This window comes from Rissa tridactyla, chromosome 8, assembly GCF_028500815.1.
Source record: "Rissa tridactyla isolate bRisTri1 chromosome 8, bRisTri1.patW.cur.20221130, whole genome shotgun sequence".
In the NCBI taxonomy this organism is placed as follows: Eukaryota; Metazoa; Chordata; class Aves; order Charadriiformes; family Laridae; genus Rissa; species Rissa tridactyla.
Window position 1 is genome coordinate 37,406,070 of NC_071473.1, and position 118,017 is coordinate 37,524,086.

At 42.0% G+C, this 118,017-nt stretch overlaps 1 protein-coding gene across 25 annotated transcripts; it reads left to right on the top strand.

The window, feature by feature from the left end:
* Nucleotides 1-11,806: 11,806 nt before the first annotated feature.
* Nucleotides 11,807-89,890, top strand: ZNF644 (zinc finger protein 644). Of its 25 annotated transcripts, XM_054210922.1 has the most exons (9): nucleotides 38,062-38,212; nucleotides 60,212-60,267; nucleotides 72,362-72,467; nucleotides 73,805-75,854; nucleotides 76,296-76,851; nucleotides 77,052-77,657; nucleotides 80,233-80,355; nucleotides 87,596-87,698; nucleotides 88,204-89,890. In XM_054210922.1, exons 4-9 carry the CDS (start codon nucleotides 73,836-73,838, stop codon nucleotides 88,394-88,396), a joined length of 3,600 nt encoding a protein of 1,199 aa, XP_054066897.1. In that variant the 5' UTR covers nucleotides 38,062-38,212; nucleotides 60,212-60,267; nucleotides 72,362-72,467; nucleotides 73,805-73,835; the 3' UTR covers nucleotides 88,397-89,890. The 25 variants fall into 25 exon arrangements, with proteins under 25 accessions (XP_054066892.1, XP_054066883.1, XP_054066895.1 ...); XM_054210908.1 differs by lacking the exons at nucleotides 38,062-38,212; nucleotides 80,233-80,355 and adding exons at nucleotides 37,845-37,922; nucleotides 61,062-61,097 and having other exon boundaries at nucleotides 73,805-76,851; XM_054210905.1 differs by lacking the exon at nucleotides 80,233-80,355 and adding an exon at nucleotides 61,062-61,097 and having other exon boundaries at nucleotides 38,061-38,212; nucleotides 73,805-76,851.
* The last annotated feature ends 28,127 nt before the right edge of the window (nucleotides 89,891-118,017 follow it).

Genomic DNA, 118,017 nt, shown 5'->3' on the forward strand with positions numbered 1-118,017 from the left:
GAAAGTGACCACATACAGTTAGGCTGGAGAAGCTGGTGTGCTGTAAATTCACAGCCAGCCTCACTGAATATTGCCTTTCCTGTGCACGTGAGATGCCTGGGTTCTTTTATCCATGTAAGGATCCAGCTTTTCTAAGTTGAATAGTCTTATTTCTATACAGCAAAAGATGGCTGAGCTCCACTAATGTTGCTGCATGCAGCTTCCTTCAGGTGCTGCCCAGATGAAAGAACAGACTACTTAAATTCAACGGGATAACGTCAGACAATTTCATTAAGCTACTACCAATAGATAAAATACAGACAAGAATACATAAAAACATTGTTAAAGTCTGAAAGGATTGTTGTTTTTAATTCTGCATAGAATTATAACATTAAATGAGTGGCTTGAGTTTGAATCTGTGGGATTGTATAAGTAATTCTTTGGGGATACAGTAGAATGCCACAGACTTTAGTCTGGGGATGATTCTATAAAATTTACATTATAAAAATACTGTTTCCCATAACAGAGTAGTGAAAGAAAATTCAATGTGACAAGAAGTCAGATTTTACTATCTTACTTGTCAGATTCTCCGTAATAAAATACATGCTCATACCTGCTTTTAATTTAACTTCAACTTCCCTATATGCTTCCTTGTCCTATCACATATATTGGTTTCAAAATATAAACTGAGGTCAGCCGTATCTGTGCCTGAAGAAAATGCAATATGTACTCAAAAACCATGATCTTCAAAAATTGGTAGCAGAAGAATAAGTATAGTGTTTAAACATGTTGCCAGACATATTTGGGTATAAGGTACCTTTATAGCATATAGAATACTGTAAATGTATTGTGACGTCATTTTAATTGTATGCAGGATGTCTCATGATTGTTTTAATTACATAGCCTTTATTCACGTATTTGAAGACTTTAATGTGTTAAACTTTACAGTAATTGTTAAAATAAGGCAGATTTTTGTTATTTGGGTGTATTTTTACTTAGATACACCTTCACAGAATAGTTACGTGAGGTATAAAAGTTGGTGCTCTTAAAGGCAGTCAACATAATGATAAAGAGTGAGCAGAAGTCATTGTATGGAACCAATAAGCACCTGAGAAATAGTTGAAATCAGTCATTTTGTAGAGCACAAATGAAACCTCTCGAAGGCATCATTATGACAGAATGAGTGGTATCCCTTTTAAAAGAAAGGGTATCTTGGGTTACCTGTTTGTTACTCCTTCTGCTTTCTGCGTAGAACCAAGACAGCAGTATCATGTCAATTGTTTTACTGACAGAATCTTTAAACAATACCCATGAAATGAGATCCACGAATGCCTGGTTTTGGTTGGGGTTTTTTGTGGGTGTTGGTTGGTTGTGTGTTTTGTTTGGTTTTTTTTCCTAGCTCCTTTGCTTAAGAAGGAGATAGAGGTACTAGTCTGGGTAAAACTCACTTCCTGCAGAGGGCTGACAGCACATTGAATTTACTGAAGGCCTACATGAGAGTAAACTGAGGCACAGACAGCGTGCTGATAGTTTGCAGTGATGAAGTTCAGCTTGACTGAAAAAAATTGGATAGAAAAAGGGCAGTGGTTTATTGGCTGCCACTGTTCAGCTGAGATAAGGGTCACCCCGGTTGGGCCATGTTACTTTATTTGTTCTTTAAACCTGTATGAGATAAAACTGTATCTGTCCAAGCCCTCACTTTTCTCCCAGTGTTTTAACTCTTGGTCTCCATGTGCTCCTGACAGTGTTTCACATGGAGAGGGCTGGGGTAAGGATTGCATCCTCCGAAGTGATAGCGGCCCTGGGGGCCCTTTTGTCTCCTGCCTTTCTCTAGGTGGTGCCAGTCACTGTTGCTTTTCCCTGTGGTTGTGAAGTGACTGGAAAAGCTGTGTTCCTGTTAACCTGCAGTCCTGAACTGCATGTCCTGCGCTTAACAAGAGGTACAAATCCAAACAGTTTATACCAGTTAGGGAGAGTTGTTTCCCAGTTAGGTTTAGTATGCTGCCTGCCACACTAAAACACTACACTTTCATTCTGGTCTTGTGGGATGTGCTTCGAGTGTTCCTGAGTTTCCATGTGCCCAGGACTTGCAGGGTACATCTGATTAGTGGTGAATGAAAATGTTACATATTTTGCAGAAATGTAGTAGATTATACTGGGTGGACATACTTGGTATAAAGAAGGTATATGTTCTTTCAAATATAATAAAAGTGCCTAGGTATAATAGCAAGGAATTTATTCCTGTATTTAATATATACTACGTGTAGCTAGCATGTAGTGATGATGCAGACTGTCCTTTTGATTGATGCTACATGGCAATTTCTACATTTTAGATAGCTGAACATAGGGAAGAATGCAAAATACTTTGTTTTGAAGGCTCTAAGGGTATTGTTTATATAAATGAAACAATGGTTCTTTTGTAACTGTGAAAATTCCTATTAAAGGATGCATGTAAGTTTCAAAATAAAAAGATGCTTGTAACTGTAAATGGCTATGATATATTTGCTTCTCCCCCATCCATTTAGAGGCAAAACCTATTTATGAGGCTTTATTAAGTGCAAATAATTCCCATGGCTTCAGCACAGAAGAAACAGCTGCAGAATAGTCTGATTTGCATATAAATGACATGATTTCTGCTCAGAAAAGGATATTGAAAAATATGTATTTCTACAGTGAAAACCTGATAGTCACATGTCTTAAGGTCAGCTTGTGTAACTTTTTTTAAGCTGCTGCATGTTGATACCTGATCACACTTCCAGCTAGATTCAGGCTGTATCAGTTGTGCCTACTACGGAATTGTGACTTTCTGCTTTTGAGGTAATTAAGCTATCATTTGTAGAAATAGATCTCAAAACATACATCTCAACAGTTTAAGCACTTAAGTGCTCAGAATATTTATCAATACAAGTGGACAGCTCCAAACTTGGCACTTTTCAGTATCTCCAGTACTGTGAATTTGTGATGAGAGGAAATTTCTATTGTTTGCCTAAGACAGAAAAAGTCCTGCTAACTTGCTCTAGTCGCTTTAATAAATGGTAGGATATAATTAAAGCAGACACGGGTATATTACTTTTACTGTCCCAAATAATTTCCTTGTGTTATCTTTTCCATTAAAGATAAGTTCGTGCTTTTAAAATTTCTGCCTGACATAGGCCGTCACTGACCCACTGAGATGCTTGGCCGAAACAAAACCACAAGTGTTTCAAAGTTAAAGCTAGATATGCCATTTTACCACAGTTGTTGCAGCTCACTGCACAAATTCTCTAAAATATGATATTTATTTCAGTAGAACTCTAGACCATTTTAATAATGAACTGTCTTCAGTGTAGTAGTTGTCTAATTGCTGAACTCGGATGTTACACTGCTCAGCATGGCTTCGGCACCAGTATTCATACAGAGCTCAGACACCAGCAAAGCCAAGCTCGGCAGAGCAGACCCCTGTCACACTCAGGCAAGCTGGCAGGGCTCCCCCAGATCCTTGAGGAATCAGCTTGGGAAGTCAGATAGCATGAGAGAAAGCGAACACGGGGTTCCATTCAATGACTAGCCACTTCCCTCCCTGAAAAGCTGTGACTGTGACTTTGCAATGGAGTGTTCACTTACTGACAGGCTTCTGCTGCTTCTTAGATATATCCTAACATAGAAGAAAGATGTTGGTCAGGCAGTAAAGGGTTTGGAAAAGACCTGCCAAACCACCTTTTTCAAATCCTTGCTTGGCAAAGGCCTCACTGAGCTGAATGCCATTGCCAACAGCGATGGGTTGTCTACTCAGAGAGATTGATTGGCCACAGTGCATCATCATTAGTCTGAATGCCTCTTGGAGAGGCTTGATACTGTTTAGTAAAGAAAAAGTGAAAGTAGTGCTGTCTAGAAACTTGAATGTGCAGGTCAGAACTTCCTTTTTAGCATTTCTTTCAGTTTATAAAGGTTATTAATTTATGTGAATAAATATGGGGCAGTAGAGTTTATTACTAGGATTCTGATTTTTTTTTTTTTTTTTTCTGTTTGTGGTGTAATATTTTAGCTGTTGTGGTCCAGGTTTGTTATGTTACTGGGTGGTGCAGGAAATAAACTTCTTTTATCCCAAGGCTCCATTCTTGTACCTTACATGTTATGCCTAGAGGAGGTTTTTCTGCCTCACTGAGAATTTCTACTCAAAGAATAGTCACCCAGCATCTGGATCATTAACATTAACATATCTTCTCAATTAAAAAGATTTTAGGCTCTGAGGTCAGTTGCATGATTTCTAAAAACTGTACTAATAGATGTAAAAGGAGCATTCACCAAAGCACCAACACATTATCAAATAATTTTATTTCAAAAGTATGGTAGTAGAAGTGATTAAGAAAGTGTGGGCCATGAAATAGATCTGCTTATGTTGGGATAGATCACAGAGGTGCATTTCAGAGACTGGAGGCGTGCTTAGTGAGGAAAATAACCTGTATTAGGAGGATAAGAGGTACCAGTGGGTCGGTCTCCCTCCCTCTCTGTCGGGTATGATGGTCTCAGGCAGCCGTATCAGCAGAAGCTTAGACATATTCTTAGCTTCTGGAACGATTTACTGAAATGACAGTGCATACTGAGGATGATAGTAATAAAATGGGCAGTGTGTTCTGGAAGAAAATAAAGTTGTCAGCTTGGAATGGTGGAAAACGGCTTTGGGTAAGCATGTGGTTCAATAGAAATTAGTCTCTGTCCATAGACTTTATAGCAGCCAATCAGAACTGCTCTTTCAGTTCACGCAGTTAATAATATCTCAGCACTGTAGCTTAAGGGATACAATTTTCAAAATTATTGTAGTGTGGGACCGATAAATTTCAGCACAAAGAAGGCAGCATTCCATATAATTTATTTTAGATTTCCATCTAGGGTATGTTCTGACACTCCACATGAAAGTCAAATTGTCCATGTAAAATGGTTTTCAGGTGATAAGTTGACCCCTGGGGTTTTAGTAAAATAATAGATTCAGAATTCTATCTGACTCTCCAATCTATAAAAGCTAGTTATCAGCCGTTTGAAGGATTTGATAAGAAGGAGAAAAAAAAAAAGAACTTTTATATAGTGACATTTTTCTCATTAATGGGGACAATGTTAGAACCATAAACTCCTTCTGGATTTGGTAGTAAATACTCTGCTGACATGTGTTTTGGGAGGTTGGTGGTTCTGTGTGAGGAGTGCATGTGTCTAATACTCTGTGATATGCATATGGAACAAGAAATATTTCTAATAGACGTGTACAGCCCTTCCAAAGAAGGGCGTTTACTGTGCCACCATCTGGCCATCATTTTTAAATGCATTCTATCACCAGAGCCTACCCCTGCAGGAGTTTTGCTGGAGAATGACTGTCTAGAGAAACACTAGAAGAGTAACAACATAAACATTTTTCGTGCCAACGTTCTTCAGTATTTAAATGTAATACAAAACAAATGGTAACCTGAAAAGAAATGAGGTGTAATTTCAGGTTCTTGTCTGAACACACAGGACCTGCTGTAATTTTTTTTTCTTAGGTTTGTTCTTTTATTTAATTGCATATTTTTGAGAATACTTACAGGTAGTTCCTAGCGTACTGTGTGGCTTCACTGTCAGTTTCAGCAGATCCAAAGTGGGTAGAGGCTTTGTTGCATTTTGTTTTAGTAGGTGGGTGTATCTGCATGTACGTGTGTATGACATGCAGCACTAGTAAATAATGGGGGAAAGGTGACAGTAAGGTAGGACTAGTCATAGTGACAGTAGAAGCAGCTTCCCTAATAAAATGATTTTTTATTTATTTAGTTTAGTTTATATTTAGTGCAGTTGAGTGTCCCTTTGAATTTTGAGCAAAGAAAATGCCTCCTGCTTTTAAAAGATAACTATACTCAAGAAAACTCGACTTTTCTACAGGCTGCGTAAACAAAAAAGATTGTCTCAAAGAAAAACCCAAGTCCCTTTTCAGTTGTTCCTCGTGTAAACCACTGTCCTGTATTTTCCCTACTCGTGTCTGTGATGATCACGTAGTTCACTGCAGTGGTACAGCTTGTTAGACGCTGTTGCTGGGACTCGAGCAGGGCATGGAGAAGGCAGCTGCAAGGAGGGCACGGGCCTGTCTCCTGGGTTCTGGGTTACTGGGGGAAGAGGCAGATGTCTCCTCCTCTGAGAGGAACTGAGCAGTGCTTAGGGGAGGAGACATCTGGCACTGCCAAGTGGGGTAGAGAAAGGAAAAGCAGTGAGCAAAGATCTTGTGGAGGAGCTGGGATTTTGCTTGTGGGACGGAGCCAAGCTTTAGTGACAGGAGTGAGGAGAGTTCCCTAGAGCAGGCTGAGGGGTGTCTGTGGTGCTCTGTGAACCATTTGGGAATTTTCACACTGGAAGTAAGTCTGGAAAGAAAGATTTACCCTACGGTGACACAATGGTGAGATTAATTTTCAAGCTTTTCTATTTAATGTAGCTCTCCAACAGATCAGACTTCTCATGATTTAAAGAATAATTCTGTCCTGCCATTCTAATAACACCTACTCTTAGAAATCCGGATTCTGTGGGTATGTTTATCAGAAGGAAAAGCTTCTACCTACCGACAATTGCTAATTCAGGATCCCTGCAGATAGGATCAAAAAGAGCCAACTACTCTGAAACCTTGCCTTTTTCTGGTTTTGGTTGGTTGGTTTTAGCTTTACAGAGATAACTGTGTGCTGGTCGTGCAAGTGTGTAAATTGTAACAGATGTGGGACAGGCATGCTCGCTCACCTGAGTGAACTCCTGCTCACTTGGGTATCTGTGAGCTCTACTGAGATCTCCTGGAGTGTGCTGGAAAGCAAAGTGTCTGTCGTGCTCTTAAAGGGCTTTTCTTCTGGAAGAGCAGATCTGAGGACCAGAAGAGTTTATGAGGAACTCTGACTTCTGCTATTGATTAATCTGCATTAACGCTTTCCAAAGTAGCTGTATATTCTCCTTTGGGTGGTTTTATCACTCTGAGGCCGATTTTAAAATGTGTCATCTAATTTCAAGGTTTCAGGTGTTAGCACTGAAACACTTACCTATCCATTGAGGTAATTATCAAAATGTTTGTATTTGTGGCCCCAGTTAACTGTAGGCCACACCTTTTGCTTACTGGAAGCCCTGTAAGAAATTGTTTCCTTTCCTGGGGTGGGATGGTGCACAGAAGGAAGTAAAGTCCTTTATTTGTATTCCTCCATACCCTTTATATGTTCTGGAGGTGCTAGGCTCATAGAGGTACTGTAGCTGCGTGAGAGTTCGCTGCAGAACCTGTGACTGCAGCCATAGGTAGAGCTGGTATCAGACATGGAGACATCATGATACCAGCCTGTGAGGGAGTGTCCCAGGGCTCTGGATCAGGGAAGACAAACAGAGCAGCCTGTGTCCATCATCAGCCTTCTCAGAGCAGCTCTCCCCAGGACAAGGACAACAATCCACTCCTCCAATGGGGTAAGATTACTGAGGAACCTTCTCAAGATATGTTTTTATGAAAAAGTCACTCCCATAACTTTCAATGTAGGAGTGCAGTATCTGGCCTAACACTTTTAGTTCAATTAATCTTGTAACTAAAAAAAAACAAACCAGGAGTCAAAAATACTGGACAAAGTATTGCCTCCTTCAGAGGCATGGCTTTAGGAACCATCTGTTGCTTCCACAAAGCACGGAGGCTTCTGGAGCAACGTAGGCCTGTTAAGCTGGGGACATTCCTCACCTTCACTGCCCGTATTTTGTCCTGTCTCTCCCGCAGACAAACTTTATGGAGATGCCGTGTTTCCTATTGCTAGACAAGGTTGTGCTGACCAGCCAGACATTTTTGGGAGTTAGTATGACCGCAATGTGCTTGTGAAGGCCCAGGGACGTAACCCGTAATGGCAGTACTCGTTGAGAGCGTAGTTCTGGGTTACGCATGTTCTGTCAGAAGAGCTGGTTGCTGATGTGGAGCTCTGCTGCAGCCCTCTGCCACCCACCTGCTTCTGCAGGGCTGTTCAAAGAGGAGGTTCAAAGTGCTTGGGATGCTCCAGGATTTCCCTCCAGCTTTGCAGCCTTCACATTGCCTCGGAACTGTGCTGGGTTTTCTATCTCTGGTGAAAAAGCTGAAAAAAGGGCAGCATTCAGTTTACGTTTCCCGCCTATATGCGGCTGGAATGGTAAATGAGATCTTTGCCACCACGTGGAATCGGTAATATAATTTCAAGTACTGGCTAACATCTGTAAACATCTGTGCCTTCCCACAGACGCTGACAAGAGATTTCAGAACTTATTTCTTTAAAAAGGTCATTGAGGAATACAAGCCCCAGCATGCACCGCACGCCAAGTGTTTTAACATGGCTTTCGCAGAGGCCTCATATCGGACATTTCCCCTCCCTGATTAGGCTCCCAATCGCCGGCCCGAGGCGCCTTGAGGAATCACCCTCCGCCTCCCTCAACAACTGCGGGCGGAAACCAGCCCCATCCCGGATCAGGGCGATGCCGGCCCGTCCCCTCACCGCGCTCGGGTACGGCGGGGCCGGGCCCGGCGGCACGTTTGGGGCCTCGGCGGGGCGGCCCTCCCCGTCCCCCCGCCCCGCCCTGGGCCGGGTCTGGCGTTGGTGCCGCCCACCGTTTCCTTGAGCGCACCACCCCCCCCTCCCCCCCCCCCCCCCGCTTTCCCGCGGCCGTCGCCATGGAGACGGGCGGGCCCGGCCCGGCGCGGGGCGGCAGCCATCTTCCCCCGCCGCCCGCCAGCGGCCGTACGCCTCAGTCCCGCTCTCGGGTCAAATTAGCCGATGGCAGTCGCGTGTTACCGCGCCCTCCACCTCGGTGTCAGTAGTACCGGGTGCAAGGTGAGTTTGAGGTATTGCAAAGCTGCTGTTGTAACCGAACCACGGTGGATTTCACTGCATTTATCCAAAGACCTTTCGAGTCACCGCAGCAGAGGTCTCTGTGGGAAGGGGTGCCACAGAGACTTGCCAGCAGGGACTCTGGGCTGCCACCGCTGCCTCCCAGGCCTCTGAGGGACCTGCTGGCTGGGCACACAGCTAGCCTTGGGCAGGTTTTCCTGAATTTAAAAGAAGCGGCCCTAAATACTGATAAAGATGCTGTTCCACCAGTTCAGTCTCAGAAGTCTGTGAGAGGTGAGCTGAGCATTGGTTAATGCAGGCGACTGTTTACTTGAGATGGCTTCTAGCCCTTCTGATACATTCCGCCACAGCTGCCCAAGTCAGACATAGTGCCAGGGGGTCACTTGTACAAAAATGCAGTTGAAAAGCAAAGGTGCTGACTATACTACAGCACTGGAAAGAGCTGTAATTTTTTAACTGCAGCTAATTTTGTGGAAAGGCCTAAGTCATAAGATGGCCACTTACTGTGGGCTTGAAATGTGTTTGATTAAAGTGATTAAATCATTAAACAAGGGACAGACGTGCTGCAGAGGGAAGGTTAACATACCATCTTCTTGGGATTTTTCCAAATGAGGGAATCAATAGCATGACCCATCTCAGACCTGGAGTTCTCTAGTGACCGTTTTGCTTTGTCGTTCTCACCGATGGGGTGCAAGCTGAGCCAGACAGGAGGGAAGGGCCACCATTTTGTCACCTCCTTTTCCAGCCGCAGCATTACAGTCACCGCTGCTGCATGGAGCTGCCTTTGCGTGTGTTTCCTCTCTGCAGAGCCCATCTGTGTGTCTGCCTGCCCCCAGCCAGCCCATCATCCTTTATCATGTGGAAAGACAGAGAAGGAAAAGTGCCTTTAATGCAGAAATAGGTTATGGGCTTACTTTTTTGTCTCAAAATTTATTATCTTCTGAAAAGGAAACTGCATGCCCAAAGCAGCTGTTGGGCTGACCTCCCTTCCCTACATGTGGGGCCCCACTTGCATGCTGGTGGGGGGAAGGGAGAAGTGGTAAGATTTTGGTCTGCTCTGTCTGTATGTTTCTGGGTTTGGCTCTGCAGCTGGGGGCGAGTGGCCAGTGGTGACTCCCAGCCTGGGGAAGGCTTGGGTGTGCCTGGGGTTGCAGGGGGGCTCTGCACAGACCCTTCCCTCCAGGAGAGCTGCATCAGCGTGTGGACTGGTGTCTGTCTTCACATTCCCTTTCAGAGTTCGTAAGATGTTAACTTTTGAAAGGGAGGTCCCCCTTGTGTATTTATGTCAGTGATTTTGGGTTTTAAAGTATTCATGCATGAAAAATGATTGTAGGAACTGTATACTCCCCTGTGTGAATAATGACTACATGGGAACACAGATAACAGCACTTTTGCACTGAGACTGCTGCAGTTTACAGACTCTCTTTGGGAACGTTATGAAACGTTTTTAAATGCTGGTGCATGTTAATGCATTGATTTCAATCAGTCTTTTTTTGTCCCTTTTGGATTTGTTCAACTTAACAGCTAGCATGTCTCATGTTTGCTCTAATATATGCCTAGCAAATTAGGCAAATTAAAAAATGCATGCAAAAATATGGCTATGCACATGTATCAGGTTTGTTATTTATTAATAGACTCCAATTTCCACAGGATAGCCTGCTTTTTTTTTTTTTTTTTTTTTGCTTTGGCTCAATGGATAGTTTATGCCAATTACATGTAGTTTAACAGCTTCGAAATCTGTTTTTGCTTTTGTTATGCATAAAGACATGGATTCTCTTTCAGGTTTTAATTAAACTCTACACTGACTTTAAAGATTCTATTGTCCTTTTCATTTAAATAGGATTTTTGTTAGATCTTTAACAAGACCTCAGTGGGGTAATAAATCTAAGCAATTGTCCTTATTAGGAGTAGATTATCCTCAAGAGATGGAAAGTCACAGAAGTAACTAAAACCATTTGTAGGGACTGAACTAAGGCTTTTTCTTCCTAAACATTAAACAGACTTGCGAATGACTTGCTTGGGCGCTTAAATTAAATTAAATGATATTTTGTTTATTTTTCACGTTTTCAGTGTAGGCTATTTGCATTTACTTACACTGAGCAAAATTCACTGCTGGGTAAGGATCCTTACTTTCAGTATACAAGCTGTAAATGAAACTCGGTATATCCTACAATTTCTTTTGTTGGTAACCCTTGCAACACTTGTAATTTATAAAACCCACTGACCTAGTGAGTGTATTCTTAATTCATCCTATTTGGCACAGTAGATGAGTCCTGGCTGAAGAATTAGTCTTGCGTTTGTCCCACACCCCAGCCAAGTGGAACTGCAGAGTATGTAGCAGCGTGCGGCTTGGCCAAAGATCTCAGATGCTGGACTAAAAACACAAGTTCTTAGTCAGAGAAAACTTGCCACAAAACCAATAGTTCTGCCTGAGTTTGGCCTTCATGTGTTTACGTACTGCTAGGAGGTGAAAGGGCATTTGACTCTAATGGTTCTTTTTGTTTCAGCTCTTTGTTTTGTTTGAGGGTATTTGCCATTTGGTAGGTGCTCAGGCCTTGTTTTGTTCCCGGTTTTACTGATAGGTTGGCTTCTGATGGGACACGGCCCCCTTTAAACACACAGTCAAATCCTGACTTTCTGCCTTATGTTTAATTCCCACCTTAGTTACACACATTGTAGGGCAATTTTCTTAAGCATCCAGTTATTTGCAAGCTCCATTTTGCGGTGCCAGGTTCGAGAGCTTCGTTTCTAGGTCTTAGTTCCACCCAGAAACCAAGAGGTAGAGGTGTTGCCGAGGGGCACCCTGGCAGTGGGACGCGTTGTGAGGCAGGCGGGTTCTGCTCCCCGGCTGGAGCTCCTGCGCTGCCTGAGCTGCTGCCCTCTGCAGAGCACGCTGCAGGAAGCTGGACTCCAGGGACACCGCCGCACGTGACCCAACCACGTCCGCCTCCACCGGGAAGGAGCCCACAGCCCTGCTCAGCAGATGAAGACAAACCCTTCTTGGTTGCTGCAGCTGCACCAGCTCTCAGCCACCAGGTATTTAATGTCTTGAAGCTCTCCCCTCCGTGGGCTCCTCTGTCCCTGTCTTGCAGGCCGGTGTCTCTGGAGAGCCAAGTACTGTCAGCCTCCAGCCTGCTTCTGCTCCCCACATGGTACTCTGCTATGTGTTCCTCTGTTAGGAGACTTTGCCTCAACCCCTCTTGTCTTCTAAGTGATGCAGCAGCGATACTTTGGGGCAGAACAAATTATAGTGGAGGAACATAGCTCATAAGTATTGATTTCTAATTCGACATTTGCTGCATATTCTAGGCAAAATTGCAGATTTTGAGCCTTCATCTTCCGCATTCCATATCACTCAAATGGCAAAGATTTTGGCATGGTAAATCACAGAGGGAGGCGGAAAATCTGGTGCAAAGTGAGATAATGTCGTTCTTCAGCATCATGGTTTCTCTGTGCTCTCGTAGGAAGCTTAGAAAATAGAAGGTGCTGGCGGCAGATAAGTCACCTGGTTGCTGCTCTGCTTTTGGCATAAAGCTGGGGGGGAAAAGGGGGGGAGGAAATGTACACCGTGACTTTCAGGCTCAGATTGCAACTCTTCCTTCCTCCCAATGCAGTGCACATTCATAGAGTGGCAAACCTAGGCTGAGGCCTGCTACTGATTTAATATGACTCAGTGCACAAGATTATGAAGCAGCTAAGAGTCCTCAGCCTTTGGGACAGATTCTGGGGTAATGAAGAGATTCTCCATCCTGTATTGTGTGGCAATTAGACCTGATTTAGGCAGTGCTGTATCTCAGATAAAATCCATGGGCATAGTTTTGCTCCAGATTCTCATCAGGATGTGGGATTTTTCCTCTGTTTTCTCCAGCAGCAGCGCCAGGAGCCACCTTGTTTTTGGCTTTGTGAGGTGAGATCGAGAGGGCCCAGCTCTGCACCTTGCTGAGTGAGATCTCTTCTCTTCCTTCTTTGCTCCGCCCCTGTTTCTGGGAGCGTATGCTGTAGTCATAGGCAAGTGCTGGGGCTCCGTGCCTGCGATACAAAGTGACGGTGTGTATACAAAAAGTGCAGGGCTACCTAAATGGACTTCCACTGCCTGATGATGTGCGTGATTGGACAATTAAAAGATTCGCCTCTTGCCTTGCACTCTGAAGGAATGTGTGTTGCTTTCCAATGCCCAGTATATACCAGGGCATCAACTGTGGCTAGATGCTATTTGCACATTAGCCATGCAGTGAGCCAGCAGCATTCTCCTCTGTTCGCAGCAACCTCCCTGGAGGGGGAGCAGGCTGCTTAGAAGGTCAGGGGGGTACCTGTGCATCACAGGCGTGAAAAGCTGCCCTCTTTCTGCCCTGAGGCACAAACTTGCTTTCACTCTGTGAAGCAGAGCAGAAAAGCTGGGGTCCAACAGTGTTAGGTGTCCCTGAGTACCTGCAAGATGAAGGTGGCATGTGGGTATAAGAAATCCAGTTTGCTTCTCAACATGAGTAGGTGACGTCTGGGTGGGAAGGTAATGGGAATGCTAAATGATTGCTGATAACACTTACTAAGATGACAGCAAATCTCCTCTATATTAATGTTCAACTTTTGAGACTAGATTGAGTCTTACTTTAATAAAGCAGGTAGGAAGTCTAGAAGTAGCTCTTTAATCTTCAACTAGAAATGGAATTTTGAAATCCATTATCTTAGGAATGCAATAATCAAACAGAGTAATAACTGATGTTAAGCCTACTTTGAATGTTATTTAAATTACTTCTTAGGTGGAAACAAAAGTTGATAGGATGGTGTCGGGTTCACTTGGACGTCTGCTTTGCCTATGCAGTTGCCCACATGAGGAAGAGAGGTTGATCAGCATGTATTTTCTGGCTATATGATTGTTTGGGAACTGCCAAAGGCTAAAAGTCATTATGTGATTCTTAAATACTTCCATTTGCTACTTGTTCCAACAAAAGGCTGTTGAAACTGTATCAGTGTTATTTTATAAGCACAGCTCTGCCCATGAGGACTTCACCACGATGGGTACCCAGTGTGGTGCATCTTCAGGAATCTTCAGCGTTAGAGAGAAAAGACCTGTTGGTCAGTCTCTTTCCCCCTACTGCTGAACTGTTCCCCTTTGCACATTTTTGATCTCCCCTGGTAAATCTGTGCCTGATCCCATGTATACATGTGTCCTATTGTTCCCCACACTGTAACGCTCTCCTGTTTTTCCCAAATGTTGTCACATCTCTTTTCTCCTTCCCGTGTTTTTCATCTCTCTCTGCCCATTTGTATAACACATCTGCGCTCCCTGTTGTTTTCAGCTTCTAATTTAATACCACTGGTGAATTTCTCAGTCTCTCTGCAGATCATTAAAAAGAGGCTATGTGGGACTGCTTGTAAAAGAAAATGTTGCGTTCCCAAGATAGGTTACAGACTGGTGTGTGTCACTACTCTTTGTTTTGGAACTTTTAGCTTTGTTTAGTTCTTTAACAGATGCAAAATGATCTCTGAGTCTCTTGTTTGCCACTTCAGTGTGAGAATACAAGGAACACAAATTCAAAAGTTGCAGGACTTGAAAGGACCTGTGCAGCCCTAGGGAAAGAGCAGTTTGCCATGTAAGCAAAACAAAAAAAACAAATGAACAAAATCCCAGCCCAACAAGAAAACCAGTCTGTCCCCAGGCTGTGGGCAGGTGAGGGAAGCCCTTTCCTCCTTCCCGCTCTCTGTGCAGTCTGTTTCAACCCACCATCGTGCTCAGTGGCTGAAGAGTTGTCAGAAAATGGATGTGTGCCTGAAATACCATCGCATAGCGAAAGGCCGAGCTGGCATGCCTGTGGTGTAGGTGAGAGGAGTTCTGCTCTTTGTTGCTGTTTTGGTGCTGCTCCTGCGAGAAGCTGGGGGGTCACATGATTGCTTTAATCCAGCAAAAATCTCTGCGGCTGATGCTGCCAAAAGGAGCATTTGTGTGCTGTGGTGGGTGGCAGAGTTGAATGAGGGAACAAATCCAACTGCGAGCTGCCTCATTGCCTCATCAAGTCAGCCTGAATGCCAGTGTTGACACAAAGGAGGGAGTTGTTGGGGCAGGAAGGAAAGATGGGCTCACAGAAGACTGAGCAATGTCATCACAGGGTCAGTGGAGAGGGAGGCTCTTGGTACATGAGTCTCTCCCCTGGGCCTGATTTTAGGATGTGGATAAGCACTGCTGCGCCTGTGAGAGCTGCACATGTCAGGTGATGCCCAGGGTAAATCCATGCACAGGTCTTAAAGCAGTGTTGAACTGACAGACTCATCCTTTCATTTTGCTCGTGTTCCCTGCTGGAGTTTTTTTGCTGAGAAGGCTCTCATTCTCAGCCCTGTGTTAGGCCAGGGGAGATGGTCTCATGGTTGCATCTCTGACTAGGTTAAAGGATGGCCTTGAGTAGCAGCAAGATTTGTGAAAGTGCCCTGCAGGCTGCATCTCCTGGCACAGACTCCCCGCACCCTTGGTCCTCCTTGGCTGCAGTGCAGGAGGCAGCACAGCATTGCCCGGATGGTAGTTTTAACTCTTTGTCACTTAAAATTCAGACAGTGTTCAAGCAACACAGCAGTAAATAAACCACTGGCCCCCCTGTACAATCACATCCTTCACGTTGCCCTTGCTACCAGAGTTAGTAATGTTGTGTGCAACTCCCCAAGCACAGGCTGGGAGTTGGGGAGCGTAAAGTGTGCCTCAGGGGGCTGGCAGCAGCAGCGAGTGTTTGAGGCTGGATCTGATACCCACTGGTGCTGGATGAACTTGCTGTCGGGTAACTGTATAGATAATGTTTAGCTTCGGTCAACAGCAGGGCTGTAAACTGAAACAAATAGCTCAGTTCTGATTACTTTTTCTAGAGGAGATGATGCATAAGGAAATTGAATTAAAAATTAACTTTGAAATGAGCTCAAGGCTTTTTACCAGCCACTTAGAACTTTAAAACATCTGATATTAACAAAAGAACCTATTTAAAATAATGGTAAACTGCCATCTGCTGGTAAAAAAGTAATGCACATAATGAACAAGCAGACTTTGGAAGTGATAAACAATTCTTTTGTATTTCATGTGCTACAGTCAAATATATAAATGACATGGAAGCTGCATATATTTATTTTACTGTTTTTCATCTCCGTTTGCATTTTCATATAGAATATGCTAAACAGATGCCTATAACATAACTAACTTTAACGACAAGCGCAGAAAACCAAAGACAATAAAGAATGAGGGCTAATAAAAGCAGATGAGCGATCAGGATGGTGACAGCCTCCAAATGTGTCCTATTTACATTGCTAATAATGATTCACAAGCGCTTCCTTTTTTGATCCCCCCCTCGACCCAACCCTCCCGTATGACCAGAATTGTAGCACTGAGAAGCATTTCCTGACTTCTTCAATTTGATTTTTTTGTGTGTGTGGTTCCTTAGTCAACCCTGTAAATAGGAACTGGGTCTTTAATTGTTCCTGATTTAAGTAGGTCATCTTCGCCAATACACAAATCTCTCCTATTCTTGTAAGTCAGGTCAGCTATTGAAAGGAGATGGCAAATACTTAGTACACAAATATGGCCAGAGAAAATAATTTAACAAAGGGCCACTCCCAAATTATATGGCATTACACAACCAGTTTCCATAAATCACAAGTATGAGTGCACTACAGGGGAGAGACTATCAGATTTCATGTTTCTATAGTGCTTAGCAAGTAGGTGTGCTGAGCATGGCTGGGTCCCTGAGGTGCTGCTGCGCTATAAATAGCGGTATTAGCGTGAATTACCTCCAATGCAAACATCAGGCCACTTGCCTTTTTCATATGCATGCAATTTTCTTTTACGATTGTGGTTATTCCAAACATAACCCATTGTTTTAGCAAACTGATCTTGTCATAGGAAATGCTTAAAGCAGGCAAAGAAAAAATAGGTCAGTTCTTCCTTTGAAATCAGAGAGAAGTGTGTATTTGTAATATTTCCCAGGTTTATTTCCTTGGAGCAGGTTTGGCAGGTATGAGAGGAAGTTAAAGATTTATTTTTGGTGCTATGTACCAGATGTCATACTGGCTCTTCTGAGACAGTTGCTTTTATCTCCAGGAGTACCTGCTCTAGTAGCAATGAAAAAAGTGACTTGAATCCCATTTAAAGCATGTAGTATGCACTCTTCACATGCCACTGAAGGAAAGGGAAGGCTTGTTTGGGAGACTCCAGGCAGAGTCTTTCTGCGTCATCATAAAGCAAACATGTTTGCATCCCTGTCAGCAGTGTTTTGGCCTTTTTGAAGAAGTGGTGAACTAATGTGCCCAAATGCAGGGCTTGTGACCGCAGCACAGGCTGAAGGTCTACAAATACAACCAGTTTGGAGTGCCACTGTATTTATGTGGTCTCTGCACGTGGCTTTTTTGTAGGGTCCAGGTGGTTCTTTGTAGAGCACCATTTCTGGGGAATCTGTGGTGCTGTGTGTACTCCGTTGACGCTGGTCTTAATCAAATGCTGCTCAGCATCTTGCTGATGAGGCCCTGCTTGGTGGCAGAGGAGCATTAAGGATACAGGGCCAAATCCTCAGCTCAGGAAAACACCACAACTGTTTTTGACTTTTAATCTGTGGAGGATCTGGCCTGTGATGCATGGTCACAGAGACACATACACCCTGCTCTGGGCCCTGTTTACTGAAATGCTCCAATGGCAACACATGATCAAAGGGAAACAGAGCCAGGGGAACAGCGGTGCCCATGGATACCTGTTAACGGGTGGGAGCTGAAGCACACAGTTGGCATCAAAGACACTACTGTCCTCTGCTTTGCTCTGCAGCACTTCAGTCTCCCTGCTAATGGGACTTTGCCCTCCAGCTGAAGTGTGACTGACGGTTGAAATAACAGTCCCAGTTTATTCCAGGTATGCCATTGACCTGCATGACCTATAGAAGGATAAGGTAAAGGCAATCAAAGCAGCACGCTCCTGTAGCCTCTAAGGGCTATAAAAATGGAAACATAGGAAACAAGCTAGTAGATATGTGAAGGAAAGAAATGAGGATGGGGGTTCACTGTTCCCCACTAATAGGGTAAATCAGGAGTTCAGTGAGACTGAGATTTGACCCAACAAGAGAAAGGAGATGAATAAGAAATGATCAAAAGATAGAGCTGGTATTTCCTTCATGTTATGCTAGAATCACTCTGTTCAAAAAGTCTTCTGAACCATGGAGAGCTGGGGTGGGCAGGGGTGAAGAGGTGGGTTATGATGATGGGAGGGTATTGTCATTACATAAATTGGAGCAGTTCAGGTCTGTTTAACTGTTTAATGCCATATCCCCTTTGTCTTTTTTGAGCTTACTTTGCTGTGGGATGGGGGAAATCGTGCTGACAGCACAACTGGTTGGTTGGAGGTTTCCTTTCTCTGTGTTTCCAGAAAATTAAGCGTTGTGTCCTGCCTACGCTATGTTCAAGGTTTGGCAAAGGGCATTTGATGGGTTTGCCATCCTTTTGGCCAACACTTAATCCTGTTTCCTTTTCATACTATCCCTCCTGTACTAAAATGGAGTGGTCAGGCTAAGTAACAATAAAGTTAAAGGTATTCCTGCTCCTTGGTAAACCACTAGTAGTCAGTGGCCAGTTTCTAGTGAAGTGTAGTTCCCAAGATGAATTGAGATCCTTATCTTTGCAAAGATTACTGCATGGTGGACTCAGAAGTGATACCTAGCAGTTAAGTGCTGTTCAGAAAGCTATAAAACATTAATTTTAAAAATCAAGAAGCATGAAATAGATATTATTTCACTGGCACGGGGAAGGGGGAATGCTAACAGAATCATGTAATGGCTGCACACTTGTTAGTTTCTGTGAATACAGGGATGTTTGGAGACCTCTGGTATTCATTTGAAATAAACAATGAAATAAGACTCATATGCTATACGCTTGTCAAAGCCAGGCGTAGTGATCAGCTAATATGCTTATCAGTCAGGCAGTGTATACAGAGATACTCTGCTTTCACACTGTCTGCTGAGTGGAATTGGGCCCATGAGTAAGCCAGGTGATTAATCTGCAGGGGTTTATTTTTTCTGAACGGTTAATGTCCTCTGTTTCAGAGCAACAGCCCATGGCTCATTAAGCAGGGAAGATTTGAATGCAAGTGTGAAGGGCAACACACAAAGATTCTCCACACATCTCTTGTTTGAGCCTTGGAGATTAGAAAAATGAAGTATTGGAGAAAGTTTGTCCTATGCTGGGGCTGGACCAGTACTCTCTGAAAAGCAGTGATACTGTTAGAAAATATTTATGTATTTCAGTCAACAAGGATAAAGTCTAAAGCTACAAAAATTCTTGTAAGATGGTAGTGGACACTTGGTACTAGCCCAGAAATGCACAGCTGCCACTTCAGCTGACCTGCTGTGAGAATCATGCCCTTTTTAAGTCTGTTGCTCCATTTCTTTGGTGATTACATCTCTCTCTTGCTGCGTTCTTTCCACCCGTACTGTTGTGTACTCTGGCATCAGATGCTGAGAAAGCAAATGGGGCTGCTGAGTCCAACTGCCTCAACAGAAACGCAACAGGGGAAATAAATATTCACTCTGAAAGATCTTGCAATATTAGATTAATCTTAAGGGTATCATCTTGAGGTTATTAGCCGCTGTTTATAGTCTGTGTTGTACCTGTTTGTAAAATCAATTTCTGTCATCAACTGAAATATTTGAAAACATGTTGATTTAGGGAAAATATTTTTCTGATAATATGGTGTTATGTAAGCATTAATTAATTTATTAACCTTAGTAACCTTCTTGAGAAATAGGGAAGTATTTCAACATTGTTTTTACAGATGGGGAAACTTAAGGCTCAGGTGTATAGATTTAGATTTGCATATTCTAGTGTTTGCTAACTAGGCATTTGGCTCTGCTCACTTTTACTGGAGTCTTTTCCTCGCTTGAATTCCTGGTCATGGAGCAGCAGTGTCCTGTGCAGCCCCTCGCACTCCTCCGATTGCATCCTGTGAGCAAGTCCATGCTGAGAAGGAGGGTAGCCTTGAGGAAGGGTTATGTGGTAAAGGGGTGAGGAAGATGAGTGAATGACCATTTTGCTTCAGGCTGTAAGAAAGATGTGCCGAGTTCCCATTTTGAACCTGGGAACCAGGAAAGGAGAGTGGCTGAACAGGAGGGAGCAGACCTGGGCTCTGTGCTTCCATTCACACACGTTCAGATTGGAGAAGCAAAGACAATAAGGCAACATTGGGAATACAGACTAGAGTTGCAAAATCATGGACCCAATCTAATAATTTATTGGCTCTAGGAACAGGAGACTGTTGTAAACTGTTGCAATTATTGCGGACAACAAAGTCATTGGAAACGGGAGTGCCCAGTATGACAAAACAAAGCAAGCCTCCCCAAAAGACCTCTCAGTCCTACGGTGCAATCTTTCCCTGCTCTATTAGGTTGCCCTAAATGTAACTATTATATTATTAGATATTTACCCATGATCTGGGCTTCCACTGCGCTGTGGAGATGCAGTGACAATGGGGAAGGATTGAGGATGCTTATGAGAAAGGAAAGCAAGCAGGTTTCAAGGGTTTCTGGGCTTTGCTCTCCGTTGAACCTCTACTGGGTTTTTCTTTATTTTTCTCTCCTGTTATGCTTTAAAGTTCTACTATAAACAATTAGAGGAAATTTAGCAATAATATTGCCTGTGGAGACTAGGAAAGTAAGAATACATTCTACATCACCACTTCCCTTTGTTTGTCTTTTTTATCTTGTTTATCTTTGATGAGCTGCAGATGAAATAACCAGCTAACCGATTTCCCATACAGGGCTGCCACTCATGCTGATGAAACTCTGCTGACACGGGAGTATGCTCTGTAGCAGTCTAGCAGTATCCATTTCTTATTCCAGTAGACTGACAGGTCACTCAGGGAGACTAAAAACTCTATTCTGAAGTGGAAAAGAAACTGCAATTTCAATTTTGTTTTGATTTGAAATTTTCCAGCTACCTATCAAGACCAAATCCTTGAACTATTTACTCAGAGGAACTGAAATACCCCTATTTGAAATAGTGGATATGCAAGATTTAGCCATTAAAGAGTTGGGGTAAAATTAAAATCCCCTTCAATAATAACTAAAGTCAGAGAAAATCTTTCAAGAAAATTAAACACTTGATCAAAAAGAGAGAAGGGTTATTGTTGAGAGCGTAAAGATTAAACAGGAGAGTTGTCTCGGAGAATAACCATCAACGATAAGTAGCAGGCAGTTAATAATATCCCCTCAGGGATCTTCTTTCACTCATGTAGGTTTTTGGACAAATACAATTTTACATTTCTTATAGTTAAAGCATGAGAGAGCTTCATGTCATTCCAGAGTAGCAATAAAACTTCAATAGAATAAGGACAACTGGAGAGGTGGGGAAGGGGGTGACCCAGAAGCTGAAACAGTGGGGAGCCAGTGGTGGTTCTCTCTAAACAACTCTGCTTTTTAACCCTCAAATTCTGAGACCTGTTCTCAGTCTCTCTGACGTGCCTCTTTTTTTCATATCCACGCTGTATTAGTGCTGAGTTTTACATGGCATTGCCCCTCGTTATATAGCAGCTGAAAATGAATGAGAGACCAAGGAGACTAAGGGTGCGATTCCATGTTGTAATTAAGAGCTGGTTTAAAGCTTGAACATGCAAATGGTTGAGTTGGCAGAATTAAAGGGATGGTAATCTGCAGCTAGGGGAAGGCGCGTAGGGTGGAAAGGACAGGGGCAGGAGGGTTTGGAGAACCTCTCAAGCCAGCTCTGCAGCTGGAGAAATTGTAACATGAAACGGCTCCCTTGATCTCTCATTTTTCTTCTCTTATTCTCTCCTCCTTTGTAATTACAATAATAAATCTTTTTGTTCCTTAACCATCTTGTGGCCATTGCAAACATTTAAGAATTAATGCAGTTCTCACACATGATGCACATGTTCTGCATGTCCCCTTGTGTCCCTCCATTTATTCATTTATCATGTACACACAAAATTCCCATAAAATATTAATCTGAAATACAAATCTCTCTTTGCATCCTGGGAGCATTTGCATATAGTAATGTTAACGAGATTATTAATTCTGCATGCACAGTCTGTGGACTGCATACAGGGCCAAATCTCTCTCAGCAAACATGGCTGAAATCAGTGACAATTTCAGAAACATTATTTTCTTACTAAAAATGCTGAGTGGAAAGTCACAGTTTCTTAGGACTGAAGTATTGTCCTTAATACTCAAACAAGAGGATCTGAATTTTAGTTTTCAGTTTTTCCTTCTAAGAGTTCATCTGTAAAAAGGAATTCTATACTGCTCTTCCACAGAGGCCAGCCCCAGGGCACCTTGGAGGCCAGTGGAAGCTGTGGGGGGTGGCTCTTGGGCAAGGACACGGCTCTTGGCCTAGGCTGTACTCTGGAGGGATGAAGGCAGGGAGGGAGGGAAGGAAGAAGGGGAACAATCTTGTCTGAGCCTGATGGTCTGCACTGGCCTGCTTGGATCCTTCACATTCCAAGGCAGGCTTAAGATAAAAAGTAGTACCAACAATGAAAAATGGGTTCTTTGCTTGCACCCAAATCCTGCCAGACACAGAAATACCAGGACACGTTACATACACCCCTTCCCCCGGTTCAGTTCATTCCCTAGCAAGTCATTTTGTTCGTGGTGGTGGATTGGTAAAGGGTTGCAATTTCCTCAGTGAAACCTGTGTCACTGGAGGTTTCCGAAGCTGCTTCTGCAGCTGAAGTTGGACCTTTCCTTCTGCCGGGACAGGGAGAAGCAACAGGCATTGCCAAAGTGGAGCAGGTCCCTCCTGCCAGGAGCCGCACCGCTCGGGGGAAGCCGAGACTCTCAGTGGGGAGCACGTAATAGGTCCCTGGTTGCTGCTTCTGGGTCTCACAGTGCTCTGTCTCTGCTGCAGTAAAATCAAAGCGCTGCTTCGTGTTTCAGGAAACAAGGTATTTTCAGTTTGACTTTATTTCTATTCTGATATTCAAATTTAGATGTCTGTAGTTTGTGAAAACAGTCAGTGCTTTACTGTATACAGGAACGATGCCGTTGATCCCTCAACTCCTAACTGTAAAGCGTTCATTTGGCTGTACAGCTTTTAAAAATGTTATAAATGAAGCATGTGAGACAACCTCCATAGCTGGAGTTAAGCACTTACACGTGCTAGCAGAATCAGGGACCAAGTTGTTAGAAAGATCTTTCAGTACTAACTGGAGATCCGTAAGAAATTGTCTTAACCAAGCCATCATATTTCTCTTAATCACTACTACTACTACATCATCTTTTTTCTTTCACTTCTGTCTTATTCATGCTTAAATGAGAAACATCTGTTTCCATTTTTCACATTGTTCTGTTATGTGAGTAACGATATCAGACATCTTTTTTTTTTTCCTGCACTGTGAGAGAATAAATTAGTGTTAAGTTTTGTGAAGTGCTTTAAAACACTAAAGCAAAACATCTGTTTCAGCTGCAGGTCATTAAGATGAAAAATCCTAGCCTGTGTGCAGTGCAAAACTGCCAAAAAATTTATCAGTCCAAGCACATTTCTTCACCTGTCTTTTACTGTAACAACTGAAGATGGCGAAAGGACAGTAAATCTTGTCTTCAGGGATGGAGCAATTAAAAGTGCTCAGTGCTGTAATCCACAGCAGTACCTTGTAGTAATGAATCCAGCTCTGATCTGGAGATGCCTGGAGGTTGCTCCAGTGTCGTAGACTTCAAGCTGAGAGTCTCCTTGACCTCCACATCTTCCAACCAGGCGCAGCATTGTGCCCGATTGCCTAATCCCCTGTAGGTGTTTGATGTTTGTGTTACTGAACTTCAGTTGAAAATCCTTCCCCCTGCCCCCAATCGTTTAAGATTTGGAGATTGTTTCCAGGGCAGGTGGCCAGAGTAAAGCTCAAATGGCAAATCTACTTTACAGGTGAACTGAGATGCTCTTTACGTGCCAAAGCCCAAATGTAGATGTCTGTGTTCCTTTGTTGATAATGATCTCCTTTGTAAAGCACTTTGAGGTCTAGAGATGAAAAGCCAACAACTACCTGAGAGCTTGGCTATTAATAAATAAAATAATTAATATTAACAACAATGAGTGCATTCACTGAATTCTATAGGAAATGCCAGACCTTTTGGGCAGGTCCTGGCAGGCAGGTAATAGCTCGGTTCTACAAGAAGCTGGATCCACCCTCATTTCCCTCCATCTTTAATTAAAAGGTCCAGATGTAAGTGTAAAGGAGGTGTTCAGCATCTGGCAGGCATGGGCTCCAAAACTGGATGGGAATTTTCTAGCACCTTAAGAGGAAATACTTGTTCGTTCTTCCAATCTGCTAAAGCAGCAGCCAGTGCAGTGTTGAGCAATTCTAGTGCACTGTGCTCACACCCTCCCTGGAGCAAATTAATGGGGCGGTGTGGGGTCTCTAGCAGCCCTATGCGCTTTTTTGAAGAAGTATTCTGGCTCCCATTTAATTTAAATGCTGACGTTTTGAGACAGGAGACTCTATATATGTTGCTGCATTGAATCTGTTCACCTGCAGCTCTCCCCACCCCCAGCTTATGAGCATGATTTCCTTTTATGCACTGCTCTGTCACAGCTTGGCAAGTTTCCCAAGACAATCCATACCAGAAAGGAGAATATGGCTGCTGAGCGGTGCAGACAGGAGAAATGCCTTATGTAACACATTCATTTAAATACTATGAAATGTTGAGACATGCGAGACATAACTGAAAGCAAAATGCAGCCCTTAATCTCTAGCATCAGTTCTCCTGCTTGCCCTCACCATCATCAGCATCTAATAGTCACTGACTGTCTCCATTCACGTCTCCATCTTTTTCAAGAAACTGCCTGCGGCAGAATGTACAAACAGCTTGGCAAGCGGTTTTAGGGGCAGGGTTTTTATTTATTTTTTTTCCTCCTAATTCCTCATGAGCCTCATGAGCATTTCCCCACTAATATGCCTGTGGCATCATTAGGTGTTTAATGAGAGTGACGTTGCCTGAATATTACTGGTTTTATAGCTCATTTTGTTTTGACAAGTCTTCAGTTTTGTGGCAGTTTATAGTGTGCAGACTTCTCCTTCTTATATCTGACTTTTAGAATTTGTAGAAATATTTATCACAGAGTTATTGTCATAAAACCTGAAATAATGAATTGTCAACATTCATTATGTTCAAGTGCAATATATGTTCAACACCACAGTAGTTTAATGGCATCAATTAATTATTTTAGTATATTTCTTTTGTATAATTGAAGCACCAAGAATAGTCCAATAATGGCCACATCTTGGATAGCAGTTCAGTGCAATTCTGCAGATGAACAATCATGTTTGGTTTCTTTTAGCAGCTCCCCGAAAGACCAGCATGGACTCCAGCAGGTCGTGAATCACAGTCTTGTTCTTCTTCTTGCTCACATCCAGAATCTTGATCGTTATACGTTTTGCTTAGACAAAAAATTACAGCATTATACCTGCAGAAAACAAGGCTGCTGAAATTTTAAGTGCTGAACAGACGCGTACGATGTCATTTTACCCCCTGTGTTTTGTCTGCATGTTGGCTGTGTTGCATCCATTTCTGTACTGATTAAATTAAATGGATGCAGTTCTTGTGTACAGACAAGACCATAATTCTTACTCAGGAATATGCCATCTTCATTTACCGTGTCATATGGATGATCAATGCTGAGCAGTGCATTTATTCAACAGCTGTGTCTGTGTAAGAAAAATGGTGATATTTTTAACACACTAACTAATGCCCATGAAGTTCTCACTTCTATATTATCTTCCAAGTGATTTTACCTGGTTTAGGTGCGGGTGCGTGCTGTCTTATTGCCACAGTGGCAGAGTAGATCAAATACATTCTTTTCTGGCTAGGAGCCTTTAAAACAACTAGCTGCTGTCATGAATTTTGCTTGCTTTGCTAAGATGAGCAGAGTTATTGGGGAGAAGGTCAATGAAAGTACTCTTTGCTGCTTCCTTGTGGAATGTGCGTCCTGCATATCAGTAAAGGGGAAGAAGCTGCACCTGTCTCCAGTCCCTTTTCTCCCACCACACTGCAGCGTGACTGCACAACCATTTTGCTTTTGGGATTTGCCATGGCTGGTTAGCAGTGACGGGCCCCAGGGCCCCAGAGGTCTCTGCCTCTGCTCCCAGTACAGCCACAGCCGGTGGAGCTGCACAGCCCCCAGAGTGGACAATGTTAACAAAACTGTAATTGTATACATAGCTACTGTTTCAAATGTTCATATCCTGGCTTCCAACATCTCTATTTTTATGCCGTTGTTTACATTTAATAGCAGTTACCAGCCAGTGGTTAACTGGCTTTATTTTGGAAACCTTGACGTTCCTCTTGCCAGTACTGAAGCTGTGAAGATAAGAAACAAAGACATGCCTTTTTACTCTGTTTCTTCTGATAGGTTTTGTCATTTGGCAACTGTTGTTCTATTAGACTATGCAGAATTTGGACAGGATTCTGATCTCCTACAAAGTGACACACACACTTATTAGAATGCAGGAGCAGGTTTGGGGCCTTTTTTATGATACACCATGCTGGGTGCCATGCATGAGAAATTAGAGTCTGTCTGTTATTATGTGACCAAACAGCTGCAGGAACTTCTAGTGCTTTTAAATAGTAGTAAAATGAAAATCAAAATAATATTCCCATAATGCAGAATGTAAAGCACAGGCTCTCCTTCTGCAAGTCTCCCGGGCTCTAGAAGAGAATGATCAAATCTGGACCAAGCCAGTCGTCTTACACTTAAGAGTTCCATTGAAGTAAAACTAAAAATAAGGAGACATTTTGGATTCTTCTGCAAGCTCTTTCATGATAGTTCCTATTTCCATAGTCTCTTTTCAAACCCAGCCCAATGTAAGAACAAATAAAAAATAAAAAACCCCTGTAATTTCTAAATTAAATGAAACACAGGACTAGAAATTTTTTTCATTTACTGCCTCAAAGGTATATTTTTGAAAACCGTATAACCTTTGGAAGAAAGGATCCCATGGTTAGGATGCTTTGCAGTTGACATTGATACATACTACATTTTCTGTTAGGTTATTTTTCCTTTTAGATGCACAGGTAATCACTCACATGGCATTTCCAAATAAGCAGTGGGGAACTCCCCAAGCCATTTAATTTTCCTGGTCCTGCTGGGAAATGGATTTGTTCAGTCAGCCTCCCTGCAAGTAAAATACCCTCATCCCACTCAGAACAAAAGAACTGCCAAATGTGGAGAGGCCAGCTAGCTTTGTCCTTCTGTCCAGCAGAAGTGCTCCTGTGCTACCATTAAGGCCTTATTGCCTGAGCATTGTGCATCCCCTGGGGCTCCCTGGGAGTGCCCCAGCTCAGATGCTGGGGGAAAATTCCTCAGAAACCTTCGTTTCCCCTGACACACACATATAGTCTGGACCATCTCCACCCCTTGCTGCCTTTCCCTGGAGCAGCCCCGTACCTGTCCAACAGAGCCATATGGCTTGGCCCTTACACTGCAGCTCTGCACCTGTATGCGTGCCATACCTGCCCAGACCTGTTCTGCACCATCTGGCGATGCAGCCCTTTGGTTTACAGTGACGTGCCCTCATCGTCTCCCTAGCCCTGCCCCCTCCACCTGGCCCTGGGCTGCCATCTGCAAACACTTTGTCCTCCTCACAGCCAGTCTTCCTCCATACTTGGGAGGCCACAGCTACAAGACAAGCCTTTCTTACTTCTTTTAACCCAGAGGAGGAGTAGCCACCTTCTTTCCCAGAAGGAAGAGTGACACCCTTCTCCATACTGTCTGCAAAGCTAAAGGAGAGCACTGGAGAGTCTGTTTCTGAAGTGAAGACCGGGGTTGGTCATCCCAGAATGGACTGAGAGACCAGAGAGGTGCTGGCTGTCCCAGGGAAGGGATCAACAGCCCGCTGCAGCAGATCAGAAGGGTGGTGATAGGTGGGGCTTTTTACACAAAGGAAAGGGTGTGTAGGTTGTATGTGGTACGAATGTGCTGATGTCACATGAGTACTAGAAAGGCCTTGCATGGTATTCTGCTGAGGTTGTGGGGTAGATTTGTGCTTCATTTGCTGCACTGTGCACATACCTTGATGCCCAGAATCTCTGCATTCAAGGGCTTTTCCACTAGCTGTTCCACACAGGCTGTACTTTATACTGACCCACTTTAGCAGGAGGAATATAAAAGAGCCAAGGCTAACATACGCCTCAGGTTAGAAATGGTGGCTCCATGTCCTGAAGGTTCACCGTTATTTCCAGCCCTGCCTTCTTGCTAATATCAGGTATCAGCCCCTGAACTACCTATGAAGCACTATGATTTCCTGTTAGTGGGTCCTACGCAGCTAAAGCAGTATGTCCTCTCGGATGGTCTTTTCAGCCTCTCTGCTCTCAGTGTGCTGGAGAGCTGTTTGATCAATATGAGCTTTGACAGTCGAGCATCATTAATTTTCCAGAGCCTACTACTTGGAACTCCTGAAAGGACGGGCTGTCACTGTTTCTCATAGCCCTTGCTGGCCTGAACTGGCCGCTGCGCTGTCCTGCTGCAGCACAGGAGTGCTGCATGTGCCTCCAGCCACTGCACTCCTTCCCTGGGCCTGGGATGTAAATTCTGTCAGCTCTGTCAGGGGAAAAAAAAAAAAGGATTCACAATATATAATTATTTCTTTTTAAAGGATGAGATAAAATATAATGCATTAATGATAGAAGTGATTGTATACAAGTCGTGCTTAGTGAGTTCCCATTGTCTTAAATTAATCCTAATAAGCACTGTTTTCCCCAGCATGTACCATTTTAACAGTCATTGTGAAAAGCTGTGCTTCCTAATGTACTATCACAAATGTGATGACACCCTTCTCTTTTAGAAAGCATAATTGATAAAATGTGACAAAAACATGGTTATTGCTTATTCGTAAATGGGATACTTTAAAAAGTACTCTCAGTCTTACATTGATTGGGTTAAATGACTTGGTGATTAAGACGTCTACATGAAATATTAAACTACCATTATCTGGCTCCTGTTAAGATTCAAAATCAGGATTCTCTTTTGCACAGAGTAAGTAAAAGCTGTTCTGCTGTTTTAAAGCAGAATATAAACATTGTAACTCAAAGCCAAAGGTATATTTGAACGACAATTCACACATAACTTCTTAAAAAGGAATTTTAATATGCTTGGGGTGGAATTAGAGAGACACATCTGATTGATAGGCTGGTAGGTAGATTTGAGCGCTTCCTGAGAGTGTTCAGACATAGCTTCTTTTGCTGAAATTCCCAAAATGAAACTACTCTGCTGACTATTTCTGCTTTTACAGATACCCCATTTTTACTCTACGAATTATCTGCATGGTCTAACTAAAAATACACTTCCAAAGCCTTACCTGAGTTCATTTCCACACACTGACTTATGAGCACATTGTTGGAAACCAGAGTCAAGGGCTGTGAAACTGGGACAGATTTTAAAAGTGAACATGACTGTTCTTCTACGTTTCTTCCTTCTTTCTTTTGTCTGAGAAACATCTACTCAGCATGCATTCCAGGACGCATGCTGAATACATATTTTTTATTATATATTATTATTATTGTTATTTCAGTAAAATAACTATTTTAAAGTTATTTTGAATATGTATATTTCTATTACTAGGAAAATTAGTACTAGAATTTTCTTTCTTTGAGCCTGGTTGAAAGCTCATTAAAGTATTTGCAGCTATTTCACTAAGCTTATAATGAGACATTTAATGTTCCTATGAGCTTCACACTAAAAGCAGTAGTAGTATAATACAAGACCTGCCTGCAAATCCCAAACCCAAGACAGTATTTCCTGAACCGGGATAATGGCAAATGAACTGCTGTTCAAAATAATTCATATGAGAGCTTAGGCGGGATGTGATCTGGAAATACTGGATGAACAAGAGAAAGCAAAAGTTCTAATGTAGCTTTGATGATTGCACTGAAGATACTTTTTGGCAGATGAGCGGTAACGGATGTGGCCAAGCTGAGGAGCTGGGAGATGCTTCTCTGTTGGCATAGAGAAGGACCGTCAGGGAGGCTGGAAAGAAAAAAGTTACTGGGTAACAAAACTCGCATTGTAATGACCCTAGGTTTTCACTCGCTCTGTTCATTTTTGTCAACCTGCCATGCCATATACTGATTCTGTACGACCACAGAATCTGCTAAGTAATTTTTCAAAATTGCCTATTAACTCTACGACTGTGTAAAACTATTAGTTTTGTTTAGGTTTTTTTCCCTCCTTTTCAGGATTCAATTACAAAGATGACTGTTTTGATGCCCTGAAGATATATACTTATCTATACAGTACAATATACTCTAAAAAAGCTTTTGTAGTTTTTTTAAGCTTTATCTCTGATGTTAGAAAACTCAGCTATATTCATAATTAATTGTCTTGATCAAAACCAAATTCCTTACAATTAAGAAACAAACAGAAGGTATGGCATATCAAACAGACTTTCTGCTGCTGTGATCTTACCTAAACACAAAATAAGCTCCTCAGTACTTCCGCATTAATAGTAATAAAGTGCTTAAGTGCTTTTTTGCTTTCTTTACTTCTTCTTTAAATATGATTATTATGTCTTCCTGTACACAAACCTCTGGTGCTTTACAATAATAAAGATTTACATAATTCCATCAAGCATAAGGACGGGTGTATGTCCAGCTGACTTAATGAAAAAAATCACAATTGCTGACACAGCAATTGCCTACCGGGCAGTAGGAAGTTGTGGGGGAAAGAAGGTGGTTTGAAGTCCTGCCTGGTATGTGGTTGTACTAACACACTGGCAATGACATTGACAACTGAGAGATGCTGCTCATTTTTCAAGTGCTGTTAAAACATATGGCACTTGCTCCTAAAGGCAAAGGGTTTCAGTGAAGATGTCTTGTCTTGGACCTTTGTCCAGACTTCCATCTGGCCAGATGACTTTGAAGTACAGAAATGGTGGGGGTTGGCTGCCAAAACTTTCTCCTTTTTGTGAGGGTGTTGAAGTGGTGTTCGGCTGAGGCAGGTGACTTTCCCCATCTTGAGGGACCTGTGTTCCTCACTGGGATATGCAGAAGTCACAGATTTGGAGATGGAGCGTGCCTGAAAGGATTACTGCTCCTAATTCCCCACATTAATATTGCTCAGGTCTCTTAATAGAGGCTGTAGGCGCGGGTGTGACCCTAATGCTAGTCACAGAGGTGGGCGCAGGGAGAAGTGGGGTGTGACACAACTAGAAGGAGACCAGAACGTGGCACTCTACAGGTCTAGTGCGATTGTCAGCATAGGACGGTCATGGCGAAGGTCAGGCGTGTGGTCGATAGTAGTAGGAGCTGGACTCTTTTATGCCCTGTCCTGTGAAGGGACACGTTAAGGTCACCGTTGTGACACCTGAAACACGGAACTTGAAATGCCTCTCTCTGTCTTCCCGCTGCATGTGATTTCAGCGCTACAATGTGAACTGAATCATCAGGCCGGGTTAAGCAGAGCTATGATAATTTATACCTATTATATCTAGGTCCTTTCCATCATCTATTGAAGGCCCGTTTATTGCCATAGCTTTCTTCCTCTCCCACTAAATTATAATTCATCAACAGACTCAGGAAGAAATTTGTTATGGTTTTGTTGCTCATAGCATATTTTCATATATTAATACTTCCTGTGCGTGATGCAAATGGCAACCCTCCAAGGCAAGACATTGTTGTTTTTAAGAAGGTCAGTGCTATAATATACAGTGTTATTTTCTTACGCTAATCTGCTTTCTTGTGATCTTTGAATTCTGCCAGACTTGAGCTCAGTAACTCAGACATGAGAAGAGAGATGTCAGATCCTCCTGAAGGGAACAAAGATGTAGGCTTAACTATCATCTTTTTAATGTGGGATGAATTAGAATAACAAAAGATCAAAGAAAATAAGCATAAAGACCAAGGTTAATTAATTACTATTGATAATTAATCCAGGATTTGTTAATTGATATTGTTTATTATGGTGGTGTCAGAGGAGCAGCTAAGAACGGCGCCTCGTGTGCCAGGCAGACAGTGCTGCCCAGCAGCTGCTCCTCTCCGAGCAGTGGCAGAAGACAATAACACTCCTTAGTGGTGAGACCGACAACGGGAGACAACTGTGGGAGGCTGGGCCGGCGCTGTTGCCCCCTGACAAAAGCTGGTTTGTCGTGGCCAGCGTGGGCCTGGCCAAGGGGCGCAGGGCTGACTCAGCCTATGTACAGCAGCTGAGCCATGGGAGAAGGGTGCGCTGGTGGTCTTTATTATGGAATGTGGGAAATCTTCTCCCATCTGGGAGGTTTAAAACGCTTGTACCAGTACGACAGTTGTAAAGGCAACGCAAGCAGCAATATTGCCCTAGGTAGAGTTTCTAAATATCCTTCCATTGCAAAATATTTTATTTCAGGACTAGCCTTACAGAATCACAGAACGATAGGGGTTGGAAGGGACCTCTGGAGATCATGTAGTCCAACGCCCCTGCCAGAGCAGGGTCACCTAGAGCAGGTTGCACAGGAACACGTCCATGCGGGTTTTGAATGTCTCCAGAGACGGAGACTCCACCACCTCTCTGGGCAGCCTGTTCCAGTGCTCTGCCACCCTCAGAGTAAAGAAGTTCCTCCTCATGTTGTCATGGAACTTCCTGTGCTCAAGTTTGTGCCCATTACCTCTTGTCCTGTCTCTGGGCACCACTGAAAAGAGCCTGGCCCCATCCTCCTGACACCCATCCTTTAAATATTTATAAGCATTGATAAGATCCCCCCTCAGTCGTCTTCTTTCCAGACTGAAGAGACCCAAATCCCTCAGCCTTTCTTCATAAGAGAGGTGTTCCAGTCCCCTCATCATCTTCATAGCCCCACCTATTTTACCTATATATTCTTACTGCCCTCTTAGTGTTTTACTGGCAATTCTATAAATTTAATTGATACTGACAAAGATGACTAGAATATCTTAATTTATAGCAGAGACTAAATTTATATTATAAATAAAATACATTTTTTGTTCTGTCTGAAAAATAGACAAGACTAGACAGTCCTCTAATTAACGTTGACAACTGTGTTTCAAAAGAGCCTGTGAAACAAGGAAGCCAACAAAACATAAATCAACAGCTCAAACAACAAAAAAAAGTTAAGAAAAGTCATTTTTCCTCTTTCAATAAAACAAATCAAACTGCTCCAATTCATTCTGTTGTTAGTTCTTCTAAAATTTGAATGGAAATAATGTTGATTACTGTTTGTTGAAACAACCAGTACATTGAGTTCCTAAATTTGTTGATATTGGTGAAATTAGTACTCTGTCTTTATAAGAAAGGCCAAGAAACCGGAAACATCTCTGTAGGATGAAAAGAAAAACTCTGTGGCAAGTTGAGCAATAACACACAGTGATCTTTCCTATCATGTTTCTGGGGCCTTGTTTTTGTAGTTATGAGGGTCTAAGGGCAAAGACAAGACAAACTTTATAGGTAAAGGTAAGATATTTTATTAGAACAACCATCATAGCTGAAAAAAAAAGCATTATGTCTTGGGTACTCAAAAACTTCTCTATTTTTTCAATTTATAGTAGTAGATTTAATAAAAGATGCTCCTTTTTCCTATAAACCTCATTTTTGTCTAAAATTCAGACATCAAGGATCATCTCAATTTTGAAAATATTGTGAAGACAAAATTTTCTACTAAAGGCTACAGTACAAAAATGAGATCGAAGTAGTAAATGGAGAGGGGAAACGGATGGGATAAATGCAATGTATCCATTACATTAGTGCATTACTATTTTGAAAATCATACAGGCTTAAATTGTTCCACAACTCAAAACTATATAATTTGATCTTTTATCTGTTGTAGTTTTGGTTGCTATATATAGGATAGGCAGAATATTTTGTTATTGAAAGAAATGTGTCAACTGAAAATGAAATTTTCAAAGAATGATGTGTATAGTGGCTATATTTCCATGGTGAAGCTTTTTGCATAGAGTTAATGAAGTGCTTGGGGTCCTAGGGAATAAAAGGTGCTATATAAATGTAAGAAATTATCATTAAAAAGTTTTTCCCTCCAGGCGTTTGGGATTTTGCTGTGTGTGTTACAAGGAGGCATTTGCAATCTTCTTTCATTGAAAATGCTTCAGCTTAGACCTGCTCCAAATCTCCCTCTGCAGCTTCAGCTACAAAAATGTTTATATGAAGAACCAGTTTCTAAATGGGTTTCAGTTAATCATATTTTGCTGCTAACATGAAAGAGCCTGCCTTGGTTTAAGCTTTTTATAACCATTTTGAAGGCCAGGAGGAACTAGGTAGCAACCTTCTCTCAAGAGATTTTCAAATGCTGTTTTAACCATTACTAGGCCTTGTCTGTATTGGTGGAGAAATAATACAGGACACAGTCAGAATTTCTGGAAATGAAAAGACAGCTCTGCAATATCTGGCTTAATTTTCAAGCATTGGATCATATGCATTCAAGAATTGGACCTCACTGTTCATGCGACTTCTTTCACTGATCTTAGAGTGCCTCATTGGAGGCTGGCCCTAAAATTTCTATTTCATGCAATCCCAATTTTGCATCATTTTGTGTATATTTCTAAAGTCTTCTTAATGCAACCCTTAAGATTGTCTACTACTTTTCACATACTATAAGCCTAAGTGGTAAAGCTGGTGACATTAGAAATCAAGAGTTCTGACTGAACTGGTCACAGTCTTTTACCACACTGCCATTTTGATGAAATATTGCAGTTATAAGCTCCATGAATTCATGACAAATGTGGATTTTTCTTTGGATCCACAGATTGTGTGGATCATTAGCATTTTTTAGAGAGTCCACCACTGCTTCTGGAATTGGGCCTTTTAGCATAAGTAGGAAGTTAAGGCATAAAGTGCTTAAACTCTTAAAGTTTAAGGCAAAGGCAAAAACTCTTAAAAAATTGTGAGATTTGGCAGCATTAGAACTAAAGTTCATACTTCCTTAAGCTAACCATTTTACTTGTTCACATAAAACACTGCATCTTCTTCTATGAGTTAATGCTTTTATAGAATTTGGTATTTTCCTTCACCTATTAATAGCAGAATTGAAGCAAGAATTGCTGTTGCTTAAAAATTACCTACTAAGGGACAAAATATATATTAGTAAGTGTGATAACATCAAAATAATTGGGTACAATAATACATGTGATATCCAGCAAGAAGCATGGGTTAATATTAAGATTTGCTTTTTCATGTTTTAATTGTTTGCATTTTGGTTAGCATGAAGCACATAAGACCAAGAATCTCAGAAGAAATATGTGGATTGCACAAGAATAATAATGCTTCTTGTGTATAAGAGCAGTGGAAGACTGTCCATACATGCTCCAAAATATCAGAATTTGGTTTTATAAATGTATCTTTTCAGAAAACAAGCTTAATTCTCAGAAGAATAACATTAGCACTCATTAGGGGACTGAGTGCTTTAGGGTACTGTTAATGATATTCATAGCCTTTTGCCTGTGGGCTATCAGTTTGAATTCAGTGTAACTCAGTGGAGATTAAAAATTGGCCTATTTAATGGCCTTTTAGTCATCTCTAATGAGATGAGTTTGGTGGGTCTCAGTCCCATAACATAAACTATTCACACTACCTTCCCCTAAATGGCATGCTCCAGAAAAAAACCCAAAATTTAATGGATTCTGGGGAAAATTAATCTCTGGTACCATGAAAAAAAAAAAACAACCCAAACAAAAAATCCCAAAGAAAAGCAAAAGCCTTGATTCACACTAGTTACATGAGCACTAACAAACACATTATTTTTAAATGTGGAATTTATAGTGATCTATAAAGTTTATAAATTAGCAAATTAGCTGAGCATGTGACATATGTTGCCACACAGCTATACAGATTGTAACATGACAAAGACTCCCAAAGGAGATATCTACACCTGTGCATAAGATCACATCAACACATTAAATGTTTAAATGTCTCTGCGATTCATTTCTATCGGAAAGAAAAACAGGATCAGAACAGATAATCTGGATAGTGACTGCAGTTATATGAAAAGATGCTGAAAATAATGATTGCCTAGTCTGCCTCCATTACTTCACAGCATAGTCAAATGCTTCTAATCTTTTCTTACGGGTATTTAACTAAGTTTTAAAAAATATTAATAAAGTTTGCAGAACCCCCTAGAGAATATATGACAGTTTTATTTATCCATATCATAGTAAAACTTTTGCTAATGTCTAACGTAAATTTCTTTCAGTGCAGTTTAAAACCGTTAATTTTTGCCCTCTTTGCAGTGGATTTAGTGAACAATGTATTTTTCTCTCCATAGTCTTCTCTAGACTAAATATCTCAAGCATTCCTATTTTCAATTAGAGTCATGTCTTTTAAAAATTTTTAATTTTATTTTTATTTTTTGCTCTTCCCCGTACTCCCTTCTATTGGACTTTTTTGAAAGAAATTTTTCTTGAAATGCAGAGCCCAAATCTGAACACAGTACTACAGCTGAGGCTTCACCAGTATTAAATATGAGAATTTCTTTGTATGTCCTAGATATGACAGTTCTGTTTACACATCTCTCTGTACTGCAGCGTTTTTTCACAATGGTGTGACATTGTTGATGCATGTTCAATTTGTGAGCTACTCTGATCCCCAACCCCTTTTCTGAAGACCCAGTGTTTATTCATCTGTTCCCAGTCTTGTAACTGTGCAATTGTTATTTTCCGACGTAAGTGTTGAAGTTGGCACCTGCATTTATTCAATTGCATCCTATTTCTGCAACTAGTTTGTCAAGAACATTTTGAATTCTTTTCTTGTCCTGCACCGTGCTTCCAGCTCTGCCAGTTTGGCATTGTTGGCAGATCCAGTTGATGTAAACTGTAGTCTGTTGTTCACATAATTAGACTTTGTACCAAACCCAGGACATACCCACCTCCAAGGAAGCATGCTTGCTATACCCTTCTATTTGTCACAGTGAAGCATTGCTGATGTACTTTTGCACTACTGTGGCGTCATTTCATTATCTATTTTTTGCTTGCTCAATTAATTGAGTTCTCTGAGATGGTGTCAAAAGCCTTACTTAAGTCACACCATGACAGATCTACGACTGCTCCCATCCAAGGCCCATTATATTGTACAGCATGGGATGTGTTTGGCTTGATATGATTTTCTTGACAAATCCATGTTGGCTGTAACTTATCACTTCATTAGCTACCATGTACTTAAAAGATGTGTGATTATTTGCTTCAATACCTTTCTGGGAATAGAGGCTGGAATGACTGACAATGCTCGGCTCTACCCGTTTCCCCCCTTTTGAATTATATGTGCTGTGTTTTTCCTTTTCCTCCCCCCTGAAATCTCAGTTGTCTTCGTGAGCTCTTGGTGACGATCGCTCACACCTCTAACATTGCCTTAATCAACTTCTCACTCTAGTGTGAAATCCTCCGGGCCTAGCAAATCTGAAGAAAAAAAATCTGATTTATCAAAGTGGTCCCTACTTTACGAATTTACTATTCTCCCCTGAATCCCTGCCCGTTTCAATCGGTGTTTGCCATCAGAAGCATTAATCTGAAGAAAAAAATGGCACCGCATGCTTCCACTTTCTCGCTGTCACCTCATAGCTTCCCGCCCCCCCGGACGGACTGACAACCCCCGGGTCGTCTCCTCGCTCCTCTCAGGTTTCCTCTTCCCCTCTCGCATCGTTCGCCAGCCGCGGCTCGTCGCGGGAGCCTGCCTTTCTCCCTGGCACGGCGACCGCTTTTATACAGCTCCTCCAGTGCTTGACCTAGTTTTCCACTTTCTGTGGGGGAAAGGCACCGCCAAGCAACCGACACTCCGCCTTCCCGCTCCCGACCGCGCTGGGCTGCTTGGCGCAGGTGAGAGGAGGCCGCGCCGGGTGGGCGGGCGGGCGGCAGCCGCGCTGGCAGCCTGCCTTCAGAAGAAAGGCCCTGTGAGGAAATCGCCCATCCCGCCTGCAGGAGCCATTTCCTCACAGCCCCGCTGGGGGGTGGGGGGGGCGGCGCGCGGCGATAACGGCCGTACACCTGCCACCGGCGGGAAGGGGGGCGCGCGGGCTGCGGGAGGGGGCTGGGGCGCGCCGGGGCGGGAAGGCCGCGCGCACGCGCACTCCGCCGGCGGGGCGCTGCGTGTGTGTAGCCGCGCGCGGAGTGGCCGGGGGGGTGGATGGTCGGGAAGCTTGCGTGGTGACGTCATGACGCCGCGCGCAGGACGTAACCCCGGCGTGACGCACACCCCGGCGAGCCCGTGAGTTTCCCGTTATGCTTTTTTTTTTTTTTTTTTTTTTTTTAAAACACCCTCCCCCCACCTCCCTGCTGCCCGCCGCGAGGGGAGGGGGCGCGTGCCCCTCCGCTCTGCGCGGCGCCGCGTGGGGCGGGGGCGGCGCGGGCCGGGCCGGGGCGGCGCGGGGAGCCGTCCGCCCTAGTGGCGGTTGGCGGGGAGGGCGGCTCTGCCTCCATCCTGCCGCATCGGGGAACATGGCGGCCGCCTCCGATCTGGTGCGGCACCGCGACTCGGCCGCAGCCGCCCGCGCCGCGGTAAGTGGCCGGGCCGAGGCGGCGGTGGCGGCGCGGCGGAGGGAGGGCGGGCGGGCGAGGCTCTTCCGTCCCCGGCCCTCCTCGTCGCCTCCCTCCGTCCCCACGGTCGCCTACTCGCCCCCTCCCCGGGCCGGCGAGCGGCCTCCTCGGTGCCCCGGCCGGGCCGGACACAAAGGGCTGTGCCGAGGAGGGTTTTGTTCGGTCACATGAAGCGGCGCAGCCAGTGAGCGCGGAGCTGGGAGGGGGGAGCGGGGCCGCCGCCATTGCCAGGCACGGAGGAGCTGGGCAGCCCGGTGCCGCCGCGGCGGGGCCTAGGGCGCAGGGAGAGCGCCCCGGGGCCGGGCCGCCAGCAGCGCGGGGCGGCGAGGAGACAGGTAATGCCCCGCGCGGCGCCGCCTCGGCCGGGCAAGGAGGGCGCCGTCGGTCGGGGGTGGCCGGGGTCACCCTGGGGGGCTCCGGCAGGCATCGCCCCCCCCCCCCACCCCGGCGGTGTGCCAGGGCGGCGCGGCGGGTCCTGTTGGGCGGACCCGCGCTCTGCCCCTCGCTCGTCTCCCGGGACGCCACGCGTGCTGCCCGCCTGGGCTCACGGTCCGCCCGGGGAAGGCTGCCTGCTGCTGTCCTGGGGCAGGGTAACGTGCCATCCCCTCCCTCCCTTTCGTCCTCTCCCTTCTTGGCACTAAGTAGGGCGGCTCTGAAACGCACCGTGTTGTGGCAGAGGGCTGGCAAGTTCCTGTCCCGCCGCGGGACTGGCCGGTGTGCCCCGCGTACCGGGGGCAGTGCCGCCGCCTGCAGTGCGCGGGGCTGCTGGAGCCCGGGGGGTTGACAACAGCGAAGGAAAAGTTAAAATAGTTCAGGTATCAAAGTCGTGTGTTGGGGCTCCCAGCTGCTGCAGGGTCTGTCGGTTTCTCTGAGAAAGTTTGTGTTACATCAGGTTGCAGTGATGAGCATCGTCGTGAGCTGTGTGGTTTACCTGAAATCTGGAAAGTTTTCTTTCGTATGGCTTATGCATAACCTTTGGTCTATTAGAAATACTTCTGTCGGGGTAGTGCGGGCTATAAACTGACAAGTCACGGTGGTAATGAAAAACAAGCACGGTATATCAAAATAGGTTTCCATCAATGTTGTACAACTCTGGCCCTTTAAGCAAAATCTCATTCGCAGTGATATTCTAATTCCTGCCTCCCCCTTCTAGCACACAATTTAATTATGAAGATTGTGTCATGGAACTTAGCTTTCAGAAGCATATGGGGAATGAATGTGCACCAGATTTTAGAGTAAGAAGCCATTTCATGTTGTGTAGATCAATGAATTAACACATGGGACAAACACTCTAAAGAGGCTGATAAGCATCTCTGGAATTCCACCACAGAATTGTACCTTTTACTGAGAAGTTTGTGCAATACGTTACTTTTATATACAAGTTGCAAAACATTTTTTTAATTCAAATTTTAAAGCAAATCTCTAAAGAGAAGATTCTTCACGGTTGAGACTGAAGCGTTTCAGAGTTTCAGTACCTTAATGTGATTCTTCTGTGTAGAATTCTTCACTACCTGACTTGTGCAAGATGAGTGATCTGAAGACAGAATAAATGGGCTGATTAGGCAATGCAAAATAGATGTGGAGAAGCTTTTAGTGGGTCACTTAGAAGCAGAGAAAATGCAGCAATTTTCTTATTTGAGAGGAGTTTAAGTAGAATGCATGGAGGAGCAGCGCAGTGTGACAATCCTATTACACTGACTTATAATCAAAGCTGATGTTGCAAACCTGTCTAATGTAACTGCAGAGGGATGTGGTGCAGAGTTACACAAGAATTACAGTGAGAATTGAAATTAATAAACTTCAAAATACTGTCTTAAAATAGTTTTTTCTGATGTCTAGCATTCATTCAAATGGAGTTTTTTTTAATTAAAAAAAAGTTACTCAAGGAGCAGGAGTTTTGTGGAGGTAAAAAAAGTTGTTAATGTCACCAAAGAATCTTTTGTTTTTATAGATATATTTTTTCATTTGTTTTCTCTAATCTGTATGGTATTTTTATATTAAAAAAATCCTTGGCAAGTGTCACTGTAATGAAATCAGAGCAAAGATGTACTACTCTGCCTTTTTTCTTTTTAAGTTTTCTGAAGTCCAGCATCTAGTTTATACTGAGTGGCACTCGAAGAAATATGCCTGGGAAAATGTGTATGTAAGTTCTTAAGTGAATTCTAAAAGAGAATACTACTGTCTTCAAATCTCAACAGGTGACCTGGCTAGTAGGAGGGAAAGGCACTGATCACTTAGAGCATCCTCGTGAGCTTATGTAATACAGCAACAATTGATTGAAATAGGAGCATCAGCAATTGAATAAACAGGATGTTAAACAATAGTGGCAATGCATTCCACTTTAAAATAACAGTGTAGGCTGAATTTCAATATGGACGCTGAATTCAAGGGTTGCCAGTGGTATTTCTTGTGGAATAGTTTATGCTTATACTTGCAAGTATTAGCAGAACTTACTATCGTGTATACTTTTTTTATCATTATTATTCAAGCCTTTTGAAGTCAATTCTGCAGAAAACACAACTGAAAAGGAATAAAATTCTCCATAGCAATAAAACACACATGTGCTCACACACAGTTATTAATTTCAAACACTTTCAGACTTTTTACCAGCCTGCAAAAGATCTGAGAACTTAAAACTGGAAAACATACAAGTTGGGTCACTTGCTGTGCAGTTTCACCTGAAGTTGGTTTGAATTAAAGGTCTTTGAACAGTTACTGATTGGCTGCCTTTGTTTGGCTAGTCAATAACTCATTTTCCTCATGTTTTTACATTTTCAAACAACTTTTTGTCTAAAGCAAAGTTCAAGTGGTGCAGCTGTTAGAGGACTGCCTTGAGATACTTATTTTATTCCCGCTATGATTTTACTACCAAATGCACTACTGTAATGTTACAGTTATTTTAAGCCAAATTGAATTAGTTCCCTCTGTGCTCTGGATTGTGACTATACTGTATTATGTATTCAGAGATTGGAAGGAAAATCATTTAATAAAATTAGGTTATATCTGAACAATGTTGCACTCACTCAAATTGACTTTGAGACTGGTTTAAGTCGGCATAGCCTCCAAAGCCCAGTTCCTCCAGATGAAACTAGTGTCCACCCACCTTCAGAGCGTAAAGAAATCCCTGGTGAAATAAACCAAAACAAGTCTGCCTTCTCTAAAAATATGTTCATTTATCTTCTTGAGCAGTCTAAATATAAGTTCATTTTTGATAATTAATGCTTTCCCTTGCTGTTTTTTTTTTTTTTAGTGTAGATGCAAACTTCATGTAGCTATTGGAAAAAGAGCTTCAGTTACCCCAGGAAATTGTGAATGTTGGTCATTCTGACTGATACGTATAAAGATATTACAGGGCTATCTGGGTTAAAGGATTTCATGTAGTTTGTAGTGTCATGAAAAAATATCCTTTTCATGCTTAAATAAAAAAATTCTAAAAAGCACATATACTTTCATGCCCATATGCATTGTGTCCCTTAAATCAAAACTTGTGTCGGTTACTATTAACTGGTCACAGGGCAGCGATGGTGGAAAAGTGAGGCCGGCATTGGTCACAGAACTGTAGAAAGGCTTCTCTTTGGCAGGTGGGAGTGTGAAATGGTCACTGACTTCCTGGGTTATGTGAAAAGGCACACAAATACAATGCATCTCTACAGTACAGGAGTGCTACAATACTGCGAGGTTTAATTTGATGCTCAAATCACAGCTGTCTGTCAAGAAAGACCACATAATGAGTTTGCATAAATGTCTAATGTGTGTATTTTTGAAAAGTTGAAGAGGGCATGATTGTCATGGGATCAGTCATGTTGCTGAGTCAGCGATGCAGTGTCATGTAATGAGCGTTTCATCTTGGTACAAAGTGTACCCAGCATTCTGTGGTATTTACTCCTAAGTGGTGTTGCTTCCTTGAAGGAGAGCAAGGCTTTTTAAAATTTAAAAGTAAGGAAATAAAATAATCCAAATAAAAATGAGCATCCAGTTATGCTGCATTTCTGTCACTGTTCCACTGTACACAGCCGCTCTTTCATTGATAAAATGTTGCATCAATGCCCTTACATTGCCAGTGAGGTTAAAGGGGGGGAATACAGTGGCATAACAGTGAGTACGCATTTTTTGGTCTTGGTTACGCTAAATTTTAACTGACTTAATATTTCAGAGCAAATTTGGTAATACAGAGAACTCTCACTCCAGTGGGTGTAATTGTGGTACCCTTGGTATGGGAATTGCTGGTTTCAGATGTGACTAAATCCAGCTACTGGAAATTTTGAGTCTCTAGTTGACATTTATTGATTGATACTGAGTGCTTAATCTTATATATAATCGACTAGTTGAAGGGTGATGGGATATTTAGTAATTCAGTGTTTCTTGGAACTTAATCCAGAGGATGCGAAGTTTGTGCTCAAATCAGAATAAAGGTCAGATTGCTGGGCTTTGGAGTATTTCAGGCCTATTGTTAGTGTGTAGTAACTATTTTCAGTATGCTTAATGTTGCAAGTGAGATACTTGCCATACTTATAAAAGCTGTGGTGTTTTGGAGACTGTTAGGAGTAGAGTCTTATTCTCTTCTGAGTGAAAATAAAAAAGGTAGAAGTTGCAGTCTTGAGATATTTGCAATCAGATTTTTTTCATGAGGGGACTTTATTTTGTGAGTATTTGAATGATTACAATTTTTGCTTGCCTTAAATGAGTACTTGATAACGTTAGAGTCTTCACAAAGCAGCTGGAGCGGGAAAAGGATGCATCTTGGGAAACAAGATGGAAGGAATTACAGGTGCCTTATTGATTTGTCCAATTGTAGCTGAAGACAGGGGTCAAGACCATTGTAACTTTCCTGTTTCCTGGGCCAACTCTTAGCACTCCCCTGTAAAAATACTTTCCACAACAAAGTGGTAGAACACAAGCAAAACGAGGTGCGAAGTCTTGTATAATTTACCTGTATTTACAGGCTTTTACCTGATGTGTCCTTTTTTATCCTTGAGTGAAAGAAATGAGGAATTCCTTAACAAATGTAATCATTGTAATGTTGAAAAGTAGTAATGAATCCCTCCTGCCCGCCTCTTCACAGAATAATAATCGGGTGCACTGATAGCATGAGTGGTGCTTTATCCCATCTCCCTTGCCAGTGTGGCCCTTTGAAGGGGACAGGGATGGGTTTTCCACCCAAGATGTCTTTCCAGAAAAGGCATACAGCAGGACGTCAGGGGACTGCTTTTGGAAAACTGCTGCTTGCGGCTGCTTCTAAAGCATGGCAGCTCTGAAACTGCTCCTTGCTGCTGCTGGTAGGAAGCGGTAGGTATCTGTTTCTTGTCTGGCTGCAGTCAGTGGGTGATGGTTATGGTTTGGGGTTTTTGTTTTGGTTTGCTGCTTTTCATAGAGTGTTCTGGTTGGTAGGTTGCTTTTTTTTAAACTTCAGCTTTTTTCTTATGGAGTGGCTGTCCTCTGAGTATTTCTGCTGTTTGCTTCTGATTCCACTCATCTCTTCTAAGAGCGTTATTTGGTATGTCTTGGCTACTTTTTGAAAAAGATTTTAATGTTTATCATGTTTATTGCTGATATCTTCATCTTCAAATGTAGGCAAATACAACAGTTTTGTGGCTGTAGAGTTTCAGAAACTATCTCTAATATTTATTAACTTAATTTCCCAAATTTATCTTTTTCAGTCAGAAGAGGTAGGAACTTTATAAAATTAGGCTCCTAACCACTAAAACAGTGATTATAGGTTATTGAAGTGTTCTGTTGTATTTATGATTGTTTGCAAAGAAGTCTTGTATTCTTACACATGTTCATAGAGCCTTCACCAAAAACACTAGATTGTGTTCCCCTGTGATAATTGGGGAGGAGAGAGAAGAGGAATGTTTTTTCTGAAAGCTTTTTTTTTTTTGTTACTATAAGTTGGCTTGATATTGGAAACAATATTTTCAACAGTGGGCAGCCTTTCCCTGAAATGTTCCAATATAAATAACTGTCTCTTCACACGGAAGTGCTGCTTTTTGTTGTTCTAATACTACGGTTGTTATGAGTGTATCTTCTGTGAGAAAGTCTTGATTGTATGTGCTATCACAGGGAGTGGGAAGCTGACAGTTCTGCAGCTGGCTTCTCCCACCTCACTCCCACAGTGGGGCGGGCGCTCTGTCCTCTTTGCTTCCTTTTTTTTTTAAATGTATATACTGACATCAGTGAAATCAGCTAATCTTTTCTGTTCTTGAGCAACATTTAAAAACGGACCTGTGGCATGTAATGACTATAACTGCATTGTATACAAATTACAACAAATGTTAGAACTCTCAAGTTACTTTAAAAACAGTTTTTTATCTTCTGGGAAGTTGAGAACAAAATACCAGGTAGTGCCCCCTACTCAGGTACTTATTAAAAAAAGAACTGTTGTGGCAGTTTTCGTCTGGGGAAAAGGGGGAAGATAAGTTGGGGGGGGCATGTGATGGTGAATTGACCTAGATAAGCTGCGATGAAAAAATTTTGGAGGCTTTGGAGCAATTAGAGAATGGGAGGGAGCAGAGCTGGCCTGTTTAGTATGCAAACTGAACTGAAATACTGATGAAACTGAGGTGGAAGGGTTGCTTGTGTGGTACATAAACCAAAGATGACTGAAGATACTGTTTGTTGTATATTCTTTTACATCTTTTCTTTGGAGAAAGCTCTGAAGGTTTGTTTTGTCTGAATTGTTTTCTTCTAAGTACTTTGGGATAGCGATGGTCTTTTTCTGTGTCCTTATAAAGCTTTTATACCTTATATGTATTGGATGATAGTGACACATGTTGCGATGAGAAGTGGTAGACTTGCTGATTAGCTGCTTTAGCACAGATTCTCAACAGACCTTTCCTTTTGTTAGTGTTTTGAAGTAAGGTAGGTACATCCCTAGTATTCGGTGCCACGTTCCTGTAAATGACAAGCCCCTGTTCTCAGACTTGCTAAGTGCTGAGACTTGCTGGCTAAATTCACTGTGGTTCTCACTGGTATACATGGTGCAGAAAGTGCTGGTGGATGAGAGAGGTCCAGTTTCTTTCCTGGCTGAAGAGGAACAGCCTATGCAGAAAAAAATTCTTCCCCAGGTATACCTTTCTACTGCAATTCTAAAATTGCTGTTGCTTTTCACGATTTTACCAGCAGTAATGTGCATTAACAGGCATAACGTATTTCTGCACAAGGGAGAGAACCAAAAATAGATATGGTACTTGGGGGAAACCATTCAGGTTCCTATACAACTGAAGAGTCACACTATTGCTAAAAATACTGTGATAATTCACTTTTAGAAATGTCTTTTAGACACTAAAAACAACTTGGGAATTTGCATTCCATTTTTTAGTCCAGTAAAGTTCTAGCCAAGGTGAGCAGAGATGATGATGTGCAAGAGGTAGTCTAGCAAGGATTTATGTCAAAAACAAACAAAAAATTGTGATGTTATGGTGGGAGGGTTTTTTTTAATCATTGCAGGAGTTTTGTGTGCACAGTTTGTGTGTTCCTTTGCCTGTCTATCCAGAGAGATCTTTTATAAGCGCTTATATAGACACAATTAAAATCTTCTTTATTGTTTTCCAATGTAAGACTATTGTGTTATGGAACAAGATACAAAATTCTAAATTAAGGCTACATTTAGGGTAATTAATTGACATTTCGTAAAATTGTGAACACATACAGGTTCTGTAGTCTCTTTAGAAGTCCGGCAATGCTCATTAGGGAATTAAAGAGATAGGGTTTTACTTTTGCATAAAAGGTACTGCAGAACATTTCTTCACGTCATTTGGAGCGTTAGCGGTGAGTTGAGTTTTTTGTCTGTTAAGCCATTTAGAGAAAAGTCAGTTTGTTTGTCGTGTGCGAGGTGTTAATTTTGATGTTTAGGATGTTGGGAGCTGTTTTAAATGAAGTTCTATTTAATGTATTTCAAATAACTTGGTTTAGGCCCATCTAGTAAGCTGGTCCTGAAGCATGCTGATGCATACTGTTTTCAAAGGATGTAAACATAAAGGAGGGAGGATTAATTAGTGATCCTTTGTGTTGTGGTTTCCATGATCTTCTTAAAACAAAGTCTTCTTCCAACTTAGTAATATTAATACTAGGCTCCAGGGTGATTTTGTTGAAAGTAATCTCTCTGTGACTTCGCCTTCATTCTGCCAAACAGTTTTACTTCAACTTTTCTTTCCTTTTTTTAAGTCATCTTATGGAATGCCATTTTCAGCAGGAGAAAGTGCAGTGGTTTTTACATTCTTGAGGTTGTCCCATTTTCTTCATGTTTTCTGTCACTGTAGATTCATTAGCATTTCTTCCTGACCTTAAAGGAGATTTTAGCATTTAGAAAAGAAAATCAAAGCTGTATGATTTTAATCAACAGCTTATTTGAAGGAATAAAAAAGTATTACTGTTACCTTTTGTTACCAGTACTTTTCTATTCACAATTTGTTTTTAATAGGACAACCCTATTAGTTTAAAAAGCCCCAAACAAACAAACAAAAAAAACCTAAAGCAACAAAAAACCCACCCCAAAACCCCCTCGCCTTTTCTTTAGTCTTGCCTTCAGTACAAATCTGACTGTTTTATGACTACCTATACCTCATAAAAAATTAAAAGACACAAATAGCACATTGTTTTCCTCTAAATGTTGCAAATTCCCAGCAATTTTCTGATAGGCTTAAATATAGACAATGAATAGCTTTGGTTAGGTATTTTGAAGTCTAATTTTGGAGAAGTTGACCTGTTCTGTGCTCTAACTTCATTTGTTTTCTGTTTTACGGGTTCTCTGAGTTAGTCTTTAGTTTTGTGAATGGGGGGATAAAAATGGGTTATTTCTTAAATTAAATTTGTAGTAATACCTTACGTATCTTTGTACTTTTAACAGACTTCTGGGGAATAGTTCATGGGTCTTATTTTCTCTGAAGCTGTTTAAAGTTGATTAGGAATTGGGTAAGTTCTGAGCATTTTTGTCAGAATTACTCTAATTGCTTCTATACATTGTCCATGAACTTAAGGAAAAGTTCCTCTCTCTCCTTTAATCCATTTAAACCAGAAGATTTCACACTCATAGGTATTTTCTAAGCATTTAGTGTTGATCATATTTTTTTCAGTGTTCCGGCTAAAAACGAACATGAAATACTGGGACTAACCTTGAAAATCTAACTTCTATGCTTACAAAATTCCCAAGAATGAGCTAAGATAGTAGCTCCGGGGCCAGTCAGTGGGTAAATAGTCAAGGCTATTTATGGGCCTAAAAGTAAGCACAAAACCTCTGTTGACATAGGTGACTAAGTTTTTGGGACATATTAGTCAATCTCTGTGTGAATGTATGAAGCCTTTGCAGGAGGTATTCCGGTGGTCATTTTGTTTTGACTGTGGGTGTCCAAGACAATGGCAAAGTTTCCTTTGTCTTAGATGCTTTTTTTTTTTTAAAAAAAATCTTTCAGTTGTTTTAAGAAGCTCTGTTATTAGTGCAAATAACATAAGCTGTTTCCTTGCTAGAAGAAAATATTTCTCTCTCAGGGTTACCTGCTTTTTAAGGTGCAAGGGAGGCATGGGAAACATGTTTCTTTGCCTCAGTTAAAAAGCTGTCATTTGTGTCTGTATTCTGAAACAGAGTCGTGTGAATGGCTTGTGCCAGCTGTGTGTTTATTCATTTTACACTTTTGATTTTGTACAACCCTAGCCCATGCAAATCCAGTTCTTTTGCACTATCCCCGTAATCCAATGTAAAGCATACAAAACAGGCTTAGAGTGTATGTCTTGTCTCTTCTGTTTCTTGGGCTACTCTTGAAAATTTGGTTGGGAAATCTGTTTTGGTCAGGAAAACTGACAAAGCAAGTCTCTATTTATTTTTTTTAGCTCCAACCATATTAGGTGCCTAAGGACAGCTAGTTGGCTGGATATGCACAGGTGAGGATAGCCAACATGGTGTGCTTTTTGCAGTTGTCTCTTCTGAAAATCTTACAACTTCTTTGGGGGCGTGCCAGAAGGATGCTTCCCTGTAGCCAGAACACGTGCTGTAATTCATCATATTACAATATCAATTATATATCATATATCAATTACACTGCTGTAATTCATCATATGATGGACACGTCAGCACTTCTATCATGAGATCAGTGTTCTATATGAATGGCACTGTATGCCACATGACCAAATGGTGGCAATGAAATGGCCCAGCGCATGTGATGTAATGGGGTTTCTGTTTTGTGGTGTGGCAGGTATGTTGTGACCCTTAAATATATTTGGTAGAATCTGTATGCCCTGCCTCAGTTTATTGGTTGTGTATCATTACATCCAGCTCATGGAAACTAGGCCAGAAGATATGTATTTGCAGGTGTGACAAGGCAGTAAAAACCAGTATACTTTACTATGTGTATGCAAATGAATGGAGGTAAGTCTGTACATGAAACGCTGCATGCTTACACCTGAAATCCCAGGTATCTTATTACTAAAGAAATAACAAGTCTGAAGGACTGACTTTGTTTGTTGGCTGTCATGTGTTTGGAAGAATTAATTCAAATAGTAAAAGAAGCAAAGATACAAGCCCGATTGTTGGCTAAGCAAAAGGAAGTGAATGGTGGAACAAAGTACACGAGCATTTAAAGGGTTCGACTTTGAAGAGAGAAGGGTTAATGACGCAATCTGATATGGAGACTCCGTAGAAGTTTATTAAACAGTGTAGAAAGTAGACCTCAAGGTGCCGCATAACTTAGGTAGAGAGACCTTGGGGAAGATTTTGAGAATATCTGCTTCATAGCAAAATGCTTTTCATAGAATAATTTTTGAGACAAGCTTAGTAACTTTACAAAACACTTGGAAATCATACTCTAGGCAACAGTCCCATATGGTGATGAATTTAGAATGATAGTAATAAAACCTGTGGATACTTCTTGATTGAACACAGGGACCATGAATAAGAGCTTGCTAAAGAGACATGGATTTCGTGGTGCTGCTGATGTGTGGCTGGTATGATGGAGTGTTCAAAATGGTAACTAGTGGTCTCAAACTACCTTTCAAAGGGGTGTGTGTGTGTGTGTGCACATTTGCCTCAGTTTGCTTGCCAGGTGTGGTATTATAACCTGGGCTGTAAGATGCGGGCTGTTCCTTTTTAAAAAAAAAAAGACTTCATGCAGCTATCTAGCATAATGATGTAAAAATAAAACACAATTGGATTAATTATGTCGCATTGCTACAGCTTATCTAAAGTAGGAGATATTTTTTTCCTGTTTAAGAAGATGATGGACAGTGTTGGAAGCTTAAACTGCCACCAGACCAGGAGTGAACACTGGGTAGCTCAGTGAGGAATGGATTTTTACTTATTTTAAAAACTGTTTTCAATAGCTATTAAGGAGATAGTGTTGACAACATATTCTAACTTTACTCCTTCACCAAAACCAATCCTCTGTCATCAAAAAGCAGGCTCTTGCAAAATGAAGGAAAGGCTTTGCATTACTGCCTATGTATATGTGGCTCCCCAAAGTGATCTTTCATAGATTATAAGTAATAGCATGTATATGAACCCAATTAGAAAGCTTCACTTTTCACAATTGTAGCCTCACTTCAAATCTGATAAGCAGTAATTTAATCCTATTGTATAAAATACATGTACATTTTATTTGGACAAAACTATTGCAGGAAGAATGCCAGTACTATAATTTATATTTTTAGGTGATTATTTCATATGCTTATTGTCTTCATACTGGAGCATTCATTGTGACAGCTTAGTCCTCTGATAAACAAGCAGGCTCTTTGGGCGTTATCAGTGGAGTTTAAAGATGCTGATACTCCAGAGTGTCTACTCTGTCCTCTGCTGGAGGTTACCGTCATAGGGATATCGGAATAAAATGTCTCAGCCGCAACAATTCAGAGTTTGGCATAAACCTACCTTCATTTTAAGTTTAAGCCCTTACATATGAGATACTTATTACTAGTTTATAAGCAGAGGTTTACATATACTTACTGAAATCTGAGTGTGGATTAAATCTCTAGGAAATGTTTGTTGGGTTTTACATTTTCACATGCATAGAAAATACACTTCCGCTGAGGCTATGAGCCAGGAGATTCCCTTTCCTGCCACGGTCTACGGGAAGTGTCAGAAACGCTGTCTAGACAGACAACAGCAGGCATTAGAGCTCGTGATCCCAGCATAGCTACCCGTTCAGCTGGAACAAACTTGTGAGGAACTGATTTTGGACTTAGGATCCTGTTTTGTAGGGGGTACTTATGCACTAATACCAGTTCACTATTTCCTCCTGTGGCTGTTCCGAATGGTTACGTGTGTCACTCTTGTTGGTGCCCTCCCACCGTTGCTTTCTTTCAAACTGTCATGATACAAGAAAGGGAGATTTTTTGTTTAAGAAAGAAGTGAAAATAGTGGTGTTTATCACTAATTTTGAGCTGTAGGTTTTTAGGTTCAGCCTTTTTAAAAGACTGCATTGCAGTCTTAAGAAAGCCAAGAAAGTGCTTCAGGTGTTGTCATTTTTAAGACTGCAAAAATGTAGAGGAGGAGCTGGAAATGAATGTCTAGTTTAGTCTTAAAAGGGTTTCCTAAATACAGAAAATTCAGAGAGCTGTCAGTCTACTAAGAAATTGCTTTTGACTACAGCGCATGCCTGGATTTTTGTAGTCTGTGATGTGGGAAGGGGTTCCCCGTGGCTGCTGTCAGTGTAATGACCAAGGCTGTAAGCCTGCTACCTGGTAGTCTTGTCTTGGGCTGTGTTCTTACAGATGGCAGGTTAAAATAATGAATCCCATCATTGTTCTTCTCTTCCAGTGTCCTGCAAACTGTTTAGCCTCCTAAATGTAGGGGTTCTTTAAAAAAAGTGGCCTGCCATACTGTGATATTTTCATTAGTGTAAACTGAAACTGTGTGGAGTCCAGCATTAGAGAATACTATTAGGTGAGTACATTAGACTGAAGACGACAGCCTAGAGGGAGGTATCTGAAGTATGTAGCCAGAGAGAAAACTGCTGAGCAGTTTGCCGCCTTTGGGTTTAAACAGAGATTGCAGTAAGGACTGTTGGCTTTGGAACAGTGTTAAAGCTGAAAAGAAAATGGCTACCAGAAATCATTGTTGCTACAGTAACAACATGGCTTGACTATTAATGTGCTGCTTTAACTACGATTGGAAATGTTGTGCGAGATACTGCTTTTAGGTAAAAGTGCCCTTAACGGGAACAGAGATTTAAATCCATTTAGATATTAATGGCTATCATCAGGCTTCTTGTTTTAGAATAGTAATCTGTTTATTGGAAAAACTAATTTCTAGTTGATATTTTTAAAAACCTGATTAATGCATTTTCTACCCCAAAAAATTGCTTAATAGTTTTACATTGTATTAATATTGTATTAATAAACATAATGGCCTTATAAAATGACTTGCACAAAAACAACCAGTACAGAGTATTAATCTCTTTCAGTAATCATTTTTTTAAAAAGCCCTGGTAATATTTCACGAAGTATGTGGTATCTGGTAACATAATTCTGGCTTTCAGAAATTAAGCCCCTAATGATTTTTTTTCATGTGGCAAAGCTTTTGTTTAAGATTTTTTTGTATTTTGAGTTCAAAATAAAAAAATACAGCCAACCTAAATCATGTTTGAAGATCTATAAATAAGGATCAGATTTTAGAGTGGAATCTACTCAGGGGTTTTATTTCATAAGGACGTAAGTGTATGTATTGTGGAGTAAACTTTTTGCAGGTTTTTTTATTAACAGGGAAGAGTGCAGTTATGTTGAAGAATTTCAGAAGTGTGTAATGAAGTACGTCAGGAAAGGGATATCTGAAGTGTAGTGAGTGTGAGGAGATTAATTGATGCATTTTCTTCAGTGTCAGGATTCCACAGGTGGCAGACTTGATGGCAGGTATGGACTGATAGTCAACCGTGTCTGCTCTTCATCAAAGGCCTGTGTATGTGAGTTGTCCTGTATTACCTATAGCAGATCCCATTTTTCTATAGTTCTTTTGGTTTTGGGGGGATTTTAGTGAAGTTCTCTGTCAGACTTGCCGATTGAAAAGGCGCTGTATTAATTCAGTGGAGGTGGAGCTGATAAACTATTCTCTATTCAGGGAATTTAAGAAAGATTATTCAGTGGTCATTGGTAAAAATTAAGAAGGCCTTTACTTAAAGTATGCATCTGAAATATACAGTTGCCTACGACTTGAAATGCAAATATCTATACTTAAACCAGGGTATTTCTCAAGTAGCACGTGTTTTATTCACTTTGTACATATGTATTATTTTTATTGTACAGTTTTATTTCACACAAATTTGGTGGCCTTCTACGATGGCATTACAGTGTTGGTGAATAAGGGAAGAGCAACTGACATCATCTACCTGGACTAGTGCAAAGCATTTGACACTGTCCCACACGACATCCTTGTCTCTAAAGTGAAGAGACATGGATTTGATGGATAGATCACTTGGTGGATAAGGAATTGGCTGGATGGCTGCACTCAAAGAGTTGTGGTCAATGGCTTGATGTCCAAGTGGCAACCAGTGATGAGTGGTGTTGCTCAGGGGTCCGTGCTGGGACTGTTTAACATCTTCATTGGCGACATGGAAAATGGGATTGAGTGTACCCTCGGCAAGTTTGCTGACAACCCCAAGCTGTGTGGCGCGGTCGACATGCTGGAGGGGAAGGGTTGCCATCCAGAGGGACCTGGATGAGCTAGAGAGGTGGGCCCATGCAAACCTCATGAAATTCAGCAAGGTCAAGTGCAAGGCCCTGCACGTGGGTTGAGGCAATCCCAAGTGCAAATACAGGCTGGGTGGTGAATGGATTGAAAGCAGCCCTGAGGAGAAGGAATTGGGGGTGTTTGTCGATGAGAAGCCCAACATGAGGCAGCAATGTGCGCTCGCAGCCCAGAAAGCCAACTGCATCCTGGCCTGCATCAAAAGAAGTGTGGCCAGCAGGTCGAGGGAGGTCATTCTCCCCCTCTGCTCTGCTCTCATGAGATCTCACCTGGAGTGCTGTGTCCAGCTGTGGGGCCCCTAACATAAGAAGGACATGGGCCTGTTGGAGCAAGTCCAGAGGAGGGCCAAGATGATCAGAGGACTGGAGCACCTCTCCTGGAGACAGGCTGAAAGAGTTTAGGGTTGTTCAGCCTGGGGAAGAAAATGTTCTGGGGAGACCTTATAGCAGCCTTCCAGTACCTAAGGGGGGCCTACAGGAAAAATGGGAGGGTCTCTTTGTCAGGGAGTGGAGTGATAGGACATGGGGTAACAGTTTTAAACTGAAAGAGGGTAGGTTTAGATTAGATATTAGGAAGAAATTCTTTACTGTGAGGGTGGTGAGACACTGGAACAGGTTGCCCGGAGAAGCTGTGGATGCCCCATCCCTGGAAATGTTCAAGGCCAGGCTGGATGGGGCTTTGAGCAACCTGGTCTAGTGGGAGGTGTCCCTGCCCATGGCAGGGGGCTTGGAACCAGATGATCTTTAAGGTCCCTTCCAAGTCTAACCATTCTATGATTCTTTCAGTATCCTGTATGAAACAGTCATCTGATGGATTTCAGTGGAATCCTGCCTCATTTACAGGCATACGTGCCAAATACATAAAATGCAACTTTCAAGTTGTAGAAACTGTAAAGTCAGTCACTTGGATGATAGAACGCTGCTGCTTGGTGGTACACAAAAGAGGATGCACTAATTTGATGCATGCAATTTTAACTTCTTTTATTCTTATGCTTGGCTTTGCCTTCTTCACTTTCTTGTTAAAGTTCTGTGGGTTTTGTAGAAAGGAGAGGATCACACTACAAATGTCTAACACCACTGTACAGTTTGGTATTTTAAAAACGAACCTTGAAATGTAACAGTCTATTTTCTTAAAATGAGCACCTGGAAGGTGTTGCCTCAGATACTTCTATTTTTTTTAATTTGTTAAAGACACAAAATGTGTTGTTTTTTTTTTTTTTAATAGGACTGTTGATTCCTTAGAAGAGCACTTCAGCGAAGAAGCTTTCTGTTTTTGATTCCCATTTACTTAGTTTTAGCTGAGAAACTGGGTGTGCAAAGTTGGACTAGAAATTTGTAAAGACCTGCAAGCAATTTCTATGTGGGAGGCAAGATCTCATGTAACTGTCTGTTTTCTGAAGTGCATTCATGCAGTGCTTACAGTCAGAGGTTATGTCACTGTATTTTGGGGAGCTATGTGTAAAGCTTATGTGATGATACAGTGAAGGAATACATAGTAATTCAGACTGGAGGAGTGATTCCATAGCTGAAGGGTAGTGGCAGTTCCTGCACAGGTAATGTATTGATGAGATTTTGCTGGCAGCATAATGAAAGGAGAAGTGTTCAGTGTCAAGGATGATGCCAAGGTTATGCACAGTGCCATTAGTAGTTTGGAGCAGAATGGAGAGATGATGTCATTCTGTGCTTTAAGCTTTTCCTATTTGAGAGAAGCTGTTATATATGAGATCTATAAATGCAGCAAATTAAGAGCTAGTTCATGTGGCTAAGATAAATAGGCTGAAGGATGACTGAAGGTGTACATGTGTTTATTATGCAAGTGGTATGTTGATCTGTAGCTTTAACTGGTAGAGGAATGATAAAGGAAAGTGGTGAATTATTTCTCTGCAGCTTATTGCTCATGGTGATTCTCATTGCGAATAATGGCATTCAATTTAGTTGGCTATTTATGGACTGTAAACTTACTAAATATCAATGATATTTAGAATGTTACAACTAATCTCAGCTGAGGGGGAAACTGCATTGATAAGTAACCTTCAGAAACAATATATTAATATTTTTCTCTTAAGGCCTTGACGTTCTAAATATTTTCAGAACTCCATCTTTAAACTGATGCTTCAGTTTAGTGCATTTATGATGCTTTCATTTTTATGTGGACCTTTACATATTTGCTTACTGGATAATGTATGCTCAAAGCAAACAGCTCTTAAGTTATGTTGTCTTCCCCTTGCTGCTTTGTAGACATCTTTCCGTCTTTGTTGTTTGCCTGCTGCGTAGATCTTTAAATGCTTACTTCTTTATCTGTTTGGTGATGGAGAGAAAAGTAACCTTTCTGACCAATATGTGTTTTGTTAGTCCAAACCCCAGTTTACCTAGAATATTTTTCCCTCTGATAGCTTTTCCATTTTTTTTTCAATTTACATAATAGAGATTTTTGAAATAATAATTAAATTTGTTGTTTGACTTGATGGTAAAAACACAAGTTCTTTTTTTCCATTCAAGCTACTCTCTTGACTGCTTTTTTCCCCTACTGTGATACTCTATTAATGTTGCATTTGTCTACTTGTAATCTTGTTTGGACTGAAATAGCTTCACAGTCTTGAGGTATGATCAGTTGTGTTTGTTTCCTATGCTGACACACTTCTCCTTGAAGTGCTTCACCATCCCATATGGGGTGTTGTCAAAAAGCAAAACTTTCTCTAAGTAGAAAAAAGAGAGATTTCAACACTTCCACGTGAAAGCCCTACCACAGCTTTGGGAACTGTGCATGTGGCTTTTACTCTGATGAATAGACAAAGGAAGAACTGTAGCTTCTTTGAACTATTTTTCAGACAACTCTCAAAATCTAGCAGGAGATTCAAAATGCAGGAGGCAGTCTTTTCTCTTGCAGTCCCTTGCTTGCTCACTCTTGTTCAGTTACTGCAGATTCTTTGAAGTCAGAAGCATTTCCAGTAAAAGGACTTAAATTTTGTCTCTTCATGTTGTGAAGTGTTAAGTTTTTGCTTAATTTGACTTCTGGATAATTCAGGCTTCAGTAGGGAACTGGCACTTAAATATCGCTTTGCATTAACTGTTACAAGAAGAGTGATTGTTATTTTTCCTTTGTAAATTTATTTTTGGTGAATTTGATTGTAACATTTCTAATTTCGGTTGATTAAGGTTGGAATAGCATAGATTGAGAGAATTTTACAAATTCTCAAAGGGAATTAAATCTGTGATTTTAGAAAACCTCATGTTTAAATTCGAGTAAATTTAAATTGATCTACACTGAATCTTAGTTCTAGGTATTTGTGGGTACTCAATGTAGATTAAGTTATTTTTATACTTTTTAATAGAAATCGACGAGCATCAAAACTCCTTGTGCAGACAGAAAACAGGAAACTACATTTTGTACAGACAAGGTCATTGTTGAAAAGGTTGGGAAAGTGGCAGTATAGGCTTACATTTAAAGAGTTTTTCAGCTGTATTAACTGATTTAGGAGACTATTGTCAGCTACTTTTTTGCGTTTTTAGTCCTCTTCTGAGATTATTTTATCCTTGGTAGTTGTGTGTACAGTTTTAGCTGTAACTTCTTCTGGGCTTCTTGTAATAGCCTTTTTGTAGAGTAATCTCTGCTTTCCACTGTCTGTTTTTTCCTGTATTGATTCTTAGGGTTATTAGATTTCTGTAAGATTGCGGACACTTTCCAGAGCTGCATCAGATATTTGAAGGAAATTTCTTGCCTTCCCCCCCTTCTCTCCCTGGCTTTCAAATTTAGCAGATTTTAATGCTGTGACGGCAGTATCCTAATAGATGTAAATGGTCAATCAACTAATCACATTTTGTAAGTCCCAGAAAGTGCTTGAAGTCAAGACTAGAGTTTCAAACGTTTTGCTGTGGTTTTACGTTAAACTGGTGAAATGGACTGTTTAGCCACAGCTTATACCAACAAAAGTCATTCCTGTAGAGTAGTTTATTCTAGCCTTTATTTATTCTTCCTTCCTTCCCCACAAGCGTAATCAGCTATGGGGGGAAAAAGATAGTTTTATATTACATTATAAGTCTATTTAAAAATACAAACATCAACAAAAAACCCCCAAACAAACAAACAAAAAAACCACAAAAAAACTTCTCTATGAATTACACTCCTGACTGCAACTGCTTCAAGAGAAGGTGGTGGTTAAAGATGGTTAAGTGTCTTTTCCGAGATAGATGTAGAAATGTCAGTTATCGCAGATCTGTTAGGTAACAAGGGCTAAGCAGTAGATAATTAGATCAGAACTCGTGTCAGGGTTACTGCAAATTTTATTCACTCACTATCCACTTTTGCATTCTAGTGTTTCTCAAACGTTTTCCCCAAAGAGGAGCATGTTATAGGAGATACTTTATTATAGCAAACAGGGCCCTAATAATGTAAACAGAAAGTGAATAAAAGTAAATTTAGTCTTGACATAAGATCTAGCTCTGATGACAAGAGGAGTAATTAGGCAAGTTTTGTGTAGTAACTTACATTTGACCTCAGATCAATTGTTTTTATAAACCTTGTCTTGTGAATGGTTATAAGCTTGATGCAAGAGTAATAGATAAAATCTTTTGTGCTATCTTTATAGATGTGAAAGTAGTTCTTTTAGTTGTTCTGATAACAGTCTGAACCTGACTTCTGAAGTAGCAACCGTAACTGTTGTTCGCCTGGGAACGCAGGATTATGGAAGCTTTCGTAGCTGTTCTCTAGCTAAGCCAGTAAGATTAAAAATTTTAACTAGTCTAGTGTGATTATCTGTAACAATTATTTTACACCCGGTGTTTACAGCCTCAAAAATTATTCCTCAAGCAAATGCTTTTTGAGAATCTCTTTGTGTCTGTAGCTCAGATATACCTGTGGGTTGTACTTCTGTCTCTGAGCAAGACCCGCAGATGTGACTTTGTCATTGTGTACAGGCTGGAGAACTTCTTGTGCCTACTTTGGCCTTTTTCGTGTGTTGCATGAATAGAAGTATCATTGGTATGCTGCTTCAGTTTTGTCACTGGGCAAGGTGATCATTGCGAGCACTGAACCGGCCTTGGTTCACATTTACTGATTAGGGAGAAATGCTTATGCCTTTAAGCGCTTTCAGTCCATTGCTGGGGGTACCTCTGAGATATCGCCCGTCTCCACCGTTGCAGTTTTCTTCCACTTCCTGTTTCCTGCCCTTATCAGAACAGGCAGCTGCTTATTGGTGATCAGAAGCCGAACCATTTTACAGCAGTCCTTCTACCTGCTGTGGGCCCCTTTTCACCACTGGAATGGCAAGGCCTCAGGGTGAATGCTCTGTAACTACATTTCTTACCTGCTTCTGAGTCCCTTTTGATGCTGTCTTTATTACCTGGTGAGGGAGAGCGAGGCTTTCATTCTCACTTCCTTTCCTGATAATGAGAATTAAGACAGGAAAATCGGAGCCAAAGCATTTGTGATTTTGAAATCTTTGCCTTTCCCTAAGGAGTCTTGGAGAACTATTTCTCTTGGATCTGCTGGTAAAGAATTTCAGGTCCTCAGTTATTCCAAATGTCAACACCCTTGAAATGAGGTGTTAGAGTTTGATTGTTTGTGCTGGAGTGAGAGGAATCTTCCTTGACAGCAGAAAGACCTTTGAGAGGTGAGTGTTGGTTAAGTGCTGTACGTTTACTCGTTTTAAACAGTGAAAGTCTTAATACTATCAGTAGTTGAGCCTAAAATGCGGATTGATTGCCTTCATCAAGATGTTTGCTGCACATTCTGTCTTCCATTGGGTGGAGCTTTGAATGCCACTGTGTTTGAAATCCCAAAAAGGGGAGTTAATTCTGCAGGGCCCTTTGAAGTTTGTAACACAGGGCTGCCGTGGCCAGCCCCTTGGTCCAAGTGATCTGTGAGCTGCCTGTGAACCAAAGAGTACTTACATTCAAGAGTACTTGCATTTAAGTTTCCTCCCAAGAGCACATTCAGTGAGTAGAAGAGCACATGCCCTCCAGATAGGCAGCGTAGGGTAGGACTTCCCATGTTATGTCAACAGAGTAAATGGCTTGGTCTGAAGTCATGTGTGTCCATGCCAAAGCGGTTGCAGTGAGTAAGGGGTTGTGTGACAGTCTGCGGTACTGCCGCACTGGTCTACGGTTGTCTGGGCTTTGCGCCGAAATCCTTTGATGCAAGGAGTCTGTCTGCACTTGAATCACAAACCATGAAATCTACGTTGAGAACAGTTATTGCTAATGTTTAGCTAATTGCAATGTTCAGGAGATGTGAGAATTGCTACGGTGGTGTTGTGAGATCATTTTGCATGGGGGCACAGTCATTGATGTAGTTCTTACTTGTAGCGAGAGAAGTGTTAGTCTGGGGTTGACTCTGCCCAGCTGATGTGCAGAGGTTCACTGAGGTGTCTGGTTTAGTGCTGATCTTAGTGTTTATTAATGTAAAGCCTACATAGACCTTCTTTCCCATTTTTTTTGAAGGTATTTTGGCTCTTCAAACATGCAGGGTGTATTTTGTGGTGTTTTTAACTGTACATTTACATTTACCTTCTGTAACATACAGTTGGGCTCCACTGCTGTTTGAAAATAACACTTTTGCTTCTCTAGGTGCGTGAATATTACTGTAAAACCTGACTAAAGAATTTTGAGTCTCTTCCAAATGTTATATCGTCTAGTATCTCCAACTAGGAAGTGAAAAATTTCCTTGTATAGTTAGTTCTGTTAAAGATCCATGAGCAAAACTGAAATTAGAGCATTTAATCTGACATTATTCAGCCTTCATAAAGGCAAGGTAAGTTATGATTTTAAAGTGGACCAGCTAGCTTTAAAATAATAAACACAACTTTGTCCTAGGAAAGGCGAGGAATTAGTGAGGCTAAGATTTAAAACCCTCCAACACTTAATTTCAGATACATTGACTGGTTTTGATAAAACAATTTTTAAAAAGCTTTCGTTTGTAACCATTTCCTTTCTGTGCTTCATTCCCCATTCAGGGAACTTAAGATAGCTGGCTTTCAGGGCACTAACAGAAAATGCAGGTTTCCTTGCTGTGGAACTTTTTTCCCCCCTGTTCTGCGCACTTAGTTTAATGGCATATGTATATTTGGTATGATTTCTTGGTGGTTTTTGTTGGTTTGTTTTTTGGTTGTTTTTTTTTTTGTAATTAAAACACCAACATCTGTGTTACTTGAAAATTAAATACATATTTGACCACTGGAATTTTTATAATTCTATCCTGAGACAAAACTGATAGAATACATATGTAGCCATGTAGCCTTGCCTGTCTTGTCTAATAGTCTCGAACACAAGCAGAAAACAATGACAGCTTGTTTTATTTTGCAGGTTTGTTTTAATGTGGAAGTAGATCCCGCAGCTTAATGCAAATCAAACAAAGAAAGGTAAGTAGAAGTTTTGTGGGTTTTTGGTGTTTTGTTTTTTTTTTTCTCCAAATCCTTCGGATCTATTAATGTATACTGCTAAACACTCAGAAAAAGTGGTCAGTGAAAATTTTACTGAAACTTGTGTCTTGCTTACCGTAATTTATGGACATAGACTTCTATGATAGCAAAGTGGGAATAAAACACACACACCCCCTAATACTTTAAGATTATTATTATTATATTTATGCTTTTCTTGAATAAACTATTATAGTCAAAAAGGCTATCAAGGCATTCTGCTAGCTGTTGAGAGCCAAAATTATGAGTACTTCAAATCAATTTCATCCTCTGCATATCATCCACCTGGTTTCAAAGTACGGAAATTGTACTTTGCATTGTCAAAGCACCATGTTAAACTTGCACTTATTCTATTAATAAATAACCGTGTGGGAAATTTCACCACCTAACAGAATAGCGTTTCAAATTTTTAATAATCAAAATCTGTTAGGATCCCCCCCACACTCCTGCCCTTAGGAACCCTTTGGGGAGCTATTTGAAAGACAAAGTATATGAAGCTTAATGTTGGTACTCATGAGCTGTAGAACTTGTGTCCCTTTGCAATTGCAGCATGTCCATCTAGGAAAAATTTTCTGTAACTTTGGCATTTCTTTTCCTCCTCTCATCCCCCCCCCGCTGCAATTATTGTGAGAAAAAGGAATTTAAGCCCAGATTTTGTTTCTCTTCATGTTACTTGATATTCTATTGAATTCACTTGAAATTATGTGAAACATTTAATAAAAAGCAATTTGCTTTAGTCTGTTTCAGCTGGAGTCTTTCAAGAATATCTTTAGGTAAGACCCCACAGTTTGGTAAACTCTGCTGTGAGACAGGGCATGATGGACTGGTGTACATAGGCTTCTCTAACAAACAAAAGCGGGTTTCTTGGGTTTCCTGCTTGCTGTTTGACTAATATGCCATCTCAGAATACAGCTGCTTGTGGTGACTTGGTATTTTGAAGAGGTGAGAGGGAGATCCCGTTTGCTCAAATGAGCTTGTTCTTCATTTCTAATCTCCAATTAATATGTAGACTTAATGTAACTTTAAAAATGTAGTGCGTGCTTTTTAAAATAGACGTGACCTGTTTGTTTGTATCTTCTGCTCTGATGAGACTTTTTTTAGAGCTACTGCTGTCAACTTCAAAATACTGATTATAGCAGAACGTTTTGTGGGGAATTTCAGTAACTATTCTGTTCAGTGTTGTTCTTTTGTATAATGTATAACTGATTCAGTACTTCGATTGTAAATTTTTCTGAACTATGAACAATTAAAAGCATACAATACTATGAACAAATAAAAGTGTAGCCTGCATATACTTATGCGTAAAGGATGTTTCCTGCCTTAGCCTGACTTCACAGGTTTCTAGAATGTGCTGCTTTGAAACTAGGAATAAATATAATGCTGCGAAAGGAAATACTTCTCTTTATCTGAGGATAAAACAAGAAGTGCGGCTAGGGAGAGGACTTGAATTCACAGTAAGATTTAGATTGTTCCCTCTGTTTTCTAATGCTTTCAGTACTTAATGCTTACAGTTTATGTTCTTCTCTCCTTAATGTATGTGTTACCTCGTTACTGGTTTAAATGCAGAAAATTAGTTGAGAAGTCTAATATATAAATAACTGAATATGTTCTTTAAGCATGAATTCTTCTGAATGAAATGCCAAAGACCTCTTGCCTTAACAGTGGGTAGCTGTGTATAGTAGAAGAAAGCTGATCTCTGAGGAGAAAGCCTGTACTCTTGCATACATAACAAGAGGACAGAAAAATGTGTAAAAGAATACATGGAAACAGTGTAATGCAGTCTGATCAGTATTGTTACTGCTTGGAGGAGATCTTGAGGTTCTGACAGTTCTGTGAAAATGACAACTGGATAGTCAGTAAATCAACAAAAATATTATGCATTATCGGGGAACAAAGCAAAAATGAGATCTGGTTATATAAATTTGTGGTGTACCACAGATGCATTGCATTGCAATGAATGTTGCTTCTTGAGTACTAATCTAGCCCTGTGACTGAAAAATGACATGGCAAAGCTGAAGAAGGTTCAGAGAAGGGCAGCAAAGATGACTGAAAGACTTAATTTTAAATAACAACCTGCATTTCCCAACTGCCTCTGTTTTCTGTCTCCACTCATGAGTGTACTGGCTGCAGCATCTTGCAGGCTTCTAAACAATTAACTTAACTCGGACAACTCTGTGCAGACTTGTCCTTTTTTGTAAGCTTATGTCACTTAAAGCAACAGCAGAACATGTGATTTAATGATTTGCTGAAACATTTTTCTTGTACTCTTGACCAGAATGCATTTCCTAATGACTCTTGTTAGTGTGCTTTCCATGTGGGTTTTCTTTGAGTAAGGGATTTGGGGTTTTAGTTCTTTTAATTTCACATAATTCATTTTCCTGCAAACACTGAATGTACTTTATTGGGATAACTGTAGTCTTTGGGTTTAGATTTTCTGACTTGCGGACTGCATCTTCTGAGCTCCATAGGAGGGCCTATCTTGTTTTAAATAGGGGAAAAATTTAGGAAAAAATAACCTTGGTCTCAATGTGTTAACAGTATAATGGGTCACACTTCTGTGTAACAGGAAACGTTACAGAAGGTAGATGATTGTGCTGAATTTCCCTGTAACAGTGTGTAGAGTGAGGTCAGATTTTAAGCATTTGAGGTACCAGGCAAAATCAGACTTGTTTCCAGAAACTGTCTTGAACGTATTTAGTATTGCTTTACCTAAAAGTAGATGATGTAATAAGTGAATAATAGCACCACAGATGTTGAGGAAGGATAGGTTATATACAGAATTCTGCACAGGATAAATTTGCATGTGTGGGATTTGTGTTAATTTGGCTCAGACAGGAATCTCATATGATTTTCATCTTGTTTATATTATCCTGGTAACATGACGTCGAGTTTTCTGCCATTAAGTCACTGATGATGATGACTTTTTTTAAAAAAGAAAAACAGCAACCAACCAACCAAAAACTAATTATATGGGGAGTTACCTTATCTTTTGTCATCACTTGGAATTAAGAGTTTTGTCTGTTCGTCTGGTCATGTACAGTTATATAGCTTCAGGTCTTTTAAAAACTCTTTATTTCATATGTCCTTCAGTAAGGATGATAACTTTCTCCAAACTGACAGAGTTTTTTGTTCTTAGTCTAAAAAGGTAAAGGTGGGGTTTTGGCCTTACCTAGCTGGCACTGTTACTTACATTCATACTAGCTTTTTAACCCTTGATTACTGGAAGAATATAGAGGATTACAAGAGCTGGTTTGCTGGTAAGGATGAGTGAGTATCACTAATGTAATTCGTTGCGCTAAGGTTCTAAATTAAATGACTAAAAGCAGAGTGTTTATTCCAGGTAGTCTTTTTGTAATTGGGAAAGATAGCATGCTTTAGGAGTTAAGAAGTCTCTACATTAGCAGGAGAGACAATCTTAAAATTTGTGATACTATTAAAATATGTACAGCAAATTTATCAGCCAAAAAAGCAAAAAGCATGAGAAATTGCTAGATGTGTTTCAGGTCCCGCTGGGCAAAAAGAATTACAACTTTTATTTAATATAATAGGAAATAAGGTCTGAATTTTTCCAGAGTTGAAAGGTGTGTCACGTTCAAAGATCTGTCTCAATAAAATTGGGTTAAACTGTTTTTTAATGTTGTCTTTAAGAAAGTTGTACTGACAGTCCGTTATGGAGCATCGTGTTGTCATACATGTTTTCATCTGTGATCTGTAGGACTGACACTTCAGGACTAGTTCATGCAGGTAACTAACAATATCGTTTAATGAACTTGAGAAATATTCCTGCAAAAATAGTCAAATATACCTGACTTCTAAAAATACTTCCCATTCTGGTTGTGATCTTTATATACTAACAATTGTACATTGAATAGCTTATCCAGATAACAAGCTGGATGATTATACCTTAAGAGATCTTTCGCTTCAGTTACTGAATTCACCTTTCTCTGAAGTTTGGGATTATGGTGAAAGTAAGACTTCTGTGGCCGTGTAATTGTAATCACTGGGGATGTGTACAGAGTAATGGAAAACAGCTGATTATTAGAATCAGTTCATTGCTATAGTTGTATTGGAAGACAGGGTTCTTTACCCAACTGCTCACACAATGTGTCTGAACAAAAAGACCGAATTGTAGGAAAAACCTTTGCTTTAAATTGAAAGTCAGTTTTAGATTTGGATATGAAAATTCTGTAAGTTCTGCTTCGGTTAATTTTAAATGTCTTTGTGTTAGTACTCCATGGCTCACGTTTGGCGGCTGGGGGAATGTTTTCAGTTACGTGTGCTCTACGTGGGGAGTAATTAGATTTGCATACAGAATTTCACCACCACTTGGTGGCAGTACCTGGCTTCAAAAGCACTTGTTTCTGAGCAGATAAAGTGACTTTGATTCTGTAAAACTATAGGTTACGGGGGAGTAGATTTGTTTTAAAATTTCTAAAAGTTACTGATGTGTTTTAGAAATGAAAATGCTTTTTATTTAACCTACTGGAAGTATTTGCATTTGTATGTCTCTATGGAAAATCGAGCTATCATGTCTAATATGTAATTTAAGAGTGTTTCTTGTGTTAATAGTATTCTCAGAAGATGTATTTAATGTTCCCCAGTTGAATTATTTTAGCATTTACTTCTAGCATTTTACTTCAGTTGAGTAGCGTACTTCAAGTAATTTTAGAACATAAAACTTGCTTCGTGTTAGTGTTCTTCATAATGTTGTCTTTCGCAGTTAAATAGAGGACTGACAAACCTGTTTTTTTGCCTTCTGAAATGTTCCCTGTATTTTCACTTTTTTATTTATTGATATAAACTTTAGGAAAAGATTCCCGTGTAGATTTTCCTGTCAGCCAAGTTAGTAAAGGTTTGTGCCCTTACTCAGAGTTGTTGCGTCTCGGTTGTGCCGATTCAGCAGTGTGTGGGTCCCAGCTTTTTAAAGTGGATAATGAAATTGTTGATAAAGTGGGAAAGAAGGAACGTGGGGGAGTGGAGGAAGGCAGGAGCTATTTAAATTGGCTTTGCCGCAAAGAAAAGCATAATTCCAATGTATAACACAGTAATTTGACAGCATATGGCTCCATGTTGAGACTGCTTCCTCTTCTCTGCAAGCCAAAATCTTCTGCAATGACAGCAGGTCTTTCATTTTAGTATTATCCCCCATGTAAGGACTGTAGTGGTGAGACTAGAGCCTGGAAGAATGCAAGCTCTTTCCTAAACATGTGCTCTTTGAAACGTCTCACTCACTGTGACTGGAGTTAGAACAGCATTGCTGGTGGGAGTGGGTTCTGTGAGGAGGAAATATTTTTATTATATTGCCTGAAAAGCCGACATTGAGAATCCAGCATCCTTAGGCCATATCAAGACATGTGTGACATATCAAGAAGGCATCTAAGTAAATCGTGACATAGAAGAGGGATTCATCCTGTGGAAAGTCCTGAATTGTAGAAATACCAATAGAAAATGAGGTGGGACTTGTGAACTGCATGTTTATATATAAACTTGAGTGTGATAATACTACTTTACTTAGTGAGTGATAATATTATTTTATTTAGTGAGAGAACTCTGGAAAACAGGAACACTGGAAGAGAGATAGAAGGGAGAAGGGCATCAAAGTATAGTTTTGCTGTGAATATGTTCTACATAACTTGGGATAGAGAAAATGCACTTTTGCTGTATACCTAATTATTTTTGTGTAGTTCTCTTAAGCTGTCAGAATAAGTCTGAAGTTAGTGGTTGAAAACTTTTTTTCTTAATTCAAATATTCTTGTGCCTATATTGCTGATATTTTTAAATGAAAGGAAAAAGTGAATAGTCTGAGCATATGGAGCACTCTAAAGAGGAATCAAGTAAGTGGGAACTGGGATACTGTTGTAGCAAAGCGTACTAAAACAGAATCACAGAACAATGTTGGAATGGAACTACGGAGATCTTATCCATTCCTTTGCCTTAAGCAGGATCACCTAGAGCAGCTTGCTCAGGACCGTGTCTGGACAGCTTTTGAATGTCTCCAAGGATGGCGGCTCCACACCCTCTCTGAGCAACCTGTGCCAGTCACTCGCACGGGAAAAAAGTTTTCCTTGTTTTTAGATGGAAACTCATGTATTTTAGTTTATACCTATTGCTTCATGTCCTATCACTGAACACCACTGGAAAGAGTTTGACTCCGTCTTTTTCTTCCCTCCCTTCAGATGTTTGTACACGTTGATGAGGTCCTACTGAGCCTTCTCTTCTCCAGGCTGAACAGTCCTAACTCTGTCAGCCTTGCCTCGTATGAGATGCTCCGGTCTCTTAATTGTCTTAGTGGCCTTTTGCTGGACTCTCTCCAATAGCTCCGTATTTCTCTTGGCCTGGGCAGTCATAGCTGGACACGCTACTCCAGATGCAGCCTTACCAGAGCTGAGTAGAGGTGTGAGCATGTGAGATTGACGTAAAGGAGAAGAATTTATCTATGCACGTAGAAGTAAGGGAACAGTTCTGGAAAGAAATAGTGTGTACTATTGCAGGGCATTAAGTCTGTGTTTTTCAAACTTCTATGTCTCTTACTGGAATGCTGCTAGTCATTACCATCTATGCCTGCATTTAGGAAAAATCAATATTTGATTGTAGTTCTCATCTTTAATAGAAACTTAACAGCAGTGCAATTCAAACTAGATCGTACTACTGAAAATCCAAATTAGACAAAGCTGCAGGAATGCGCAGTCTTAAGTACTTGTCTGTCTTCTATGTGGAGTGCTGAGGGGAGTTAGGGGAGCCTGTGGAGTTGCCAGACAATGTGTGACTGACTGTTCTGAAGTTATCAGATTGAGTCTTGGATTTTTGTACTGGCTAGGCATCTTTTTGAAATACCTAATTCACTTTGAATTTTTAAGTCATACATCTGATCCTTGTGACACTTAAATTGTATTGTCATTTATTTTATTGATTTCAGTATTGAATTTTAGCATGATGCAACCCATTGTGACAAACTGGTTTATTTTCCCAAGCAAATCAATATTAGAGGAATAAGATTAAGAATGGTCGGTGGCAGTAACGGTATTCTCTTCTACGATTTCTGAATTGTAAGGTGGTCATTCTTCACTTGTGTACTGACTCCTTTCACATGTGAGATGTTAAAATATCACTCTTAAACATTTTAGATCACAAATCAAGTTTCTGAAATGTTGACATTTTTAAAGAAACATTTTTTTTCCTTACTACCCGACACAAAGTTTTTAAATAAATTGTTTCATTAGAATCAAAGTTTCAGGTAAATAAACTTTCTGAAAAAGTGTGCTTCAGATTTGATGTTCCTAAGTATAATCTTACTGACAAGATGGATGCTTTTGTGTGATGACTCCTCTATAATTCAGAGTTTCTCTTTGGTCAACTTTTTCCACAGAGATACTGACAACTTGGTAATCTGTCAACAGTAAGGTTGACAGATTTATAAGGTTATACTGCGGGTGGCAATAGCTTTGTATTTCTTTCTTCAGGCATAATACAACTTCTTAGTGTTGTATCAGTAATTTTTCTTGCTGCTTTAAGAATAATTTTTAATAGAAGAGTCTGATTAGCTATGAGAGTTTCCCAATATTTGTGTTTTCATGTGAACAGCTGTGGATCTGAATTGAAGATAACTAGTTTTCAGTGGAACTCCTTAGACCACGGTTATATTAATAACCATATACTTGAATGTAAAGTAGGTGTGGGAGAGCAGTACTCGTGGTAGTGTGCATATTAAACAAGCTGTCTCTTCACTGCAGAAGTTTAAAAAAAAAAATCCAGAAATATTCATGTGAATTTCTAGGTTTCAAAGCTAAGTAAGGCAGTCTACAAATAGTGTCTCTGCCGTGCAGAAGGGAATCTATTTTCAACAACTTAATTTGCAAACTCAGATAGGAGCTGGAGGAAGACAAGGTGAGTCACTGACTCATCCTCCGGTTGTCAGGCTTTGTGGATCTATTTCTGTCTGAAGGGTGGGTGGATCTGGATAGCTTTTAAGAAGAGATAAAGTGGAAAACGAGTAATAGGTGTTCTTCTAATGATCAAAGTATCATGGTTTTATTGACTTTGGGTATTCGTATTGCTAGATAAACACAAGACTGGGGAGAGGTGAACTGGGTGCATTAGTGTATGGAAGAGGCAAAAATATTGTCCAGCTGTCCTCTAAATAACTTGATTTTTTTTTTTCTTAAGACGTGTCTGGTTTATGCTGATACACTACTAGTTCCTCGATGACTCTGTACGAACCGTTGTTTTCCAGAGGTTCTTAAACATTTCAGTTTTGATGGAAGCTCCATGTTTGACCTTTGCCACGATTAAGTTGATGGAGTAGACTGCATAATGGGGCAAAATAGAAGGAGATGTCTCTTTAGTCCTGTGCCATGATGTACTTCAGCTTGCTCTGTCTGGTCTGATGTTTATTGCCTAAAAATATGGGACTTTGGTTCCATCATCTTTACTACCATCTGTCATTTGAGAAACCTTTACTACAGGACTGCTTGTGGATAAGATGATAGGTTTTGTTAATTTTCTCTATTTCATAACAAAGTCTTGAAGAAAAATCTAAATGGGAACAGTACAAACCTGAAACACCTTTCCTATCTCTTAAATATTGAGTGTCCTGGTTATTCACAAATCTGCTTAAAGAACTTGACTTACAAGGAGTTACTTAGCACAGGACAAGTGTATTTTTTTCCTTCGTTACAGCACTGCCGAAAGGCTATTTTTCTTCAGTTACTTTAACTAGGCTGAGTGAATTCAGTCCATTGAGGAGGTGGCTTCTAAGTTTTTGTGCCACTTAATAGTCATTCTGTGCTTTAGCTCATTGGTTTATGTTTATGAATTTAATGAGAAACTTGCTATCAAAACACGTAAAAGCACTTCATGCTTTTCACGTACTCAACCAAATTGTTCCATCTTAATTTTTCAGCTCCAGTGTGCTTTCAAATCTATTGTAAAACCTTGTAAAATAAAGTGGGGTTTGTAACAGAAACTGACAAATCTCCAACTAGTAGGCAACAGCATAGTACACTTAGCGCTGGAGTATAAGTTTTAATGAACTAGTATGAAGGCAATACTCTTAATTTGGTGTGTGACCCTATTGCATAGCGAAAGTTGTCATTATGAAATAAGAACTTGGAAGTGTCGTAAGCCTACTGGTAATAAATACAATTAATAATGTACATAGAACAATGGAATTACGTACATTCCTATCAAAAAGAATTATTAATGAACAGAAAGTGGACAGCATAGATCTGATGACAGGAAGGTTGCATCTAACCTGAATTACTGAGTGACCTAGGAAGCTTGCTCAGAGGGATTACTGAATAATTATGTTAATATGCAATTATCACCTCATTTCTTCTGTAGTAACCTCAAGATGTAGTGTAGTAAGGGTGTTATAGCAAGTGCTGATAGTTTGCAAAAATACTGATGTTCAAGATTTTTGAGACAATAAGATTAGCTTAAGGCATTTAAATGATGATCTGTCAGCTTGAAGATAGATCTGACCTTACACTTTTTTAATGCTTAGACTATCTGGCCACAGGCAGTCGTATCTGCAGAACTCATTACAATTTAGAAAACTGATATTTTATGAAGAAAAACAATTTTAAAAAATATGTAAATGTAAAAGTAATTATTAAATAGGGATGGAATGTGGCTTAGTTGTCTAAGTAATTGGTTGTTTTCTGCTTTTGAATATGAAATAATTCCTGTATAGTAAATAGAGTATCGTGTAACTGCACTACAGTCATTCTAGGCTTAACTGAAATAATTGAATTGAATTTGGCCTAGCATTTTAGATAAAGTGTGTTTTAAAAGTATGAGCCTGGGATTGTGAACACTTGAGTAGGAATTTTGAGTATTGCCATTTTTACACTTACAGATCTAGGTATATTGCACTATGTGCTTAAATAAAAATCACTTCAACTGTATAGTGATTGCCCTGGTAGAGGATAACAAGCACTATTTGCAACAAATTTGAAGTTTCATGTCAGTGTTTTACTTTTCAAATACACTAAGTAAAGATTAATTACTATATATTTTGACAGAATTAATAGTTTGTGTATTTCTGTTATGGTACAGAGAAGATAATTTTAAAACTGTGATGGAAATACCCAAAGAATATCGTGTAGACTTAGTTAAATCTGAATTGTTACAATGTTTGATTTTTCTTTTTTTTCCCCAGCGTTGAGATTAGGTAATATTTCAGTTTGAGTGTTGCGATTCCTGAATGGTACGAGTTAGATGTTAACGTTTCCTCAAAAATGATGGCATTATGTGGAATGTTTCCTTGCATGTGTCTAGTTACACCTGTCATTGTTGCTGTGTAAATTTCTATGCATGGAGTAGATAATGAAGCATTGCTGACTCTAAATTACCGTAATTTAAAAATACTATTTTATACGTTTATTTAATACCATGCTATTAAAACTGGTAACTTTCTTCTTGTTGTCCTGCACATAAAATAGTGAATGGTGCCACCCTGATAGCTGGAAAAAAATGTGATAATTAGCAGAAAATTATTAAAATGTAACAGCGATATTATTGATACAGTAAGCATTTCAGGCTTGATTCAAAGACTGAAATCTGTAGGGACAGCTGTATTACCATAGAAGACTACTAATCAGATCCATATGGAATAGTTCACAATCTCCATAAATACACAATATGGAAAGGAGTCTCTTACAAGAGTGCACAGTGTAATGTTTTTAGATATTGCTTATGAGAACTCTGAAGAGAGTCTCAGTTTAAAGGTGATCATATGGTCCCCCAGCCACCTTTTTAACTTAAGCTTTAACACTAATATTTAGCGTCAGCATGGTTTTGTACGTAGAGCAACATGGTTTTGTCTTCATCATGTAAACCTGTGAGAAGTTTTCGGGAGCCATTCTGATAATGAGGTTTGCAGTCTCCAGGCAGGCACGATATTCTCAGTTTGCCTCCCTGCTGTTTTGGGGCTACCGCTGAAGTTGCTTTAAATGGGAAGCGTCTGTTCTTCCTCTGAACCCCTCACACCAGAACAGATGGGTGGAACTTGGAACATGGAAGGTTTTACCTCAGAGGTGGTAACAGTGAAGCCACTCATTAACACTGAATTTACCACTTCGTTAGCAACGTTGCTTCCTGTTGAGAAAAGCTAATATAGGCTCTCAGATTGACTGAGCATACATTTGTCTACCTCTGCAGTAATAAAACAAGGAAGACCACATCTTTCAAGCAAAATTGGCTTACTAAATTTCTTTTAAACTTTTTATGAACGCTTTTGTACTCTGCTGCCTGACACTATATGAAGCTTACAATATTCAGCTGTAAAATTGTTGGAGCTGTTGTGCGTTCTCGGGGGTTTCACTTGTTTTAATTGACTTTTGCATTACTGGTTCTTAGTGCATGTTTGCACTGCCCATTTCTAACTTGTGTAGGTGATGTAAAGACTCCTGCTGGGTGCTGCATTATCACCATTTTAGGGTGATAGCTTTGAATGTGATCTTATTGGAAGTCTTTATTGTGGTGGAAAATGACCCATCTCAAAACAGCAAAGAAATGGGAATATTTAAATGGAAATATAAGAAATGGGAAGGTGAGAAACTGAGGCGTCTAGTAGAACATTAGCATAAAAGTATGTTATAGGTAAACAATACAATAAAGTATTCCGTACCCTTTACGCATTTATTATGCATCTGACATGAGCATTGCTGTATTTCTAAATTGGCTAGTTCAATGATTGAGTAGAAAAGGAAACATTTTTTTTAATGGTAAAATTTTTTCATTATATTTCTACTCCAAATATAGTTACTTTTATCTTCTAAATAGTAAAAAAGTTGTATTATGTTCAGGTTTGTATTTTACAAATTTAAAGGAGGTTAAAGTATTTGTTTTGCCTTTTGCTGATTTGAAACAAAACAAGCACAATAACAGAGAATTTCCATGACGCGATAGCCAGCTTTGAATTGTGTGGATAGCTATGATAATGTTGAGTTGAAAAACTAATAGAAATGTTGGACTCAGAGTGTGACGTATAAAGATGAAAGTGGTGTCATTTAACCAGGTTATTTTTTCTCCTTAGGAAAAAAGGATGTCAAGCATGGTCTTCCTTGATTTCTATGAAGGACCATTGCAGGGAGCCATGGATATTAGTTGTGAGTTATAACATCTTAATTCAAAGAGTCTAGGTAATGACTCCTTTTAACTGAGCTCTATTCAAAATGTTAATTAGTAACTGAAACTAAGTGTGTGATGGCAGCAATCAAATTCCCCAAAAGATCAAAGTGAATAGTACTCTTTAAGGGTAAAATATGTGAGTCTGTAAAATATAGATAGATGTTTCTGGCTCATAGATGGATGTGTTAAGGCCTTATACTTACTGTGTTCTGAGGTAGAGAGGTAAATGCCAGGGTAGACTGAAGTTCACATCCCTATTTGTTACACACTGATTTTCGTGTGTAGGCAGCTCCTTTGTGCTCAGTAAGCATTGGGTAGGTGATTTTGCGTATAAATGGAAGTCACTCCTAAAAAGATATTTTTATGTACAGAAGGCCTCCCGGAGGGAATTAATATGTAGTAGTTATCTGTATTAGTAGATACTATTATTGTCATGCTCTGGATTCAACATGGTGATTTCTTCTAGTAGGTAAATCCTAATTAAATGTTTCTTTCCAATTGTGGTTTTTTTTCCACCTTTGAGAAGATGCTATTTTATTTGCTTATCATTTCAAATGGCCTTGTAACGTAAGCAGGATCTGATTTATTTAATTTAAAGCAAGTAGGGTCCTTTTACAAGAAGAAAATGGGAAGATATTTAATTTCTTCAGTGAGTTTGATCCTTTGCTATGTCTCTATCAGTAATCAGATGTTCAAAATCAGCTTAGTTGTGTTTTCTACTTTAATACCAAAGTAAATATTTCTGCAGGCTTCTGTGTACCATCAGGTCACTTGTATACAAGCACTTTGAAAAAAGTGATACCTTGAGATACCTAAAGATTACTTTTGTTTCCGAGGTGCTAAAGGGAAGTATGTTTGTGCAGTTGTGTGTTGGTTTTTTTTTTTTTGTTCCAAAAAAAATCACTAAAATGAAGAACAGATGCCTGGGTAGCCTTTACTCCTAACTTGTTTTACTTCTAGAAAACAACTAAAAATAAACTCTGTGTTTATGTTAATGTACATGTGGAATGTATGCAGTTGCACAGTTTTTGACAATCTCATTTCCCCCCCTCTTGCTTGCATACAGGTGTTCAGGCTTTTTTTGAACTAAGATTTTGGGCAGTGATAGTTTGCTGTATGGTTATTAATATAGCACAGCAAGATATAATTTTTAATTGCTTCATTGATTAATTTTAAACATGTCTTGAGTATTCTAAATAAAAAACCACACATTTTTTAAAAGTTCAAACATATTTTTAGATTACAGCATGAAGAAGGGTGAGCCTGAAGAAAACTGTAAATTATTTATTTAATAACTGCCCTTATTTATTTCTGTGACTGCCTGATTCTTTTCTTGCTTTTTTTTTAGTATAAATGTACTTAATGGACAGACCAGCAATATGGATGATTTAGAGATAAATACTGAAGTCACTGGTGCTAAAGAAGAAGAAGAAATCCTATGTGATGATAATTTCATATCTGAGGAAGAAGGTGGCATTCCTAAACCACAAGAGAGCGACACCTCATTTCAGAAGAACAGTACATTGACTCTGCCTGAGGAGCTATCAAGGGACAGATCTGAAAAAGCCTTAAGTGGAGGCCAGGCTTCTCTATTTATACACACTGGTGCTCCTACTGTTTCTAGCGAAAACTTTATCTTGTCTAGAGGAACTGCTGTTAATGGACCAGTTTCACACTCCACCTCAACTAAGACTTCCATTATGAATAAAGGCGGTGTTTCATTAACCACTGGACAGCCTGTAGGTCATCACACAGATTCCTGCTCATCTTTGACAGTGGTTCATGATCTTCAGCTGCCTGCAAAGAGTACAACACAGAAATCAAATCAGCACCCAGTTTTATTTTTGTTACCTGATGTAGCACATGCTAAGAACCTGACTCATTCCATTAAAAATCTACCTACCTCTGCTTCAATTGGTTGTGATTCACAGAAATCAGTAGGAAATAGTGTAGATAGCACTTTAGTAGGCCAAGTAGAAGTTTGTGAGGATGATAAAAATTTACTAGTAAAAGATGATTGTGTCGATACATTAACAGGCATTTCCTCAGGTACAGGTGGTTTCAGATCGGGATGTGATCCCAGCTGGGATCCACAAAAAGAGTTTATACAGTTTCTTATGACAAATGAAGAAACAATAGAAAAGTCCCCCATTCACTGTAAAGTAGGCTTAGAAAAAAAGCGAAAAAGGAAAATGGATGTTAGTAAGATAACACGCTATACTGAAGACTGTTTTGGTGATACCAGTTGTATTCCTAGTAAATCAAAACTATTAAACGTTGACTTCTTAGAGCAGAATGAGGAGCTACAAATAGTAGAACCGCAAAAATATTCATTGAGTAAAGTAAAGCCTGAATCCACAGATGAAGAGCTGGAAGCTGTCGATGCTATCCAGCAGCTCATTTATAGTCCCAGTAGTAACTGTGCAGAAGATACTTCTCCTGTTCACACAAGCACTTTTCTTTCCAATACTTTAAAAAATAAATGTGAGCAGAATGATTCTGAATCACCATCTACTTTCAGTACTGATGAACCATCATTTTATCCCTGTACAAAGTGCAATGTGAATTTTAGGGAGAAGAAACATCTCCATAGGCATATGATGTACCATTTAGATGGGAACAGTCATTTCCGACATCTCAATGTCCCCAGGCCCTATGCATGTAGGGAATGTGGAAGGACATTTCGAGATCGTAATTCACTTCTTAAGCATATGATAATTCACCAGGAAAGAAGGCAGAAACTGATGGAAGAAATCCGTGAGCTGAAAGAACTTCAGGATGAGGGTAGGAGTGCACGGTTACAGTGCCCGCAGTGTGTATTTGGTACCAATTGTCCGAAAACGTTTGTGCAGCATGCAAAGACCCATGAAAAAGATAAAAGATATTATTGTTGTGAGGAATGCAATTTCATGGCTGTGACAGAAAATGAACTGGAATGCCATCGAGGGATTGCTCATGGAGCAGTAGTCAAATGTTCAATTATCGGTAGCGACATGTCCCAGAGGAAAACACAGAAAAAGGCATCCTTGAAAGATCCGTATTTAGGATCCTCAAAAAAGTCATCGACATATATGTGTAAGATGTGTCCTTTTACTACTTCAGCTAGAAGCATTTTAAAAAAACACATGGAATATTTGCATCCAGCATCATGCATTGATCCCTTTGGTAGCCATCTTAGACTAGAAAAAAGAAAAGGCGGCATAATAGAAGAATCTTTAGATTTTGGTAGCAGGACAAAACAGTTGATCAAACAATCTTCTACTTTTCCAAAGAACTCTGTTTTAAAACAGGATGTAAAAAGATCATTTGGCTCTACTTCACAGTCCAGTAACTTCGCAAAACTTCACAAGAGACCCTACAGGATACAGAAGGCTCGGAAAAGCGTTTCACAGTCATCTGTAAGTGTGTGCCATCTAAATTCTAAAAACAAGGCCTTTTTGATTAGAAATAGCATTGAACAGGAACCTAAATATTTTCATCAAGCAGCAAAGCAGAAAGCTAGTGTCCAAACAAGTGGTAATTATTTATATAGACACAAATATGAAAACTACAGGATGATTAAAAAATCTAGTGACTCTTATCCTTTGCATTTAGAAAAGGAAGAGTCCAACTCTGTCAGTTCTTTACATTTATTTTCTTCATCGAGTAGTCCCCGTAATAATTGTTTTGTCATGGATTCAAATAGTCTTGATTGCAAAAGGGCGGAAGGCTGTAAAGATGGTAGGCATGTAGCTGTAAAAAGAGTGGTTAAAGAATCCAAGAGGGAAGGCTCTGTTACAGGAGATGATTTGGATTGCTATCCGGATTTTCTGCATAAAATGACTGTTGTTGTTTTACAGAAACTTAACTCTGCTGAAAAAAAAGACAGCTATGAAACGGAGGATGAAAGTTCGTGGGATAATGTTGAACTATGTGATTACACTACACACTCTGTGGAGGATGAATCTTACAGTGATATTAATCAGGAGCATGTAAACCTATTCCCCATATTCAAAGGTAAAATGGAAGATCATGAAGCTGGTGATAAATCTTCACTTAGTTACGAGCAGAATGATGGCTTTTATTTTGAGTATTATGAAGATGCTGAGGGTAGTAACTTCCTGCATGATTTGCATGATCCTCAGAATTTAGAAAACGTAGGATCAGCATTGCCAAAGCATAATTCAGTTTTCCATTGGACTGATTTGTCACTTGAAAAGAAGTCCTGCCCATACTGTCCAGCAACCTTTGAAACAGGTGTTGGACTGTCCAATCATGTCAGAGGACATCTTCACAGAGCTGGACTAAGCTATGAAGCCCGCCACGTTGTTTCACCAGAACAGATAGCAACAAGTGACAAAATGCAACATTTTAAAAGAACTGGAACAGGAACTCCTGTTAAACGTGTTAGAAAAGGTAAGTTGTGTTGGTTTGTGTTTGTGTTGTTTTTTTTTTTAATTTGGGTATAAAGTAAAGGGGACAAAAGGATTTATTGAGCACTAAACAAGACTTGCTTTATCTTGTTGTAAAGCTTCTCTTCTTGTCCTTGTGATTTGCTGTTGTCATGTTTAACTGTATATTATTGTCAAAACCCATGAAAATTATTTTCTTTATAGCGATTGAGAAATCTGAAACTTCCTCTGAGCATACGTGTCAGCTCTGTGGAGGCTGGTTCGATACTAAAATTGGATTGTCTAATCATGTGCGAGGACACCTGAAGAGGCTTGGCAAAACCAAGTGGGACGCACACAAGTCTCCGATCTGTGTTCTGAATGAGATGATGCAAAATGAAGAGAAGTATGAAAAAATCCTAAAGGCTTTGAACAGTCGCCGCATTATTCCCAGACCGTTTGTTGCTCAGAAATTTGCATCAAATGATGACTTTTTATCTCAGAATGTTATACCTCTTGAAGCATACCATAATGGCCTAAAGACTGAAGATACATCTGTGTCTGCATCGGAGGAAGAAGGGCTGAGTTTCCTAAATGAATGTGATGAAACAAAAGCAGTACTACATGATGGGAAAAAAAATCAGTCACTCACACTGATAGAACTCCTGAAAAATAAGAGGTTAGGAGAAGAAAGGAATCCTGATATTTCTCCTCAAAAGATTCATAATCAAACTGCAAGAAAGAGGTTTGTTCAGAAATGTGTTCTTCCATTAAATGAAGACAGTCCATTGATGTATCAGCCACAAAAAATGGACTTGACTATGCAGTCAGGTAAGATGATGTTTCTAGCTGTCTTGACAACATTTCCAAAGAATCCTTTAATACATAGAAAATGTACAAGTGCAGAGTATTTTATTTGGGATTCTGTTCATTTAATTCTTTTTTCCATTTCCAGAGGACACTCACTGCAAGAGGTAGCACAGCAATTTTTTCTGACATGTTTTTCCTAAAGTGAAAAATCCCCTCAGCAGCACTGAGGGGTTTTTGTGTTGGAACATAGTTCCTGTTCTGCATATGGCTGGGCATAGAAATTCAAAGCGGACATAAAATGAGCCTCAGTAAGGAAGAAGACACATCCTGCAATAAGAAGTTGAAGTGTCCATGCATATTTGGTAGACTAACAGTTCTGAAATGTTTGGGCTTGTAAGCCTGTCTCTGGGCATGAAAACAGCTGGTTTGGGAACTACTTCTTTCAAATCTTTGAGGTTTGTGCAAAGCAGCATTTGCTCAAACTAACGGAACTGTTGATACCATTATAAATGCATAAAATTACAAATTGGTGACTCACTGTCAAGTAATTTTGATGGTTTTAGGCAAACATACTCTTACAACATAGATTAATTCTCATTTGTTTCAAAATTGCGGCTGCTGTGAGAAACTGATGCTTGCTTAGGGCCTGTCTATGCTGAGTGAAGACCTGTGCTGGTTCAAGCTTTGTTGGAATAGTTGTAGCCAGCAGATTTCTAATGCACAGCCCTTGACCGATACGGACAGAGATTGCCTGTCCACTGAGAATTGTGCTAATGAAACAATTCTATAATGAGCTTCCTAGCTACCCTGTATACTAATAGAGCAGGTTTTTAGAGTGTTGTTTTTAACCGACTTGTCACGTAAGAGTTATTTCTAGTCTTGGGGAATTCTTACAACCTCCTTTTTAATGTGTACGTAGAGTTTGCATTTACCTTTCTTGTTTGGACACCACCTTATAACGCTGCAGGATTCTTTAGATTGAGGAGCAGGATCTTATTTTTATACCCCTGACTTTTTTGGTTCTGTTGTTTTCTTGTTATTACCCAGTGCAGGTTAGTAAAACTGGCAGTGCCTAGTACTTTTTCACCTATATTCTTTTCTTCTTTTAAACAAATGAAAACAGCAGCAGCAATCCAATGTACTCAGAAGTTCTTTTAAGGGTCTACAAAAGTGTGGCAATCAATTTCTTAACAAAGGTGGCTTTCTAAAATGGCATAGTAGAGGTGGAACGGAATTACATTTAATGTCTTCTGGACGTCTGTCGTTGTCCTTTAAGAGGAGATTGTTTAATAAAGGAAGTGTATCTTTGACAGGCTTAATGATTTGAAAAACAATGCTAAAGGAGGAATAGCTTGCCAAACCTGACACTGTGTATTGCTTTCTGTTTAATATTTACCGCTGAATACAAGTTAGCACCTGTTTGGTTGTGACGAACAACCAGGTAAAAAATAAACATATGCTTGCATAGTACTAACCGTTACGAATGGGGCCCTGTAATTATCTGTGGCTGAGGTAACAGAATTTGACAACTAACGCACTGTGCCAGTTGAGTTAATAAGAAAATATTTAACATCAAGTTGAAATTCTTCTGTTTTCCCTAAAAAGGCAAATATTTCTAATTCTGGTTTTAGTTTTTAGAAAGGTTTTTACCAACCAGGTGTTCTTCTTCCATAACTTGCCTGAAAAAACAGCATGTCTTCTGTGGGCTGCTGGAGAATAGGATTCTTTCTTTCCTGCAAACAGAGGCTTTCCAGCTGAGTAGTTTGGGCTTTTTTATTTTTTCTTCTAGTAATTTATTAGTAGAGAACTTGAAATATTAGTTGTCCAAAACAATATATCTTCGGTAAAATGAAGGGAGAAACGTTATGGTGAAGTTGAGCAGGGAATAAGTTATAAAGGTTTCTTTGTCTGGTAAGTGAGGAGTTCAGTATTTTTTCACTGTTTTCCTGTGATAAATAGCATGTTGCTTTGTTGATCATTTATTTAGCACAAAGATTTTAGCAAAAAACTTCAAATCGTTAACTTTCACTATCAATTGCGCATCTAAAGTAATGAACAGAAAATGCACTGAACAAAATGTTTTGTCTAACAGCTGTTCAGTGGTGTGTTTTACTGCCTTTTTATCCAAGTCTTCAACAGCAGCCTAATTTAGTACTGAACTCTTCAGTCGTAGGGGTAAAACACTTTTAATTACCACTTTGTCAACTAGACTTTTAAAATTCTCTTTATTGGAAATGTTGCAAGCTCTGAAATTTCTCTACAGAATTGTGCTATTCGAATTGCAGGATTGTATTTTGGGATTGGAGCTTTCTAATGTGGAGACCTGTAGGAACTTGATAGTAGGTATTAAATGCAGAGTAGCCTAATGGGCTCAAGTTGCCTCCTTTCTGTTCTTTTTCAAATAACATGGTTTGGCTTAAAGCACTACATGGAAAACTAATAACGGTTAACTTGGATCCTTCTAATATACTAAACAATTGCGTCAATGCAGTGAATATATTTTAAACCATCTTTATTGCAGAAAACTTTTTACAACGCTTTGAGAATTTCATTTTTTGAAGAGAGAACTGGATTATAGTTTTCTTTTGAATGATAGGTATGCCTGTGAAGCTTAGAACGTGTGTGCATTGCAATACGACGTTTACAAGTGCTGTTAGCCTGTCCAACCACTTACGCGCTTATGCACGAAAGAAGAGTGCTGGACTTTTGACTGGGACAGGTATGTTTTGTTACAGATGTAAAAGCAAGTCTGTCTATGATACATTTTCCTCATCAGACTGGGCAAAAGCATATGTTAATTCAAAATAATTTTGAAGCTTCTGCTGGTAAACAATTTATTTGCCATCAAACTTCAGCAACTTGTAAGAAAAGGTATGTTGCTGTTGTCCACTCTCATGTCTGATTTTCATTCTTACTCATTTATTTTGGATCCAACACTTAAGGTATGTAAGCAAAACTAAGCGATGGTCACTTAAATTCATTCTCCCACAATATCACAACTTCCAAACCAGCTAGTTGGCCTTCTAATGAAGTGTTGAAAGTACCTCAAAAAGGAGAGGAAAAAACCAAACAAAGAAACCCCACAACAAACCAATACGTAATTTTTGCAGTCTAGCACATATAATTACTAAGAATAATGTAGTTAAAATAGGAAAAGCAAGTAATTTTATGGTTTGTGTATTTCTAACAACATACTGTATGTAGTTGGTTTCATTTCTTGTTTGGCTCACAACCCCAAAACTACCTGGTCTGACATGGAGTGAGTGTAGTTACAGCATTTGGCACTGCTATTAACGTGTTTTATTAAAACACACTTCATTTTGAAATTCCTCTAATATTCCGTATTTTAACTCTTTTTCCAGAGGCCTGCATTTTGCTTGGCTGTAGGCAATTTCTGAGTTTACTTGGATTATTGCTGAGATTAGTGGGACTTAGTATGATCAACAGCAAATTGGGGAGCAGAGATGGAATATAGTGAGGAAAATTTGGAGATACAAAGTCTGGAATATTCAGTAATTAAGAAGGGCAACCATCAGTTTTCTGTGTCAACAAGCACAGACTTTTACATAATGATTTGGAAAAATGCATAATCCCTTTTTTTTTTATCTGCAGATGTAATTCATTATGACAAGAATGACAAATAAACTGAGTTTCATGATTTGTCTGCAGAAGGCTAAAAAATGTTTTTACACACTGGGCCTGTGGCTGCCAGGTCTTAACGTTGTACGAAGTTAATGCTATAACAAAGTAGTTTTAGAAGGAAGTCAGCAGATGCGGTAATATCCAATGTGTAGGAGTGTATGCCTTTAGTTAGTGATTCTGAAAGTTTTCATGTTTACTCAGTAGAAAGATGATGATAGTGGACTTCATTTACCACTGCTGTGATATTAGCCCTGTGGTAAGTTACTTTGCTTTGATACGTGCTGGTGAAATATTTTTCAATAGCTATATGTTTAAATTGCATATTGAAATCTTAACAGCAGTGCAATGGAGGAGACACTGGCAAACAGGATAGTACACAGAGGTTGGGTCCTGGACACGCTCCTTGTACCTCAGCTTCCCTTTTGCTAAATGGATAAGTGAAGGTAGCTTGTTAAGGTGCTTTCAGGGATATTTGTTTTCTTTAAGAAATGTATTTTGCTAGCGAAGTGGTAGCATACTCATCGGAACAGTTGCCACTTTCTTTAAAAGAACTGAAAGAAAACTTCTAAGTCTTGTATCATTGGACCTCGAAGTTTGTTTAAAATTAGGTTCAAAACAAAATGAGATTAGAAACAAGGCTTAAAAAAAGGTTAGAAACAAAACTTTAAAAAAAAATCTTTTGATCTCAGAAGCTGGAGCTGGGCCAGATAAATAGCCTGTACTGTGTGCATAAAGGCCTTTCACTGAAACCAATGACTTAGAGGCTTAAGTTCTAGCTATAACATTTGCAACCAATGTATATTTGTATGAACTTTGTCATTACCATTAAAACTTCTATAACTCTGTGAAGTTTGTAAACTTTGCTCATTGACTTTTCATTTGAGCAAGCTCAATGCAAGGCGCGTAGACCAGAAAATATGCCTTTAAACAGTGGTTTTATTTGATATTCCACTTTATATTGTAAGTTTTGTGAATTATTTTAATGCAAGATTTCACTAGCACACACTAGTTATAAACTTCACTATGAGTGTTGTTCTTGGAGAGATCTCAGTTTTTCTTATTAAAAAATGGTTGCAGTTTTGAGATGTCTTCAGTTTGGCTTCAGCCTGGAACCTGTATGGAGACAATGAGAATACATTTACAAAGGTTCCTGCTTCTGTTTTCATGAAACTTTTCTTACATCTTCTAAAGTAAACGTAACTACCAAAAAGAAATCATGTTGGTTAATATTTGTCTCGGTTTCTTGTTGTAATTAAATAATTGTGTGTAAACGTGAATGCTGTAATTCTTTTACTTGGCAATTGTTACAGGAGCTAGGCATTACTGTTTAGTAAGAGAACTATAATAATCTCTGCATGTCACCAAAGTGAGACCTTTCCTAGTGCTACATTAGCTTATGTACTAGTGTTCTGCTCAGTTTTTCAGTTTGTGTATGTTTTTGTTATTGATTATTGTCATGTTGCTTTTCTAGCAGATGCCCTTTTTCAGAGTCAGTAATTTGATCAAATTTAGTTAAATCTATCCCTATTTTTTTATTCAAATGCAACTTGACAGTTTTAGCAGTATAACAGACATAGTTAAGCATAACGGTAAATTTTGAGACTGGACTCAAGAAAAACATCCTAGAAGTGAAAGTTTCTAGGCTGTTGGCTATTGAAGGTTAGTGTTTATTAAACTTAATTTGTGCCTGTAGTTATGCAGCATGGATCCACTGTATAGCAAATGCCTGTCTAGGTTCGTTTGGATAGTTAACTTGCTTTTGTATTAGTGCTTGCATGATGTTCTTCAGGTGTTTGACTGGAACACTAATTATTTATTTTGTTGTGATGCAGTTCAATTTTGAACAGTGTAATGATTTAATCGCTCATCTTTAGTAGGTGCTGATTTCCTTTTTATACCTGTTTTGATGAATAGCAACACATTAGTGTTTCTCAGAGCATGTGGCAAACTTAATTCTTTCTTTTGATTATCTTTAGAGCATGAGATAGACCTATGCAAAATCTTAAAAAAGCATCTTGCTCTTCTTGGTACAGTTGTATATCCAGCTTCTTTCCTTTTCTTGTCTCTAGGCCTCTCTTCCCCTCCAAAGTCTCTTGATACTCTCTTGCACCCTGGCTTTTTACATCTTCTCTTTGTTGACTCTTTTCACACACTCAGTCTATTCTTACCAGCTGTCGTCTTCTGGGAATTGCCCCTCTCATCTTTGGTCTTTGCTTCTGTAGATGGAGACTGCTTTTTCAGAAGTTTGGGAGAGAACAATAAAATACAGAGCAAGGAGTCTGGCCTTGGAGCCAACAGCATGACTGAGGTAGCGGTTTGTGCGGCCTCTACACTTCCAAATAATTTCTAATATTGCTTTGTCAAAATTGTAGCTTTGGGAAGTTTTCTGCGGAAGCATATGCAGCTACAGCAGAAATCTGAGATCCACTGACTTTGCTGTTACAGTTATAACTGATCAACCGGTGTCATGAGCTGATTTTTAGTATCCCATAAAATCCTTCGTGGAGCAAATTACTGGAGGGGGTTTTTTAATGCATTTTACTGTGCAGCAATGATGAGGATAGATAGCAAGTGATTGAATTTGAAAAATTAAGGAATAAATATACAAGAAAGATATTTCTTTTTTGTTTACTCTTTAATTGGCAGTGTTTTTAAATGGTTAATTAGATCCATTTATGCATGCAATTATTCAACTTGTGTTAGCTTACATACGCTGTGACAAAAGTAATGAAGTCTGAATAAAGACCCGGCTTCAGTCTTTCTGAAATGAGAAGTGTTCCACGTTGGGGGACATCAAGGAGCGGAGCATGCAAATGAGCATGGATGCACTTCAATTTTGAACCTCAGACCAAATAATCATGGCGTGAAGGACCTCTAATTGTGACTTTTCTAATTCACGTTGTCTTAGACATGCTTATTTTAGCTTCCTATGTCTGCTCATAGTCTTTCTTGATAAGTGGTCACAGAGGTAAAGAAGGGGTTTTATATGCAGCCTTTCTCCCTAGCATACATTTTTCCAAATAGTGTGCTCTGAAATTGAACTTGAGTGCCTCAAGGAGATCCTTCCAAAGTTTGATTGTCTTTTGTTTTAAATGGGTTGTTTGTCTGTCACACCGTATCTGAGGTTGGTTACATCCAAAGTGGTGTAACTGGTTGTTCACAAAAAGTTTTTGGAATAGCAGCCAGGAAGCACCAGGTGGCCAGACTTGAAGGAAGGAGGCTTCTTCCCAAAAGAATTGGGCCTTTATGGAGAAGGAAGGATGATAGTTTGGGAGCTGTGATAGCCATGATTAGGCATTAACGGTAGGTAGTTCCCGCCTCTGTCTGCAACTTCCATTCAGCTTACTAGAGTTAAACTATCCTTGATCTCCTCTTGAAAGTGCTAAAACTGTACTTTCTGAGGCGATGATGCTTTGTCACAGAAAAGGCATTGGGAGAACAGTAGCTGAGTTTTGGTCAAAACGTGGTTACGCTTTCTGATGGGTGAGGCAGCGGTGTGACTGACTTGACGCTCGGCAAGTGCTTGTAAGCGTCATATCAACAGAGTTCTTATCTGTGTGCGTGTGACTTCGTTTAAACTTGTTACTCTCTGGATAGACAAAAATGAAGTTTATGTGGCAGTCGCTGGTACAGATCTCTGATAACTGGTGTTGGAATTGTGGTTTTCACTCAGCTTCACCCAGATGTTACGTGTTCACTGCTTACTTTCCAGCTTCATTGGAGTAACTTCAAAATGTAATTGTGCTGCTTTGTGCCCCCTACAATGTGAAGGAATTATGGTCACTAGGTCGAAAGACAAAGGGAACAAAAAATACCCCTTGCAGAACACAGGTTTAGTGTTCTCAGTATTTTCTGTCTTTTGTAACGGCTTCTTACTTGGGCAAATCTACTTCCAATCTTGGCTAAGTTACTCTGAAAATGCATTGAGTGCTCTGAATTTTTTTTCTTGATGTCTTTCTGTGTTCTTTGTTTTGCAATTTCTCTCTCTGGAGCCTCCACCATAAATGGCTCAGAGAAGATGACCATTCTTTTGTTTTCCTTGTTTTCTCATTGTCCTTGGAAAAGGTACCTTTCAGGAGAGTAGAAACTGCCTCTTCTGGTACATTATGGCAGTTTCTGTTTGTGTTTCTGTCTGTTTGGTTGCATAGTAGTTCAGAGGGGTTTTTTCTTAGAAGATTACACACACAAAAACGTTAGATTTCAGGACCTCTGTTGCAGAAGACCAATTCAAATCTAGTAAGAAAGTGAAAGCTCTCTGAAATGATTGGGATGTATGTGACTAGAATCAAATTTCTTGATGGGAATGAATGTCTTAAGTTTGCCAACATGAAGAAAATATGCTGGTTCTTGTTTCAAATGCATGGGAGCTTCTTTAGAAGGAGCCTGCTGTCTGCCTTTCTTTTTTTTTTTTGCCCTTTTTTTTTTTTACTCATATCAACTGACATCAACTAACTGAAATCATATGCAGCTCATGGATGTGTTTGCATTCAGATAATACTGACCTATGTTTCCCTTCTTCCCATGATGTTGTGCAAAATCGGCAACGGCAAAGCTTTTGCTGTAATAACAGCTTCAGATGAGTCGCCCCTCATGCAAATAGTTGGTTTCAGAGACTGGGTGTCTGGGTTTCAGTATTTTATCTGCTTACATTTCTGGTGATGTTGCTACCGATTTTGCGGTATGTAAAATATTTATACTACTTGATAGTTCCTACAGCCTGAAAGATAGTTAACTTTTTTCTTCCTAATTATATGAAGAATGTGCTTTTGATGGGAGGATAAAGCATTAAGAACCCTTTACCTATTCACTTTTCCAGAAGTTATCTTGGCCATTTCTATCTATCTCTCCCCTGCCACCTTGGGTTACTGCCTTTATATCCACACTGCTTTCATTGTTGCCATCAGAAAAAATGCTGTTGAGCCTCATCTTCCTAATGATGGCTTGACCCAAGGTCTGAAGGAAGTCTTTTTAGGTTTGTATCTGCTTTCTACTTGTTTGATTAGTTCTCTGGTACCTTCGAACCTCAAAAACTCGTTCTAATTTTTGTAGATACTGTAGAAATCTTTAAATCTGGGGTGGAATTGGGAAATGTCTGGTGTATCTACGAGTTCAAAGTTTGGCTACAGGGTAAAAGCTTGAAAGGCGCTCATTTGGAGGACATCAGAAAAATGAAGGATGCAATCAAGACTGTGTTCTTTGAATGAGCAGGTTTGGCTCACCAGATGATGTCTTAACGCTTCAGAATACTAAGGTTTATTCTTCTGTTTTATATTATGGGAGTAAAAACTTAGACACGTGTAACAACTTTTAAAATTTTACTGTTAAGATGCTTCAGTATCATACAGTTTGTTACTGTCTTTCAGGCTTCTGGGGAGTTTCAGCGTTGGTGTCTTGTCTTTTGGAATAGGGTGTAGCTAGATGCACTTCTCACTTCATGCAGTCCCCAACTTCCTGTTTTCTCTTGAGCTTTATGAGCTGTTTTTATCATAACAATATTAACTGAGCTTAATCCCCTCATCCCCCAACTTTGGCTGCTTCTTAGAATCTCCAGGTTTTGTTACAGATTCCTATTACATGTATTTATGGGAAGTACAGACCTCTATGCTAACTGAACCCATTTGCTATGCATCTCCTGTGCGCACACGTTATTTTCATACACAGCTTCAAATGCGTAGACTGAATTTAAAAAGTGGCCTTGCCATCTCTGTCAAATGTCCTAATACCAGCTCCCACTGCCAAGGATTAATACATAATTTTTTTAAGATGCATTAGAATTCAGACAAGAGTGAGGGGGAAGCTTCATTTGAAATTCTTAGAATAAAAGGACAAATGGCAGGTGTTTTATTCCAACTGGAAATTCTTGATTGCATTAGCTGAAAGCTACAGCTTTGTCAAGTTGTAACTGGGTTGAACATGAGTGGTCTTACAATGGTACTTGAACTACAAAACAAGTTCCGAGATTTTGACAGCGTTTTATGCATGAAAGGGAATTTCCAACGGTTCCTTGCTTCTGTATCATTCTGCAATAGGTTAGTAGGTGCTTGCTTATACTAAAACAACAGTGTAATGCTGAATGTCAATTATCTAGTCCTTTAAAGAGCAAGTACTGTACTAAACTAAAAAAATAGCTTTGTGTGTTTTGTCAGTAAAGTTCTTAGAATACACTGTAATTGTTTTGGATTTACATTATAATTAAATGTGGAATAACAAGGAGATAGATGTCTTTTCACTGCTGCTATAGGGGATGCTTACTAAATATCTCTGGTTAACGCTCATCGAAGTATTACTTTCACATATGGAAATTTCTCTCTTCTTAGCTTTAGACTGTAAGCAAAAGAAGTCAAGGTCAAGATCTGGAAGCAAGAAAAAAATGCTGCCATTACCTCATAGTGCTGATGAAGTTTACATACTCAGATGCAGGTACACAGGGTTATTTTAATTGAAAGAACACATTATTAAAAGTGTGCTAATTTTAGTCATAAGAAGATTTAAGATTGTATCCTGTAAATGTGTTTGTGATTAAATTGAATAACAAGGGGGGGGGGGGGGCGGGGTGGCAGTTGCCTATTTTCATTAATTTGAACAAGAGGACTTGAATCAGGTATGAGGTTGCCGACTGTTTCTCTAGCTAAAGTCATATTTGGTCGTGTCTGAGTAATATTGTGTCCTTCAAAAGAACCTTACGTAAGAACAAGAGGTTGTTATTGCTAGTGTTAAAAATGTAAGAGTGTAAATTGTGTAAACTGCAAAGGTTTTGTGCTCATAGTCATAGTTACTATAAGTGAAGTGAATTACTAAGGTTTTCAGTGAAAATATGTAGAAACAAACTTCAAGAAAATTAAGGCTTTCCACTTATTGTCTGTCTTTTATAATTTTTCAGTAGAGCTAGGTGTATCTTGATGGACTAATTTTAATATTTGCATAGGTTTTGCGGTCTGGTCTTTCGAGGACCTTTGTCTGTTCAAGAAGACTGGATAAAGCACTTGCAGCGACACATTGTCAACGCAAATCTTCCACGGACTGGAGCTGGCATGGTTGAAGTTACGTCACTACTTAAAAAGCCTGCTTCAATTACTGAAACTTCATTTTCTTTACTGATGGCAGAAGCAGCATCATAGAACAAGGAAACATTTTAAATTTTAATTGGATGTAAATTTGAAATACTTTGTCATTTTTTAAAATAAATTGCTACACTAAATTATGTTTATAAATGCTAAAGACAGAAAAATAGAGGAAGTGGATTACAGTAACATCAAAATAAATTGAATACTTAACAGTTACAGTAAGTAGTCTTTATATTTTATATAGGGTGGAAGATGTGTTTTTAAGGTTTATTATGTTTTTTGTCAGTTACCGTGTTCACTATCAATACAAGACCATTACATGTATGGCAGCCATTTTTAAATTGTTGCACATGAATACTTAAAAGACAGATTTTAATAAAACAAAGAAACCATGTTCTCTTCAGTGTTACCCAAATCAAGGCTCTGTTTATTCCAAAAAGAATTACATAGTAAAATAAGATATTATATTTTGTTTGTATGTATGTAGTGTTTTGTATAATACCGAGAACTGCTAATACAATTTACTCAACTTAGGGCATTAAATATCATGTACTTCATAGTTCAAGAGACTGTTTCATTCAAATAGGGCAATTAGTACTATTCTATCTAGGTGTGTAAGTGTTTTTTTTAAATCACATGAGGCTTTTTGTACTAAAAAGTGGAGGGAAACTTGTTTAAACAAATTTCTAAGAGAAATATGTACATAATACTGGAAATTTGTGGTAAGGAAATATTCTTTACTTCAGTTGCATTTCTCACTGACAATAAAGTGGTGCATCCATGCTACCTCCTACTTGTCAACAAAGATGGTATTTACCCTTATGTTTTTGTATCATAGTAGATTCAATCCAACTTTCTTTATTACAAAGCATCTTTTTGTTAACAAGTTTGTTTCTTTATGATGATTTACTTAAAGTCTGACTTGCTTACAGAAGTTTGCCTCTCTACTATTTTATTTAACACTGTAGAAATGTACTAATAAGCATTGCTCACTACACGGTTAGAGTAGAGTTTTCATTTATAATTCTGTTTAAAAGATTGATCATTTTAGAAAATTCGAACACAGATTGAAATGTTTCTACATATGAAGAGAATGTTTACAACTTAAAATTTAGAGCTTGTTTTGGATGTGATTATATGTATGAAAACTGTAACACTATGCTCATGCTAAGGACCTACTTACAGAATTACTGAAATAAATGTGCTGTGAGGATGGAAATATGGTGCAGGTGTCTTGGTCATGATGAATCGTGTTTGTTCATTTAAACTGTTTCAGAACATGATTTTTGTTTAAATCAAATCAGATTCCTCTACAAATCAATTTTGTATGCAAGTAACATTTCATTTTACTCATATAGGGTAACAGATACTGTAGTTAAGCCAAGGATATGCATTGATATTTTCTTTATATGTAAATAAAGTTAAAAGCAGTTAAAACAAGAGGAGTATTTTGGTAGAGTATATACATACCTCACTGCCAGTGAAATTGCTTTCCTATGGTATATCTCCTTACCAGAAAAATCTCTAAATAAAAAGGTTTAAAGAAAATCTAAATGTCTATAATGTGAAGCATTTATTTGCATTGTGTGAATTAAGTTTGTGAAATTTATTTGTCTTGCTTGAGATTAGAATCTTCTCATGATCTTAAGTAAAATTACATTTACTTGCAATAAACTGACTTGTTCACGGAAGCATTACACTTGATTGGTGGAAAATATGAGTAAATGTCTGTCTTCCTGTATGTGCGCAGTTCAGAGTTAAGACATGAGGCTCGTTAACGTTCTGGTAAAATAGATGGGCTGAAAATACACAGCTGTGCAGGACAGAGTCCTCAGACAAGGCCGTGCCAGCTCTGTCAAGGATGTCATTAAATTAGTGCTATTGGGTGTTTTACTGTACAGGTTGCTACAGATAACTTTAGCTTTATTGTCAACATTTGTTCCTTTTTTTCCTCTTTTTTTTTTTTCTAACTGGAAGATCTACATCAGTACATTTAAAGGCTGAAGGAAAAAATATGTTAGAGATTTTAGGAAAGATAACTGGGATGTTGAAGTGTATTGCAGACAAATGTGTATGAAGACTAAACTTGTGTATGATTCTGGGATTTTTTTATATGCTGTGAAAATGGAAGATTTACAGCAATGTGTTGACACAGAATAGAGGGAAGTGATCAAATCACCTTGAATGTTTGTAATGCTTTAATAGAGTGCTTGTTTACCCTTCTCACCAAAAAAAGGTGCTTGTGAGAGCACCATATTTTGTGGCTGTTTAACAGATGAAAAAAATTAATTAAGTGCAAATGATATTTAACTAGTATTGCTAAGAATGCTTGTTAAGGTGAAGCCATACTGTGCAGAATTTAGCAGTAGCAAAAAAACTCTTATTAGGTTCATGATAAAAAAACTAGTTTACTCTATTTAATTCATTAAACCCCAACAGTGAGCTGCTTTGTGTAACGCTAAAATGCAAGTTTGTGTCTGAAGAGCAGGGAGGTCTAGGCCTGATTAGTTTCCCAAATGTGACTCCTTTGATGCAGAGCCGCAGTTTCTGGTGGCGGGACTTACTGGGTGCCTGCGCTGGAGCTGCCTGCCCTGCTGGCGCCCCAGCCGGGACAACAGCGTCTGAAGTACATACAGAAGTTCTGGAACTCTTCTGATTACTAAATTAATTGCATATATGGTTGATAGGGACTGAATGATCTTTAAAAATAACGATAGGATAGCCTTAAGCTTTCTTTAGCTGCTAGGTCTCAAGTGGGGCTGTGTGTTTTCTCGGTTTCTGTTGTTCGGAAATGCAGATATTCTGTCACTACCTACAAGGAGATATAAATCCCCCTTTGCAGAGTTATAGAGATTCTAAATAATCTGGTAGAAGAGAGTTAATTAAACCAGTCACTTTATCATATGAATCTCATGTTTTGAGATGTATGGCTTGAGAGTCTCTGTGGCAGTCTGTGCTGAAGGGCTGCACTTCCAGAATTGCACATATGAACTGGAGGGTTCGTCTGTCCACATTGGCTAGATTGCTTTGGGGTGACAGCTGCAGTGGCGTCATCATTTGTGTTTGGTTGATTTGGGTTCCTTATCACAATCTTGTGTGTTCCTGGAGTTGCCCTAGTTTCTGGTAAAGCTCTCTTTAAGTAGCAGCCTCTGGAAAATGACAAAGGAATTTCCAGAATGCGTAGAGAAGCCTGGGAAATAGTAGAAGACCACCCTCCATGTTTTGTAAGGTGATTACCTGTATCCCCTAGTCCCAGAAATGTTTCCAATAATCTTGGAAAAAATTAAAACTCTTGTTGGCCTTGCTTGAAAAGAGGTTTCTGCAGGACCTTGGGAAGGCGATTTTAAAGCGTTTGTGGCAGCTGCTGCCAGGTGGCAGTGTGTTCAGGCTGGATGCGTGGAAGATGGGAGATGGAGGCAAGTGGATAACAAACGCTGGCTCGCAAAGATCCCTGGGCGTTTACTCCTGTTTGCCATGTGCTGCTTCGTGTGGGTTGCGTGGATTGTACTGGGTGGGCTGCTCCCACAAACCGAGGTGCTCCAGCTCTGCCCGCAGACCCACCGTCTGCTTCCTCAGGGCTCAGCCAGCCAGTGTCAGGCAGTGAGCTGCTGACTCTTCTCCCTGGGAGAAAAGGCACAGTCCAGGCAATAGCGAACGGTAGCCATTGGGGAGGGATAGCGAGCGCCAAACGCGCCAAAGATGGGATTGTGACAGCTGGGGTTTGTCCTGGGCCAGGCTTGTCGTGTTTGAGCACGTACCTGTTCAAAATCCTGCCTTTTCAGCCGCACTCAGGGAAATCGCCAAGGTCTTTGAGGTAAGTGGATCACGGGAGGAACGCGAGTCATGAGTTGGGGCTCAGAGAAGCGCGTCCATCCCAAGTCTGGGAAGGTCAGCCTCACGGCGCTGAGACGGGGAGATCTCTTTCTGCAAAGCTCTTTTGACACCAGGGCTTTTTCTGGGCCGGTTGTGGTTCTGGATTATCCTGCATGTCAATAGTGCTTTAAAGAGGGGTTATTTGTTAAATCTTCTACCTGATTCTGAAAACCTACAGAAGATAAATGTTGGCGCTGAACAAAGGTGGAAAAATTAACAGCAAGTAACAAGTACTTGGTTTTAGCTAAGTGGTAGGGGCTGTGAAAGAAGCCTGTTTAGTTGAGCACTATGGTTAACAGACTTTTCCACTCTTTATCACAGTAGTTAATGTCCTGGATACTTTACACTAGTTTCATATTAAAAAAAATACTGGTTTATATAGTTTTGACTTTGTTTTTTTAAAAAAAGGTCTTTTTACGGTGGTGCTTATTTAAAGAGCTGACTGCATTATGATATATTTCAATCCACCATGCTTTGTAGGTGCTGTTGCCTGATGCTTGGGTAGCAATTTTGATGTAATGGAAGCATTTGGCCACAGTGCCGGGTCTGTAATCTCTTGCAATAAAATGTTCCTTTTTAACACGGCAGGCTGCGTGGTGTTCTTCCCGTAGCTCCGAGGTGAGCTGCACGGCACGCGTCGCCTGAGCCCGCCGCTGCCGCTCCATGGCTGGATGCTGAGGCGAAGGGGGCGGCTTTGCTGGCTGTAGCCGTCTGGAAATTCAGAGAGATGAGGCGAGGAGAGGGTGTTCACATTCTGGAGTTGGAGGCAAGGAAGGAGGATTGGTGGTGGAGGGAACATCACCAGAGCCAGGGGCCCAAACCTGAAGCCAAATCCCTCGCTTCACAAATAGCAGCGGCTCTCATCCACGTGTCCTCACGCTTCCCACTCTACACGGTCTAGTTTCTCTGGTGCCTTCTTTCCCAGTTGGAAGCTGGTTTTGCCTACAGCAGAAGCTGCGTGGTGGCTTCCACGTGTACCTGGACCCCAAGTTCTCTGGAAAACCTGATGGGTGTACCTGGGGTGTCCCTGTGCACCCGCCATTCCCCGCAGTCTCCTGCTGCAGCACGAAAGGATTTATTGCCGTACCACCACCACTCTCACACACGCACTATAAGAACAAAAATGTGAAAACTGATCAAATTTAGTGTAAAAGTACTTTTTTCCTTTTTTTTTTTTTTTCTTTTCCCCTTCTCTTTCCCACTTTTGTTTTTAAGCAAGGGCTGGAGTATGGGTTCCCTCTGCCTTGCCTTGCTAAGGGTACTCTGGCACTGCTCGTTCTCATTTCTACTTGCACTTTAGGCTGATAAACTTGTATTTTAAAAGCCAAAGCAAGAAATCCCCCTAACTTTAGCGCCCAGTGTGAACGTATGTCCGCTAAGAGCCTTGGAATAAAACTTCTTGGGAATGCTCGAGTGTGTCAAGTAGAAGGACCTGGTGTTCGGAGTGGCTGGTCTCCGGCTGCGGTGCCTTGGCCCGGGTGGCAGGGGGTGGCGGGGGCTGTGCACTTGCTGGTTACACAGGGACTTCACGGGTGTTTCCTGAAGACTGACGTGCTGTTATTTTTCTTAGAAGTAAAAATTGGAATAAATTTATCCCTGCAGGGTACAGGGATAACTGTATCCCGTATAGGCTCTTCTCTAGGTGGAGGCAAAGTTTGTTAAAAAAGCCCTGGAAGACCTTTCTCGCGCAGGCACTGCACGCTTTTTTAACTACAATTAAAGCCCGAGCAAACGTCATCCTTGGTAACTGTGAGCCCAGAGACCTCAAAATTGCAACTCTTACTCTCCAGCGGGGGAGCGAAGCGAGCCCTGGAGCCTTCTCACAGCTTCCAAAGTGTTTGTAGTATGCATGTTGTATGAATCGCAACACTGTTGGGCTTTCTATTTTCCCTTAAAAGTACACTTTTGACTCATAAGAGCAGAGGTTTACGTACCAAGCGATGACGATAATCCCTCTGCATTTGTGTCACGGACCTGCAACGTGAAACATCCTCACCTGACGTTTATGGTGAGTGTTCCTAAATACAATCTACCACTTTCCAAAAAAACCTGTTTATAGGAAACTGGAAACTTCACATGTTTAAACATTGGATTATGTATCTTTAAACCGGCAGCAGCTGTGAGTCATGTTTGTAGCGCTCCGTGAAACTCCCCCAAATCCATCCTCATTGCTGCAGCAACAACTGCTGAAGCTCCGAATCCCATTGTGCTCTTTGAAATGGCTTCAGAGAAGTGAGTGATAAAGCAGAATGCAAGCTGACGCCGTTAACCTGTGTTTTAACCAAATAAGGAATCGTGTGTCACCCAGGTACAAGTCTTGCTGACAAGGAATAATTCTTTCATCTGTCTCTTCCCTGAAAAAACAATTGTGTGAAAGTAGGAGAAAGAAAATAGCCTTATTTGGATGAAGAAGCAGGGGGGGGAAAAAATCTTTTAAAACCAACCAAACAAAACCCCCACAGGTTGAAACAGAAACTGCAAACAGGGGAAGACAGTCTAAGCCTGAGGTTGACACTTGTTTTGTAGTCCCTGAAATCCAGCTGATGGCTGCATTTGCTGCGCCTCCAAATCTTCAGGGGTGTGTTTGAGTTCCCGGCACAGAGGCGGTTAGGGCAAATATTCTCCTTAGCTGAACAGCCAAGGAATAAGTTTTAACCCCCAACTGAAAGAAATAGGCAGTGACAGGGAAAAGTGGATTTAAATCCAATTTCTTGTGTTGGAAGTCAACTGTACCCATTCCATTTGCCATCTGGAGTACGTTTGCTGATGCTTTTTAAGTGCTGCGTATAAATCCATAGGCACTTGGTCCTGTCATGAAGGAGCATGAGCTGCTCTTCCCACATATGGCCTCACTCACAAATTTGGTACTCAAATCTGAATTTTCCAGGTTCTGTTCACGTAGGGATTAGCATTCACTGCCTCAGAAATACCTCTCCTCTTTGCTATTTGGCATCCATCGTTTTATAACGCTCTCTCCTCGTGGCAATAACCTCCACTACCAAACCCGGTGCTCTCTCGCTGCAGCTGACCACGGGCGCTGATAAAGGACTGAAGACCCTGACCCAGAATGTGAGTGTTCTTCCAGGATCCCCAACTCATTTCTTTGCCCTCAGGCCCAGGTTCCCATCTGGGGACGGTACTCAGCCACGTCTCACTGGGCTCTAGCCTGACCGTTTTCATTATCTTCATTCCTAGCATGGTTTGTTTTCCCCTTCCTCGCTTTTTTGCTTATATCCACATTTGCTTTTTCTTCTTCATTTTTCATCCCTCTTGTTCTTTAGGACTTTATTTTACCACTGGCTACCAGCAAGGAAGCTTTTCTGGAAAATCCTGTGAGCTATGTCGCAGTGAATGCAGTAGAGTACTGCTTAGTATTCTTAAAAGCTTAGTTAATGGCCTGATTTCTGATTTATATGGAGACGGTAGCTGTCTGTACCTAAGTGGTGGGGGGAGGAGGAGAAATTGCACATTTGGAAGAGAAATTGCACAGAACAAAAATCCTAAGTTACACAGTTGGTACCAACCCAGGGCTCCGGAGCCGACGCCTCTGTTGGGAACTGAACTCCTGCCTCGTGAGTTACCATACGTAGCATGAGCCCATCCTCGAAAGTGAACATCTTGTACCATCTTCCTCTTTTGTCTGCATGAAAGTGGGTTGCTGGCTTTTATTTTTTGTGTTTTTCTTTTGTTGTTGTTGTTGTTTTTTCTTTTATTTTTTTTCCTATCTTTTCTTTTCTTTTTTTTTCTGACGGCCTTTCTGAAACCACAGAAGTATTTATGTAATGAAGCGTTTGCTTGAACGGTTTTTGTGAACAAGCAGCTGCTTAGCTTTGAGCAAAGCAGAACAGGGATATCTATTAAAAACTGGTAAAAACATACCAGAGATAAGAATCTCAGCCCATCTACTAGTAAATGATGAATGCGATAGATGATAGCATGAAATTCTTCGGAAATTAAACTGTGGTTTCAGATTCAGATGTAGAAATGCGCCAGCAGTACGTGAGCAGCCCCCTCCGCTGCCAGCAGCGAACAACATCAGCAGCCTGCAGGTTCCTGGGGTTTCCTGCACTCCGCAGGAGCCGGCAGAGGATCCCGTGAAGGCTGGGGAGGAGAGAGGGAAGCCCTGCTTTCCCGACACGCGTTGTGTGCTGGGCCGTGGAAGTTGTACGGTGGTCCAGACTACGTTTTCTTCATGTTACTTTAGAAATGGAAAGCAGCAGGTATGTTACACAAGAGTATCTACGGTCTAGATGCGTTAGATACCTGCTACCGTCGCAGCCAGGTTTACGGTGGACGGATCTTTTATTTTTTCCTTTGTTGAAGCAGTAGGTGCTTATCTTGCTCTTGTCCTTCAGATTTCAGGTGTCTTCCCTACCTTAACAGACTGAAAATGTCAATCCTGGCTATCCAGTGCTCCAAAAGGGCGGGTGAGAGCTCCCCATCGTGAGTTTAGGTACTTGATTTCAGGTTTCTATCTCTGAGGAATTTGACTGAAGCTGGCACATCTATTCTGCTGTTGCTGTTATTACTGCGCACAGAGAGCGAGCTCTGACCCGTTTGGGATCAAACTGAAAATGGAGCGGGTCCTGAAAACTGAACCGGGGGTATTCAGAGCTTCAACTGCTTCACGTTCATATCCAGCTGCCAGCAAACGGCAGCACGTGCTGCCCGCAGCCAGCGCAAGTATTCACTGCTGTCGCGGGGAGCTCGTTTATCGACGGAGAAAATCTGAGCACTTTCCCTACTTTTTTTGAACTTGCCCTGCATGCACCTTCTCTCTCAGTCCCTTTCCCCTGCCCCAGGAAAGCGTTCGTTGTCTTGTTTTTAACTAGAAAGTTTCTCATTAAAAGTCTGTGTTAATTCTAGAAGACTCGCAAAGGTGAGATTTCTTACCCCTCGTTACCCTGCAGATCTGAACTGCTTCCCCACGCAGAGGTAAGATGGTCTCTGCCTGCAGGGGTTACCGAGGCCCAGCTCCAGGGCTGTACCTAGGCAGTAAATCAAATCAAATAATAAGTATAAATGTAGCCTTTCACCATGTCATTATTTTGCCTTGGTTAAGAGTCAAATCGGTTTCGATCTTGCTCAACAGGGACGCTCTGAAGACAGCAAGGCGGCGTGAAACCATCGCCTCGTTGAGGTGTGGATAGTGCCATAGCTGGAAAATGGGGAACGGCCGAGCCGTGGCCGAGGGCAGCGGTGGTGCTGCCGACACACCGAACCCAGCCACGTCCTAGTCCTGAAGCTGTCCTGAGTGTTACATTCTCCATTAAAGTCCACATGACCTCTGACCTGATTAGTGCTGGGAACTAATTGGGTAGGAGAGAGGAATTGTGCCTACTGCTGAAAAAAAGTGCTCAGGAAAAGAATTCGGTATAAGTCATCAGAAGTTACTGAAATGCATCTTCTTTAAAATACTCTATTCCAGAAGTTAATAGGTGGAGAATAAGAAATGCAAAATGTAATATCTTCGAAGAACAGGTGCGGCTGACATCTGACATGGAAAAACATATTGAGATTTCAAGATTTCAAGATCAGGTATTACAGAAGAAAATAGGAAAAGCGATTGAACTGCTTTGGGGACCCTTCATAGGTGTATCTGCTCTTCCTGAAAATGCATGCAAACCTGAATATTTTGTTGTCTCTCTTCCATACAAAAAATGGCTTACGCGATAGAACGGGAAACGCAAGATAAAAGGAGAGAGTTGTCTCACTGCAGTATTTTCATTAGGATTGTGCGGAATAAGTAATTTCCCATAAAACGGGAGGGGTGGAGAGCAGCGGAACCCGCGTGTGCTGCAGCAAGGCTGGTAATTAGAATGTAGCCCGGCAAAACCACAAGGGGGTATGTAATAAAAGAAAGCTTTAATGCGATTTAAATACCGTGACGGAGTTGCATTCAGGGACAGCCTGGTCACCCAGCACAGTGTGACGTCCTCCTCCATGGAGATGTGCTCCGGCGACAGGCTCCCGCTCCGGCCATCTGGCTGGGGCCGCAGGAGCGCGGCGCGGAGAGGGACGCGCAACCCGGTGGGACACAGCGGATTCGCTTTAAAGTAGGCACGGCATACTTCCCATAACAAAAGCTTGAACATGGCCCTAATTTTCCCTCGTGTGGGAGTATGTCATTTAAAAGGGATTAAAAACAAAGATATAGTGTATCTTGGACACATGCCTGTAAATCTCCTTCCCGTACTCCTGCCGCTCGCAGGCGCGGTGGGGAAGGTGTGTGCTGAGCAGGAAGGTGGGGAAGGCCTGTGCTGAGCACCGTGGGCCGCAGAGCAGCATTACGCTCTTGCTCAAGAAATTTGGTAAAGCTGTAATATGCGTCCTCTGTCCCAAAAGCCCGGCGATGGGAAGGGCACGTGAGCTGGGCTTTCTTTTTCCATAGCTTCCTTTTGGCAGAATACTTCTGCTTTTAAGTCCTTTTAAAAGGCACCAGTTTTCATGTCATCCATACTTTAACTTTTTTTTTTTTTTTTTTGTAATTCAGAGAATCACAGGATGGTTCAGGTTGGAAGGGACCTTAAAGATCATCCATTTCCCACCCCCCTGCCATGGGCAGAGACACCTCCCATTAAACCAGGCTGCTCAAAGCCCCATCCAGCCTGGCCTGGAACACTTCCAGGGATGGGGCATCCACAACTTCCCTGGGCAACCTGTTCCAGTGCCTCACCACCCGCACAGTAAAGAATTTCTTCCTGATATCTCATCCAAACCTACCCTCTTTCAGTTTTGTCTGGTTTCTTCTAGTCAACATGTTATTAATGGGGGCTGATTTATTTGCTTCCACTTCTAAACTTCCTGTGCCATCTACTAAATATTCCCCGAGTCTGGTGTAGGTGTGTGTTGCTGTCCTTTAAAGCATAGTGGATTTATTTACCTGTCACTGGTCTTCGAAGAGGGATCATTGCTAACAGCAGGCCAGGCAGCGCCTTCTTCGGAAGCCTCAGCCCAAGCTGTCCTGCTCTTCCTGGGAAGCAACTTCTTCGAGGGTGGATCTCCGTCACTTCTCCCTCTGCTTTTCTTGTCAACCCCTGTCTTCACTCTGATGGGAATTATCCCCTTACATCTCCCTCCCTCTGATAGTACCATGTTTAAAAAAAAGGCTTTTTTTCCTTACGTGCCATAAATACGTAGGTATAACAGTGCCTGGATTTGTAAGCCTCTGTTTGGGCCACACAGTTTTGTTAGTCAAAGTTATTCTGTGAAGTAAACAAGTATCTGGATAGTCTATAGACATAACAATTCTAGAAACGGTTTCTGTGAGTTAAATATTTTTAATTTAAATATTTAAATTAAATACTTTTTCAGAAAGGAGGTTGATTTGGGATTTTTCACCCATGTAAAGGACAAACTACAGGGATGAAAGGCAGGATTTAAAGGCAAATGAGATACTGGAGTTGCAGAAATCACAACACTTCACCTGCACGGAGAGAAATGCCCAAATATGTCAGTAAAGCAGACATTAGCTGGTGCCGGAGCTCTCTAGAAAGATCTCCTCAGCCCTGCTGTGAACACTCAGTACTGAGGACGGTTATTCCAGCCAAATACATTTGACTTGTGTCGTCTTCTGCTTGTTCGCAGCACAAACAAGGCAAAAAGAAGACCTTTCCTGCCCCACTTGGGCTGATGCAAGCAAAAGCTTTCACCATGTGAAATTCCTGATTCCTGATTGAAATTCCTGATTCCAGATGATATTCTGATGGTGAAGAAATTTGGGAAGTGAATTGGTCGGACGGATCAATGGCCAAAAGACCCAGTGACACCTGCCCTAAGGGCTGCTGCCTGTGCATTCCCTTGTGCTAAGGCAATAGTAGACAGAGCGGAGACACGGACCCGAAATTCTCCGAGACTGGCGATGCCTGGGGAGCAGAAGGTGCACCATCTTGTTTGTCCTTCTCTTCTTTGCCCCAGATCCCATTTGTCAATTGGACTATTCTGGAACAAATATGGAGCCTGGTGGAGTTTAATGGGTGGCCGTGCTGCAGCTGCTGCTCAGGACGTGAGCTTGTTTTCATCATTTTAGGTTGTGCCTTTTCCTTTAACATACATGTCGTTGTTTTCATATGTTGATTTTCCAGCATAATTCATACTCTGAAATGAGTAGCATCAGGAGAGGAATCAGATTAGCTCTTCAAGTTCTACTGTGTGTGATCTGGAGCGAGCGAGGGGGCTGGCACTGAGCGTGTCTCAGCTGATGGAGACGCTGGCTTTCTGTCTCGTGTTTCTGTGCGCCATGGAGACGTTCAATTATTTCTGAAATGTCACTCATCACGTTGGATGTTACTGCTGCTAGTCTTAAAGAAAGTTGGTGGAGAACTACTTTTTAGAAGTGTTTTTTTTTTTATATACTCCAAGAGGATGGAGGCCAGCAATGATACACGTATCACTGTGAGAGCAAAAAGGATAATGTGGAAAATTGTCAGTGCTGGATAATCAGTCTCCAGGGCACTGGATTTCTAAGTGTCCTGGGCTGTGTTATAAGTGTGTTATCAGGATTAAGGGAAAAAACATCTCTTTTCTACAATACTACAATAAAATAACTTAGAGGCCGCAAGATCCTTTCCAGCGCCTGTACATGAGTAGAATCATAAGAGATGATGCAGATGATACAGTAATTCAGATGCCGTACTTAACAGCTTCATTGGGTCAGAAATGGTATCAAGCAGACTGATGCAGGTACGGGCTCTATCTGCAACATCCTGGGCAACAACTGCAGCAAAACCCAAAAGCAACAGCTGACCACCCATAACTCATTTAGTGTGTTCCGCAATAAGCCTTACAGAAAAATTTATGGAGCAGATGGGCAAGAAATGTTCATGGCCTTATGTGCCTGTGGCTTTTCGTAAACAGATACAAGTGAACGTATCTCAGGAATTCCTCACTGAGGCTCCTGGGTTGCGTAAAAACATAAAATGGGCCCGCTGGAGCGGATTCTTGAGCCTTGAAATGAAACCATCATGGACACGATTAAAAATAATACTTGTCGCAGTTACAGATGTAGTATTTCTTTGTCTAATACACCTTACAGAAGATCAGGATGATGTGATTAGAGCATCTGGTGCTCCACGTGAGACTAAATTAAGAGTGCCCCATATGGGGTTAGGAATAGGGGAGTTCTTAGCAGGGATTGTCAGCAGCCAGTGGAATCGTTAGCGTTTTACACTTTGCTTCAAAGGAGGATGCCCGTAGGATCACAGGGCTGCATTGCCCGTGATTCTGTGGGTGGACTCCTGGGCCATGATCCCAAATCACATCAAAACCGCATTTGGGCGAACTGGTGGAGATGTAAGGGAGCAGGACAAGCGGGGCTTTCCTTCCCTGCTGCATCTCTTCACCAGGGCAGCTCATAACACAGCGCCAGCGCTGCCGCGCCAGCTCTGCCCAGTGTTCCGTGGGCCAAGTGTGAGAGCAGGACGCCCCTCAATCTGCGCCGTGAGTGACTCCTCAGCGCCCACGTTGTCTCCTTACTGAAGAGGGTCCGTGGGAACCAGAGGTAGGTCTGTGGTGGCTCCAGAATCGAGGATGGCCATGCTGGGGCCACAGGCTTTGTGCCGGCAGCTAGGTGCCCACCCTCCTCATGCCGCTTTGGGTGTCTGCAGGACAGGGCTGTGGCTGCAGCTGGGGGCATGAGGGCACCTGGGCTGCTGTGGCTTCCTTCGGTGTCTGCAATCACTTTGGATTTCATTACCAAAAAAAAAATAAATCCCCCCTTGTGACTCAAAATAACATGAGACCTCGTTTTTTTCATCTCTTGCACAATTTCAGCTTAAAAATACCATGAGAAGAAAGACTGTTACTTTTTCTGTACCATTTAATATATCTTTGATTGTTACAAAAATGAAATGAAACAATGAGCGCATACACACACACTTGCACACCCATTCACACCAAATGCAGATAATTCACAGTAGCATTTTCCCACTGACTTAAGAGAGTATAAAAACCCCAGATGTTCATTGCTTTGGAGATGAAGGTCTCAGGTAACCTTGATGGATTGTGATTCTTGTTATTGCCCAGAACAAGCCGTTCATTCACTGTTTTCATTTCTACCTTTAGTAACTCCACAGTTTTTTGTCCTTTCTAAAGTCGATGCAAAGGAGAGACAAAGTTAATTCTGGAAGCAGTGGTTTCCCTCTATTTGTGAACGCAGTCGGCTCTGTGGCAACTGTTTGCAAACGCTCCGCTCCTTCCTCCCACCCCCTGTCTGTGCCATCTCGTAGAGTGTAAGATATTCCAGAAGGGAAACATCTTAATTTTGTATCTGCGTAGCTTTTGGTACCAGGGATTTCATTTCAAGTTTCCTCTTGGTAGTACAAATAAATAGTCATTTATTTATTTGGTTTGTACTGGGCAGCGATACCTGAGCACCACAAGCGGCGTGCCAGGGTGAGACTGGGTAACGCTTGCACGGGGGGAGGAGGGGACAGGAGTTGTCACGGGGATATTCTCAGCCAGTTTTGTGCCGTGGTTTAATTCTCGTGTGAGAACAGTATCAGATGATTTATTTCATTTACTCTATTTGAGACTATTAGCTATGAGAAGCAAGGTACAGTAAATTATATAGCATGCAGAGCATATAAGCGTGATATGAGAATCCTGTTACTGATGTATGAGAAGAAAAGGCCTGAAGCCCTGTTTTATTATTCCGTAAATATGCTGTGCTAGAGGCTCTTAAAGCAAGATGAAAGTAGAGGGGTTTTTTTTAATGTTCATTACAAAGGAGTCCTTCTCACACTTGGCCGGGTGAATCCCTTCTCCGACTGTGACTTCGTGTGGCCACTTGTCTGGAGGGTCCCCAGAGGTCAGCCCTAATAAAAGGTTATCAAATACCCAGAAATTATGGACTTCTGGGTAATCAAAGTCTGCTCATAGGAAGTGCCAGATAATTTATTTACCTTCTAGAAACAGTAGAGCAAAATTTGAATGGAGGAGGATGTTCCTTTCAACAGAAATATGTACTAGAAAATAATTTTAAGTAGCATTATTAAGATGATGAAGATAATTTAAAATGTAGCATTGAGGCGGCAAATTTTCTTAGTTAAAAACAGGACTCATCTCACTGGTAATATGAAAATTGTGCACATGAACTACTGTGTGCAAAGCTTCCCCGCAAAGCTCTGCAGAAGGCTGGACGTTTGACACGTTCAGTTCTATATCCAGTATCTTACAGCTCATTGCTGGGCAAGTGTAAGCTGCTTATGAAACTAGTTGTGGTTACAAGGTACAAAAGAAGATGACAAGGAAGTAATATGTTCATAGCAGGAAACCCTTCTTAACATCAGTCTTTCCCTAAACCTAAATCTCTTCCCACTTTTCCAGCCACACCTTGCTACAATTTTTGTCTATTATTGCAAATTGCCTCTGACGTTAGGGAAGATTGATGGGAGTAATTGAAAATTGTAGCAAGGTGTGGCTAGAAAAGTGGGAAGAGATTTAGATTTAGGGAAATACAATATTTATCTGAACTAGACTGAGATTTTCTCCTCTTTTTTCCCGTTTTTTTTTTTTTTTTTTTTAGCATATTGCTTATTTACTGGGGAAAAGCCCTGGCATTACGGTATGTGTCTAGGGAGGAGGACTCACGTTCTGCCTTAGGGGATCGATACCCAGACCTGGGATCACCTCGGCGGTCGGGTTACGGACATACCTTAAACATGTCGGTGTCGTGCATCGGAGAGTCGTCTAACCTGCTGGAACTCCTCCACCTGGCACACGGCATCTCCGCACGGGCTGGGCCACAGGGCAGAGGGAGAGGAGGTCACCAGATGCTGCTGGGAGCCGGGCTGTGCCCAGGGGAGATGGGGCACCCGGGGGCACGCAGCGTCCAGCCGGCGCCAAGCACCTCTCCAGGAGGGACCCAGCCCAGAGGAGACGGCGGAGAAGGGCCCCCTCCAGCACCGCGGCTCCAACGCTCTCCTCGGAGATGAGAGATGGAGGTTCAAATCCCTCCAGGCAGAGAAGGGATTGAACATGGATCTCCCACATCCTGGGTCACTGCCCTAATTACTGGGTTAGTGGATAGAAAGGGAATGACAGCAGCTGTGGTGAATCCAACCTCTTATTTCCTTTGTGGGTTTGGGGTTTTTTTCTGTTGCAAGTGCCCAAAACGAAGCATTTTCGCTGAAACAAAGCACTTCCCTCGCTGCGAAATTTATGGGATTTGTTTTGTTTCAGCAAAGAAATCTGGAAAATATTATTTCAGATTGATCTGAAGGCAGGGGTTTTGCTCATTTTAGTTTCGTTCGGTTGCTTTACAGTGGATTCAATTATTTGCGCAAACCTATTTGTAAATGTTAAAACCTACAATTTGGGCTTTGCCAGAGGACAGTTGCCTACAAAATCTCAGCCCATACTGGTGGGCTGCGATCCTCCCAGTGACAGTAGCTCCCAGCAGAGCAGAGCTCGTGGAGGTGGTGCGGTGGGCTCGGACCTGTGAGTAGACAGGTATGTGTACACATTATTGAAATACTGAATGCTATAAAATATGTATTTACATTGATTTAGAAACTTTAGTGAAAAATTGGCACTCTATAGTCCCTTGATGCCTTTCATGGGAAACAAGGGGCAGCTGGTCCCACAGGGAGTATCTTTGGGAAGTGCAGCTAGGTACAGGTCAGAGTGGTCTTCCTCGGGGAAGGATAACGACTTGGTACAAGCCTTCCACTGGCTCATTTTGGATGACCGTGTTTGGATGCTTTCTTCGTGGCTGGATGAACCATCAGGTCATAACCGTATTAAGGTTTAGTTATTGGTACTCACTGGAGGGAGGCGAGGTGTGCAGTGAGACACGGGGGCTCGATGTCTGCAGAGGGAGAGAAGCCGGACCCCGTTGTGAAGTCTCTGCTAAGTGAAAGGGAACTGTGGATGGCTCTGCCATACCTTTTAAATATTCAGGACTGTGTTTCAATTTTACTACTCATCTGCTGGTTGGGAGTGGGTCACCACAGCCAGCCTACTTGTAGGAAGCAAAAGTACATGGTTACTCTACTTTTATTCCCTTCTTTGGGCCATTGTGGATTCCAATATGTCTGTTAATTGTATTTTATAAATGACATAAATGTACATGGAACATTACAACAGGGAAAATATGACAACAGTAATGCTACAGAGCATAATCCCTGCCTCAGGAGCTTGCTATCCAAAAGCCTGAGCATGTTCGCTGTACTTAGGGAGGGAGCGGTGTGGAGATGTTATCTCCGCTTGGCTTCACACAAGATTTGGGGTTCTGATAAATGGGCAGGAGGAGCTGAGAACGGAGAACTGCCTCTCCGGGGACAAGACATCTGGGTTTGAGCATCTCTAAAAAACTCTTCGGTGAGATGGATGGGGGGATTTCAGCTCCTCATTCTAGCTAATGGAAAATGGTCAGGGGGTGTGTGTGGGTGTGTGGGTGTTGGATAAACAACACAAAAAGCTGCAAGAGTTTACATTTCATTTAATTCAAAACGATCATTAAAAAAGCAAAACCCAAAGCGTCGCCAGCAATTCGCACAGCCTTGCTTAACGCTTCTCAGGTGCGGCACACTTACTCTCACAGGATCAGGCCCTGAGGGGACGCCAAGAAGAGAAATGCTTGAAAGCAACATCTGGAAATTGAACACGAAGTAAAAGCTCGAGTGGAGGTAGGTGGGTTCGGGGGCTGTCTGCAGGAGCCAAGGCTGCGCAGTGGGAAGCGTGTAGAAAAGGAAAATATGTAGGAACTGAAATATATTCGGCTGCGATCATGTTAACGTAATGTGTGCAGTCATTTCCTCTTGACGAGAGTGTGTAGCACATCACGGAGCCGGATGGGCTGTCACGGGAAAGCAAAGGCAACACACACGTGTGCGTGTGTCACGGGCAGAACAACGGTGCGAGGGGTACGAGGCACGTATGGGGAGAAGCCACTGAGCAGAAGGCTACAGAAGATGAAAAATGCACTCAAGAAGGGCCTGTATTTTTGTGATAAAACTGACCAGTTGTTCATAATTAAAAGAAATGTTTCCCCAAGGTCACTTGAATTTTTTCGCCAGGATCACAAAGCTGTTCTAATCTCCACTGGTATTAGATCTTGAATTAAATGTGTGCTGGCATCTGCCAGGGTAAGTCTCTGTTTTTTCCTTCCACCCCTTACAGGAAACTTGGTTAATGTGGAAGGAGTTAAGTTCTGGAAGGCTCCAAGCCCTACAAGAAGGGGTTTGGGGCACAGCGAAACATCTCCTCCAAGCACTTGGTATCCCACAGAAAACTGGCATCTGTCTGATCCCTATTCCCACAGACTTTCCGCTGGTAAATGACCCACCGACTTCCTGATGTGCCAAAGTGTCGGTGAGGTCTGAGCTCCACCCATCAGACATGGGGACACGGAACTGACGGCTGCTTTATCCAGGTGGAATGACCTGCCTTGGAAGGACAGCCCATGGTTTGGTTCCCTAAGACCAAAAAAAGTCAATCTTTGAGCTATTGCTTTTTCCCCCAAACATTTTCTAAGAAGGCTGCCATACCAGTGTCTCTTCCTGTTAAAACTTATAAATGGTATTGCTTATGGCAAACAGCCCGTGCAATTCTGCAAGTCCTTATGTATTGATCTCCCCCCTCCCAAAATTTCAATCGGACTCGCAGTGCTTTTCTATCCATGAACACTTCAGCCGCATGCGGGCTGCTACACAAATTTGAAATTTCACCTTGCGTTATTGGATTTTTTATTAACTAGGGTTTATCACTATTACCTAACATCCTCCTAAGCCCAGGGCACTTGTTGTGACATGGGAGGGGTGTGTGATTAGCTCAAGCCTCATGGGCTTGTTCAAGCTTTTTTGGTTTCCTGCAGGTAGGAGCAAATGGTGGCCCCTGTTGGGTGACATCTGGCAGCCTTTCTGCCCCTCGCCTTGCTCCCTCACCAGCGGCTGGTGGCTGGGTGTGGGGTTTGGTGTCACCTACATGCTTTTCTTCTGCGGCACGGGTTTAAAACCTGGAGGGGCTGTCACGGGCCACCTCGGTTAAAAGGGCAGCTGGAGCCCCCGCCACATCTGGGCTGCGGTTTCTTAGCATTTGCTCAGGCATTGATTGCTCGTTGCTTATTAGGGGAAAAACTGAGAAAGGCCACTTCGGCGTTTGTTTGTATCCAGTTTTGGTTCTTTTTTTTTCTCAAGTAAATTGTCAGGATAGGCAGCACGTCTTTGATACTTTGTCTCTTTATCAGAGTCCAAGACAGCTGATGACATTATATTGGGCATTCATTTTAGATCTGCTGAGCCCACAGAAATCAATAGTTTTCCATTATCGGGTCCGGCTGGGTCACCGGTCTGTCAATGAGCTGTTACAATCGCTGTACAAGGGTGAGCCTGACCAGTCAATCGCTGCTGACAAGAGGAAAACGCGCCAACAGCCACCGGAACAAGCCAGAACACAGATTTGCACTTCAGTTTGCCATCCGAGGGGGCTGGGAGCAGGGCTATTTCCAAGATGTAGGGCACGCACAGTGGGAGCAGAGGCCCCCTCCCTCCCTCGCTCCCCCCCGCAGCAGGCAGGCCTTCTCCACGCCGGGAATTAAGGTTTGCTTCCACAGTCCCAAACCCTGGAGAACTCACGAACTAGAAATGAAAGAACCACCTTCCTCGGCGCTGTGTTTTTCCAGCCAAAAAGGGGAATGTTTCTGCTGCCAAGGCCAGCGTGGCTAGTCTTCTTTCTGTGGTGGCCATGGCTGGGGGATATTGGGCTCGGGGGCTCCTCGTCTGTGGCAGGATCCGTGCTACACTGTGCGGGAAAGCAGCTGACGGGGTTAACTCCAGCTCTTGTCTGTCTGTGTTTTAACACTGAATTACTATCAAACTTAAGAGCTGAGCAAAAATAAATATTTAGAAATTATCCCAATATTATGATTTTTAATTTTCAACTTTATTAACTTCTTTCAAGTGTTAAATCCTGACCGTTTTATTTACGCCTCCGGTCTTCTGTTTGATTCTCGCAGAAGTCAATATTCGCTTGTGTTCCATCATCAAACAAAAAACTGGTAATCAACTTTATCACTGGAAGCCAACTAGCTGGGTTTTAAAAAATACACTACCCAAAAGAAAGATCATTTTCTTTAAATGAGAGGAGAGGGAAGCCTTTTTAACGGAGAAGAGCAAACCTTCCTTTACTGGTAATTAGAAGCACCAGCCTTAAATGACTCGCAGCATTTGGTAGCTCAAGCCGCGTCAGATCTCTTACAGCATTAATTAAAAAGAATTTATGTTTTTTTAATAAAATGCTTCATGTTTTAGCCCCTTTTCTTCCTCCTACCAAATGTGATTACGGGGGCTGAAGGGAATTCAGGTTAATATGTTGACACACTTAACAATGCAGGGTCATGTCGCACAATCCGCTCGGCTGGTTCGGTGCCGCGCAGCCCTGACAGGTCCTAATCAACCGCTGCCCTAAAGGCAGAGCCAAGGAGAGGATTTTAATTACTGCTCTACGCGCGAGTTTGCCAGCATTAAATTGAGACATAATTAGGCCTCCGAATTTTAATAATTGTCCTAGCTAATTGGGCAGACAAGTACGCTCTGTAGCGTGGCGTGATTAGATAATTAGTGGCTCCAAATGACAAAATTGGGCTCTCGATTGCGGATTCCAGATGCGGGGGGGAGCGGGCGGCTCCTTGCGCGGGCAGAGCCGCGCCGGGGGAGGCGGCCGGGCCGGTCCCGGTGCGGTGCCCGTGCGGGGAGCCCGGCCCGGGGACGGTCGCGGTGCGGCGGTGTCTCCGGGCGGGAGACGCGCCTCCCGGGCGCCGGATGAAGGCGATTAACTGGTCGGTGCTAACTGATCTCCCCAGCCCAAGGACGGGGGGCGGCACAAGCGACGGCCACCAAAGGGCCGTGGCGGGCTCGGGCCGGCGGGACGGATCCCGCCTCGCCGGGCACCGGCAGGGCGGGGGCACGCGCGGCGCCTCCCCCCGCGGCCGCCAGGGGGCGCCCCTCCCGCGCGGCGGCGGCGGCGGCTCCGCGCCCCGGCGGTGCCCGCGCCCGCTCCCGCCTCCCTCGGCAGGGCCGGCCGCGGCACCGTAAGTACCGCTACCCATCACCGGGACGGCCCGCGCCGGTGGTGGTGGGGGGGAACCGCGTCCCGCCACCTGTCCCGCAGCCCGCCCTGCCGGGCCCTTCCCCGCCGCCGCTACGCGGCTCGGCGCCTAGGCGGGGATCGCCGCCCTGCGCGGCTCCCTGTCCCACCGCGCCCTGCTAGCGAGGTTTGCCAATAATATATATATATATCAAATATATATATATGTATCTGTCTATTTGAGACAGACCGGGGACTGGAACGGGCGCGGACATAGCCCCGGTAGCCTCCGACAGCGACAGCTGGCAGGTGCCGCCGTGCTGCTGCCGTCCTCCGCGGGTTTTACTCCCTGCGAGTCTTTTCCCGTTAAAAATAGCGTTTTTTTGATGATACAAGCACGCGTGTTAGTAATATTTTTTTTTTTATTTACTAAAAAAAAAAAGGCTTTATCTGGGGAGGGCGCGGGGATGAGCCCGTAGCGAGGCGGCGGTGCCGCACCGCGCCGCCGGTGCTCCCGGGCCGAGCGCTGCCCCTGGGTGGGTGCTCCCGGGCCGAAGCGCAACGTGTCCGTGGCGAGGGGAGCGGGGCTCGGCGGAGCAGCACCTCCCGGCTCCGCGGGCAAAGCGCGTCCGTTCCGTGCCCGGGAACCCCGCGCACCCTGGCTCCGTCTCCCCGTTCCCTGGAAGGAAAACGGGGAGGAGGCGAGGGCGACGCTCCAAAGCGGCTCCCGGAGAAGAGAGTCCTCTCCCCTCTCCTGCCCCACTCCCTCGCCCGCCCCTCCGCCGCCGTGCAGGTAAGCGGCCCCGGCCCCCGCCGAGCCCCGGCTGCTGCCGGCACCCCCGGGTTACTCCATCCACCCCGGAGAGAAGGATCATCGCAGGCTGCCGGGACGAGGACTTGCTTTGTTTATTATTATTATTTTGTCTGCGAAGGACCAGGCTGTTTTACGGAGCGATATAAAGTTGAATCACTAATAACCGAAAGTTAAAATGCAAACGCTTCGCTAGGAATCATTTCATGCAGCTGGTGCAAAATCGCTTTTATTTTTTATCTGCAGGAAAGGAAGAACAGTTTTAGGATTAATTTTTTTTCCTGTGTGTGATGGCACTGTCATCGAAATACGGATGGTTTTCCTGCTCCAACTGAAGTCTACATCAATGATTTTCACTACAGCCTAAGGGCTTCTTGGCTTTAAAGGTCTAGTTATTTTTGCTAATATATCAAGATTTTAACTCCTGACTATTTCATAAATCAACTTCAGATGCACTGTACGGTATTTATATACTTATTTTCAGAGGTATATTCTAGCTCAGTAGATTGCCGTCTTGCCATTTCAGCGCTTCAAAGCGATGATGTTGAGGATTGTCAGCTCTGAAGACAAGGTTAGCTCACAGGAGCAGGATGTGCTGTGTAAAATGCTGATTTATAAAAGCGTTACAATCCATATATCTTGCAGGTCGAATTGCATGCATTAGATGATAAGAAATACTTAGAGGATTGATCTGCCAGTGCATATTTAAAGCAAAATTCCTGTTGTCTTCAAAGGTGAGGGTGCTGGAGAGGTACCAGAGCAGAAGCTAGAAGGAGCATCTTACAACCAACCCCAGCCTGGTGAAGCTGTGGCAAAGCCCTCCTGTGTTCTGGTAACAAACTCCTGTGGCCTAATGTGCGCAGTCCTCACCCAAGCCCTTTCTAGGAGTGGTAAGCACCTTGCCCTGCTAAAAGTGAAAAATACCTCCTGCAAACCAAATAGATGCCTACTAATTTTTTTAAATCTTTTCTGACTTTGGTGGGCTCTTGACCACCAGGTGACACACCCTCGGGGCCTACGAGCTGCCGAGGGTGTTGCTTTCCTGTAATCGGTTGCTTTCTGAGCAGCCTCAGTGGTCTCTGTGCCCAAGAGTCTCTGGGGGGTGGCTCCTGCAGGCTCCATTTTGTTATCCTCCTGTCAGCATGCAGGTGCCAGCAGAAATAGATGGGCTTGTGATGCTCCTATGAAGGTGACATCCAGCTCCAAGTTTGCAGTTCATCAAGTCCACTTGGTGAAGTTGAACAATTCAATCAGTGTCTGATGAAGCCTTGGATGCAATTCGTCTGCGCTATATCTAATTCTCTTCAAACCTAAAGCAATCATCAGAGGTTAGATGGGGTGAACCGGACAACATAGTAGTAGCTTCTGCCCTGATCCTGCAAGAAACACTGTGCAGTCACACCACCGTTGTGTGAGCACGGCAGCCTGTCCCGGTACGTGGTCATTGCAAGGCCAAGGCCATGGTGAGGCTCCTCTTCTCGGGACACTTCCGTGCTGTTCACTAACCAGATTACAGCCTGGGTGTGCTATTACTTAGCAACCCTTGCCAGGAACGCTTTTTTTGTGCCTGGTGAGAAGGCTGGGACACTTCCTTTGGGGATGCTGTTTGAGATAACTGTCCTGTCGCTTGTGCTTGTGTGTGATGTGGTAGCAGAGCAGTGGGAGCTGAAGGCCTCCGAATGCAGCTGTGTGAGTTTGTCCTGTTTTTCATAGGAAACACGTTCCACCTGTGCTCCACGCCCTGCCTGGCCTGCTGCTTCACCTCCAGGTGCAGAGGAAGGTATTTTTGTAGACAAGATGCTACTGTCTTTGGACCTGGGTATTTTGGAAAGTTTCTTTCCATTTCCAAGTTAGTACAAAAATTCTGATGAGTTAAAGTACAGAAAACGGTATCCCCTTCCCATCTGATGTCTTCTTGGTCAAGGCCAGGCTGCATTTGGTGCTGCTCAGCTGATAGCTGTGTCTTGCTGGTTTTGCAGACCTTTGCTCAAGTGACAGTGGCGACTGTCCATGCTGGGTTGGACAAGTAGAGCTGAAGAAATTTTTTTATTCTTTGAGTAATACAGGTTTTTTGTTTTTTTTTATTACCAATTTGATTAAATAGTTTTTGCTTTTTTTCCTAATGAGTTTAATGGTGCTGGAAAAATGTAGGAAGTAAATAATTAGACCTATGAAATAAGACATGTATTTATTTGTAGTGGTGTGATTGAAACGATGCAACTTCGTAGTGTTAAGATAGCATAATCTCCTCAATGGGCAGGTAGTTGTAAGCGTAGAAAAACGTTTTATAGTAGTAGAGGGTTTTTCAGTCCCGCTTTCTTTATGAAGCACCGTTTTCCTTTTGCTCTGGTCTGACCCATGACTGCAAACCCTGGCTCGATCAGGTGTCCCCGTGTTCACCCGCGCTGGGAATTGCGGCCGGAGGTGATGCCTGCTGCCGCCGCCGCGGGTGGCAGAGCCTTGGCCAGGGCACGGCTGCGTTTCTCGGGGTTCGCCGTCAGCGTGTCGCCCCGGCGCTGGGAGCACACACACACCCCCCCCAAGACCCGCCAAATCCGTTATTCAGGCCGCGGTCCCGCGGGCAGGGAGCGGGGTGCGGGGGGGTGCGGGGGTCCGCGGGGCGCCGGGCCGAGCGGGGCCGGCAGAAAAGGAGCCGGGGAAATCGATCCTTGAAAGAAGCCGCCGGTGGCGAGAGGGAGGCGGACAAAAGCAAGCGCCCGGCTAACCCGCGCGGCGCTCTGCCGGCGAGTTTTAAGGCGTTTTAAGTCTAAAGAAGAAGTGACAGGGCAATCATCTCCCCGGCTCGGCTGCGGATGGGAGGGTGAAATCTTGCTAACAGCTCGTGTATCTGTATATTTAATTGCGACCTGGCTGCATGTTCCTGTTGAGGAAGGATGCAGATGACAAGCGAATCTATAAAAACGCAGTTGACAAACCCGGGAAAGGGATAACTGACAGATGAAACGACAGTCGGCGCGGAGCTAACTGGCAAACGCATCAGTACAAAGTCATATACCTTCTGAGAGGAGTAGTAGTTTGTTTTATTCCGGTTCTCCAGAGTTTTATCTACTGTCGGTGTGATGGGGGAGAGAGGAGCTAATGTGCCCTGTTTAGGATACAAACATGCAGATTAGATCAGACTTCAGACACCGTGTTTCACTCAAGACTTAAAACAGTTAGAGGAATAAACCAGGCTTCCCCCACTGAGCAAAAGGAAAACGGAAAGACACGGATTATTTTTTTTTTATTTTTTAATATGTTTTAAAGGCTTTTTAAACTTGTTTAACCACAACCGTTTCGCATGCGGTTATAGGGAGCTACCGGGAGCTCGTGGGGACGGGAGCCGGGGCACGGAGCTCGCCGCCGCCGTTGTCCGAGGCTGGGGCAGTGGGAGAATATCGGCCCGGTTCCCGTTTTCCTCACTTTTGTATTACTTTAAGTTTTCAATGAGGGTAGTGTAATTACGAGGCGTTTAACTTTTTGCCAGGCTCTTTCATTATGGCTTTGCATTTGCACCTCGCTTTTAAGAGAAGTAATAACATTCGCAGTCAGGGGCAAATCCTGTTAATGAACAAATTAAAGTTCAAACAGTTATTCAAGTTCACAGCCCCGCTCGCTGCTCCTTTATTAAGAGTTATACATGTTACTTTCTCTCGGGATCACTCCCCCTTTTATTACTTTTTAAGCTTTTCATAAGCACTGGCGGGCTATATGGGCAGCTCCCAGCCTCTAAAGAGCCCACAAATCCTGAAGGGAACCCTAATCCGGCCTTAATTTGGCAACTTTTGTAAAAGACATAAAAGCTCGGGTGCCACCCTTGTGCGCTCAGATGATTATATCGCAGGGAACAAGCCGGGGGAAGGGGCCCCCCCGCCACCTCTTTCCCGCACCCACCTATTTGTGCTGGCTGCCTCCCCTCCGGGGCTGTGCAAAGGGAGAAGCCTCCATTAGTCCCTCCCGGGTACCGGAGGATAAATTAGGATGTCTGATCGATAGCCTGGGAATTTCTACGCCACCCCCACCTCCCCCGATAGCTCTGCCCGGCTCCGCTGGGCGCGGGCGGCCGGTCCCCCCAGCCCGCCCCGCAGCGCTGCCCGGGGGCGGGAGCCCCGTGTTACAGGCGAGCGTTAACAACGTGCAGTTAAAAAAAATAATAATAATTTAAAAAAATATATCCCTGCGCGCTTTCTGTCTTCCCGCCCTGCTTTCTTTTTTTTTCTTCCAAACCCTTCGCGATGAGAGTGTCTGCGCTCAACCTCGACATTTGCATAGCATGAATCTTAATTCCCCTTGTCAGGGGCTGCCCGAGCCCGGGGGAGCCGCGGCTCCCGGTGGGGACGGGCGGGGAGCGAGGCGGCCCTTCTCCCCGCGGTGCCGGGCTCCCCGGGCCGGGGGGCGGCGGGCAGAGTCCGACAAAGCCCGGGGAGTTTCACACTGGTTCAAGGCAGCGCCGGTGCAAAAGCGCTGTCTATGTACAAATAGAGGAGATCACACTCCCCATTATCTACCTCCTGGCGAGTGTTTGATTTGTGACATCAAAAGCTTATCAAGGCAAGCTTACAAAAAAAAAAAAAAAAGAGAGAGAGAGAAAAAGAAGGGGTGTGGGGGAAGCACCTCTTCAGGGAGGGAGATCGCTCCGGTTTGGGTGATGCGGGGGACAGGAAGGGGAAGGAGGAGGGGGCCGGTGTTGTCAAAACGCCGCCGGTGCCCGGGAGGCGACTCCTGCCCGGCCCGTGTCCCCGCGGGCCGAGCGGCGGGGCCGGGGCCGGGCGCGGTGCGGGGCCGGGTGCGGGAGGCCCGGGCCGGCCCCGGCGGAGGGCTGGAGGGAGGCCCTGATTCCTCGCAGCCATCCGCACAGAAGTGGTTTGATATAATCACCATGACAACTGCCGCCTATGAGCATACAAATAATAGAGATGAAATAGACAAAAGATTAGCATGCCATGAAAAGTACAATAAGTTTCTTATTTAGCATTTAGATAACTGTCTTTCCTTCGGAGCAGGCTTCAAAGTTGAACCCAGTTTAGACCAAGAGGATTAATTCTTTCTCCCGCATGCTTCATTGAATCTCTCATTACCAAACTTTGTCTGTATTGATGTAAGATTTGATTGAAGATTAGAGCATTTAGCAAATCTTGCTTTTCTGCATGTATCAGGCCTTTTCAAGCGCAGCCCGCGCTGCCCAGTGGTCAATACCCTTACTTTTATCCAGTGTCTGCTTCATTTAAACTTAATCAACTCCCTCAATGAACTGGAACAGGGAAACGTCCCTGCGGTAAGAATGTTGTGCTTTTCTTAGATAATTCTTTGCTCCCTCTCCCAATCCGCTGGCGTTAAACCTAAAATTGCTCTCTGATGAACTTAATCAATATGATAATGACAATTGGGGCTGAATGGCTTGGCCTGGACTCCGCGTGGAAAAGGTAGGTGGCTGCGCCCGTTGCCCCAAACCCAACTTCTCCTTGTCTCGCCTCTCCTTTTGTGTGCGCTGCTCCCACCTTTCTCTCTCGCTCGCTCGCTCGCTCTCTTTCTCTTTCTCTCTTTCTCTCTCTCTCTCTCTTCCTCCCCCCTCTCCCCCCCGCTCCGTGACACCGACCGCTGCTCAGGCTGGAGAATGATGCTTCTTTGTGCGGCAGGAGGACTCGTATGTCACCGCCCGGAGAAGCGGAGCGGAGCGATTGGCTGGGTGAATTATCTGCCTTGTTGCAGTGAATTATTTGCGCTGTTTCCTTTCCCAGTCAACAAGTTTCTGAGGTATAGCGCAGATCAATCAAAGCTGACAGAGCGCATGTGAAGCTTTTACTGTGTAAATCTGGACCTCTTGTCCTGGCTTCGTTGGCACTGGCATCTGTATATCATTTTTATACTGCTACCAGTAGAGCAATTTCAAAAGTATTTGCAAGGAAAATGGATGTCCCCATCTGTTCCTAGAATCATAAATGTGCCACTTTCGGAGGGTTTTCACTGGTAATCATATCTTTAATGATGAACAAACTTGTGATATATACCTTTCCATAAAATGGGGTTTTCTTCACTTTATTGTGATTGGCTGGGATAAATAGCTTTTCCATATGTTAGGGAGATAAAACATAAGATTACCAGAGCTCGTTTGTTTGATCATAAACAAAAGAAACAATTCGCTCCAAACACTCTTTAAACAGAAGCAACTGCAGAATTAAATTGTATTAATAGGCTATCGATGGGTCAGGAGGCAAACAACTGTCCCCGCGGAAAAGACAGCTGTTTTAAAAAAAGAATAGACGGTCCTTCTCGCCGTTCGGGTGACCTTAATGCAGACGTGGATTTTAAAAACTCGATGCTGGTATATTTTTTTTTTTCTTAAAAGTATCTATCTTGTCTTTTTCTCTCTTTCTTTTTTCTCTAGCTTGACTTTGAATTTCCCTAAGTGGAAGAGCGAGGACGCGGTGCTAGGTTAGTGGATTGCCGAGCGCTATATTTAGAAAGCAGCTGGAAGAGAAAATGTCCTCAGGAATCCGGACTGTTTTGTTGTAAACGTCCCTCCAGTCCCAGCACTGTAAACATAAACGCTCACTCTTCAGACGTGCCGGTGCTTCGCACTACCTGGGGGCGCTGGGTAAGGACGGGTTAGGGGAGCCCCCGTTAATCCTGCGGCGTTTCCCGGCGCAGGTGACGTTAGAGATGTCACATGAAAATTAGAGGCGTCGTTGTCGGTGCTGCCCCCATTCCCTGACCACCCCCCGCGGCCGGGGGTGGCGGGTAGCGGCACCTCGGGTTTGTCCCCACCGGGGGTTCCCCCTCACCGCCCGGGGGTACCGGCGGGTGGCATGCAGCCGTTTCTCCGTGCAGCCGGAGGCTGGCTGCCCGGAGCCCCGGAAAGGGTCGCTCCCCTCGCATTTCGGCGGGGACAAGCCCTGCGCGGTCACTTGTCGCCGCGGGCGGAGCCGGAGGGCACGGACAGTCCTGTTCCCTCCTGGAGATCCAGCAGCAACACCACCCCCAGACCCACCGCCCGCTCTGCGCTCAACCGGGACTCGGCCGCGGGCGTTTGTCCCCTCGGGGACGGGGTTCCCGGGGCACGCCGTGCCGAAGGGCGCCCTGCCTGGCTGTCACTCAGGGGGGATCCCCCACGGACCCTGTCGATCTGGTCACGGAGCATCTCCGGGCTACAGCCCCCTCCACGGCCCTGGGGACCCCGCGCCCGGCCCCGGGTCCCCGACGGGGCGGGCGGCCGCCCAGCTGCACACGCCATCCCGCCACCGTCGTCTGCTCAGCGGCGGGGCGGGGATCCCCCCGGGCGGCTATTCCCCCCCCTCCCGTGTGATGGTCTCTCACCACCTCTCTGCCCCTCCAGGCGGCGAAGGGCGCAGTAGTCGCGACACCGCGATAGAAGGAGGCGCCTCTCAGCCCTTTTTCCCCGGGCCGGTGCCCCTCGGTGGGCGCAGAGAGCCCGGGGCAGGGCTAAGCGGAGGGCGGACAGGCGGCTGAGCAGCACGGCCAGCGGCTGGCTCGAAGCTTCCTACCGTGGCACCCACCCGTGCGGGGGGAGCCGGTTCCCATCCGCCCCGCACTGGACTGCCGGGGCCGAGCGGTCGAGGGGTGACTCGGTACCCCTCGGGCAAGTTAACGTCTCTTAAGGCCAGAAGAGACCATTAAATCATCTGCCTGACCTCCCGCATTATGGGGCCGAATAATTTCATCCAGTTCCTAAGGCATAAACCCAATAATTTGTGTTTGAGTAAAATGTGCCTTCCAGGAAGGCCCCTGGTCCTAAGTATTTCAAGAGATGGCAATTTTGCTCCTGTCCTGGAGAGTTTGCTGTGGCAGTTAACCCCTGATTAAGGGATGAGCATAATTTCCGTGACAAGTTGCCCTCGCTTAAATTACTCCCAATTGCTAGGCATGTATTTTGGAGCTTACAAGTACCGTTGTTGTGCTGTGGCCACCTCAGCTTTCTCCTTCCTTTCATCAAGGTGTCATGTCTGGT

Bases quoted from the DNA above. Each gene is read 5' to 3' on its own strand.
- ZNF644 (XM_054210917.1), top strand. From the start codon at position 73,836: ATGGATGATTTAGAGATAAATACTGAAGTCACTGGTGCTAAAGAAGAA. The intron at 76,852-77,051 runs GTAAGTTGTGTT...TTTTCTTTATAG, and splicing joins TGTTAAACGTGTTAGAAAAG to CGATTGAGAAATCTGAAACT. The intron at 77,658-87,595 runs GTAAGATGATGT...CTCTCTTCTTAG, and splicing joins GGACTTGACTATGCAGTCAG to CTTTAGACTGTAAGCAAAAG.